Source organism: Peromyscus californicus, unplaced genomic scaffold (genome assembly GCF_007827085.1).
Source record: "Peromyscus californicus insignis strain IS unplaced genomic scaffold, ASM782708v3 Scaffold_3__1_contigs__length_106647218, whole genome shotgun sequence".
Classification (NCBI taxonomy): Eukaryota; Metazoa; Chordata; class Mammalia; order Rodentia; family Cricetidae; genus Peromyscus; species Peromyscus californicus.
Window position 1 is genome coordinate 72,114,084 of NW_026294551.1, and position 127,500 is coordinate 72,241,583.

Sequence of the window (127,500 nt, forward strand, 5' to 3'; positions counted from 1 at the left end):
GAAAATGGCAGGAGCACAGGTCTGTGGAAGTAGAGGTTGCCCTGGTGAGAGAGGAGACCCCATGCCAGGAGTCAGATGGAGAGAGATGGGAGAGGGCAAGTCCCAGGGCACCAGAGAATGAATCTCTGACAACAATTCCATAATCCTTCTTTACTTATGAACCCCAGTCAAGAGACAAAAACAAGACGGGAGAGCGTTACTTCAGGGACTTGTATGGACATCATTGATTTTTACATTTTCCTCTCTTAGGAGGTAGAGAAAGAAGCCTAACCCACAATGCTGCATGGTCCTGAGGTTTTCAGAGAGAAACAATAAACTCCACTAGTCTTCATTGAGAATCTGGGTGTTAATTAGAGGTTGACCATGGATGCTGATGCTGGAGGCCCCAGAGTCCTGGATCACAGGCAGGAAGTAGGTGTGGAACTGAGGAAGGACAGCAGTGCTCGGGTTCTCCAACTGGAGAAACGGGGAATCTTCCAGGGACATCATAGGCAATGGGTTCCCTTGAACCTGTGCAGAAGGACCAGGGACGCTGTGATCCCAGGGCCAGTCCATGGAAGGTTGAAGGTTCTCGGGAGGCAGGTGGTTACCAAACCCTTCACAGTACAGAGGACATGGGAGGGAGAAGAATTGGAGAGAGTTCACAACCGTGGCACCCTCACTCTCCCAGAATCCTGCTAAGCCATGGTGTGTCTGTCCTGTGTGTCTGGGTCCACCAGAACACGTCCAATGTCCACTCCCCTCGGGTGACAGAGGAAGGTAGAGAGAGAGGACAGGAGTTTGTGTTCACCATGTACAATAGTGGCCTCTGGGAATGGGGGTTCCCTCTAGACTCTGCTCTGCTCTATGCTAATGAAAGACAGCCCAGCCCATGCTGCCCTCTAGAGGAATTGGCAGAGGAATGCAGAAGAGACTAACATGGGGTGTGGCCCAGGATGCTGTACAGGTCTTCTGAGAAAGGCGAAAACAAGGGTGTGGTGTCTCTTCTCCCATTGCACAGTCTCCTGTGCAGATTCTGCAGGGTCAGCAGCAGGTCCAAACAGCTTTCCCAGCTCTTCTTCAGGCCCCGATGCCCATTGACTCGCTGGTAAAGAGTCCAGCTCTTCTGGTAGATCTTGCTGCCTGGGTGCCCAATGATCCCTTCAACTACTTTCCATTCCTCGAGGAAGATCCTAATTTCAGTCTCAGACCATGGGTGTACACAGGAAGGACCTGCAAGGGAAGGGGGGAGGTGATGAGTAACTTTAATACCATGCACGGTCACATCTCAACATTTCTAAGGACTCTTCCTACAAGATGAGAGAAGCCAAGAGTGGACTCTTTCAGTTCTCAAGAGATTAGGAACCCTTGCTCCCAAGCCCAGGCTTACCACCTGCCCTGCTTTTCACACCAAGGAGCACACTTGCTTGCAAGTGTAGCTGCCTTCAGTTGTAGAAAATACATTGTAGAACAGAAATGGCTCTCAGGGGACAAGTGTTTCCTGGGGACATTGTCCCTACATATATTCAACCCACATGAGGTTATCCACACATGAGGTCCTGCCTGAGCTCGCGTGTCTCAGATGAAAGAAATACTATGGTGGAAGATTTTGGTCTTAACTCAGGGTTGCCTCTGAATACCTGAGGGTCTTTGTCCTCCCTGCTTCCGACGCCATCTCACTCGGGATTCTATCGTGTTCCTCAAACTTTTAACGTGCTCGACTTCTCTCTGTTCAGTAGTGAATAAGGAAAGTGTTAACCACTATTTTCAGGGATCAAGAATCTCTGCCTCTTGTCCAGGGGTGGATTCAGGATCCAGCCTCTTGAGGCTTGAGCAAACACTGGACCCTTCCTTCCACATCTCCAGGTGCTGATTCCTTGTCACCTAAGGAGAAACCTAGGCTGTCAAGAGTAACCAGGCAAAGCCTCTAATGAATATTGTAGATCTCCATTGCTGAAAGGATCACTCAAAGACAGAAGCAGCTCTCCTTTAGGAGGACATCGCCCACTCTGTCCAGCTCACTCTCTTGCCAAACTCCTTTCTGTTATCCAAGGGATAGAAAACCTCTGTCAAACTCTCCTCATGAGTCCCCGCTCTGCTTCAAGCACATTAAGGTTTCAGAAGAACTCTGTGATCAAGTAACTGTTGTTCTAGTATAACATAACAAGGGTGCTTGGCACGGCGCTACTATCCCAGCCCTTCCATGAGAGGTGAAGGCCAGTTTAGAAGTTCAGGGTCATCTTGGCTGTACAGTGGCCTGTGGAGTAGCTCTAAACCACCCAGAAGCTGCCTTAAAGGTGAAAACGTAGTAGACCCAAAGGACAGGCAGGGTGCTGACTTCTGTACCTCTGTAAATTGGGGGCATGCGTTCAGGTTCAAGGTAGTTCACCATGTATTGCCAAGTTTCCTTGGCTGTACAATGGACACAGTGCCAATACGTTCCAGGAGACTTGCAGTGACAACCCAGTGAGTTCATATACACATGGGAAGGGGACACCATTTGGGGACTACAAAATTTCTGAGAGGGATAGAAAGACAAATACACAAGCCATCCCCTCATCTCCCAGATCACCTGCATTGTGCCTTCAGTGCTCTGTGGTTCTTCATAGAGTCTTGGAACCTGGATTCTCTGCATCCGGGTGGGTGCTACAGAGTCTGGAGTGTGGAGGTGAAGCTAGATGGATGGATAAAGAAAATGTGATACGTTCACACAATGGAGTATTACTCAGCTGTTAAAAAATAGCATCATTAAATTTGTGAGCAAATGGATTGGATAGACCTAGAAAAATCATCCAGAGTAAGGTAACCCAGACCCAGAAAGACAAACATGGTATATATTAACTTAAAAGTGAATATTAGCCATTAAGTAAATGATAAGCAATCAACAGTCCATAGACTCAGAGAGGTTAGGTAAAGAGGAGGGCCCCAAATGGGATGCTTAGATCTCCAGGGAAGGAGAAATAGAATAGATCTTGTGGGTGGACAGTTGGAGTTGGAAGTGGGAGAGATGGGGGTGGGTGGGTGGATGGAGGGACGGAGGGAGAAAGAGACAAATAGAGTTTGTGGAACTTGGTGGGCAGTGGGGAACCCAAGTCCAGTGGAAACTTCCTGGAATCTGTAAGGGTGTACCTAGTGAGGACTTCTCCCAGTGGGAGACACTGAGTCTGAACTGGCCATCTACGGTAGCCAAGCAAGACCCCCAGAGGTTTTTCTCTTTCTCAGAGCTGCAACAAAAATATTCCTGATGACGATTCCGTGGAGCCCTGTCCTGTAGTCAGCTTATCCAGAAACCATGAACTTGGGAATCAAAAGTTCTCTGACCACAGAAGAGAGAATGGAGATGGGATTGAGCAGATACCACAACAGTTAAAAGTGCCATTCTAGAAAAGAAGCCTCCACACTACAAGACTGAGAGAGAGGGATAAAGCCAGGGTCCTAATAGCCTATCTAGGGGACCTTTCATCCTGATCCAGATAGCCAACCCCTCTACACTTACAGTTCTCTGGAACTCTCCATACAGAGGGTAAAGGTCAAGCTGGGCATGGGTGTGACCATCACAGAGAGGACCTGAGAAAACAGAGAACTTATAAGCATATCCTCCAGACTCCTCTTACTTTTACGCCCATGAAATTGTCTGCTCTTTTATATGCAGGTTGTGTGGTTGTTTGGTTGATGGGTTGTTGTTTTAGCAGGTTGTTTTGTTGTTGTTGTGTATATGTGTGTGTTTATTTCTTATTATTGATTGATTGATTGATTCATTCATTCATTCATTCATTCATACATTCACTTCAAAACAGAGTTTGTCTATGTAGACATGGCTGTCCTAAAACTGGCTTTGTAGACCAGATTGGCCAAGAAGTCACAGAGATCTATTTTTCTGTGTTCCAGAGTGCTGGGATTTAGTGCATGGACCACCACTGCCCAGCTAATTTCTGTTGTGAACAAGTCCCAAACCAAGCCCCCACGTCTCACACACTTAGTCCAGCCTGAAGAATGGCAAGTGCTTCCTGCCCAGGCAGGAGCAACTGTGGCCAGTGGATAGTCTTGAGACAAGCATTCTCAACCCTAGAGTTTCTGCCTGGGGAGGAAGAGATGGGACAGAATAATTTCCCCACCCAGCATTAAGCATTGGGAGCTGGTACCTGAGGGACCGCCTGCTTCTTGGTTTCCATTCTCTTCTGTCAGTGCCTGTGCAGCTGCTGAAATCTGGTCTCTTCCGCAAAAACACAGTATGGCAGCCTGTGTGAGAGACGCTGAGAGAAACCACCAGTTAGAACCAGCCTGAGTTAATCAAAAAGACCACGTAAAAAGTTCATAAATAAATAAATAAAAGAAAGAACGATAAAGGCCAAAACATGAATGGCTGAACATCTGGATTTCCTTCTGTAATCTTTAGCTCTGAGAAAGGGCAAATTCGGAAGAGAACTCTTTGGGCTGAGCCTCAGCTCGATTCTGAATTATAGGCCAACCCTGGGCTATCTAATGTCACCATGTTGCAAAACCTGAAAATCCAGTAGAAGACTGTGTTCCCAGCCCTGGGGAGACAGAGGAAGGGGGACCAGCCGAAGTTCAAGACTACCTTGAGATGGACAGTTGAGCTCCAGGATAGTCTGGCCTCAGAGAGATTGTGGGTCATTAAAAGTAAAAGAAGGGTTGTGGGGGCCAAGACATAAGAGAGAATGAAGGAAGGGAAATCATCCAAGATGTGGGCAGGATGATGGATGCCCTGAATCCCAGCTCTTCTTATGACAGGATGGAGCATAGGGTCTTCACCGTCATCTTTGGATTGATGGTAAGTCTGAGGCCAGCATAGGCTGCATTACACTCCCTTCAAGTACAGGAATAAATAAAAGTAAGATATGTTCTCCAGGTCAAACGCCCATAATAGTAGAGTGAGGAGGAGCTCAGTCAAGGGTAGCCGGTGCTGCACATGGAGAATTTGTGTCCAAAGGAAGACAATTCCAAAAGAAGAGACACTGAAAGATCCTCATAATACCTATAACCACAATGCAGGACAGTCAGGCAGAGTAGGTTTGAGGCCATCTGGCCTACAATTGGAGTTCAAACCAACAATGCAATATACCTGAGACCCTCCTTTTAAAAAGACAAAACTGCCTGTTGAGGCTGAGACCTGGACTTCCAGCTCTCAGATGTTAGAGTTGAGGGGATCATTGGGTGTTGGAGACCAGACAGGACTGCCCATCAAGCTCAAGCCTGGCCTGATATTAGGAGCAAAGCCCGGTCTTGCTGTGACCAATGAACAGAAGCAGCAGCAAGGAAATCAACAGGAACAAAGATGGCAGCCCCGGCTGTCCTGCACTCAGTGGTCGAGGGCTGGTTTCTATGGATGCTACAGTTCGGGCCTGTAATCAGTCTTCTAATCATAGCCTACTTTCTTTCCTGTAAACTGAACACACAGAACCATCACCTCCAACCATGTGGCATGGAAGGGGAAGTGTGGCCATATCACTAGAGGCGGGAGAATTGCATGAAAGATGGACGTTACTGTTTATGAAAGTTCTTCCGAGCTAGGCAGAGTGTCTCAGGCTGTGACCTTTGTTGTATGAATTTTGTTTTTGTGCTGACAAATAAAGCTTGCCTAGAGGTCAGAGAGCAAAGCTAGCCACTACTTAACCACAGAGTCCAGGCTGTGGTGGCACACATGTTTAATCCCAGCACTTGAGAGGCTGAAGTAGGAAGAACATGAGTTCAAGCCTGTCCTGGGCTTCACAAATTGAATCAGTCTACAAGAGAAACAGAGCCTGATGATGGTGGCTCAAGACTTTGAGCCCAGCACATGGAAATCTCACACCTTGACTCCAAGGACTAGGGAACTGGAGACAGGAATGTAAGGTGAGTGGAGACAGGGTCTTGTGGGGGGGCCTTCAGTTTGCAGATTCCTAGAGACAGGATATTCCCCGTTCGGTCTGAGATTGCACAGAGGTAAGTTTTCTCTAGTGGCTGGCTGCTCTGCTTCTCTGATCTTTCAGGCAGGCTTTATTTGTCAGAGCACAAACAAAAGATCATACAACAGACCTCAGCACTCTGGTTAGCATAATTGTGAGAACCAAGTGCAAGGTGGAGGCTACCCTGGCCCACAAAAGAAATGCCAGGCCACCCAGGGCTACCTGTAAGACCCTGTTTCAAAAACCAATGCAGCCATCCTCACAAAAAGACCCCAGAGTGGGCTTTTCCCTCTCACCTGCATGTTTCCTCCTGGGCTCCCTCCCCTTCCACAGAGTCAGGAACCAGAGCTCTGTGTCCTGATGGGTGTAGCAGAGCCTGGAGTGTGGAGAGGAGAGCTGCCTTCACTCCTCTGGCTTCTGGAAGTCTGAGACCATGTGGAGATCCATCACCTTATATAGTTCTTGGGTGTGAGTGAATCAGACCCACCCCACAGAGGTGTGTGCTGTGGATCAAAACGGGATTAACAATAGGGAGGTCTGGGGATTTTCCAAAATTGCTGTAGAGTCTGGGCTACTGAGAGAAAGCCTATAATAATTTTAAAATAACAAACACCCAAAGACTTTAAAAAAACTAGAAAAAAGCCGGGCGGTGGTGGCGCACGCCTTTAATCCCAGCACTCGGGAGGCAGAGCCAGGCGGATCTCTGTGAGTTCGAGGCCAGCCTGGACTATAAAGTGAGTTCCAGGAAAGGCGCAAAGCTACACAGAGAAACCCTGTCTCGAAAAATCAAAAAAAAAAAACAAAAAAAAAAAACTAGAAAATAATTCAGTGACTTTATCAGGTTTGCTGAGCCCCTTCAAATAGGCTACCATTTCCTAGAGCAAGTGAGAGGGAAAATGTTTAAACTGTCATGTTAATCTAATAATCACTCTAGCAAATTTTTGGGATGATAATTTTTCTGTGTCCCCCAATAAAATTGACCTGAGAATCAGAGGATAAAGGTCAGCCGCTATTAGTAAAAGCAAAAGTCATGCAATGTTAGCACACACCCTTAATCCCTCTGGATCCCTGTGTATTCAAGGCCACACTAGAGAACAGACCCAAGCTTGGTGACACAGGCCTTTAATCCCAGTACCAACCATAGAGACCTGGAGGTCTATACAGACAGGCAGTGGCAAGGAAGTGAGGTAGCTAGGCTAAGATCCTGAATGTGAGGGCAGAACAGCAAAGCAATAAAGGCACCGGTAAGACAGGAAGTAACTAGTGCTTTGGAAGCTGCAGAGTGGTGGGGTAAGGTTACCTGCTGGTTGTTCCGATTCCTCTAATCTCTGTCAAATTTTCATCCCTATTTCTGGCTCTGTGTCTTTTCTTTAATAAGACCGCTTAAAAATTCATCTTCGGCCGGGCGGTGGTGGCACACACCTTTAATCCCAGCACTTGGGAGGCAGAGCCAGGCGGATCTCTGTGAGTTCGAGGCCAGCCTGGTCTCCAAAGCGAGTTCCAGGAAAGGCGCAAAGCTACACAGAGAAACCCTGTCTCGAAAAACCAAAAAAAAAAAAAAAAATTCATCTTCAAGCCAGGCGGTGGTGGCGCACGCCTTTAATCCCAGCACTCGGGAGGCAGAGCCGGGCGGATCTCTGTGAGTTCGAGGCCAGCCTGGGCTACCAAGTGAGTCCCAGGAAAGGCGCAAAGCTACACAGAGAAACCCTGTCTCGAAAAACCAAAAAAAAAAAAAAAAAAAAAAAAATCATCTTCAAATCGTTATTAATGCACAGTAATTGGAGGCATGGACTCTGCTCAATTTTTTGACTACAGTGGAAAAGAAAAGAAAAGAGGTAGGAGAGCCTGGTGGATAGGAACGGTGGTGGCCTGAAGTGGTGTAGTAGGGCTGTAGAATGGACATGTGTTTGCAAATACCTGGGCCTACCTCTTGTATTTGAAGATAAAGATGAAGGGAGGGAAGAACTTGAGCAAAAAGAGGTTGACTACAGCAGACTTGGGATGGAGGAAGCTCAAAAGAATGAAAAGGAAGAAGGTGATAATGGCCAGAGTAGCTAGGAGTCCTGCACAGGAATGGAGGAGGTGTAGTAAATCTCCAGGTCTCTGGAATAAACATCTCCGGCACAAGAACCCTGTGCTGAAGTAGCATGATTTTTCAGAGTGGGTCCGGTTGCCTTAAGGGAAAGGATTTTGGACTTCTTCAGAGTGGGCTATGACACACAGCAAGAGAAGCCGGTTAGCTCGATTCTGGGAGAGTGGGGTGTCATGCTTATGATCTCCCTGTTTTTATGGCTGGCAGATCCTCCCTATGATGCGGCTGATGACTTCTGATTCCCATGAACACCCAACCTCCAATTGTTATATGGTCTCCCTGTACCAGCCTTGGTATTATGGCATCCCTGTTCCTTCTGCAGAGCTACAAGGAAACCCACCATCTATGATGTCCAGAATGGATTCCCTGGTTCCCAGATGAGAACCCTGGAAGCCCAGCCATCCTTGGACAATCCACACCTTCTTCCTGTCTTTGTCCCAGGAGATGCCAGCATCTGGCAGCTGTGGTGAATCCACACCAGGTAAACAAGAGAAAGAGGGAGCAATGGAACAGGGCACGAGTCCTCCAACACTCAAAGCTTTTCTTTATTCACATACTTACTTAGCAAAACAGGAGCCCCTCACCCTAACAAAGAAGGCCACCAGCTGTGGAACAAACGATGAAGATTGAGAGATCATGAGACAAGGTCTCAAACCACCAGTTTGTGTTCCTTTTCTTTGGTAAAAGTATTTCCTGATATAGGAAAGAATCTCTGAGTTATTTTTCCATTTAAAAGCATAAGCCACTCTCTTTGTGTCCCATACCACCCAGCATCATCCCGGGTCCATCCAGTTTGCATTGCATGGTGGAGAAACTGAGGCTGTGAGACATTGAACAAGAATGACCAAGGATGAAAATGGCAGGAGCACAGGTCTATGGAAGTAGAGGTTGCCCTGGTGAGAGAGGAGACCCCATGCCAGGAGTCAGATGGAGAGAGATGGGAGAGGGCAAGTCCCCGGGCACCAGAGAATGAATCTCTGACAACAATTCCGTAGCCCCTCTTTACCTAGGACCCCACTCAGGAGACAAAGACAAGGCAGGAGAGCGTTACTTCAGGAACATTTATTGAATTTATTGATTTTTACATTTTCCTCTCTTTGGAGGTAGAAAAAGAAGTCTAAACCCAATGTGCTGCAAGGCCCTGAGGTTTTCAGAGAAGAAACAAGGAAACTCCACTAGTCTTCATTGAGATTCTGGGTGTTAATCAGAGGTTGACCATGGATGCTGATGCTGGAGGCCCCAGAATTCTGGATCACAGGCAGGAAGTAGGTGTGGAACTGAGGATGGACAGCAGTGCTTCTGGGTCTCCCATCTGAGAAACGGGGAATCTCCCTTGGACATCACATGCAATGGGTTCTCTTGAAGCTGTGCAGAAGAACCAGGGATGCCATGAGCTCCAGGCCCATCCCCAGAAGGTTGAGAGTTCATGGGAGGCCAAACACGTTACGGTTGAGAGGACCTGAGAGGGAGACGAAACTTAGAGTTCGTAATCATGGCCCTCTCACTCTCCCAGAACATGATGCTGAGATGAAGCTACATACACAAGCCAAGAAGAATGGACAGCTGAATTTAAAAAAATCAACAGTTTCCAGAATTTAAAATCCTGAATCATGACAGGATACTAGTGGAATTCAGGTGTTTCTGGTACATGGACTACTCTCACCAAATGTGAGGTAGAACTGTTGGCCTTGTGTACATCCAACTTCAGAAATGAGTCTGTCAGATACGCTAAGCCGATAGGCTGAAGATGATGTCCCAACGTTGTGGAGAAACCTTGGGTGACTCTCCAGGCAGCTGGCTGCTTCTGTCAACTCACATGGTTTTGGAAGTCGCTTGTTTGCACTTCCTGTTTTATTAGGTAAAAGTATTTCCTTCTTGGGTCTCTGAGGGAGTTGAAAATTAGATAGTTATAGTTATAGTTGAAGATTAAATAGTTATAGTTATACCTGAAGATTAGATAGTTATAGTTAAAGATCAGATAGTTTTAGTTGTAGTTTTCCTTATTAAGAATATTAGAAGCCGGGCGGTGGTGGCGCACGCCTTTAATCCCAGCACTTGGGAGGCAGAGGCAGGCGGATCTCTGTGAGTTCGAGGCCAGCCTGGGCTACCAAGTGAGTCCCAGGAAAGGCCCAAAGCTACACAGAGAAACCCTGTCTCGAAAAACCAAAAAAAACAAACAAACAAACAAAAAAAGAATATTAGAAAAAAAATCACTAATGAGGTATAAGTGTATAAATTTGAAAGTCATTATAAAATAGTTCTGTTAGTAATATAAGTTAGGATAGAAAGTGAATCAGATACATTTTGGACTTAGCAAAATAGGATAGATAATGGAATTATTTTCTCTGAGTTTGTCAAATGCAAATGGACTAGACACACTTAGGTATTTATTGCTTGTATATGTTGTATATAGTTATTGTACTTTTTGTATATATGTTTCTTATATTTGTTATAACTTTTTTCCCTTTTTCTTTTTATAAGAATAGAAGAAGGAAATATAATTATATTTTATTTGTGCTGAAATGTGCTTTTACTTGTATGTTAACAAATAAAGTTGCCTGGGTGTCAGAGCTAATAGCAAGCCATTTAGCAGAAGACTGGCAGTGGTAGCACACGCCCTTAATCTGAGCACATGGCAGGCAGAGTCTGTGTGTTGAAGGATATAGCCAGCTTGGTGACACATGCCTTTAATCCAAGTACCGACCATAGAGACCTGGAGGTCTGTATAGACAGGAAGAGACAAAGGAGTCATGTGGTTGGGTTTAGTACCAATGAGAAGGCAGAACAGAAAGTCAATAAAAAATACAGACACACAGGAAGTAGGTCTCTTTTCTCAGGGGAAGTTCGGCAGTGGCTGGTAAGCTAAAGGCTATTCGCTAGTGCTCTGACCTCTTGGGCTTTTAACTCTTTATTTGGCTCTGTGTTTCTTATTTAATAAGACTGTTTAGAATTACATCTATAAAGGGGTATGAGGGGACAGAAATGGATAGTTGTCTTTGCCTACAGAATGGGTTGTGGGAACGATGGGGTCATGTGAGATCCGGTCTCTATAAACTCAAGCCAAGAAAAGCCAACAACAAGCAGAATGAAGTTGTTTTTTTTATTTTTATTTTTTTTTAATTTACATCTTTCCCCAACACTTGAAAATTCATGACCTTGGTCACTCTACAAGGCAGTTGGCCATGCTCTCCCTGAGTTTCTTCCACAATAAAGTGAACACGGTAGCAAGACCTCCCATCACAGCAGCTGGAAGATGCGATGGATGGAGTGCTCATGACGAGTGGGGAAGAGTTCAAAACACAGACATTGCAACATGGTTTCTTTTTTTTTTTTTTGAGACAGGTTTTCTGTGTGCTGTTTTGGTGCCTGTCCTGGAACTCACTCTGTAGACCAGACAGACCTCAAACTCACAGAGATCCACCTGGCTCTGCTTCCCTAGTGCTGGGATTAAAGGCGTGTGCCAATGTGCAACTTTTATTCTTCTTCTTCTTTTTTTTTTTCTCTGCATGCTTAATGTTTTGATTAATATGTGTATTCCGGCTTTCTTTTCTGGTCCAGTACATGTGGTGTTCAGTAAGCTTCTTTTTTCTTTATACTCATTTCCTTTTTTAGGTTAGGTAATTTATCTTTTGTGATTTTGTTCAAACTATTTTCTGGGACTTTGAGCCAGGAATCTCCTCCTTCCTCTATTCTTATTATTCTTGAGTTTGCTTTTTCATAGTGTCTCAGATTTCTTGGATGTTTTGTATCAGGGTATTTTTGGACTTAACATTTCTTTAACCAATGTTATCCACTTCCTCTGTGTTATCTTCAGTGCCTGAAGCTCTCTCTTCCATCACTGATATTCTATTGGTTATGCTTGCCTCTGTAATTCCTGTTCAATTCCTAAGTTTCTCACTTCCAGAAATCCTTCAGTCTGTGCTTTCTATATTGCTTCTATTCCTATTTCCAGGTCCTGAACCATTTTATTCATCTTTTCCAACTATTTGTTATTTCATGGCTTTCTTTATGGGAATTACTCATTTCCTCAAAATGTTTGTTGGTGTTTTCCTAGAATTGTTTAAGGGATTTATTCATTTCCTCTTTAAGGACCTCTATCCTCTTCATGTAGTTGGTTTTCAGGTCTTTGTCTTTGGTTTCAGCCATGTTGGAATATTCAGGGCCTACTGTGCTAGGAATGCTGGGTTCAAGTGGAAAGGATTTCCTGCCTGTGTTTGATGATTTTCTTCTGCTGCCATCTAGGCATCTGGGCTTGGGGTGATTACAGGTCTAGGTGCTGATGCCTAAGTCTGTCCTTGTTGGGTGGAGGTTTTCTTCTTTGGTTTCTGCTTTCTCTCTGGATTGCCAGAGTGTGATGGCTGTGACTTGCCATTTTCCTGGCCTGCTCAGCTGGTAAGTTCACAGGAAATGGCTGCTGGTGGTGGAGGCTGAGATGCAGTGACAAGTGGGGGGAGGGAGGTCAGGAGGGGATGGTCTGTGGGAACCACAGGAAGCCTGGACAGGGGAAAAGAGGCTGCAGCTGGTGTTGTGTTTCTGTGGTAGGGACAAGCCTGAGTGACTGGGTCTGCTGGGGGAACAGAGAGAGCAGAGAAGCTCTGCAGGCAGGCTACCTGGTCTTTTGGCAGGCCTGACCTGTTCTTGAGCAGGGGTGTCCCCCTGAACTGAGGACTCGGACACAGGGCTGAGTGGGAGCAAGGAGGTCAGGAGTGGGTACTCTGAGAGATCCACAGAAAGCATGGAGAGGGAGGAAGTGAGGCTGGCTTTCTGTTGCAGTGGTAGAGAGGTGAGGGTTGGGTCTGCTGAAGAACCAGCGAGCCTGAAATGGGTTCTTAAATGTAAGGGAGGAGACGAGAAGACCTAGAATGCTAACGTGGAGTCTGAAATGTGTGATAGGTATTTGTGAGGCTGCAGGAACCTGGAGGCCAGCATGCATTGCGGAGTGCTGACATGGAGTCTGAAATGGGTAAAGGTTCTTGTGAGGCTGCAGAAACCTGGAGGCCAGCATGCATTGTGGAATGCTGTCATGGAGTCTGAAATGTGTAAAGGTACTTGTGAGGCTGCAGGAACCTGGAGGTCAGCAAACACTGTGGAATGGTGACATGGAGTCTGAAACGTGTAAAGGTACTTGTGAAGCTGCAGGAACCTGGAGGCCAGCATGCATTGCAGAGTGCTGACAGTCACCACAGCAGCCATTTGTCTCTCTGATCCTTGGCATTTGGGTAGGTGGAGGTTGTTTTGCACCTAACATTCCAGCCTTTCACTGACGATAAGAGGGGACATACTCTCTTCTGTAACTACTTTTTATTATATTAGGACATCAGAGCCCAGAAGACTGAATGGTATTCAAGAGACAGGAGTTGGAAAGGACTCAGGAAATGTTAGGAAGCATGTGGATTACCGCCCAGGTTTGAAGGGACTAGCAAAGTGAAGGAGGCTTTGGAGCAGTCTGGAATTCTAAGCCAAAGCAGGAGCTCAAGCCCATAGGCAATGGAGGGGACCTGAGGAAATTCTCTCAGAAGCATCTGGTTTGCATCTGCTTTCATCAAGTCCAGGGAGGGCTGGTTCTGCAGGATAATTGGGGCTGGCATGTTGTAGGCTATTTTGGAGCAGTGTGCAGGGTGCAGTTGATTCATGGATGGTGTCTGTGAACCGAGAGGAAATCTATCGGGGCGTTCATAGACAGAGACAGAAGGTAAAGAGGTTTAGGGAACAGGCCTTTTGTGTGCACTTGAAACTTCCAGGCCAGTGCTGCTGGAGTTGGGGGCGTTGATTAAAAGTCAGGAAGGAAATATATGTATCGGACAAAGACATTTACAGCATAGGAGGCATATTTTTATCTCTATATTCAGATAACACCCTAAGGAATTTAGATGTTGAGCATGTCACTATGATAATAGTACCAGGTCTTTACCAAGTCTAGATTAACAGTTTATCAGTACTCCATGGATGAGATACGACAAGAATAAGTTACAGCAGGAAGTATAATCTGTAGTTTTCTTTTTGTTTTTTACTCTTATGGGTGCCTACCTTGCAGCTCCCAAAGAAATACATGGAGACTTATTCTTACTTATGAATGCCGGGCCTTGGTTAGGCTTATTTCTACCCAGTTTCTCTTACCTTAAATTGTCCCAACTCCCTTTGGCCTCTGGGCTTTTGTGTTTTTCCATTCTCTATGTCTTTCTTTCCTTCTTACTCTGGCTGGCTGCATTGCTGGGTGGCTGGTTCCTGGAGTCCTCCTCCTTCTCCTTTTCTTGCTCCTCCCTCTTCTCTTCTCTATATTTATTCTCTCTTCCCACCAGCCCCGCCTGTTACTCTCTCCTGCCTAGCCATCGGCCATTCAGCTATTTATGAGAACAATGGGGTGTTTCAGGTAGGCGAAGTAACACAGTTTCACAGAATTTTACAAATGCAACATAAAAGAATTCAACAGAATTTTGCATTCCACAGCATAAGGAATGTAACACATCTTCAACTAATATTCCACAACAAGAATCCAAATGGCCTCATTCAATTAAAATGACATGAACTTATCTGCTCCCTGGATGGTTGCTCTAGGATCCCCCGTGGTAATCTGAAAGGTTTTGTAAGGAGCAGAAGTCCCAGGGTGGCATTTGACTTCACTAATCAAGCCCAGAAAATCAAAGAAACTTTCCTGGGCATGAGGAAATTGAAAGAATGAACTTTCTTGGCAAGGAAAAGACAGACAATCAATTCTCCAGTGTCCTACTCATCCACAGTCTGGTAGGGTCCTGGAAGCAGGTGGGGGGATGGGCAGCTCTTCCCCCAGTGGCTGGCTCTGCCACATTTGAAGGAATATGTCAGTGGACTTCCTTGTGCCCCATGGTCTTTGGAGGAGACCTTAGGGCTGTGCTAGGGTCTGGGATTTCTGTCTATCACTTGAAGCTTTTCCAATTTTTCCTGCTCTTCTCTTGCATTCAACACCCTAAAAGCCAGAGTCACTAGATCTCTGAGGGGCTTGAGGGCCATCATCTAATCTAGTAAGCACACCTCTTTTAGGCAAACTTCACTGGTAATTAGTTACTTCCTTCTGATTTAACCTTGACCACATTTATAGGAGGCTAAAGTTTTCTCTATAGATGCAAGATTTTCCTGTAAATGAAAGTTTTACCCTGTTAATGAATTTATTTCTCAAAAATATCTTATTCATCAAATGTATGTTGTTCCTTATCTCAAATTTTCTGGAAGCTTAGTGTAGAATATAGCTCTGTAGGTGGAGTGTTTCTGTACTATGGCCTGATCTTAAATCATCACTCAGGGGCTTCATATTAACTGCAAATGCTCAGCCAATCGCTCAGGCTTGTTGCTGGGTATTTCTTACAGTTAAATGAACACCCATTTCTAAGCTATGCTTTGCCATGTGCCCTGGTGCCTTTTCTCAGTCTGGTGTGCCCATCTTGCTCTCTCTGCTTCTGCTGCCTGCTCTCTCACTCTGCCCCTCTTCATCCTCAGTATGACTGTCCCACCTAACTTTATCCTGCCTTGCTATGGGCCCATTGGCTTCTTTATTAACCAATGAGAGGAATACATATTCACAGTATGCAGAAGGATAAATCCACAGCAGCTATCAAAGACAACAGTGCATAGCCACACATTTCTAAGTCAGTTTCTGTTTTCCTGAGTAGCTCTTTAAAAGCATAGGAAGTGATAATTTCCTTATTTATCACACATACCTTGTACACCAAACCTTTGTTGATAGCAAGTCCCATTTTTCACAAACAAGACTCGAATCCAAGTTCCATATAAGGTATGGTGTAGTAGATCTAGTTCTCTAAACAAGAGTTAATTCAATAGCCAGGTATGCTGGCACATGCCTTTAATCCCAACACATGGCAGCTATAGAAGGATGGGGGAGTGAGTGTGATTGGGTGCAAGATGGGACATTTCCAAAGATTCAATAAAATTACTATCTTAAAAAAAGGAATGAAAAGCCAGGAAAGTAGTAAACTGAATACAGCAGCAGACAGGCCCTGCCAATGAGAGAAAATGAGCAGAAAGAGATGGGCAGGATAGATGGAGAGGGAGAGCAGAGAGGAATGGAATTTCTGTTAGACCTGACAGTTTTTAGGATCAAATTCCTCCCATGATAATTCAAGGTCCTAGGTTTGGGGATGTAGCTCAGTGCTAGAGTGCCTGAGTAGCATGTGCAGGATTCTGAGTGCAATTCTAGTCCAAAAATGCAAATTGAAGTTAATTCTTTATCAGAAGACAGTCTAGGATGAATATTAACATAGAGAGCAGGTTGCCTGTGTGTATTAAATGCATTACTCTTTTATAAGTGGCCAACTTTTTTAACCTATTTTTAAATGTTTGAGATTATTATAATTTCATATACAATTATAGCAAATAACACAAAAATATCCTATCTAGCATATTTGTCTTATGTCAGAATTAACATCAAAGACATAATCCTGTTTCCTTTAAAGGAAGTAAAATTCTGAATGTTGGGGAACATGGCTATAATCTCTGCTAGTGGGAACAGAGACAGAAGGATCCTGAGTTCATGGCTCACCTGGGGAACCTTTTGTGGTGGTTGAAAAGGAAATGACCCTCCTAGGGAAATGGCACTATTAGGAGATGTGGCTTTGTTGGAGTAGGTGTAGCTTTGTTGGAGTGGGTGTGGCTTTGTTGGAGTGGGTGTGGCCTTGTTACAGGAAGTGTGTCACTGGGTGTGTGGGCTCTGAGGTCCCCTTTGCTCAAGCCACCCTCAGTGTTCTTCACTTGCTTCTGACACCTGCGGATCAAGATGTAGAACTCTCAGTCTCTTCCCCAGCACCTTGTCTGCCTGCGAGCCACCCACCATGATGAAAATGGACTACACTCTGCAATTTAAGATAGATCCAATTAAACGGTTTCCTTTATAAGAGTTACCGAGGTCATTGTGTCTCTCCACAGAAATAGAAACCCTAACTAAGACACAGGACGACTATGAGAGTAGAGAATGCCCTGGTGAGAGAAGAGAATGCATGTCACATCTAATGGCTATGGAGTGGAAAGTGCGAGTCCGAGGATATGGGGGAATAACTTAAACCAGTACCATCTCCTGTGCCTCTGCACTCAAGGTCCACAAAGACATAAAAGTATAAAGCAAGCCGGGCGGTGGTGGCGCACGCCTTTAATCCCAGCACTCGGGAGGCAGAGACAGGCGGATCTCTGTGAGTTCGAGGCCAGCCTGGTCTGCAGTGCGAGATCCAGGAAAGGCGCAAAGCTGCACAGAGAAACCCTGTCTCGAAAAACCAAAAAAAAAAAAAAAAAAAAAAAAAAAAAAAAAAAAAGTATAAAGCAAGAGAGAGTTACTTCATAAACTTTAATTTTACTTCACTTATTGTTATCTTATAAGATAGAGAAAGAGGCATAAACCTAAAACACCATGTGATTCAGAGGATGTAGAGAGGAGAGAAAAATTTATTAATTTGTCTTCATTGAGGATCAAGGTGTTATTTAGGACCACAGTTATAGATGGCCAATGCAATTGGAGGGTGGATTCTTCAGTGATAAAGACAGGAAGAGGATTGGGACTGACACCTGATGGCTGGGAATGCAGGGCTCCCTTCAGGAAACAATGGAATCCTCCATGGACATCACCAACTTGCACAAAAAAAGGACGCAGTGGAGAAAAGGGGGGCAGCAGCGCAGCCTGGCCTGTGGAAAAGGCAGTCGTGGTGGCAGAGTGGAGACTCCTGTAAGGAAGGGCACTGTGAGTCTGCCAACTCTGGCCCTGACATTCCAGCCCTGCTGTCTTTTGTCTTTTGTTTCATCTCAGTCCTGGTGACAGCCTCAATGTCTGTGTTTTGAACCCTTCCCCACTCCCCATGAGCACTCCATCATCGCCCCTTCCAGCTGCTGTGATGGGAGGTCTTGCTACCGTGTTCACTTTATTGTGGATGAAACTCAGGGAGAACATGGCCGACTGTCTTGTACAGTGACCCAGGTCAGGAATTTTCAAGTGCTGGGGAATGATGCAATTTAAAAAAAAAAAATCTTCCATTTGTTGTTGGCTTTTCTTAGCTTGAGTTTACAGAGACCGGATCTCACATGACCCCAGCATTCCCACAACCCATTCTGTTTTCAAATACGACCATCCACTTCTGTCCCCTCATACCCCTTGCTGGGCCAGTTGCTGAGATTGCATCGAGGAGAGGAGTCACACAACATGTGATACAGTGGAGGGAAAACCACCCGTTCACAGAGCACCAAAGGTACAGTGGGTTGAGACAGTTACTATGGATTTTAAGGCCCAGCCCAAGGGGAAGTCAACTGGAAGACCTGCATGTGGACTCCTGAAGGGAGGGAGGCATCTGTTTGTCATTTTTGCTGTTGTTGTTGCTGTTAGTTTCTTCTCCTTTGGGAGAGAGGGTCGCAGGGATTCTGGGCTGTCCCACTCTGCACCAGTAGCATAGGATGCCTGGAACTGCTGGTATTATTTCTTTCATCTGAGACATGCAAGCTCAGGCAGGACCTCAGGCACAGACAGCTGTGGGTTGAGTCTATGTAGGGACAATGTCCCCAGGAAACACTTGTCCCCTGAGAGCCATTTCTGTTCTGCAATGTATTTTCTACAACTGAAGGGGGCTACACTTGCAAACAAGTGTACTCCTCTGTATGACGAGCAGGGCAGATGGTAAGCCTGGGCTTGGAAGCAAGGGTTCCTAATCTCTTGAGAACTGAAAGAGTCCACTCTTGGCTTCTCTCATCGTGTAGGAAGAGTCCTTAGAAATGTTGAGATGTGACCGTGCATGGTATTAAAGTCATTCATCACCTCCCTCCTTCAATGGCAGGTCCTTCCTGTACACACCCATGGTCTGAGACTGAAATTAGGATCTTCCTCCAAGAGTGGAAAGTAGTTGAAGGGATCATTGGGCACCCAGGCAGCAAGATCTACCAGAAGAGCTGGGCTCTTTACCAGCGAGTCAATGGGCATCGGGGCCTGAAGAAGAGCTGGGAAAGCTGTGTGGACCTGCTGCTGACCCTGCAGAATCTGCACAGGAGACTGTGCAATGGGAGAGGAGACACCATACCCTTGTTTTCTCCATTCTCAGAAGACCTGTACAGCATCCTGGGCCACGCCCCATGTTAGTCTCTTCTGCATTCCTCGGCCAATTCCACTAGAGGGCAGCATGGGCTGGGCTGTCCTACATGAGCATAGAGCAGAGCAGAGTCTAGAGGGAACCCCCATTCCCAGGGACCACTATTGCACATGGTGAACACAAACACCTGTCCTCTCTCTCTACCTTCCTCTGTCACCCCAGGGGAGTGCACATTGGACATGTTCTGGGTGGACCAAGACACACAGGATAGACAGACCATGGCTTAGGAAGATTCTGGGATAGTGAAGGTGCCATGCTTATGAACTTTCTCCATTTCTTCTTCCTCTCAGGTCCTCTCTACTGTGAAGGGTTTGGTAATCACCTGCCTCCCGAGAACCTTGAACCTTCCATGGACCAGCCTGGAGATCACAGCGTCCCTGGTTCTTCTGTACAGCTTCAAGGGAACCCATTGCCTATGATGTCCCAGTGAGATTACCCATTTCTCATGTGGCAGAACAGAAGCACTGCTGTCCATCCTCAGTTCCACACCTACTTCCAGCCTGTGATCCAGGACTCTGGGGCCTCCAGCATCAGCAGCTGTGGTCAAACTCTAATTAACAACCAGATTCTCAATGAAGACTAGTGGAGTTTATTGTTTCTTCTCTGAAAACCTCAGGACTGTGCACCGTTTTGGGTTTAGGCTTCTTTCTCTACCTCCAAAGAGAGGACAATATAAAAATCAATAAAGTCCATAAATGTCCCTGAAGTAAAGCTCTCCTGACTTGTCCTTGTCTCTTTAGTGGGGCCCATAAGTAAAGAGGGGTTACGGATTGTTATTGAGGTTCATTCCCTTGTGACCTGGGACTTGCCCTCTCCCATCTCTCTCCATCTGACTCCTGGCATGGGGTCTCCTCTCTCACCAGGGCGACCTCTACTTCCATAGACCTGTGCTCCTGCCATTTTCATTTTTGGTCATTCTTGTTCAATGTCTCACAGCCTCAGTTTCTCCACATTGCAATGTGAACTGGATGGAGCCGGGATGATGTTGGGTGGTATCAGACACACAAAGACAGTGGCTTATGCATGCAATGGAGAAAAAATTCAGAGACTCTTTCCTATATCAGGAACTATTTTTAGGATAGGAAGGAACACAAACTGGTGGTTTCATTCTGTGTCTCATGGTCTCTCATTCTTCATCTTTTGTTCCACAGCTCTTGGTCCTCTTTGTTAGGGTTAGGGGCTCCTGTTTTGCTAAGTTAGTATGTGAGTAAAGAAAAGCTTTGAGTGTTGGAGGACTCGTGCCCTGTCCCATTGCTCTCTCTTTCTCTTGTTCACCTGGTATTGATTCACCACAGCTGCCAGATGCTGGCATCTCCTGGGACAAAGACAGGAAGAACGTGTGGATTGTCCAAGGATGGCTGGGCTTCTAGGGCTCTCATCTGGGAACCAGGGAATTCTCTCTGGACATCACAGGTGATGGGTTTCCTTGTAGCTCTGCAGAAGGAACAGGGATGCCATAATACCAAGGCTGGTACAGGGAGACCGTAAAATCATTGGAGGTTGTGTGTTCATGGGAAGCAGAGGTCATCAGCGGCATCATAGGTAGGACCTGCCAGCCATAAAAACAGGGAGATCATAAGCATGACACCCCACTCTCCCAGAATCGAGCTAACCGGCTTCTCTTGCTATGTGTCATAGCCCACTCTGAACAAGTCCAAAATCAGTTCCCTTAAGACACCCGGACCCACTCTGAAAAATCACTGCTACTGTAGCACAGGGTTCTTGTGCCGGAACTGTTTATTCCAGAGACCTGGAGATTTACTACACCTCCTCCATTCCTGTGCAGGACTCCTAGCTTCTCTGGCCATTATCACCTTCTTCTTCACTCTTTTGAGAATGAAGTACCTTTACACATTTCAGACTCCATGTCAGCACTCCCCAATGCATGTTGGCCTCCAGGTTCCTGCAGCTTCACAAATACCTATCACACATTTCAGACTCCACGTTAGCATTCTAGGTCTTCTCGTCTCCTCCCTCACATTTAAGAACCCATTTCAGGCTCTCTGGTTCTTCAGCAGACCCAACCCTCAGCTCTCTACCACTGCAACAGAAAGCCAGCCTCCCTTCCTCCCTCTCCATGCCTTCTGTGGATCTCTCAGAGTACCCCCTCCTGACCTCCTTGCTCCCACCCATCCCTGTGTCCCAGCCCTCATTTCAGGGGGACACCCCTGCTCAAGAACAGCCAGGACTACACAGAGAAAAACAAAACAAAAAAACAAAAGCAGAAACAAACCCCTCCCCCCAAAAATGAAAGCCTTTCTACCAAACAAAGAAAATGAGTTCATAGCACACCCAAACTTATGGGACACAATGAAATTGGCGCTAGGAGGAAACTTCATAGCACTAGGTGACTACATTTAAAAAAAAAAAAAACCAGAAAGAATTTATATTAGCAACTTAACAACACACCTGAAAGCTCTAGAAAAAAAAAATAAGCTACCCAAAAATTACAAGAATGTAAGATGCAATCAAACTGAGGACTGAAATCAATAAAAGAGAAACAAAGAGAAAATACAAAGTATCCGTAAAACAGAGTTGGTTCTTTGAGAAAGTCAATTCGACCAACCCTTTTCTACTAACTAAAAGGGAGAGAGAGAATATCCAAATTAACAAAATCAGAAAGGAAAGAAGGACATAACAACAGAAAGTAAGCAAGGGATAAGTCGGGTCCCTGATCACCTTCCCAGGTGCCCCTCCAGGCCCGTCCTAATCTCTTCTCCTGGAACAGAGTCATGAACTAGGAGTGTCAGTGACCGGGGAGGGCTCCTGCTGAAATGATCCTGCTGAAATGATCCTGCAGGGTTTGCATTGGTGATGGTGCCAACTGAAGATTCCCAACGGCCGTGACACAGTGCTGAAGCTGGCATACACAGGAGTCTGCAGGTACACTGAGCATGTCATGAATTTTCAATTCTGAGGGCTTAGGCCAAGCTGGACGTGGGTGTGACCATCACAGAGAGGAGCTGAGAAAAGAAACAGAGAACTTCTAAGCATCTCCTCCAGACTCTCCTTTCTTCAGTGCTTGTGAAATCACCTAGTCATTTCTGTTGTGAACAAGTCCCAAAGCAAGCCTCCAGGTCTCACAGAGTTAGTCCAGCCTGAAGAATGCCAAGTGCTTCCCGGCCATGCAGGGGCAGCTGTGGGCAGTGGGTGGTCTTGTCATTCTCTGCTCTGCTTAGGGATGAGGATTAATTGTGCCCATGGGTGACACTCCCTAGGATACGGGATGAAAAGAATAAAGAATACACCTGCAGAGTGTCTGTGTTGGTGCCTGGAGCCCAGGATCCTGTGCAGAGCCCACACATAAGGAGAAAACAAGGGTCTGCTCCTGGGTCTCTCCTCACACAGAGTCCTGGACAGATCCTGCAGGCTCAGCAGCAGGGGGAAACAGCTCCTCCAGCTCTTCCTCAGGCCTCTGTGATAGAGTCTCCAGGAAACAGCCCTGGACTTCCTCTGGTTCTCCCTCCCTGGGAGGCCAACTTCCTGTTCAACTACTTCCCACTCCTTTAGGAAGACCATGATTTCCCAGTCACTCCATGATCGGACTGAATGACCTGCGGGGGCAGAGGAGTGTGATGAGAGCAATAGACTTCACACATATGCTCATCTCCCACTATTCAGATTCTTCCTGGTCCATCCCAGCCAGACTAGGAGGTATGAGTGTTTGGGAAATGAGAAAGCCTTGTAAACAAGCCCTGGATTTAGTATTTTCCTGAGTCCTATCAATCATGACACAGGGTCACTGGGACAAATGTAGGTGTCTTTTCTGTTTTACAATACATGTCAGTAAATAGGGAAGGTTTTCTAGGGTGCAGTCACCACATGGGAAGCTCCCCCATTTTAAGCTCACAGCTTGACTCCTTCCTGGAGAGCCATGACTGAAAACCAGGACCCCAGGATGCTGAGAAGAGCTCCCCCATCCCCAGAGTTGTCCCTCTTCGGGGCCTAGGAATGGAGTTTAGACTGGGGAGGAGGACATGGCACAGGATATTTTCCCTCACAGGCAGCATTATTACAAGTTGGTGCCTGAGGGATTCTCCATTTCCTCGTTTCCATTCTCTTCCTTCAGTTCTGATGTGACAGCCAAATGTGCAGTGTCTTCTGTGGCTCTCTAAACAACAAGACCAACAACAACCACAACAAAGTAACTGTACCGACTATATTCATGTACTAGGAATCTCTTAGTGACTGGATTAGACAACTCCTCCAAACACTGCCTGGCAGCATTTCCGATGCAGGCTCAGGGCGATCACTAGTTTGAACCAACCTGAGTTACAGAAAGAGGTCAGTCTTAATGAACAGAACAGCAGAAATGCCAGAGCAGTGACAGCTGATGGTGCAGATTCACTTCTGGAACCTTAGCCCTGAGGAAGCTGACTCCAGAAGACAATTCTTTGAGCATTAGCCCAGGGTAAACCTGGGCTAATTACAGAAACCATGTCTAAAATTTAAAAAACATGCTGAGAACTGTGTTCCCAACCCTGGGGAGATATAAGAAGGAGATTCAGTAGAAGTTCAAGATGTAGCACGAATCTTAAAAGGTCTTATTAAGAAAAACAAACCCAGAGGCAGGTTTGGGATGAACGCTGAAAGATCAGAGAAACAGAACAATTCACATCCAACCTCACCTCGCCAATTCCTCAGCTGATCTTGTTTCCTCAAACTGGAATGGATCTCAGCTGGACTGCTGTTAAAAGCCTAAAAGCTACACAAAACTTAGTTCCTGGTCCTCATGCCTTATATACCTTTCTGCTTTCTGCCATCACTTCCTGGGATTAAAGGTGTGTGTCACCATGGCTTGCTGTTTCCAGTGTGGCTTTGAACTCACAGAGATCCAGACCGATCTCTGCCTCTGTAATGCTAGGATTAAAGGCGTGTGTGCCACCATTTACTGGACTATATGTCTAATCCAGTGTCTGTTCTGTTCTCTGACTCTAGATAAGATTATTAGAGTGCACAATATATTGGGAAACACAATATCATCACATCAAGACTATCTTAGAAGCACACTGAGCCCCAGGATATTCTGGCTTCAAAGAGGTTTAGGAAGAGCTCAATCAAGGCTAGCCTGGGCTACAGACTGAGAATAAGTGTCAAAGAATGTACATGAGAGCTCCTTATCATACTTATCAATCAGAACATCAGAGAAAGGCAGGCAGACTGTGTGTTTAAGGCCATGTGGGCTACAGGCTGAGTTCAAGGCCAACACTGCACCATACCTGAGACCCTCTTTTAAAAAGACAAAACTGCTTGTTGAGGCTGAGATCTGGAGTTCCAGCTCTCAGATGTTAGAGTTGAGGGGATCATTGGGTTTTGGAGACCAGAAAGGACTGCCCATCAAGCTCAAGCCTGGCCTGATGTGAGGAGCAAAGCCTGGTCTTGCTGTGACCGATGAACAGAAGCAGCAGCAAGGAAATCAACAGGAACAAAGATGGCAGCCCCGGCTGTCCTGCACTCAGTGGTCGAGGGCTGGTTTCTATGGATGCTACAGTTACCGGGCCTGTAACCAGTCATCTAATCATAGCCTACTTTCTTTCCTGTAAACTGAACACACAGAGCCATCACCTCCACCCATGTTGCATGGGGGTGGGGGAGGGAGGAATGAGGTCATATTCTTAGAGAAGAGAGAATCCTGTGAGATGTACTTTACTGTCCATGAAAGTTCTTCAGAGCTAGAATGTGTCAGGCATGTGACATCACACTCTGGGAACAGGATTGTAAGGACCGCAGTGCAAAGTGGAGGCTACCCTGGCCCACAAAATAAATGCCAGGCCATCCAGGGCTACCTGTAAGACCCTGTTTCAAAACCATGACAGTGCAGCCTGTGGGAGCCCGTTCTCAGGTTCCTCGTGGCTTTACCCAGCAGGTCCCCATAGAGGATGATTAGGACCACGGGCCTGAGTGCAGGTGTCTGGGATGGTCTGCACTTGGCTGTGCTGGGGGAGGAGGTCTTTTGCTCCACCCCTTGGCGTCTCTATAAATACCCTGGGGCAGAGACAGTCAGGGCCCCTTGGACTAGGTTCCAGGCCCTCTGGAGGCTATCCTTTATTGTCTGTTTATCTCCACAATCTAAATCCTTCTATCTCATATTTCCTGCTGATCACATTTAAGAAAACCCTGGGGAGCTGGGGGGTTGGTGGGTAAATGCCCCGCAGAATGGTGCCCGAACAGGGACTAAAGAAAAAAAGGGGGGGACTAAAGAAAAAAATGGGGACGAAAGAAAAAGGAAAATAGTTTTATTCCAGAGTTTTTGGTGAAATCGTGAGTCAGCTCTGCCAGTGGAAAGTGGCATGCCAGTGTTACAGAAAATTGTAAGAAAAGTGTAAGATTGTGTAGAAAAATTAAGTAAGGCAACTGGACAGAAACTCAAATTTCTAACTTTGGGGGCTATGAACGCAAACTGGGGGAAAAAATCTTTCTTTGAGCTTTATGGGTAGTACAAAAGCTCTTCTTTGAGCTTATGGGGAAGAAAGTTTCCTACGGAAGCTTTTGACCTGGATCAGCTGAAATGCTAAATCCAAGCGGCAGGAGAAAGTCAAAAAGTTTAAAGTTCAGAAGTTTGGGGGAAAGTTGGTCTTTCTCTCTTAGGGAAAAAAAAAATCTTTTAAACTTATAAAGTTTTTCTTAGAAAACATGGGGGGAAATATCTCTAAAGCTTTAATCTTTCTCAAAAGCTCTTAAAAGTTAAACTTAAAAACTAAAGCCTTTGACTTTCTCAAAAGGACAAAAATTAGAATCACCTGAAGATATTAGTATGGGAATCACCTGTGATTAGCTCTAAGGGAAAACACAAACTTCTTAATACAGCAAAACCTCTCCAAGTTCTTTTTCAAGCTTTAAAAATCCTCCCTGCAATGCAGGAGGCAGGGATGGAATTCCTAAAAACCTCTTGTAAGCTCTGTCTCTTCAAGGTAGTAAAAGACAGTGGGTCAAAGTCCCCTGAGGAAAACGCTTGGGAGAGTGTGGGTGAAGAGCTACAGAGCCCAATGGGACAGGAAACTGTTTATGTGGGAAAAGCAAAAAAGCCAAGACTTCACTTACAGCTGAGCTGAGGCATCAAGGGTTTTGTTTCTGAGTGAGCTTTGAAAAGGTGCTCCTAATCCTCCTAAGCAAAGATCCCCTGAAGCATATTATCCTCCTTCTGACCAAAAACCCAGAGGTGACTGGCCAGCGTCTCTGAGTTGGAGTGCATTTCCGGGATACTAGGGTTCCTGCAGTGGTAAACTTCCTGGAGCACAGAGCTGAGGCAGGAAGGTGCAGGACCCAGGAGAAGATTGCTAATGAACAAACAAAGCTAAAGCCAGTGGGAACGGCAGAGTTGTCCACTTTCCTACAAGTCCTGGGTTGATAGGTCCACAGCTGCAAAAAGAAATCTGAGAAAAGCTTTCCTATCAGAGTAAGGACCTTCCTGGGAAAACAGTAAAGCTGAACTGTGTCTGAAGCAGTTGTGCTGCTGAGTCAGAACTGTCTGGGGAAAGAGCCCAGCCAGGGCAGAACGGAACTATCCAGGAGTAAAGCTTTCTTTTCTGTCAGAGAAAGCATCCTTTTTAGAAAAGCTTTGTTTCAACTGACTCCCAGTGAGATGAGGGGAGTGTAACCCTGAGGGGTGATTGCCTCTGGCATAAGCTCTGTCCTTGAGCACCCAGACAAGCAAATGCAACCCACTGGGGGACTGGGTCAGGTGAAAGGCCTGAGGGAAAAACACCTGTCCTAATGGGAGTTTAGAGATGGCACAAACCTCCCTTGTTAGATTTTCAGTCTGTATGCAAATCACACAGACCTGGAAAACAGAAACAGACAAAGCCCTTACCTTCAATAGCAGGGAAAGCTGCCACTGTAGTGTGGAAACTGTTTCTGGGGTAGAGGGGATAAACTGAGACCCAACTGGGTACTGTCAGGGAGAAAGACTCTGAAGAAACAGAAGGAACAGATTCCTCCCCAGAAAATGCATGACCTGTGAAACCTGCTAAGAGTTTGAGGCAGATTGGAGGGAAGAAAGCCCCTACCTCCAAAGGCAGTTAGAGCAACAGAGCAGCCTGAGATATCTAAAGCTCTGCATGTGGGGGGAAAGGAACAAGCAAAATGAGAATAAAATCAGTGGGAGAAAATCTCTCCAAAGGAGCCATGGAAAAGCTCTGTTGTAAATGTTTTTGTTTTTCACTGACTGGCTAAGGCCAACACAAACCTGAGGAAAGTTGCTATCAGGAATGCCAGCCTCAATGCACGCTAATGAGGCAGGTGCAGTTCTGATCCCAGGCCAGTGTCAAATGAGGAGACACCTGTTAAAGCCAGCTGAGAAGAAAATAGAAATCTCTCAATGTCCCATAATTGAAAACTTAAAACTCTTGGTTCAAATCTCTTGTTGCAAAAGCAAAAACTTCTAAAGCAAATCCGGTAAAAAGAACTGGAGGTTGATTCCCGAACCCAAAAACTATGGGAAATGGAGTCCATAAGCTAGGTCTTAACAGTGAGCTGATGAAGAGAAATGCATTCTGGGAAATGTAGTTTTTAAGCTAAAGATGGCGATGCTGCCCAAAAACTTTTCAGCTCAGAATGTTTCCTGTCAAAGCAAGCTTGAAAGCTTAATCTTACCTCTTGAACTCACATCAGACAAAAAGCTACCAAGAAGAGCAAACAAGCCATTTTAAAATCCTTAACAAGGCAAAGCAGTCCATATACTGAACATTGTGTTAGAAGAAACCTATGGGAAATTTAAAGTTCTTTGCCCCCAATGAACTGCCTGCAATGAGTGATTCCTTTGCAAATCTAATAAGGAGACAAGGAAATAGGCATTCAAAAAAAATGACTGCATTATAGATGGGAAACAAACTTCAGAAAAATCTGTCTTAAAAAAATAGTTGCTTCACCTGAAAGTTCCTTATAAGAAATCAATGCTAAATATTACAGCTGCTAATAATAACATCAGGAGTTAAAGCTAATCAAGTGAAAATACTAAATCCTGAAAATGCTTTTTCTCAAAGTAAGCTAATGAGGGATATGTTTCATGAAAGAACATCTATGTTTTTGACTCCTTTGAATAGTCAGTTTTGGTGAAAATATTATAACTAACAACAATCAAGTCAAAATGTTTCAACAAATTCAAGACCCTATTCCACAAAAGAGAGCTGCCAAGCTTTGTGGGCCATATTAGAGCTCACTCCAATCTTCCTGGTCCTTTAGCTGAGGGTAATGCAATCGCTGATAAGCTAACAAAGATAGTAGCATTATCCCAAGTGGAAATGGGTCAACAGTCACCTGCTTTTCATCATCAAAATAGTAAAAGCTTAAGAAAGCAATTCAGTCTTACCAAAGAAACAGCTCGTCAAATAGTTAAATATTAGTGGGGTATGTCCAAAATATTTTACTGTCCCTCACTGAGGGGTAAACCCTCGACGTGTTCTTCCTAATGAACTATGGCAAATGGATGTTACTCATATTGCAGAATTTGGTAAATTAAAATGTGTACATGTGACCATTGACACTTATTCAGGATTTATAATGGCAAGTGCACAACCTGGGGAAGGTACAAAACATGTAATTATGCACTGCTTGAAGTGTTTTTCGTATATGGGTATACCAAAAATTAAAACTGATAATGGTTCTGGATATAGTAGTAAGGCTTTTCAGCAATTTTGTACCCAATGGGAAATTGAACATAAAACAGTATTCCTTATAATCCTCTGGGACAAGGTGTTGTAGAAAGGGCTCATAGCAGTCTTAAAGTACAACTTCAAAAAATAAAAATAAAAGAAGAAATTTACCCTCAATCACTACATAATGCATTAAATCATGCTCTTTTTGTTCTGAACTTTTTGAATATGGGTGTCCATGAGCAGTCTGCCACAGAAAGATTTTGGCACAGTGGCATCCAAGCGAATTTGCTCAAGTGAAATGGAAGGATCCCTGCTCAGGAGTATGGGAGGGTCCCGATCCTGCATTAATATGGGGTCTAGGATATGTTTGTGTTTTTTCACAAGGGGAGAATGAAGCTCCGTGGTTACCGGAGAGTCTGGTAAGGAGCATGGAACTAAGGAAAGTCAGCTCCAATGATGTTCCTATAAAGGAACCAGAATGAAAGTGGCTCAATTAGTGTTTCTGAGGTTTTGTCACTGGTTAATGCAAACAGTGAGGAAATAGTTAGGAGCTGTGCTGCTTTTGGCTTTACTAGCTCCTTTAGAAAAATACATTATATCACCTAATAGCTGTGCGGTATTTTGCAAAGAGCTTTACAGCAGCTTAATAATTATTTATTTATTAGTACAGTAATTTCACCCTCAGCATGAAGTGAAGTTTTTCGGTAGAACAAACCAAAAGTACTGCTGTAATAGAAACGTTTGTCTGAATTGAAGCACTTAGGGGAGCTATTATGAATTTGGGTGAAGGGGACAGCCTCTAGTTAACAACTGTTTACCACTGACAGTGCATCTGCTGGTTCCAGAAAGGCTGAGAGAACTCAGCAACTTTGGGGTGTGGCTTCATCCTGAGAATGTTACAGTCTCCTAGCAACAAGTATCACAACTGTATGACAACATTCACTAAATCCCAGTGTTGTATAGCAAAGCTGACTACAAACTCTAAACTTTAGAGATAATGTACGTATTTCCTATCTAGTTAAGAGAATCTTTCTAATAGAGATAGTGATGATGTTTAAGAGCAAGAAGTAGAAAAAGATGAAAATAAGATGTGAGTTTGTAGAAATTCTCTTGTGAGATCTCTGTGTTAAATCTTTAGGTGTTTGCTAAGTTAGATACATGCTAATGGTAGCCCTGTAGAGTTTGCTTAATAGTTATTATGAATGTAAGTGTGAAAATAGAGCTGTAAGTAAATAAGTAATATAAATGTAATAGATATATAAAAGAACAAGCTTGTAAGAAAAGATGCTAGTTGTAAATGCAAGTTTAAGTAAGAAGATAGAATGAATATAAGAAGTGAATAAGAAATATATGCTAATGTAGTTCTACAGTTTCCTTAAGGAGTATAGATAAGTAGATGTTAAGTTTATGTGAGTTTGTAAAACATGTAATTGTTGAGTGTGAGTTTATGCTTAAGTACATGTTATATGTGAGTTTGTGAAAAAGTGTAAATATGATTGTGAATTTATGCTTAATGTATATTGTGAAAGAACCCAAGACACAGAAGGAAGTGTCCTAGGAGACTGCAAAGTAGGCAGTCTAAATGGTTTCAAAAGCTCCAGAAGCAGCTAAGAAGCTAAGAACCGTCAGAGACCAGAACCAGCACAACAAGGCATCCGCAGCTGAGATCCGTGAAAAATCAATGCAATACAGAAAAACCTGAGCTAATATCAAAAATGGTGCGGTATAGAATACTACTGTACCTAAAAAAGTCTCTGGCTTGAGAATAAAAGTTGCAGAGATGCTTGTTTTAACTAAAATTGCTAACTGCAAGAAGTTTTGGTTGTAAAATGTCTCTTCATATTTGAAAGTGAAAGCCTGATACCAAAATTTATTTTTTGAACTTAAAATAATGAGATAAAACTATAAAAATTTTTGTTATGGATTTCTTCATATTTGGAAGGCTCGTACCAGAATTTATTATTTAAATTTTGGGACTTAAGAAGTTAAATGAACAATAGAGATTTCATTGCAACGGGACAATTTTGAGTTGATTTATAGTAATGACCTAGTAACTGTTTTCTGGAATTGGGTTAAAAATGGAACTGTTTAAATGAAGAAATTTATTGTTTCTACCTTGACTCAAGATGCAGTTTTGTGTATGCATATATGCTGGTGATTCATGAATTGTTCTGGGTTAAAAATGCAATTGTTTTGTGGGACTGTTATGTGAAAATGGAATTACTTACAGAACTGATTTGTGTTACAAATGGAACTGTTTAAACAGAAAAGTTTGGGTTTTCTAACTAGGCTTGAGATTTTGCTTAAAAAATTATAAAGAAAAGGAAGAGTTAATATTCCTTGGTGTATTTAATTTAAAAATTATTTTATTTGAGTGAATTAATGTTATCTTTTGTGTTAGTAAGAAATGCAAATATACTAAGTATATACTAAGATTACTTTAAAGTGTAAAGAGTTTGATTTAAAAAACTCCTTTTGAATGTTTTGCTAAGGTTTCAAAGTGTTAATGGTTAGACTGAAATTATTGCTTTCAAATGTGGGCTTGTAGGAATTGTGAAAGTTTGGGTTTTCTTCTAACTAGGTTTGAGATTGTTTAAAAAATTACAAAAAAGGAAGAGTCATGAGTGAATTAAGGTTGAATGTATGTATGCAGGAATCATATTTAACCTATTGATATTTATGCACCCTGGTTTTGTGGAGTTAAGGAAATATTTAAGTTTGTGAATACATCAGAAGTTTTTCTTATGTTCTGTTAGCAAGAAAATTCAAATGATTCTATTAAGAGTTAAAATTGTAAGACTGAGAAAATTGTTAACTATATATAGCACCATATGTGTTAATTCAAATGGTTCTGTTAAGAGTTGGCATTGAGTTGTAAGACTGGGAGAATTGTGACTATGTACAGCATTATTTGTTAACCTGTTAGTGGTAATGATGAAGCTAAGGGATGCTTTAAGTTTGTAGTTAAGAGTTTTTGGTTTAAAGAGGGCTTGAGGCAGCTAAGCCTGCTGTAGCCACCTTGGACCTAATTCAAAAAAATGCCATCTATATCCTCTACTCCCATACTGGGAGGTGTAACAGCTATGGAAATTTCTGTAAGCCATTAATAATGAGTTTTTTTTTATATATTAAGAAAGGGGGACTTGTGGCTTTACCCAGCAGGTCTGCATAGAGGATGATTAGGGCCACGGGCCTGAGTGCAGGTATCTGGGATGGTCTGCACTTGACTATGCTGGGGGGAGGTCTTTTGCTTCACCCCTTGGCTTCTCTATAAATATCCTGGGGCAGAGACAGTCAGGGCCCCTTGGAATAGGTTCCAAGCCTTCTGGAGGCTATCCTTTATTGTCTGTTTATCTCCACAATCTAAATCCTTCTATATACCATTTCCTGCTGATCACACTCAAGAAAACTCTGGGGAGCTGTGGGGTTGGTGGGTAAACGCCCCGCAGCAGCCATCCTCACAAAAAGACCCCAGAGTGGGCTTTTCCCCTCTCACCTGCAGGTTTCCTCCTGGGCTTCCTCCCCTTCCACAGAGTCGGGAACCAGAACTCTCTGTGTCCTGATGGGTGTAGCAGAGCCTGGAGTGTGGAGAGGAGAGCTGCCTTCACTCCTCTGGCTTCTGGAAGTCTGAGACCATGTGGAGATCCATCTCCTTATATAGATAGCTCTTGGGTGTGAGTGAATCAGACCCACCCCACATAGGTGTGTGCTGTGGATCAAAACAGGAAAAATAATAGTTTCTAATTGTATTCCGGAGGCTGAGGCATGATTGTCCAGAATTGCAGTAAAGCCTGGGCTAAGGAGAGACCCTCTGACAATTAAAAAAAAAAAAACAAAAAACCCAAAGACCTAAAACAGGATTGATAACCTAATTACTGCTTCCATCATATGTGCTGAGCATTTTCACATAGGCTAGTATTTGTTTGATAACTACGAAGGGCCAGCAAGTGATCGCAATTGCCTTTAATACTAGCACTTGGGAGGCAGGGTCAGGCAGACCTCTTAGTTCAAGGCCAGTTTGCTCTACAGAGAGTGTTTCAGGACAGACTCCAAAGCCACACAGAATCCAAGTCTTAGGGGTGTGTGTGTGTGTCGGGGGGAGGCTAGGATGGGAATTTTTAAAACTCAATTTAAAGCTAATAATCACTCTATGAAACTGCAGTAAATCCATAATAATTGGAGCAATGGAATGTGGCCAACTTCTTACCTAAGGGCAATGAGAAGAAAAAGAGTATGGCTGGACTGTGGATAGGGCTGGTGGTGGCCTGCAGTGAAGGCCATCGGAGACGCAGGTGGCCTGCAGTGGAGCAGTGGACCTGCAGACCTGACCAGGTGTTTGAAAATAGAGGGCCCTACTTCTTGTATTGTCAGATGAAGATGGGTGGAAGAATTTGAGCAAAAAGCGGCTGAAAACAGCAGGTTGGGGTGGAGGCAACTCTAAAGAATGAAGAGGAAGGAGGTGATGATGGAGAGAAAAGCTGGAGGTCATGGACAGAGGTGGAGAAATGGAGCAAACAGTCAGGTCTCTGGAATAAACAGCCCAGGTACAAGCTGTAGACCCAACATGCCTGGAGGTCATGCAAAGCACTGCTAACTAATGTCCAGGACAAAGAGCAGAAGATACACAGTTCCCTCCCAGAAGGCTGGTGCCAAACTTGTGAATCTTGGAGATTCAAGTGATGCAGAAGAAGTGTGAACTGGGTTCTCAGTTTTCATTACAGTGCTGTTCAAATACCTCCAAATAAAAATGGGTCCTGCTGTGATGGTGCATGCCTTTAATCTTAGTATCTGGGAGGCAGAGGCAGGCAGGTCTCTGTGGATTAATGTCCATTTTGATATATATAGCAAGTTTCTGGTGAATTAGGGCTACACTGTCAGACTCTATATCAAAAACAAAACCTCAAGTGCTGTGGGGATTACACACGAGTTAAGAGGACTTGTTCTTCCAGAGGAGCTGGGCTAGGTGCTCTAGAATATGCATTTTTGCACACAACCCTCTAACTCCCGAAAGAGAGGACTCCATACCCATTCTGTAGTCTGAGAGCACCAGGAACCAGGCTTCTCTGTAATCAGTTAGGAAATGAGTATTACTAACTATAATCAGTTATGAAAAGATTATCGAGGTTTGCCCTCAAGTGCTTTCATTGACTTTGGTTGCCAAGGGTGGCTGTCCTGTTATAGGGCTTGAGTTCTAACTTCTTCACATGGTTCCTTACACAGCATGTGGGTCTGAAGATGAGCAGAGATCCCACACCACTGAGGTCACATCAGCAATTCAAGGTCATTCCATACTGAGGAAGAGAGGGTAAGCCTAGGGTCCCTGGAACCCTGTTACCAATGGAAGAAGCAAAGGAGCAGATGCACCTCCCTTTGAGTAGTTCACACCCACTCTTCCCCATTGACTTTTTCTTATTCTGGGGCTGACATCCATATTAAATTCTCACTAAACTCCAACTCTTCTGCCCTGTATGAACCAATGGTTTTCCTTGTCGGTCCCATAGGACACATGTGTGGACTTCTGGCTGTAATCTCAGCAACTAGGACGTCAGGGAGGTGAGGCAGATGTTGAGGGTTATCCTTGGCTACAAAATGGATTTTAAGAAAGCTGGGATACATGAGATATTGACTCAAAAATCTCAAACCAGGAAACACAACAAAAGAACTTTTCTCTCTTTGAAAATTAATGAGATGAGTCCCTGTTTAAGGTAGTAAGCCATGTTTCCCCCCAGTTTCCTTTGCATTAAAGTGAGCACCATGGGGACCACTTCCATCAGATCTGCTAGAAGAAGCAGTGGAGTGTTTCTGGAGAACAGGGAAGGACTTAGGACACAGGTGCCAGGCTGTAAGTGCACTCAGGAAATGAAAGAAACAGGGCTTGGTGGCCAGGCCCACATGCAGTGTGGCCTCCCTGCTCCACCATTCCTGCTCTTTTCAAAGGCCATGGGTTCCTGTCATCCCCCACCCAGTCTCCTGCAGGGCTTCTTTTCTCTTTCTGCCTCTTGGTGAAGATGTTACCAGGCTCCACTTCCCCAAATATTAGGGATTAACTACCATTTTAGAAGTGTTTTTATTGGGAAAATACAAGGTTAAAAAAAATCTGTATGTTTTAGGTTTTCAACCTGAATTTAGGTCTTGTGAAGATATTTAAAATATTAAATTATTAGGGCATGGCAGCCCATGACTTAAATACCATCGTTTGGTTGGAAGGATGTGGAGGAGGGGGTCAGTGAGATCACTGGGAAACATTGGTCTGAAAAGGGAGTTTCGGGATTTCCAGGACTAGCAAAAGACATGCTGACTCAAAGAAATTTAAACTAGTTGACCTTATTTTAACTTAGTTTCTTTGTTTTCAATTGAGAATAGGTCTTGTTCTGTGCCCATAATTTTCTAATATCTTCTATCTGTCTTACTATCTGTCTGTCCTGGCTGGATGAGGACCAGTCAGCAGGCAGCAGGTCTGAACCAAGTGGAGACAGATTCACCTGCACAACTGCAGCCTTTTGATCCCATGGTCATAGACACTACCGATGATTTCTAGGAGAACCTGGTGTACAGGGCTGGTGGTGGCCGGCAGAGAAGTCAGTTGGGACTGCAGATGGGCTCCAGTGATGGAGAGGGCCTGGAGACATGTCACTTGCTTGCAAATGCTGGGGCCTCATTCTTGGCCTTGGAGACAAAGAATCTGAGCAAAGAGAGGCTGAGTAGAGAGGATTGTAGTGGAGGCAACCATAAAAAATGAAGATGATCATGAAGAGAGAAGCTTAGATAATATATGGAGGAGGAGGGGATGTAGAAAACATCTTGGGAGCAAACTCCTTCTGCTGCAGGAGTTCTTGAGACAACTCCAGAACACATGAGGCCTGGACTGTGCAAAGCACTGCTCACCTTGGAGAGTACCACAAAGAGCAGAGGAATGCACAGCTCCCTTTCCTCAAGACGATGCCAAGCGTGTGAGATACAAGAAGGATATGGGATGCAGGACAAGTGGGACTGTATCCTACACTTCTCTTCACAGTGCTTTGCAAATATATCCAAATGAGAACCTGGCTTGTTATGGTAGCTCATGACTTCAATCCCTGCATTCTGGAGACATGGGCAAGAATGACCAAGGATAAAAATGGCAGGAGCACAAGTCTATGGATAGAGGTTGCCCTGATGAGAGGAGACCCCATGCCAGGAGTCAGATGGAGAGAGATGGGAGAGGGCAAGTCTCAGGGCACCAGGGAATGAACCTCAGGTAACAACCCATAGCCCCTCTTTACTTATGGACCCCACTCAAGAGACAAGGACAAGGAAGGAGAGCATGACTTCAGGGACACTTATTGACTTTATTGACTTTTACATATTCTTCTGTTAGGAGGTAGAAAAAGAAGCCTAAACCCAATGTGCTGCACAGTCCTGAGGTTTTCAGAAAAACAAAAATCTCCACTAATCTTCATTGAGAAACTGGGTATTAATCAGAGGTTGACCACAGCTGCTGATGCTGGAGGCCACAGAGTCCTGGATCACAGGCAGGTAGTAGGTGTGGAGCTGAGGATGGACAACAGCGCTTCTGGGACTCCCATCTGAGAAAGGGGGAATCTCTCTGGGACATGACAGGCAATTGGTTACTTTAAAGCTGTCCAGAAGGACCAGGGATGCCGTGAACCCCAGGCCGGTCCCTGGAAGTTTGAGTGTTCTCGGGAGGCAGGTGGTTACCAAACACTTCACTGTAGAGAGGACCTGAGAGGGAGAAGAAAAGGGGAGTGTTCATAAGCATGGCACCCTCACTCTCCCAGAATCATGCCAAGCCATGATCTGTCTGTCCTGAGTATCTTGGTCCACCCAGAACATGTCCAATTTCCACTCCCCTGGGGTGACAGAGGAAGGTAGAGAGGACAGGTATTTGTGTTCACCATGTGCAATAGTGGCTCTTGGGAATTGGGGTTCCCTCTAGACTCTGCTCTGCTCTATGCTCATGAAGGGCAGCCCAGACCATGCTGCCCTCTAGAGGAACTGGCTGGAAAATGTAGAAGAGACTAACATGGGGAGTGGGCCAGGATGCTGTATAGGTCTTCTGAGAAAGGAGAAAACAAGGATATGGTGTCTCCTCTCCCACTGCACAGTCTCCTGTGCAGATTCTGCAGGGTCAGCAGGAGGTCCACACAGCTTTCCCAGCTCTTCTTCAGGCCCCGATGCCCATTGAGTCGCTGGTAAAGAGTCCAGCTCTTCTGGTAGATCTTGCTGCCTGGGTGCCCAGTGATCCTTTCCACTACTTTCCACTCCTGCAGGAAGATCCTGATTTCAGAGTTAGACCATGGATATCTACAGGAAGGGCCTGCAAGGGAAGGAAGGAGGTGATGAGTGCCACTGATACCATGCACGGCACATATCAACTCTTCTAGGGACCCTTCCTACACGATGAGAGAAGCCAAGAGTGGACTCTTTCAGTTTTCAAGAGATCAGGACCCTTGCTTCCAAGGCCAGGCTTACCATGTGCCCTGTTCTTTACACCAAGGAGTACACTTGCTTGCAAGTGTAGCTGCCTTCAGTTGTAGAAAATAGATTGCAGAACAGAAAGGACTCTCAGGGGACAAGTGCTGCCTGGGGACATTGTCCCTGAATAGACTCAACCCATCTGCCTCCTAGAGAGACTCTCACAAAACCCTGAGCCTTTGGGTTTCTTGCAAGAAGGGCAGGAACCTGGGAGCACTGAGAACAAAACATCCTTGACACAGCTGTCCACACCTGAGGTCTTGCCTGAGCTCCCCTGTCCGAGAGTTAAGACCAAAATCTTCCACCATAGCTAATCTTAACTCAGGATTGCCTTTGAATACCTGAGGGACTTTGTCCTCCCTGCTTCTGATGCCGTCTCATACAGGATGTTTTGGTGTTCCTCAAACTTTCAGTGTGCTCTGCTTCTCTCTTCAGAAGTGAATAAGCAAAATGTTAAACTGTTTTCAGGCATCAAGAATCTCTGCCTCCTGCCTGGGAGTGGATTCAGGATTCAGCCTCTTGCAGCTGGAGCAAACAATGGACCCTTCCTTCCCCATCTCCAGATGCCGGATCCTTGTCACCTAAGGGGAAACCATTACTGTGAAGAGTAACCAGGCAAAGCCTCTAGTGAATATTGTAGACTCCCACTGCTGAAGGCAACATTCAAAGACAGAAGCAGCTCTCCTTTGAGAGGATCTTGCCCACTCTGTCCAGCTCACTTTCTTCCCAAACTCCTCTCTCTTATCCAAGGAATAGAAAACCCCTATCAAAATCTCATGAGTCCCAGCTCTGCTTCCAGCACATTAAGGTCTCAGAAGAACTCTGGGATCAAGTAACTCTTGTTCTAGTATCACACAGCAAGGGTGCTTGGCACGGGGCTACTCTCCCAGCCCTTCCACGAGAGGTGAAGGCAGTTCAGGAGTTCAGCCGCAATCTTGGCTGTAGAGTGTCCTGTGGGCAAGCATTGGACCACTCAGATGCTGACTTAACAAAGAAAAACCTAGAGAGTCACCAAGGAGATGGAAGGGGCTGGCTTCTGTACCTCTGCAAATTGCGCATGCTTTCAAGTTCAAGGAAGTTCACCATGTCTTCCCAAGTTCCTGAATCAGAGGCAGGAAGTAGGTGTGAAACTGAGAACAGACAGCAGTGATTCTGGGTCTCCCATCTGAGAAACGGGGAATCTTCCTGGCACATCATAGGCAATGGGTTCCCTTGATGGTGTGCAGAAGGACCAGGGATGCCATGATGTCCAGGCTGGTCCCTGGAAGGTTGAGGGTTCACAGGAGGCAGGTGGTTACCTAACTCCTCACGGTAGAGGGAACCCGAGAGAGAGAGAAGAAACATAAACATTGCACCCTCGCTCTGTGAGAATCGTGCTAAGCCATGGTCGGTCTGTCCTATGTATCTTGGTCAACTCAGAACATGTCCAATTTCCACTCCCCTGAGGTGACAGAGGAAGGTAGACAATCACAGGACAGATGTTTGTTTTCACCATGTGCAATCCTGACCCCTGCGAATGAGGGGGTTCCCTCCAGACTGTGCTCTGCTCTATGCTCATGAAGGGCAGCCCAGTCCATGCTACCCTCTACAGGAATTGGTATGGGAAATACAGAAGAGACTAACATGGGGATTGGCCCAGGATGCTGTATAGGTCTTCTGAGAAAGGAGAAAACAAGGGTATGGTGTCTCTTCTCCCATTGCACAGTCTCCTGAGCAGATTCTGCAGGGTCAGCAGCAGGTCCACACAGCTTTCCCAGCTCTTCTTCAGGCCCCGATGCCCATTGAGTCGCTGGTAAAGAGCCCAGCTCTTCTGGTAGATCTTGCTGCCTGGGTGCCCAGTGATCCTTCCCACTACTTCCCAGTCCTGCAGGAAGATCCTGATTTCAGAGTCAGACCATGGGTGTCTACAGGAAGGACCTGCAAGGGAAGGAAGGAGTTGCCATTGATGCCATGCACAGTCACATGACCACATTTGTAGAGACCCTTCCTGCACACTGAGAGAAGCCAGGAGTGGCCTCATTCACTTCTCATTATGATTAGGAACCCTTGCTCCCAAGCCCAGGCTTATCACCTGCCCTGCTCTTCATACTGAGGAGTCCACTTGCCTGCAAATATAGCTCCCTTCCTGTGTGGAAAACACATTGCAGAACAGAAAGGGCTCTCAGGGGACAAGTGTTTCCTGGGGACATTGTCCCTACATAGACTCAAGCCACAGCTGTCTGCACCTGAGGTCCTGCCTGAGGTTGCATGTCTCATATGAAAGAAATACTATGGGGGAAGATTTTGATCTTAACTCAGGGTTGCCTCTGAATACCTGAGGGACTTTTCCTCCCTGCTTCCAACGCCATCTTCCTAGGGACTCGTTGCTGTTCCTCAAACTTTCAATGTGCTCTGCTTCTCTCTGTTCAGAGGTGAATAAAGAGAGTGTTAACCACTGTTTTCAGGCATCAAGAATCTCTGTCTCCTGGCTGGGAGTGGATTCAGGATCCAGCCTCTAGCAGCTTGAGCAAACATTGGACCCTTCCTTCCACATCTCCAGATGTTGGATCCTTGTCACCTAAGGAGAAACCTAGGCTGTGATGAGTAATCAGACAAAGCCTCTAATGAATATTGTAAACTCCCACTGCTGAAGGGATCATTCAAAGACACAAGCAGCTCTCCTTTGATAGGACCTCGCCCACTCTGTCCAGCTCACTCTCTTCCCAAACTCCTTTCTGTTATCCAAGGGATAGAAAGCCACTATCAGAATCTCCTTGTGAGTCCCAGCTCTGCTTCCAGCACATTAAGGTCTCAGAAGAACTCTGTGATCAAGTAACCATTGTTCTAGAATCACACAACAAGTGTGCTTGGCACGGGGCTACTATCCCAGCCCTACCATGAGAGGTGAAGCCCAGTTCAGAAGTTCAGGGTCATTTTGGCTCTACAGTGGCCTGTGGAGTAGCTTTAAACCACTCGGATGCTGCCTTAAAGGTAAAAACTTAGAAATCCCAAGGACATGGAGGGTGCTGACTTCTGTACCTTTGTAAATTGAGGGCATGGGTTCAGGTTCAAGGTAGTTCACCGTGTATTGCCAAGTTTCCTTGGTTGTACAATGGACACAGTGCCAATACCTTCCAGGAGACTTGCTGTGATTACCCAGTGAGTCATATGCACACGGGAAGGAGAAACATGCCAGAGACACCGTTTTGGGCTATAAAATTTCTGAGAGGAATAGAAAGACAAATACACAAGCCATCACCCAGGGAACACCAGAGCGGAACCCCTCATCTCCCAGATCACCTACCTGCATTGTCTTTAGAGTTCTGTTGTGCTGCATAGAGTCTTGGGACCTGGATTCTCTGCATCCTGGTTGGTGCTACAGAGTCTGGGTTGTGGAGGTAGAGAAGTGTGCACCTCTCTTGGCTTCTGGGGTCTGAGAACCAGGTGGAGAGCTGGGCCTTTATATAGCTCTTGGATGAGAATCAGACAGACCCTATGTGAGTGTGGCATGTAGTCTGGATCGCAGAGCTTAAGCAGGAGCCTTTCATGAGGCAACAGCTGGTTGATTTCCCAGATTTCTGGAACTCTTTGGCTCCTTAGCGAGACCCAGGCTTAAGAGAAAATATCCAAGAGAGAACGTCCACTATTCAAATTTCATTTTTGAACCAGGGTCTCTTTCCATGGTCCTGGCCATCCTGGAACTCACTATTCAGAGGCAACTGTCCAGGCACTTTCTCCCCTTCCAGAGTGCTTGAATTAATGGTGTGGGCCACTGTGGCTGCTTGATTTAATAATTGAACACATTTGCTGAATATCCTCAATTCATCTAGAATTTGATTGAAACCAGGAGACAGGGGCTAGAGAGATGGCTCAGAGGTTAAGAGCACTGACTGCTCTTCCAGAGGTCCTGACTTCTGTTCCCAGCAACCACATGGTGGCTCACAACCATCTGTAATGAGATCTGGTGCCCTCTTCTGTGTACATAATAAATAAATAAATCTTTTAAAAAAAAAGAACCCAGAAGACATGCAGAATGTTTTCAGTGATTGATTTTTTAACATAGAAAGAAGCCTCTCTAAGATTGTAGCCAATCCATAATTATGGGGTTTTGGTGTTGGTGCCTGGCAACTTCTTCACCGGGGGCACAAAGAGCAAAAGGACGCAGTGGACGACAGAGGGGACAGCAGTACAGCCTGGCCTGAGGAAAAGGCAGTCGTGATGGCAGAGTGGAGACTCCTGTAAGGAAGGGCACTGTGAGTCTGCCAACTCTGGCCCTGACATTCCAGCCCTGCTGTCTTTTGTCTTTTGTTTCATCTCAGTCCTAGTGACAGCCCCAGTGTCTGTGTTTTGAACCCTTCCCCACTCACCATGAGCACTCCATCCATCGCCCCTTCCAGCTGCTGTGATGGGAGGTCTTGCTACCGTGTTCACTTTATTGTGGATGAAACTCAGGGAGAGCATGGCTGACTGCCTTGTATAGTGACCCAGGTCATGAATTTTCAAGTGTTGGGGAAAGATGTAAATTTAAAAAAAAAAAAAACCTCATTCTGTCTGTTGTTGGCTTTTCTTGGCTTGAGTTTACAGAGACAGTATCTCACATGACCCCAGCGTTCCCACAACCCATTCTGTAGGCAAAGACGACCATCCACTTCTATCCCCTCATACCTCTTTGTAGATGTAATTCTAAACAATCCTATTAAATAAGAGACAGAGCTAAATAGTTAAAAGCCCAAGAGGTCAGAGCAGTAGTGAATAGCCTTTAGCTTACCAGCTGCTGCTGTCCTTCCCCTAAGAAAAGAGACCTACTTCCTGTGTGTCTGTATTTTTTATTGACTTTCTGTTCTGCCTTCTCACTGGTTCTAAACCCAACCACATGACTCCTTTGTCTCTTCCTGTCTATACAGACCTCCAGGTCTCTATGGTTGGTACTTGGATTAAAGGCATGTGTCACCAAGCTGGCTATGTCCTTGAACACATACTATGCTTGCCATATGACCAGATTAAGGGCGTGTGCTACCACTGCCAGACTTCTACTGAATGGCTTGCTATTAGCTCTGACTCTCAGGCAACTTTGCTAACATACAAATAAAATCACACTTCAGCACAAATAAAATATCACCATATTTACCCCTTGTAATAAAAAGAAAAAAGGAAAAAAGTTATAACAAATATAAGAAAACTATATACAAAAAGTACAATAACTATATATAATATATACAAGCAATAAATACCTAAGCAATGTCAAGTCCATTTGCATTTGACAAACTTGGAGAAAATAATTCCCTTATTTATCCTATTTTGCTAAGTCCAAAATGTATCTGATTCACTTTCTATCCTAACTTATATTACTAACAGAACTATTTTATAATGTCTTTCAAATTTATACACTTACAACCCTTTAGTGAGTTTTTTTCTAAAATTCTTAAGGAAAACTATAACTATAACTATCTAATCTTTAACTATAACTATAACTATCTAATCTTTAACTATAACTATAACGATCTAATCTTCAACTCTAACTATAACGATCTAATCTTCAACTCTCTCAGGGACCCAAGAAGGAAATAATTTTAACTAATAAAACAGGAAGTGCAAACAAGCAACTTCCAAAAAAATGTGAGTTGACAGAAACAGCCAGCTGCCTGGAGAGTCACCCAAGGTTTCTCCGCAGTGTTGGGACATCATATTCAGCCTATAGGCTTAGCGTATCTGACAGACTCATTTGTGAAATAGGATGTACACAAGGCCAACAGTTCCACCTCACATTTGGTGAGAGTAGTCCATGTACCAGAAACACCTGAATTCTACTAGTGTCCTGTCATGATTCAGGATTTTAAATTCTGGAAATTGTTGATGTTTTTTGAATTCAGCTGTCCATTCTTCTTGACTTGTGTGTGTGGCTTCATCTCGGTATCCCATACTTCTCCACATCCCATTCTTCTCAGCTTATGGGTAGTTTCAACTTTTATTAAATGCCAGTCTACCATTGAGAGGTTAGACTCCATCAGCTTAGTTACTCTTCCAAGAACGACTGTTTCAGTTGCTGTTCCACTGCACATCAGAAGCCATCGGTCCAATGCCAGTTCAGTTGCCTTAGAAGAAAAGGGCACTGTACCTTTTCCGGATTGCAAAGGCCACTTCAGGGATGGTGCCATATTGTCCTGGCCTCAGAGGATACCTGTCGCTAAAGCCACAACCACACTTGTTTTGGCAAGAATCGGTAGTCCTTTGTTTCGTATCCTGTCTGTCCATTTTGTCCTGTTTGTCAGCAGTCGATTCGAGGATACTTTGTTGTCCAGTGACTAACGTTTGCCACAATAAAAGTTAACTCCATATGCAGTTTCTTCAATGTCCATATCTTCTCTGAAGTAGATTGGTACTGCCAGGAGCAGACATGTCTCATAGAAAATTTTTCTTTTTTTTATGACTAAGTTATTAAAACATTTTAAATGGCATATTCTGTAGATCTCTGAAGGGTTTGAAGATGACCTGTCTATCTAAAATATATCTGCTCGATCTTGAAAACATACCTAATGACTACAAGTTCAATTGTAATGTCTAACTACTATCATTTCTTTATATCCTAATAGTTGGTAATAATAACAATTAAGGATTAGCAAATTGCATTACATTGTTAAATGAACGGTATAAGTACAATATCTTGGACAAGATTAGAAATATACGTATGGCATTTTCTAACAATGTCAATCTCAGTATATATAATTTGTATACAATATACAAAAATCCTATCCAATGTAAAGTATTTAAAACTAGTAATTATTTTAAAAGTAGATTCAATAATCTATCTTATGTATATCGTATCCATATCTTCTCTTTATTTTTCTGAGTAGATTCCATAATTTACCCTCTATTCTATCATTTCCATATATCATTAAAAAAAAACAAGAACTTTAAATCAAATCTCCTTTGCTTAGCCCTTTTCCTAACCCTTAACAGCTACTTATAATCAACCCTCCTAAACAATGAAAATTATCCCAGACCCAAAACCCATTAAAAGACCAAAAACCACCCACCCCACACCACCTCTTTGGGAATGTGGGCATCATGTTCCTAAAATTGCTTCCCGCTGGGTATGGGCGAAGGTACCCTTATTTTGAAAAGAGAAATTTTGGGTTAATTGTCTAGTCTGTGCATAATACCAAAGTTCAAGGCCAGGCAGGACCAGAAAAACGCCAGCTACAAATGGTGCCCAACGGGTTGGCAAGACTTTCCACCAAAAACCTGAGAAAAAAGATTCTAAAATGGAGCTAAAAACAGTTCCTAGTTGTCTCTCTCAAGTTAGCGGCAGCCTGCGTGTTGAGCTACTCTATGGCAGGTCCCTGGCGTGCGTGCAGGCTTGACCTATGCTATGTTACACAGAGGTGTCTCCAAGCTGTGCACTATGCTGTGTGTTGGATATAGTTTTTGCTAGTTAAAAAAAAAAAGAGGCTTCTGAGCTACATGCTGCTTTGATAAAAGCATAGACCCATTGTTTCTGAGAGTGGATGGCTCCCAGAGCTGGCAGTAAATGAACCATGTTGGGAAGCTGAGGTGGGCAGAGCCACCAGCCACAGTGGCCCTTTTGGTCTTACAAATGCTGCAGTTTAAAGCAATAGTTACACAATAAGGCAGATTCAGATGAAACAAGACTTTAAATGGTTTACAATGTGTGTAAAAATGTACATAGGCTTAAAAGAGAGAAAAAGGAATATGTGCAGTTATATAAAGAAATACATAGTTTAAAAAATAAAGTCTTTAAAGAGACTGTAAAGGTAGTATAAAAAATAAGCCACATAAAGATGGATATTATACAGAGAATCTGGGTTGTGTTGTCTTTGAGATTTTTAACTGCAGAAAAACATTTAATGGTAAAAGCTATTGAGTTAAGCCAATATGTATATTATAAAGATAACTTGACTTCAGAATTTGGATCTAAGGATATGTTGCTTTGGAAAGGAGGCTCTGCTTTTGTCTCCACAGAAAGCCAGAGGCTATGGATTTGTTCCAGATTAAGATACATCAGGTTTGACCAGCCACGATCCCCTGAAAGGTCTCCGATGACACCATGGCCCAGATGATCCAATATCCAGAACAGTTTCAAGGCAACTAGCTCAGACAATATAGCCCCAGGGACTACTCCATAATCCTAAAATTTTCTTTGTATCCCCATAAGATACAGTGCCCCCCTCCAGCAGGAAGTAAGAGAAGCTATACCCAAATTCCCAAATAAACCAAGCTGGCTTTGGAGGTGGAATTGACTCACTCCTTCTCTAAACTTAAGCATATTCCTAAAAGAAAAGGTGGAGAGATTCTTGTGTCCCATATCAAAAGTGCCCTTTCATGTGGGACAGAGAAAAAACAATATTTTTATTTTAAACAGGTTGATTACAAATGTGATTTCTTTATAAAGAAAAGGGGATAGTTTAGATATGGCAGGATGAAAGGGTAGATTAATGAAGCTACTTTTAAAGAGTAACAACTTGTCTAAAATGTTTTACATTGCTATGGATTTTAGTTTATTGATAAAAGCTTAAACTTAATTTTGTTATACTGTATATATATATTTCTATTCTCATTTGAGGTATTATGTTTAACTCATTTAGATTGTAGTGGATAATTAAGAAATACAGATTAATAATTAGTCTTCTATGATAGTCAAGCTTACAGTCATGTTGTTTTCTAGATATACATAGATATAATTCAATTAGGTAGGTAATCTTTAAACACTTCAAAGACCTACAGGATATGGCATTTAAAATGTTTTTAAAAATTTAGACGTTCTGGACAATGAGACATGTCTGCTCCTGGCAGCACCGATTTACTTCAGAGAGGAGGATGGGCATCAAAGACAGTCTATATGGAGTTTATCTTCTTCTTGGCAAAAATAGCTATTTGGGCAAGAAACTGTTCTTGCCTGGACTGCTTGATCGACTGGACATGCAGGACCCATAGGAAGGTGACCAGTGAACTTTGCTTGGCAAAATGGTCCTTCAGGTTCCTGCTTTGCAGAGGAAACTGTCAGACATTCTACAGGACACACAGAGACTCTAGGCCTGTGGACTGAAAACAGATGCCCCAACTTTACAAAGGAACATTAGGTGATTGTCCAGCCTGCCTGCTGTCTCTGTCTACTCTCACAAGACTCCCGAAAGTTGCTTGCATCCTTCTCCTATTTCTCAGGTAATATTATACCCTTCTGAGGTCTTTGATGTAGTTGAAGACTAGATAGTTATAATTTTCCTTATTTATGATAAAAGATAAGTTAGCTATGAAACCTTAGACTCACAAATATAGGATAGATAGGATATGTTCTTTAATTTTGCCAAATACAAATAGACCAGTTATTATCAATAGACTAAATATTGTAACTAATTCTTGCTTGATAATTGTTTTGTTATATGTAATTTTACTATGTGAAAGTTAAAACCTTCCTTTTTGAAAAAAGAAAAGGGGAAATGCTGTGGGATGTTCTGTATGTTAAATGTGTTGCTCTGATTAATAAATAAAACACTGAACGGCCAGTAGCCAAGCAGGAAGTATATGTGGGACAAAAAGAGAATTCTGGCATGTGGAAGGCTGAGGCAGAGAGACTCTGCCAGCCGCCACCAATACAAGTGAGATGTAAGGTACCGGTAAGCCACGAGCCCCGTGGCAACTTATAGACTAATAGAAATGAGTTAATTTAAGATATAAGAACAGCTAACAAGAAGCCTGCCATGGCCATACAGTTTATAAGCAATACAAGTCTCTGTGTGTTTGCTTGGTTCGGTCTAAGCAGCTGTGGGACTGGCGGGTGAGAGAGATTTGTCCTGACCGTGGGCCATGCAGGACCAGGAAACTCCAGCTACAATAGTCTTTGACCTTGGATCATCTCAGCTAGCCATCTCAAAATTGCTCTGAGCAGTTTGTAGTCCAAAGCTGGTCTGTAAATGATGTTTGTCAGCTAAGTGGTATTATTATTGTCCACGTGGAATTGTTGTTGTTGTGGGGCCCCATCATCTTCCTGGAGACTTCAGTTGATGTTAGGCCTGGTCCTGATTTCCTGCAGAAAACTGATAAGAGACTCAAACACAAAGACATGTATAGGCAGCTAATTGAAGCCTTTTTCTAGAATTAGTTAGTACTCTATATGACCATTAATATCTTAACAAAGTTTAATATATATATATATATATACCTAATAAATTTTGATATAAAATTCATACTTTAAGAAAAGTTTAAAGAATCACAATAGAATCAAAGAATTGGGAGTAGTAGCAATAGAATAGTCCCTAAAACTCTTTTTTTTCTCCTGTCCCATATCAAAGATGGCTCTTTCTTCTGGCATGATACATGGAGTTTTCATTTACCTTTTAACATGCTTGGGTTTAAAAGCCAGCTTTAAATTTTAATTGAACTAGGACTACAAGAAGACCAATAGTGTTAAATTTATTTAGAGAAGTGCAGAAACAAGCATTTAGGAAAACTTATGAAGTTTTACAGATGATACACCAATAGACCATTTTACTCTTTTTCTTGGGATATTTTTTAAGATGATTTGTCCTTTTCCTTCAGTTGTCTCATTTGTCCAGTGTTCTTTAGATCCCTTAGCCTTCATTCTCCTAAAAGACAAAACAAAAACCTTTCCCCAAGACTAACTTTGGGGAGGTTCCCTTTTGGCAAGTTTTATGTGATTAAATGAAAAGGCATGTGTTAATGGTATGAGTTAGTTTAAATTGGATGGTCATGCTGGTTGATGAAGTATCACCTCTTCTAATGAAGAGGTCTCTCTTGTTCAAATCGAAACTTTATCAATTTTGATGGTATCCACAACTTATCTTCTCCTGTAGAAACAAAAGCAAAACCTCGTCCCCAACATAACACATACCCTGGTTTCCATTCTGAGGTCAGCAGGTCCTTAAAGTATATAGGCTGATTTAATTCTGTAGTTTTTTTCCTATTATCCAATGTCTCTCTGCAGCTGGTGTTCCTTTCTCATTAGCATTGAGAAAATTCAAAGTTAATAGAGCATTATGCAGTCTATTTCTGGGGGGTTTTCTTACCCCTTTCTGTTTATTTAGCATATCCTTTAGAGTTCTGTCTGATCTTTCTCTAACTGCTTGGCCTGTAGGATTATGTAGTATACCTGCAATATGCTTTATATTGCAATAAGCAAAAAACTGTTTTATTTTAACAGAAACATATGCTGGAGCATTGTCAGTTTTAATTTGTGCAGGTATACCCATGATGACCATAAGTTCTAGCAAATGAGTGATTACAGAATCAGCTTTTTTAGAACTCAAAGCAGTTGCCCATTGAAATCCTAAATAACTATCAATGGTATGGTGTACATACTTCGATTTTCCAAATTCTGCAAAGTGAAACACACCCATCTGCCAGATTTCATTCCTGAGTACCCTTTGGGTTACATCCTGCTGGTAATGGCGTCTGATTGTAGAAGGAACAAGTAGGACATTTCCTAACAATTTCCTTGACTTGTTGCCATGTTATGGAGTAATCCTTTTTTAAACCTTTACTATTGACATGATGGGTTTTTTTTTTGAGATTCTGAGGCCTCCAGCACATTTCCTATCAAAAATTTATCAATCTCATTATTACCTTGTGCTAGAGGGCCTGGCAGACCCTTATATAAAGGGTGACTCCTTTTCCTGATTGTATCTTGTAACTGAATAGTGAAGTTAATTGTGACTCATCAGGGATAAATTCTGCAGTCTCAATATGTAATACCACTCTTTCAGCATACTGAGAGTCAGTTACTATGGTGAGAGGTTTCAAAAAATCCATTAATAACAGAATAGCATACAATTCCAATTTTTAAACTGAATAATAAGGACTTTGAACCACTTTACTTAAATCTTCTGATTTGTAACCTGCCTTTCCTTCTTTGTTTGCATCTGTATAAAATGTACAAACTCCAGATAATGGGTGTTTCCCATACAATTCGAGACAAAATCCAATCAGCTCTCTTTATAAGATCGGTTCTATCGCTTTGGGGATATTTGTTGTTAATTTTTCACAAAAAAAATAACTGCAAGCTCTTTGCCAAGGTTTGCTTTCTGCCCATAATTTTTCAATGTCCTCCTTAGTTCAAAGTATGACAATTTCTGCTAGGTCTATTCCTGCTAATTGACAAAGTCTCAATTTTCCTTTCAAAATCAAGTCAGATTTTTTCCACAAAAGTTTTTAATTTTTTACTTAGTTTATTCAGTAAAAATATCCGTTTGAATATAATATCTTCCCTCTGCATTAAAATTCCTGTAGGAGAATGTCTAGAGTGTAAAATAACCAAAATACAATCCAGCTTTGGATCGACACAATCCACATGTCCTTTCTGTACTTTCTTTTCTACCAAGGCCAATTCTTTCTCAGCTTCAAGTGATAACTCTCTTGGACTATTTAAGTCCTTGTCACCTTCTAAGGTTTTGAACAAGTTATTCAGTTCATCATTTTTTACCCCAACAACAGTTCATAGATGAGAAATGTCTCCAAATAATCTTTGAAAGTCATTAAGAGTCCAGAATCAGTCCCTCCTAATTTGTACCTTTTGGGGTCTAATTTTTTGTAGACCTATTTTATATCCTAAATAATTAATAGAATCTCCTCTTTATATTGTTTCAGGAGCAATTTGTAACCCCAGCAAGGCAAAATTTTCTTTACTACTTCAAACATTCTTTCTAAAGCATCTGCATTTGAGTCAGCTAGTAAAATGTCATCCATATAATGATAAATTATAGATCTAGGAAATTTTTTATGTATCACTTCCAATGTCTGTTGTACAAAATGTTGGCACAGGGTTGGACTATTCAGCATTTCCTCTGGGAGGACCCTCCATTGATATCTCTTAACCGGTTGAGAATTATTATAAGAAGGCACCATGAAAGCAAATCTTTCTGTCTTTTTCTTGTAAGGGTATTGAAAAGAAACAGTCTTTTAAATCAATAACTATAAGAGGTCATCCTTCAGGTAACAGAGTAGGCAAAGGAATTCCAGATTGTAGAGAGCCCATTGGCTGAATTACTTTGTTAATTGCTCTAAGGTCTGTTACCATTCTCCATTTACCAGATTTCTTTTTAAAAACAAATACAGGAGAATTCCAAGGACTGGTTTGGTTCTTCAATGTGCTGAGCATTTAATTGCTCGTGTACAAGCTCTTCTAAAGCCTGGAGTTTCTCTGTTAAAGGCCATTGCTGAACCCATACAGGCTTGTCTGTTTACCATTTTAAAGGCAGGGCTGTTGGTGTCTTTGGAAGATCATCAGTTGTTGTGCCCTGTTCTTGTACAATCTGGATGGCTGGTGACCACTCATTAGAATAATACCTTCTAATATTTCTCTCAGAAACATGTGCTAGTTTATGATTGGTCTCTGAGGTTGGAGGGATGTTAATCTGAGTATTCCATTGTTGCAACTGGTCTCGACCCCACAGGCTCATAGCTATGTTAGGCACATATGGTTTTAATTTTCCTCTCTGTCCTTCTGGACCTATGCATTCGAGCCATCTTGCACTCTGTTTCACTTGAGATAATGTTCCAATTCCTAACAGCTGAACGTTTACCTCCTGAAGAGGCCAAGTTGGATGATGAAGTTCTGGTGCAATTATGTCACTTCAGCACCTGTGTCTACCAGACCAGACAAGAGAATGTCATTTATTCTTATTAATATTGGTCTTTGTTCATTTATAGAAGTTTGCCAAAAATCTTCTTTATGGCTTCTGCTGAATTTTCTGTTCTGTCTCAGCTGTTCCATCACCCCGAGCAGCCTGGTTTATTCCAATAGGCATTTGGTTATTTAATTGCACTGAGTAGGGGTTTCTTCTATGACTGCAGGAAAGGTCTGAACTGGATTTGCTGTGGGGGCCTGCCTGAGGCCCCTCTGAGTTTCCTGACTGAGGCAAAGGATTACCTTGTCTCTCCCTTGTTGATCTACATTCTTTGGTCCAATGTTTCCCTTACCACACCTTCTGCATACTCCAGAAGGAAGGGGCATTCTGTTGCCATTGTTCCTTGAAGAAACATTGTTTCTAGGAATGTCCTGTTTACAGTCCCTGCCATGTGATCAGATTAAGGGCATGTGCTACCACTGTCATACTTCTGCTAAATGGCTTGCTATTAGCTCTGACACCCAGGCAACTTTATTTATTGACATGCAAATAAAATCACATTTCAGCACAAATAAAATATCACCATGCCACTTGCTCTGCCAGTTGCTGAGATTGCCACTAGGGGAGGAGTACCACACTCACATCATGTGATACAGTGGAGGGAAAACCACCCATTCACAGAGCACCATGGGTACAGTGTGTTGAGACAGTTACTATGGACTTTAAGGCACAGTCCAAGGGAAAGTCAACTGGAAGACGTACATGTAGACTCCTGAAGGGAGGGAGGCATCTGTTTTTCCTTTTTGCTGTTGGTGCTTTGATTTCTTCTCTTTTGGGAGAGAGGTTCACAGGGATCCTGGGCTGTCCCAGTCTGCACAGGTAGCATAGGATACCTGGAACTGCTGGTGTGCCCTGTGTAGTCTGGAATCGCTGCACAGTTCTGGCCCCACATGTTGGGTAAGGTCCCAGGTGAAGGAGTTAGGGTGCCAGCCCCATAGCAGGATGGCCTTCCTTGGCAGCCCTTGTCCCACATGAGCCCTGCCTCTTCTGATGCCGAATCCCAGATCTTCCTAGCAACCTTGATGGTCTTTTGATGACTGAACACAGCAATGCCTAGGGTGAATCAGGCAAGGTTCTCTAGAGAAATAAGAACATCCCCTACCTTGAAAGACAACTTCTAGGTCCCCAGGAATTTACCAGTAGGGAACTGTTGGCAGATGGTAGCCAAGGCAGGTGTGTGAAATAGCAGAGGGAGAGCTCAACCATCAACAGCAGGTGAACAAGAGAGAGAGAGAGCGATGGGACCTGAGGGGTCCTCCAACTCTCAAAGCTTACCTTTACTCACATTCTAACTCCAACGAGACCAGAGCCCCTAACCCTAACAAAGAGGGCCACCAGCTGTGGAACAAACGATGAGGAATGAGACAGTCTCAAACCACCAGTTTGTGTTCCTCCTATCCTAAAAATAGTTCCTGATATAGGAAAGATTCCCTGAGTTTTTTCTCCATTGCATTCATAAGCCAATGTCTTTGTGTGTCCGATACCACCCAGCATCATCCCGGTTCCATCCAGTTCACATTGCAATGTGGAGAAACTGAGGCTGTGAGACATTGAACAAGAATGACCAAGGATGAAAATGGCAGGAGCAGAGGTCTGTGGAAGTAGAGGTCGCCCTGGTGAGAGAGGAGACCCCATGCCAGGAGTCAGATGGAGAGAGATGGGAGAGGGCAAGTCCCAGGGCACCAGAGAATGAACCTTTGACAACAATTCCATAACTCTTCTTTACTTATGTACCCCAGTCAAGAGACAAAAACAAGACAGGAGAGCATTACTTCAGGGACATTTATGGACATCATTGATTTTTACATTTTCTTCTCTTAGGAGGTAGAGAAAGAAGCCTAACCTACAATGCTGCATGGTCCTGAGGTTTTCAGAGAGAAACAATAAACTCCACTAGTCTTCATTGAGAATCTGGGTGTTAATTAGAGGTTGACCATGGATGCTGATGCTGGAGGCCCCAGAGTCCTGGATCATAGGCAGGAAGTAGGTGTGGAACTGAGGAAGGACAGCAGTGCTCGGGTTCTCCAACTGGAGAAACGGGGAATCTTCCAGGGACATCATAGGCAATGGGTTCCCTTGAACCTGTGCAGAAGGACCAGGGACGCTGTGATCCCAGGGCCAGTCCATGGAAGGTTGAAGGTTCTCGGGAGGCAGGTGGTTACCAAACCCTTCACAGTACAGAGGACATGGGAGGGAGAAGAATTGGAGAGAGTTCACAACCGTGGCACCCTCACTGTCCCAGAATCCTGCTAAGCCATGGTGTGTCTGTCCTGTGTGTCTGGGTCCACCAGAACACGTCCAATGTCCACTCCCCTCGGGTGACAGAGGAAGGTAGGAGAGAGGACAGGAGTTTGTGTTCGCCATGTACAATAGTGGCCTCTGGGAATGGGGGTTCCCTCTAGACTCTGCTCTGCTCTATGCTCATGAAAGACAGCCGAGTCCATTCTGTCCTCTAGAGGAATTGGCAGAGGAATGCAGAAGAGACTAACATGGGGTGTGGCCCAGGATGCTGTACAGGTCTTCTGAGAAAGGCGAAAACAAGGGTGTGGTGTCTCTTCTCCCATTGCACAGTCTCCTGTGCAGATTCTGCAGGGTCAGCAGCAGGTCCAAACAGCTTTCCCAGCTCTTCTTCAGGCCCCAATGCCCATTGACTCGCTGGTAAAGAGCCCAGCTCTTCTGGTAGATCTTGCTGCCTGGGTGCCCAATGATCCCTTCAACTACTTTCCATTCCTCGAGGAAGATCCTAATTTCAGTCTCAGACCATGGGTGTACACAGGAAGGACCTGCAAGGGAAGGAGGGAGGTGATGAGTGACTTTAATACCATGCACGGTCACATCTCAACATTTCTAAGGACTCTTCCTACACGATGAGAGGGTCCAAGAGTGGACTCTTTCAGTTCTCAAGAGATTAGGAACCCTTGCTCCCAAGCCCAGGCTTACCTCCTGCCCTGCTTTTCACACCAAGGAGCACACTTGCTTGCAAGTGTAGCTGCCTTCAGTTGTAGAAAATACATTGCAGAACAGAAATGGCTCTCAGGGGACAAGTGTTTCCTGGGGACATTGTCCCTACATATATTCAACCCACATGAGGTTATCCACACATGAGGTCCTGCCTGAGCTCGCGTGTCTCAGATGAAAGAAATACTATGGTGGAAGATTTTGGTCTTAACTCAGGGTTGCCTCTGAATACCTGAGGGTCTTTGTCCTCCCTGCTTCCGACGCCATCTCACTCGGGATTCTATCGTGTTCCTCACACTTTTAACGTACTCTACTTCTCTCTGTTCAGAAGTGAATGAGGAAAGTGTTAACCACTATTTTCAGGGATCAAGAATCTCTGCCTCTTGTCCAGGGGTGGATTCAGGATCCACCCTCTTGAGGCTTGAGCAAACACTGGACCCTTCTTTCCACATCTCCAGGTGCTGATTTCTTGTCACCTAAGGAGAAACCTAGGCTGTCAAGAGTAACCAGGCAAAGCCTCTAATGAATATTGTAGATCTCCATTGCTGAAAGGATCACTCAAAGACAGAAGCAGCTCTCCTTTAGGAGGACATCGCCCACTCTGTCCAGCTCACTCTCTTGCCAAACTCCTTTCTGTTATCCAAGGGATAAAAACCTCTGTCAAACTCTCCTCATGAGTCCCCGCTCTGCTTCAAGCACGTTAAGGTTTCAGAAGAACTCTGTGATCAAGTAACTGTTGTTCTAGAATAACATAACAAGGGTGCTTGGCACGGCGCTACTATCCCAGCCCTTCCATGAGAGGTGAAGGCCAGTTTAGAAGTTCAGGGTCATCTTGGCTGTACAGTGGCCTGTGGAGTAGCTCTAAACCACCCAGAAGCTGCCTTAAAGGTGAAAACCTAGTAGACCCCAAGGACAGGCAGGGTGCTGACTTCTGTACCTCTGTAAATTGGGGGCATGGGTTCAGGTTCAAGGTAGTTCACCATGTATTGCCAAGTTTCCTTGGCTGTACAATGGACACAGTGCCAATACGTTCCAGGAGACTTGCAGTGACAACCCAGTGAGTTCATATACACATGGGAAGGGGACACCGTTTGGGGACTACAAAATTTCTGAGAGGGATAGAAAGACAAATACACAAGCCATCCCCTCATCTCCCAGACCACCTGCATTGTGCCTTCAGTGCTCTGTGGTTCTTCATAGAGTCTTGGAACCTGGATTCTCTGCATCCAGGTGGGTGCTACAGAGTCTGGAGTGTGGAGGTGAAGCTAGATGGATGGATAAAGAAAATGTGATACGTTCACACAATGGAGTATTACTCAGCTGTGAAAAAATAGCATCATGAAATTTGTGAGCAAATGGATAGGATAGACCTAGAAAAATCATCCTGAGTGAGGTAACCCAGACCCAGAAAGACAAACATGGTATATATTAACTTAAAAGTGAATATTAGCCATTAAGTAAATGATAAGCAATCAACAGTCCATAGACTCAGAGAGGTTAGGTAAAGAGGAGGGCTCCAAATGGGATGCTTAGATCTCCCAGGGAAGGAGAAATAGAATAGATCTTGTGGGTGGACAGTTGGAGTTGGAAGTGGGAGAGATGGGGGTGGGTGGGTGGATGGAGGGACGGAGGGAGAAAGAGACAAAAAGAGTTTGTGGAACTTGGTGGGCAGTGGGGAACCCAAGTCCAGTGGAAACTTCCTGGAATCTGTAAGGGTGTACCTAGTGAGGACTTCTCCCAGTGGGAGACACTGAGTCTGAACTGGCCATCTACGGTAGCCAAGCAAGACCCCCAGGGGTTTTTCTCTTTCTCAGAGTTGCAACAAAAATAATCCTGATGACGATTCCGTGGAGCCCTGTCCTGTAGTCAGCTTATCCAGAAACCATGAACTTGGGAATCAAAAGTTCTCTGACCACAGAAGAGAGAATGGAGATGGGATGGAACAGGTACCACAACAGTTAAAAGTGCCATTCTAGAAAAGAAGCCTCCACACTATAAGACTGAGAGAGAGGGATAAAGCCAGGGTCCTAATAGCCTAGCTAGGGGACCCTTCATCCTGATCCAGATAGCCAACCCCTCTACACTTACAGTTCTCTGGAACTCTCCATACAGAGGGTAAAGGTCAAGCCAGGCATGGGTGTGACCATCACAGAGAGGACCTGAGAAAACAGAGAACTTATAAGCATATCCTCCAGACTCCTCTTACTTTTACGCCCATGAAATTGTCTGCTCATTTATATGCAGGTTGTGTGGTTGTTTGGTTGATGGGTTGTTGTTTTAGCAGGTTGTTTTGTTGTTGTTGTGTATATGTGTGTGTTTATTTCTTATTATTGATTGATTGATTCATTCATTCATTCATTCATTCATACATTCACTTCAAAACAGAGTTTGTCTATGTAGACATGGCTGTCCTAAAACTCTCTTTGTAGACCAGATTGGCCAAGGACTCACAGAGATCTATTTTTCTGTGTTCCAGAGTGCTGGGATTTAGTGCATGGACCACCACTACCCAGCTAATTTCTGTTGTGAACAAGTCCCAAACCAAGCCCCCAGGTCTCACACTTAGTCCAGCCTGAAGAATGGCAAGTGCTTCCTGCCCAGGCAGGAGCAACTGTGGCCAGTGGGTAGTCTTGAGACAAGCACTCTCAACCCTAGAGTATCTGCCTGGGGAGGAAGAGATGGGACAGAATAATTTCCCCACCCAGAATTAAGCATTGGGAGCTGGTACCTGAGGGACTCCCTCCTTCTTGGTTTCCATTCACTTCTGTCAGTGCCTGTGCAGCTGCTGAAATTCCAGTCTCTTCTGCAAACACATAGTATGGCAGCCTGTGTGAGAGATGCTGAGAGAAACCACCAGTTAGAACCAGCCTGAGTTAATCAAAAAGACCACGCAAAAAGTTCACAAATAAAGAAAGAAAAAGGCCAAAACATGAATGGCTGAACATCTGGATTTGCTTCTGTAATCTTTACCTCTGAGAAAGGGCAAATTCGGAAGAGAACTCTTTGGGGCTTAGCTTCAGCTCGATTCTGAATTACAGGCCAATCCTGGGCTATCTAATGTCACCATGTTGCAAAAACTGAAAATCCAGTAGAAGACTGTGTTCCCAGCCCCGGGGAGACAGAGGGAGGGGGACCAGCCGAAGTTCAAGACTACCTTGAGATGGACAGTTGAGCTCCAGGATAGTCTGGCCTCAGAGAGATTGTGGGTCATTACAAGTAAAAGAAGGGTTGTGGGGGCCAAGACATAAGAGAGAATGAAGGAAGGGAAATCAACCAAGGTGTGGGCAGGATGATGGATGCCCTGAATCCCTGCTCTTCTTATATACAGGCTGGAGCATAGGGTCTTCACCATCATATTTGGATTGATGGTAAGTCTGAGGCCAGCGTAGGCTGCATTACACTCTCTTCAAGTACTGGAATAAATAAGAGTAAGATATGTTCTCCAGGTCAAATGCCCATAATAGTAGAGTGAGGAGGAGCTCAGTCAAGGGTAGCCAGTGCTGCACACAGAGAATTTGTGTCCAAAGGAAGACAATTACAAAAGAAGAGACATTGAAAGCTCCTCATAATACCTATAACCACAATGCAGGACAGTCAGGCAGAGTAGGTTTGAGGCCATCTGGCCTACAATTGGAGTTCAAGACCAACAATGCATCATACCCGAGACCCTCCATTTAAAAAGACAAAACCAAGCCGGGCGTTGGTGGCCCACGCCTTTATTCGCAGCACTCGGGAGGCAGAGCCAGGTGGATCTCTGTGAGTTTGAGGCCAGCCTGGGCTACCAAGTGAGTTCCAGGAAAGGCGCAAACTACACGGAGAAACCCTGTCTCAAAAAACAAAAACAACAACAAAACAACAACAATAAAAAAAAAAGAGACAACACCGCCTGTTGAGGCTGAGATCTGGACTTCCAGCTCTCAGATGTTAGAGTTGAGGGGATCATTCGGTGTTGGAGACCAGACAGGACTGCCCATCAAGCTCAAGCCTAGCCTGAGATGAGGACCCAATCCCAGTCTTGCTGTGTCCAATGAACAGAAGCAGCAGCAAGGAAATCAACAGGAACAAAGACAGCAGCCCCAGCTGTCCTGCACTCAGTGGTCAAAGGCTGGTTTCTATGGATGCTACAGCTATGGGCCTGTAACCAGTCATCAAATCATAGCCTACTTTCTTTCCTGTAAACTGAAAACACAGAACCATCCCCTCCACCCATGTGGCATGGAAGGGGAAGTGTGGCCATATCACTGGAGGCAGGAAAATTGCATGAAAGATGGACGTTACTGTCCATGAAAGTTCTTCAGAGTTAGGCAGAGTGTCTCAGGCTGTGACCTTTGTTGTATGAATTTTGTTTTTTGTGGTGACAAATAAAGCTTGCCTAGAGGTCAGAGAGCAAAGCTAGCCACTACTTAACCATAGAGACCAGGCCTGGTGGCACACTTGTTTAATCCCAGCACTTTAGAGGCAGAAGCAGGAAGAACATGAGTTCAAGCCTGCCCTGGGCTTCACAAATTGAATCAGTCTACAAGAGAAATACAGCCTGATGATGGTGGCTCAACACTTTGATCCCAGCACTTGGGAGGCTCAAGCCTTTGAGCCAAGCACATGGAAATCTCATACCTTGACTCCAAGGACTAGGGAACTGGAGACAGGAATGTAAGGTGAGTGGAGACAGGATCTTGGGTTCCCCCTTCAGTCTGCAGATTCCTAGAGACAGGATATCCCCCGTTCGGTCTGAGATTGCACAGAGGTAAGTTTTCTCTAGTGGCTGGCTGCTCTGCTTCTCTGATCTTTCAGGCAGGCTTTATTTGTCAGAGCAAAAACAAAAGATCATACAACAGACCTCAGTACTCTGGTTAGCATAATTGTGAGAACCAAGTGCAAGGTGGAGGCCACCCTGGCCCACAAAATAAATGCCAGGCCATCTAGGGCTACCTGTAAGACCCTGTTTCAAAAACCATGGCAATGCAGCCATCCTCACAAAAAGACCCCAGAGTGGGCTTTTCCCTCTCACCTGCATGTTTCCTCCTGGGCTTCCTCCCCTTCCACAGAGTCGGGGAACCAGAACTCTCTGTGTCCTGATGGGTGTAGCAGAGCCTGGAGTGTGGAGAGGAGAGCTGCCTTCACTCCTCTGGCTTCTGGAAGTCTGAGACCATGTGGAGATCCATCTCCATATATAGTTCTTGGGTGTGAGTGAATCAGACCCACCCCACATAGGTGTGTGCTGTGGATCTAAACAGGATTAACAATAAGGTCTGGGGATTTTCCAAAATTGCTGTAGAGTCTGGGCTACTGAGAGAAAGCCTATAATAATTTTTTTTTTTATTTTTTTTATTTTTATTTTTATTTTTTATTTTTTGGTTTTTCGAGACAGGGTTTCTCTGTGTAGCTTTGCGCCTCTCCTGGAACTCACTTGGTAGCCCAGGCTGGCCTCGAACTCACAAAGATCCGCCTGGCTCTGCCTCCCGAGTGCTGGGATTAAAGGCATGCGCCACCACCACCCGGCTCTATAATAATTTTAAAATAACAAAAATCCAAAGACTTTAAAAAAAACTAGAAAATAATCAGTGACTTTATCAGGTTTGCTGAGCCCCTTCAAATAGGCTAAAATTTCACAGAGCAACTGAGAGGGAAAATGTTTAAACTCTCATGTTAACCTAATAATCACTCTAGCAAACGGTTGTGATGAAAATTTATCTGTGTCCCCCAATAAAATTGACCTGAGAATCAGAGTATGAAGGTCAGTCACTATTCGTAAAAACAGAAGTCATGCAATGTTAGCACACGTCCTTAATCCTTCTGGATCTCTGTGTGTTCAAGGCCATACTAGGGAACATACCCAAGCTTGGTGACACAGGCCTTTAATCCCAGTACCAACCATAGAGACCTGGAGGTCTATACAGACAGGCAGTGGCAAGGAAGTGAGGTAGCTGGGCTAAGATCCTGAATGTGAGGGCAGAACAGCAAAGCAATAAAGGCACCGGTAAGACAGGAAGTAACTAGTGCTTTGGAAGCTGCAGAGTGGTGCGGTAATGTTAGCTGCTGGTTGTTCCGATTCCTCTAATCTCTCAGATTTTCATCCCTATGTCTGGCTCCATGGTTTTTCTTTAATAAGACCACTTCGAAATTCATCTACAAATTGTTATTAATGCACAGTAATTGGAGGCATGGACTGTGCTCAATGATTTGACTACAGTAGAAAAGAAAAGAAAAGAGGTAGGACAGCCTGTTGGATAGGAATGGTGGTGGCCTGAAGTGGTGTAGTAGGGTTGTAGTCATGGACATGTGCTTGCAACTAACTAGCGGGGCCTACCTCTTGTATTTGAAGATAAAGATGAAGGGAGGGAAGAACTTGAGTAAAAAGAGGTTGACTACAGCCGACTTGGGATGGAGGAAGCTCAAAAGAATGAAGAGGAAGAAGGTGATAATGGCCAGAGAAGCTAGGAGTCCTGCACAGGAATGGAGGAGGTGTAGTAAATCTCCAGGTCTCTGGAATAAACAGTTCCGGCACAAGAACCCTGTGCTGAAGTAGCATGATTTTTCAGAGTGGGTCGGGTTGCCTTAAGGGAACTGATTTTGGACTTGTTCAGAGTGGGCTATGACACACAGCAAGAGAAGCCGATTAGCTCGATTCTGGGAGAGTGGGGTGTCATGCTTATGATCTCCCTGTTTTTATGGCTGGCAGGTCCTCCCTATGATGCGGCTGATGACTTCTGCTTCCCATGAACACCCAACCTCCAATGGTTTTACGTCTCCCTGTACCAGCAGCCTTGGTATTATGGCATCCCTGTTCCTTCTGCAGAGCTACAAGGAAACCCATCACCTATGATGTCCAGAGAGGATTCCCTGGTTCCCAGATGAGAGCCCAGATGAGAGACAATCCACACCTTCTTCCTGTCTTTGTCCCAGGAGATGCCAGCATCTGGCAGCTGTGGTGAATCCACACCAGGTGAAGAAGAGAAAGAGAGAGCAATGGGACAGGGCAGGAGTCCTTCAACACTCAAAGCTTTTCTTTACTCACGTACTAACTTAGCAATACAGGAGCCCCTAACCCTAACAAAGAGGGCCACCAGCTATGGAACAACGATGAAGAATGAGAGACCATGAGACACAGAATGAAACCACCAGCTTGTGTTCCTTTTCTTTCCTAAAAGTATTTCCTGATATAAGAATGAGTCTCTGAGTTTTTTCTCCATTGCATTCATAAGCCACTGTCTTTGTGTGTCCGATACCACCCAGCATCATCCTGGCTCCATCCAGTTTGCATTGCACTGTGGAGAAACTGAGGCTGTGAGACATTGAACAGGAATGACCAAGGATGAAAATGGCAGGAGCACAGGTCTATGGAAGTAGAGGTTGCCCTGGTGAGAGAGGAGACCCCATGCCAGGAGTCAGATGGAGAGAGATGGGAGAGGGCAAGTCACAAGGGTATGAACCTCAGATAACAATCCGTAGCCCCTGTTTACTTAGGGACCCCACTGAAGAGACAAGGACAAGTCAGGAGATCATTACTTCAGGGACATTTATTGACTTTATTGATTTTTTTTCATTGTGCTCTCTTAGGAGGTAGAAAAAGAAGCCTAAACCAACAATGCTGCATGGTCCTGAGGTTTTCAGAGGAGAAACAAGGAAACTCCACTAGTCTTCATCGAGAATCTGGGTGTTAATCAGACGTTGACCACGGATGCTGATGCTGGAGGCCCCAGAGTCCTGGATCACAGGCAGGAAGTAGGTGTGGAACTGAGGACAGACAGCAGTGCTTCTGGGTCTCCCATCTGAGAAACGGGGAATCTCCCTGGGACATCACAGGCAATGGGTTCTCTTGAAGCTGTGCAGAAGAACCAGGGATGCTATGAGCCCCAGGCCAGTCCCCGGAAGGTTGAGGGTTCTTGGGAGGCAGGTGATTTCCAAACCCATAATGGTAGAGAGGATCTGAGAAGGAGAAGAAACAGAGAGTTCATAAGCATGGCACCTTCACTCTCCCAGAATTATGCTAAGCTGTGGTCTGTCTGTCCTGTTATCTTGATCCATCCCGAATATGTCTAATTTCCACTCCCCTGGGGTGACAGAGGAAGGTAGACAAACAGAGAGGACAGGTGTTTGTGTTCCCTGTGTGCAATAGTGGCCCCTGCGAATGGGGATTCCCTCCAGGCTGTTCTCTGATCTATGCTCATGAAGGGCAGTCCAGCTGATGCTGTCCTCTAGAGGATTTGGCAGGAGAATACAGCCCAGGATGCTGTACAGGTCTTCTGAAAAAGGAGAAAACAAGGGTATGGTGTCTCCTCTCCCATTGCAGTCTCCTGTGCAGATTCTGCAGGGTCAGCAGCAGGTCCACACAGCTTTTCCAGCTCTTCTTCAGGTCCCGATGCCCATTGAGTCGCTGGTAAAGAGCCCAGTTCTTCTGGTAGATCTTGCTGCCTGGGTGCCCATTGATCCTTTCTACTACTTTCCACTCCTGCAGGAAGATCCTGATTTCAGAGTCAGACCATGGATGTCTACAGGAAGGACCTACAAGGGAAGGAGTGAGGTGATGAGTGCCTTTGATGCCATGCACAGGCACATCTCAACTTTTCTAAGTTCCATCCTGCACACTGACAGAAGCCAGAAGTGGTCTCATTCAGTTCTCAAGAGATCAGGAACACTTGTTCATTTTATTATGTTACCTGGAGATCATTCTTGTGATATTTGGTGAAGAATGAGACTGTGTTTTGCCCTTGTCCAAAGAGTCTGCCTGAGGCTAAAGTGAAGAGATTTGAATTAATTCTATCAGCAGAGGACATCTCAAAATAGACTAGTATTTACTTGTGTGGTTGTTAGTGTTCACTCTTAGGAAGATTTAAAATGAAATAGAGAAATAGCAAGTAAAAATAAAAAAAATGTCTAGGATGAGGAGAAAGTGGGCACCAGGAATTGAAATGGAACTAAGTGCTGTGTTCAAGGAGATAAACAGACTAAGAAATAGAATAAAAGGAGTGGCAACCTCTGGGGAAGATTCCACCTGTCTAGCAGTCCAACTTGTGAAAAGGAATTAAAGATCAGCTTTGATCCATGTGTGGTGGTTCATACCTTTATTCCTAGCACTCAGGAGACACTGGCTGTGGATCTCTAAATTCAAAGCCAGCCTAGTTTACAGAGCAAGTTCCACTCATGCTTAGGCAGTGAGGGAATCCATGGAAAACAGGAAGTTAATTAAGACGTAATTGAATGAGCGGAGCACATTCCAGCCCCATCAAGCAGCAGAACTTGGCAGCTTTGGCCATGTGGTTCTGGCTTTAGAGTCAAGGACAGAAGAAAGGGGTTATGGAATCTCCCTCCATGACTAAGGAAAGCAGCTGAGGTCAGGTGTGTGTCAGGGAGGTCCCTGCATGGAGGTCCAGAGAGGCCATTGTGTGAAGCTGTGAAGGTGAAACCTGGGTTGGAGGTGCCAGAGCTGCTAACAGAGTGGAAGCAGCAGGGGAGAAAGAAGTGTGTTGCAGTCAACAAAGCTGAAAGGAGTTGGAGATCTGAAGAGGGTTTTGATATCAGACATAAAGATGCAGAGTTTGGAGTTTGCCCAGCTGGTTTTCAGTCTTGCTTTGGCTCAGTATTATGGTGACATTTTATTTGTGCTGAAATGTGATTTTATTTGTGTGTTAATAAATAAAGTTGCCTGGGGATCAGAGTTAAAAGCAAGCCATTTAGCAAAAGTCCAGCAGTGGGGGCACATGCCCTTAATCTGATCACATGGCAGGCAGAGTCTCTGCATAGTCAAGGACACAGCCTAGCGGTGACCTGAACCTTTAATCCCAATGCGAACCATAGAAACCTAGAGGTCTGTATAGACAGGCAGTGATGAGGAAATCATGTGGTTGAGTTTAGAGCCAATGAAAAGGCAGAACAGAAAGGCAATAAAAAGACAGGTCACACAGGAGAAGGTCTCTCTCTCAGGGGATGGACAGCAGCAACTGGTAAACTAAAGGCTATTGGCTAGTGCTCTGATCTCTTGGGCTTTTAACTTGGTATTTGGCTCAATGTTTCTTATTTAATAAGACCATTTAGGATTTTGTCTACATTTGGCACCCCCATGGCAAGAATTCATTAAAAACCATTGGTAGCCTCACAGGCCAGGGGTTTTAAGCCCTGGCCGGGTCAGAGTTTATAGGCCTGAGGCTGGGAGCTTAAAACCAGTCTGACAGCACGTGGTCAGAGCTGCACTCGACCGCAGCTGCAGCAGCTACACGCAGCTGCAGCTGGAGCTTCTTGCAGCCAAATCACCAACTCATGTGATGGGAGCTTAAGGAAGCCGGAGCTCAGTCAAGAATCGTGGCTGGATTTCAGCTTTTAGCCAGAATGCGTAAGTCAATTAAGGTATCAGATATTTTAAAAGGAAAAACTATTTAAAAGAGAGAATTTTTCCACATTAAAAAAAATGGGTAATATTTGTATAGTAGAAGGAAATTAGTCTTTTTTTGATAAAACATTAGGCAGTCTGAAAATGGAACAATTACATGAGAGGATTAATGTTGATGGGATATATGTAACATCATTTATGTGTATTGTTAGTTTACTTTTCCTTATTTTACAATTTAAAAAGATAATCAATTTAAGTGCCAGGATAAAAGTTTTAGAAAAACCTGTTAAAATTAATTATAGAGAAATTCAGATTCAGACAGAAAAATTTAAGGGTGAAATTATTTCAGGATTGGATTATAAGGTTACAGAAAGAAAGCCTGTTTTCAAGCAATCAAACTTAATTTATCCGGTAACTGTACAGCAGTTCCTGATCAAGTGAATGTACAAACTAATTGGACTCCAGTTGAAATGTTAGATTTAAAAAGGTTTAAGGAGGCAATAATATCTTATGGCATGCATTCCCCATTTGTAAAGCAAATGTTAAACTCTGGGTCAACTTGTAATAGGATTATCCCTCAAGACTGGAAAGAACTTGTAACTGGTGTCCTGGAACACAGAGTACAGCTGCAGTGGCAGATGTGGTTCAGAGATGAGGCTAAAACCATAGAAAATCAGTGGAGGGCTAGAAGTGTGGAAATCTCCCAAGATCAGCTTCTTGGAGAAGGCCAATATGCGGAAATACAAAGAAAATGTTTATATGATAACCAAACCCCAATTCTATGTTAAATGGCTCCCATGAATGCATGGGACAGAATTGAGGAAGCAGGAAAGAAAACTGAGTCATTCACAAAAGTTATACAGGGCCCAAAAGAATCCTTTATGGATTTTTTACAAAGACTGACTTAAGCAGTAAATAGAATGGTCTCGAATTCAGAAGCTAGCCAGATAATAATCAAATCTTTGGCTTTTGAGAACACGAATGCAGCATGCAAGAGAATAATCAGGCCATTAAAGGCAAGATCTGCATCCTTGGAGGATTGGATTAGAGACATGATTAATGTTGAGTCTCATGGCCATGATGATACTGGATAGGAGAAGCAATTTCAAGAGGTTTGAGGAATGTCAGATGTTTTGGTTGTGGAAAGCAAGGACATTTGAAAAGGGTCTGTAAACAGGGCATTCCTAGAAATAATGTTTCTTCAAGGAATAATGGCAACAGAATGCCCCTTCCTTCTGGAGTATGCAGAAGGTGTGGTAAGGGTAAACATTGGACCAACAAATGCAAATCAGCAAGGGACAGACAAGGTAATCCTTTGCCTCTGTCCTCAGGAAACTCCCAGAGGGGCCTCAGGTAGTCCCTCACAGCACCAGTTCAGACCTTTTCTACCATCATGGAAGAAACCTCTACTCAGAGCAATTAAATAACCAAATGCCTATTGGAATAAACCAGGAGTAACGGAACAACTGAGACAGAGAGAACAGATTCAGGAGAAAAAAATAATTTTGGCAAACTTCTATAAATGAACAAAGACCAAAATTAACAATAAAAATAAAAGGTGTTTTGTTGTATGGTCTGGTAGACACAGGTGGGGACGTTACCATAATTGCACCAGAATTTTGGCATCCAACTTGGCCTCTTTAGGAGGTAAACATTCAACTGTTAGGAATTGGAACATTATCTCAAGTGAAACAGAGTGCAAGATGGCTCGAATGTATAGGTCCAGAAGGACAGAGAGCAAAATTAAAACCATATGTGCCTAACATAGCTATGAACCTGTGGGGTCGAGACCTGTTACAACAATGGAATACTCAGATTAACATCCCTCCAACCTCAGAAACAAATCATAAGCTAGCACATGTTTCTGAGAGAAATATTAGAAGGTATTATTCTAATGAGTGTTCACCAGCCATCCATATTATACAAGAACAGGGCACAACAACTGATGATCTTCCAAAGACACAAACAGCTCTACCTTTAAAATGGTTAACAGACAAGCCTGTATGGGTTCAGCAATGGCATTTAACAACAGAGAAACTCCAGGCTTTAGAAGAGCTGGTAGAAGAACAGTTAAATGCTCAGCATATTGAAGAATCAACTAGCCCTTGGAATTCTCCTGCATTTGTTTTTAAAAAGAAATCTGGTAAATGGAGAATGGTAACAGACCTTAGAGCAATTAACAAAGTAATTCAGCCAATGGGCTCTCTACAATCTGGAATTCCTTTGCCTACTCTGTTACCTAAAGGATGGCCTCTCGTAGTTATTGATTTAAAAGACTGTTTCTTTTCAATACCCTTACAAGAAAAAGACAGAGAAAGATTTGCTTTCATGGTGCCTACTTACAATAATTCTCAACCAGTTTCAATGGAGAGTCCTCCCACAGGGAATGTTGAATAGCCCAACTCTGTGCCAATATTTTGTACAACAGCCATTGGAAGTGAAATGTAAAAAATTTCCTAAATCTATAATTTATCATTATATGGATGATATTTTACTAGCTGACTCAAATACAGATACTTTATAAAGAATGTTTGAAGAAGTAAAGAAAATTTCACCTTGCTGGGGGTTACAAATTGCTCCTGAAAAGATACAAAGAGGAGATTCTATTAATTATTTAGGATTAAAATAGAACTACAAAAAATTAGACCCCAAAAGGTGCAAATTAGGAGAGATTGATTCTGAACTCTTAATGACTTTCAAAGATTATTTGGAGACATTTCTCATCTACGAACTATTGTTGGGGTAAAAAATGATGAACTGAATAATTTGTTCAAAACCTTAGAAAGTGACAAGGACTTAAATAGTTCAAGAGAATTATCACCTGAAGCTGAGAAAGAATTGACCTTGGTAGAAAAGAAAGTATATGAAGGACATGTGGATCGTATTGCTCCAAAACTGGATTGCATTTTGGTTATTTTACATTCCAGGCATTCTCCTACAGGAATATTAATGCAGAGGGAAGATATTATATTGGAATGGATATTTTTACCAAATAAACCGAATAAAAAATTAGAAACTTATGTGGAAAAAATCTCTGACTTGATTTGGAAAGGAAAATTGAGACTGTCAATTAGCAGGAATAGACCCAGCAGAAATTGTCGTACCTTTAACTAAGGAGGATATTGAAAAATTATGGACAGAAAGTGAACCTTGGCAAAGAGCTTGCAGTAATTTTTTGGGAAAAATTAACAGCAAATATCCCAAAAGCGATAGAATTGATCTTATAAAGAGAGCTGATTGGATTTTGCCTCAAATTGTATGGGTAAAACCTATATCTGGAGTTTGTACATTTCATACAGATGCCAACAAACAAGGAAAAGCAGGTTACAAATCAGAACATTTAAGTAAAGTGGTTCAAAGTCCTTAAAATTCAGTTCAAAAATCGGAATTGTATGCTATTCTGTTGGTATTAATGAATTTTTTAGAACCTCTCAACATAGTTACTGACTCTCTGTATGCTGAAAGAGTGGTATTACATATTGAGACTGCAGAATTTATCCCTGATGCTTCAGAATTAACTTCACTATTTATTCAGTTACAAGATACAATCAGGAAGAGGAGTCATCCTTTATATGTAACTCACATCAGATCCCATACTGGTCTACCAAGCCCTCTAGCACAAGACAATGATGAGATTGATAAATTATTGATAGGCAATGTGCTGGAGGCCTCAGAATTTCATAAAAAACATCATGTCAATAGTAAAGGTTTAAAAAAGGATTTTCCATAATCTGGCAACAAGACAAAGAAATTGTAAGGAAATGTCCTACTTGTTCCTTCTACAATCAGATGCCATTACCAGCAGGATGTAACCCAAAGGGTACTCAGAGGAATAAAATCTGGAAGATGGATGTGTCTCATTTTGCAGAATTTGGAAAATTGAAATATGTACACCATACCATTGATACTTATTCAGGATTTCAATGGGCAACTGCTTTGAGTTCTGAAAAAGCTGATTCTGTAATCACTCATTTGCTAGAAGTTATAGCCATCATGGGTATACCTGCACAAATCAAAACTGACAATGCTCCAGCATATGTCTCTGTTAAAATGAAACAGTTGTTTGCTTATTACAATATAAAGCATATTACAGGTATACCACATAATCTTACAGGTCAAGCAGGTATAGAAAGATCAAACAGAACACTAAAGGATATGCTAAACAAACAGAAAGGGGTAAGAAACCCCCCCCCCCGAAATAGACTGCATAATGTTCTATTAACTTTGAATTTTCTCAATGCTAATGGAAAGGAACAACAGCTACTGAAAGACATTGGATAATAGAAAAAAACTACAGAATTAAATCAGCCTATATACTTCAAGGATGTGCTGACCTCAGAATGGAAACCAGGATATGTGTTACGTTGAAGACGAGGTTTTGCTTTTGTTTCTACAGGAGAAGATAAGCTGTGGATACCATCAAAATTGATAAAGGTTTGATTTGAACAAGAGAGACCTCTTAATTAGAAGAGGTGATAGTTCGTCAACCAGCATGACCATCCAATTTAACCTAACTTATACCAGTAAAACATGCCTTTTCATGCCGAAAGGGAACCTCCCCAAAATTAGTCTTGGGGAAAGGTTTTTGTTTTTGTCTTTTAGGAGAATGAAGGCTAAGGAATCTGAAGAACACTGGACAAATGAGACAACTGAAGAAAAAGGACAAACCATCTATCCCAGGAAACAGAGTGAAATGGCGTATGGGTATATCATCTAAAAAATTTTATAAGTCTTCCTAAGTGTTTGTTTCTGCTCTTCTCTAAGAAATTTAACACTATTGGTCTTCTTGTAGTTCCAGTTCAATTAAAATTTAAAGCTGACTTTGGAGTTGGAGAATGACTCTCTCCTTCTTTAAACTCAAGCATGTTGTTAAAAGGAAAATGCAAACTCCCTGTATCGTGCCAGAAGAAAGAGCCATCTTCTGATATGGGACAGGAGAAAAACCAAATTAATTAAGGGACTATTCTATTACTACTAATCTCAATTCTTTGATTCTATTCTGATTCTTTAAACTTTTCTTAAAGTATGAATTTTATATCAAAATTTACAAGATTAATATACATATATATATACATTTTAAACTTTGTTAAGGTATTAATGGTCATATAGAGTACTAACTCATTCTAGAAAAAAGGCTTCAATTAGCTGCCTATACATGTCTTTGTGTTTGAGTCTCTTACCAGTTTTCTGCAGGAAATCACGGCCAGGCCTAACATCAACTGAAGTCTCCAGGAAGAAGATGGGGCCCCACAACAACAACAATTCCACGTGGACAATAATAATACCACTAAGCTGACAATCATCATCTGCAGATCAGCTTTAGACTACAAAGTGCTCAGAGCAATTTTGCGAGGGCTAGCTGAGATGATCCAGTTTCAAAGACTACTTGAATAAGGACTTGAGATAAACCCTGAACTTTGGCATTATGCTCAAACTGGACAATGAAGGATATAGTTACCTTTCCTAGAATTTGACAATTAACCCCAAATTTTTCTTTTCAGAATAAAGATACCTTCGCCCATACCCAGCAGGAAGCAATTTTAAGAATACAACGCCCACATTCCCAAAGAGGTGGTGTGGGGAGGGTGGTTTTTTGGTCTTTTAATGGGTTTTGGGTCTGGGATGATTTTCATTGTTTAGGAGGGTTGGTTACAAGTTGTTTAAGGCTTAGGAAAAGGTCTAAGCAAAGGAGATTGGATTTAAGGTTCTTGTTTTTTTTAAAAAAAGAAAAAGACAATTACTAGTTTAAAATACTTTACATTGGATTGGATTGTTTTTTATTGTATACAAATTATATATATATATGTATATATATATAGAGAGATTGATATTGTTAGAAAATGCTATATGTATATTTCTAATTTTGTTGTACTTATACCATTCATTTAACAATGTAATGCAATTTGCTGATTCTTGAATGTTATTATTACCAACTATTAGGATAAAAAGAAATGAAAGTTAGTAGTTAGACATTACAATTGAACTTGTAGTCATATTAAGTATGTTTTCAAGATTGAGCAGATATATTTTAGATAGACAGGTCATCTTTAAACCCTTCAGAGATCTACAGAGTATGGCATTTAAAATGTTTCAATAACTTAGAAAAATTTTCTTTTTGTTATGACTATGAGACATGTCGGCTCCTGGCAGTATCAATCTACTTCAGAGAAAATATGGTCATTGAAGAAACTGCATATAGAGTTAACTTTCATTGTGGCAAAAGTTAGCCACTGAACAACAAAGTATCCTCGAATCGACTGCTGACAAACAGGACAAAATGGACAGACAGGACACGAAACGAAGGACTACCGATTCTTGCCAAGATAAGTGTGGTTGTGGCTTTAACAGGCATCTTCTGAGACCAGGACAATATGGCACCATCCCTGAAGTGGACTTTGCAATCCGGAAAAGGTACAGTGCCCCTTTCTTTAAAGGCAGCTGAACTGGCAGTGGACCGATGACTTCTGATGTGCTGTGGAACAACAGCTGAAGCAGTTATTCTTAAAAGAGTAACTAAGCTGATGGATTCTAACCTCTCAATGGTAGACTGGCATTTAATAGAAGAGATAAAGCCACCCACAAGCCAAGAAGAATGGGATGCAGAGAAGAATAGGATGCCAAGATGAAGCCACCCACAAGCCAAGAAGAATGGACAGCTGAATTAAAAAAAAAAAAAACATGAACAATTTCCTGAATGTAAAACCCTGAATCATGACAAGACACTGGTGGAATTCAGGTGTTTCTGGTACATGGACTACTCTCACCAAATGTGGCCTTGTTGGAGGAAGGGTGTCACTGGGGGAGGGCTTTGAGGTTTCAGAAGCCCAAGCCAGGACCAATGGCTTGCTCTTCCTGCTGCCTACCAATACAGATGTAGGACTGTCAGCTAAACACCCCAACACCAGGTCCACCTGCATACTAACATGCTTCCTGCCATGATGATAATGGGCTAAACCTCTTAACTCTAAGCCAGCCCCAATTGAATATTTTTCTTTATAAGACTTGCTGTGGTCATGGTGACTCTTCACAGACATAAAAACCCTAAAACAAGCCTTGTTGGAGTAGGTGTGGCCTTGTTGGAGATGTGTCACTGGTGGTCAGTGATGAGACTTCAAAGGTGCACACCAGGCTGAGAAACCATAAACACAGAGAAGAGAAGCCCTGTGACTATAGATAAAAGAATGCAGAAGGGGTTGAGCAGCAGTCACAGGAGTCAAAGACACTCATGTAGAAAAGGATCCCCACACCAGAAGACTGTTCCCACAGAAGAGAAACAGGCCTTGGGTTCGTTGGGTCATAATAGTAGCCAGTTGTGTTCATGGCAGTTTATTTAAGTCCCTGTGATCTTCTGAACATGTGTAGGGAAGATTGACTGTCATTCTCCAGCTGCCTCCCTCTGAACACATGCAGTTACTATGGAAACCACCAAAGAAGGAAACTAACTTCTTTCAGATTCAGTTCCTGGAATTTTTTTTAACAAGCTTTCATATAACTCAAGCTGACCTCAAACTCACTAGTAACAAATGACTTTGAACTGATCATCCTGCCTCTGTCTCTCAAAGGCCGAGGTTACAGATGTGCCACCGCCATGACCCTGGTTTATGCCCTACTGGGGATGGAACGCCAGCATTTGTGAAAGTTAGGCAAGCACTCCACCGCCTGAGCTGCATCTCCAGCCCCCATTTACTAGGGTTTTTAAGGCTGTTTTCTTCCACTGAGCCCAAGGAGTGAGAACATGCTTTGGGCTGTTGTTTTCTAGCATTAGCTACAATCCTCTGTAGGCATGAGGAGGACAGTGGACCTGTCCTGAAGCCTTTGTAGAAGGAGATGGACAGCTTGTTTGGGATCAGTAGGTATATATCTTCATCTCCTCTGTGTGGATGGTTCTCTCTTCTCTCATGCTCTCTTTTCACACAGAAGGATCAAATGTAGGCTGATGCCTACTGTAAGTTGGATGAGGTCCAAGAAATTTTGGATAACATGTCTCTTATGCCATTCCCTGGCACGCCAAGTAGCTATGTTCCTCTCCTTCCCTCTCTCCCATCCCCATAGTCGATACAGAGTATTCTGATGACACATGACTTTGGTATGCGGTCATGAAACCACAAGCCAGCATTGCACACCTAGTGGGAAGGCTGGAATTAAGTTTAAGAGATGGGTGTGGTAGAGATAAAAACCTGAGGGTCCATTTCCATCTACAAAGGAACAGAAAACAACCAATTAGCAAATTAACTAATCTCATCAGATTGGGAATTCCAGAGCTCCTACCAATGGGATGAGACACAGTGTAAGAATGATAAGCAGCGCTGGTTACCAGTGCTGGTTACAGTGCAGAAAGGTCATGAGCCACGGTCACGACAAAACCCAATGTCAGAGCTTTATTAGGAGGTAGGGGCAGAAGAACCAGACCTGGGGGAGATGCAAGTGCAGAGAGAGAGAGAGAGAGAGAGAGAGAGAGAGAGAGAGAGAGAGAGAGAGAGAGAGAGAGAGAGAGATGGTGAGGGTGAGAGGGAACAGAACAGAGGGGGTGGGGTCTGTGTCCAGCTCTTTAAGGTGCAGTTGGGCTTATGGAGCTATGCCACGCATGCACAGATTGCATGACCACTCTGTCACCAGTGCACACTGATGATGTAAGATGCAAGACCCTTTGCTTAGCTCCTGAATTGCGTATGTGCGGTCATGCAGCTGCAGTGCTGCAGAATCCCAACATTCCAAACTTTTTGCTTATTATAAAAAAAGCGAATGAACAAGAATAGGGGTGTCTTTCTACCAGAAAAACTGCTTCCAGCTCACTTGGTGGGCGTCAGTTGACTCTTGTGGGGAATGGGGCTTCCGAGGTAGACAGGCCTCGGAATGGTGGGCTGCTGTCTGCAGCCTCAGAGCTGTTCATCTTTCTTGGCTTGGCACTCTGGCTGCTTTCGTGTCTGACAGGATGCTCTTGAGACAGAGAAAAGCTTAGAAGAAAGAATTATTATTATAGAGGGGTGCCCAGGGTAATAGAGGGGGTCCCAAGACCAGGAAAGTTTGAGTTTGGCACTTACCTTGAAGTAGATCTGACCTGTCCAGATGGATTTAAGCTGGTTTCTTGAGCTTGGGAAAATTTTTGAACATATTAAGAAGCAGCCATAAGCAAGTTAAAGTCTTGGGCTGGTGACTATTGTAGTGTTTGGCACTCTGCTGGTTAATGTGAGAGAGAGAGAGAGAGAGAGAGAGAGAGAGAGAGAGAGAGAGAGAGAGAGAGAGAGAGAGAGAGAGAGAGCGCTTTTTCTTAATTTTTACCCAAGATAAGCTTTATCAGAGACAGATTATTTTAAGGCACACCTGTTTCCTTTATTAGTTTAGCATTCAGGAGACACAGGTGATCAATTGCTGAGATCATTTAATAGTAATAGATGATTATATTAAAGTCTGTTTTTGCTAAGCACAGACCCTTTTGGTCTAGGGGTATAAATACCTTTTTACTGTTACTGTTCCTTTTCCTTACTGCATGGATATATATTGGTGGAAGTATTAAGGCAACTCCATGTAGTTAAAAGGGAGATTTATTTTGAGGAGGCAACTTACAAGTAAAGGGATAGGTTACAGGGTCTGGGAAAGGTATAGTGCAGACCAGTGTTCTTGGGAGAACTTTGCTTGATCTACCTCCAGCGTCCCGGGATCCAGGAATCAAGAGAGCCGGCACATCTGGGTCTTGGGTCTTAAGGGCTCCTCTCTCAGCCCCGCCTCACAGGCGTGACAGTTACCTGAAGCCTCAATGGGGGTAGTACTTCCAGGGCAAAGCTGGAACAGCTACCCACTACAGATATATCTGATGGTCCTTGGATGGATCTGATGGTAGTTACTTAGAAGAGAGAACCGGGAAGAGAAAAGCTTGTAGGGTAAGACCTCATTCTTCTGGAATTAGGGACAAGGCTGAGAGCAGGGCCCTGTCTGTGTCACTGTGGATGGGAAGCACTGCTGACTGGTCTGGAGTGAGGCACAAGGAGGGAGCAAATGAAATGAAAGCTCCTACCTTAGCTGGAAAATCTTTTCCCATTAAGTAACTGAAAGTACAATTAAGTCTGGTGAGGTGGGTAAGACTGTCTCCCTACCCTGACAATAGGGAAATAAGGAGAGGTAGGATCCCAAAACCCCCTCAGGATTGAGTAAGTGGCTCGGTGTCCAACAGGAAGGAAACGGATCGCCTCCATGATGCATTCTGGATTCCCTGGGAGCTGTGGCCTAGCCCAAGAGGTCTGCTGGAGGTCTTTGTTTAATGTTCTTATGCCTCTGGGTGCGTGGAGGCAGTCAGCTGACCAGTTATCTCTCTAGGTGGCACTTTGAACAAGGCTCAATTGATGGCCAGGCATCAATTATGCATTTGTGTTAATATGCACGTGTACAATTGCCTGTGGAGATTAGAGATGTCAGACCTCCCTGGAGCTAGAGATAGGGGTATTTGTGAGCCACCTGACATGGGTACTGGGAACTGAACTTGTGTGCTTTGAAACTGCAAAACATTCTCTTAACCCCTGAGCCATTTCTTCAGCTCCCCATAATAGCCCATTTTCATATTTAATATACCTAGACAACAGCACACAGGATAACAGATAGGATTTAGCAATACATGACTTTAAAGCAATCAAAACTGCAACAACAACAAAAACCTCTGGGAACAGAATAATTGGGTAGAATAGCTTCAAATCACTGCAATACTAGAAGAGACCAGCTTTTTTATTTTCCATTTTTAATAAAATCCACACACAACATTTGAAATCAGGTAAAGAAAATGATCAATTCCAGAGACTAAGAGGTAGATTACAGTTCATTTTAATCTTATTTTGGGCCCTTTTTCTTAAAAATGTAGTATCTTTGATCCCTTTGGGATGTTACTAAAATTTTATAAAAAATATCAGCAGTGTAGAGTTTAGTACAGCACACCCCTCTGTTCACTCAGATGCCTATGATTACAATTACATCCAGCACACACTGCTTCTGGGAGAAAAGCACCATTTTACAAATGCCTTAAGTCATGGTCTTCAGTTTTGGGGATGGGGTCTCCCTAGGTTCCTCAGGCTGCCTCAAACTCAGTCTCAGGCAATCTTCCTGCTTCAGGGTCCTCAGTAGCTATGACTATGTGTATAAAACACTATGGCTGGCTCTCAAGTCATTTTTTAAAGTGTTAGACAGGCTTGAATACTTTCCTTCTACCTGTTACACAAAATTTATCCATGGGATTTAGTTGACTGTAGGTCCCCCCCCATATTCATTATGTTTATTACATCTCTCAAGTATATACTCTCCGAAGAGCTTTGGTTTAAGGCTTTTACACAAGCAAATTTACTTTTTTTTTTTTTTAAGAGTCCTCATCCACATGAATTTTGTAATGATTGGTAAGGGATGATCTATGGTTGAAAAGTTTCCCACATGTGTTACATTCATAGGGTTTCTCTCCAGTATGAATTCGCTGATGTGCAATACGTGAAGAGCTTTGCCTAAAGGTTTTCCCACATGTGTTACATTTAAAGGGTTTCTCACCAGTATGAATCCTTCGGTGCTGAATAAGAGCTGAACTTTGACCAAATGACATTCCACATTCCTGGCATCGATATGGTTTCTCTCCAGTATGAATTCGTTGATGGTTACTGAGAGATGAGTTACACCTGAATGTTTTCCCACACTCATTACACTTATAAGGTCTTTCTCCAGTATGCATTCTCTGATGTTGGATCAGAGCTGAACTTTGTCTGAAGGCTTTCCCACAAACTTTACATTTACATGGTTTCTCTCCAGTGTGAATTCTCTCGTGAATAATAAGAGTTGAATGGGAACTTAAGGCTTTGCCACATTCATTACAATTATAAAACTTCTCCCCAGTGTGAATTATTCGGTGTCTATTGAGTCTTGAAATAGAAGTGAAGCCTTTTCCACATTCATTACATCTGTAGGGCCTTTCTCCAGTGTGAATTCTTTCATGTTGAATAAGTGATGCACTCTGACTGAAGGCTCTGCCACATTCACTGCATTTGAAAGGTTTCTCTCCAGTGTGGATTCTCTGATGGTAACGAAGGGATGAACTAGACTTAAAGGTGTTGCCACATTCGTTACACAAGTAGGTCTTTTTTCTGGAATGAATTCGTTGACCAGGAAGAGATGTGCTGCAACTAGATGACTTCCTACCTGGGTTATATTTATAAGGGTTTTCTCTAGCATGGACTTTCTGATGTATAAAAAGACCTGACCTTCGGCCAAAGGATTTACCACATTCCTTACATCTGTAGGATTTTTCTACAGTGTGGGTTCTTAGATGTTTATAAAGGGATGTACTGAGAGTAAAGGCTTTGCCACATTCTTTACATACATAAGGCTTCTCTCCAGTATGAGTTATTTGATGTTGAATAAGGGCTGAACTTTGGCTAAAGGCTTTTGAACATTCTTTACATTTAAATAATTTCTCTCCACTATGGTTTTTCTCATGTTTACGAAGAGATGAGGTGTTGATGAAAGTTTTCTCACACATACTACATTTATAGCGTTTATCTGGTGTGATTTTTGGTTGATTAGATAAATACAATATCTGCTTGAAAGTGTTCTGTTTTTCACATTCTGATGATCTTTTTTCTCTATGTGACTTTGAGCTAAATTCATTGTTTTTATGGTTTCTTTCTATAGTTAAAATATTCTTATCCCACTTTTCCTCTAATTTGCCTTCATATATGAAAAGGTTTTCTGATTTCAAGTTCAAAGGTTCATTTCTTTTAGATTTTTTCATCATCAGTTCCTGAAATGAAGAGTCTTGTGTTTGAGTTGACTTAGTGGTTCTATGACTGCGCGTCAATCCTAGAAAGGGAAAAAGAAAGCAAAGATATTTCTTGTGATATAAAAATTGACTACTGAGACGATATGTAGAGTGAATAAATAAATACTAATGTTACTTAAGTAGTCTTGGTATGTGGTTAAAAATATTGAGGGTGGAATAGAAGAGTTAGTAGAGAAACATAATTGATAGGAACAGTAGCAGTAGAAAGAAGAAAAAATAAAGCAAACCCATTTCAAGAGGGTGATTAAATGGGACAAAGAGTTGGGAAATGCATTATCTAGAATCCAGAGATCCAACAGTACATTGTTATCTGCTAACTTTGCCCTTGTTTGTTTCCTGCAAACAGTATCTTTCAGATTCAATTCAAAAGTTTATTGTGGAAAATCCTTGCTTGACTTTGAATATCCACGATCCATTCCTTCAGCCAGATTCCTAAGACAGAATCTCAATCTGTAGCCCAGGTGTCCTTAAATCCATGACCTCTTGCTTTAGCCTCCTGAGTGCTGGGATTATAGGTGACCACTTCTGTACCTCTCTACATATAATGACGAGATCAGCATGTTCTACCTCTCATAAATCCTCTTGATGGTATCACATATATGTATCTTTCTGTTTTGTTTTGATATGGAGTCTTACTATACTAGACTAGGCTGGCTTTGAACCTGTAGCAATCTTCCTGCCTCTGCTTTCCAAATCTGAGATTATAGGCATATGCTACCACATCTGGCTTGTTTAGTAAATCTTTCTTACCTATACCTTCCTAATTTGAAGAAAATCAAATAGTCTTGATTATTTAAACATGAATTTCATATATATTAGTCACAAGCCCTCACAGAACCTGCCTTCCCAAACCAAACAGAGATGATTAAGATTTCTGAACCAGTTCACACAGAAGACATTATTAAATTAATTCTACAGAAGTGCCACAAGGTAGGCATAAGGTCAAGAACTGTAAATTGGAAAGGTAGCCTCATCCATGCATCAAGCAACAGAGGTGTTATGGTTTGAGTCTGAAATGTCAACTAAAGGCTCATGTATTAAAAGCCTCACTACTAGTTGACTGGTTTAGGGTAGAAACTGGATCATCATGGAGTCCTCAATCAATGGAATTATAGAAAGGTGGTGGAAGTCAGGAGGTGGGGTCTTGTTGGAAGAATAGATCACTGGAGTAATAGCTTGTATATCTTGTCCCTCTCTCCCCAACTTCTGGACTGTCATGTTCATGCATCACCCACATGACATCCTGCCTCACCACAGGCCCAGAAGCAAGGTAGCAAAGTAGCCATGGATTAAAGTCTCTAAAGCCATGAGACAAAAAAATTCTTCCCCCCATTTAAATGATTTCTCTCTCTCCAGTATCTGTCACAGCAAGGAAGAGTCTAACACACTGCCTCAGGCCTTCTTGTAAAGAAAGGCTACAGTTCTGACACCTTGCCTTTACTAGAGTTCTGAGTATAGCAGTCAGGCACTGTATGTATATCTTCCCCATAGATAAAGTGGGAAGGTTTGAATAAGAATGCCCCACCCCCTATTGGCTCATAGATTTGAATGTTTAGTCAACAGAGATTGGAACTGTTTGAGAGGATTAGGAGGGATCCCTGTTGGGGGAAATACGTCATTATGGGTGGGCTTTGAGGTTTCCAAAGCCCATGCTAGGCCCAGTCTGTGCTGTGTGTGTGTGTGTGTGTGTGTGTGTGTGTGTGTGTGTGTGTGTGTCTGTCTGTCTGTATCTCTGTCCCCCTTCCTGCTGCCTATGGGCCAGGTTAGAGAACTCTCAGCTATTGTTCCAGTACCATGTCTAACTGCATGCTGCCATACTCCTCACCATGACAATAATGGCCTAAACCTCTGAAATTGTAAACTGGCCCCAATTAAATGTTTTCCTTTCTAAGAGTTGCTGTGGTCATGGTGTCTCTTCACAGCAATGGAATAGTGACTAAGACAGGCAGAGAAATGGTATTTTGTTTCCTATGCATTACTGTCTCTACTGTTGTCTCTTAACTACTTTCCTATCTTTGAGTCTTGCCCTCTGACAACTCAGTCACCACAGATAATCCTTCCTAAATCCATATCTTCCTGTGCTACAGGCTCCTAAAGATCTGTAAGAAAGCCAATGATTCATAGATGAGGTCCAGGTTCCTCCTCACAGTGAAGGGAACTTTTGTCTACATCTGCCATCACCTCCCTCCCCTAGCTACTTGTCAAGTATGCTGAACTAGATGCAATTTCTGGAGCAGTCCAGTTTAATTCTACTGGTTTATTTTTACATGTGTAGAGAACTACCCTTCCATTCACACTCACTCACTAGGTAATTCTATGGCTAGATAACAGTCTGAAGGAATGTAGAATGTGCTGAGTAAGACAAGGTTCCAGCCTTACAGAAACTTATACTTTCATATGTGTGCATGTGTGTGTGCTGAGTAGGAGAGAGGATGTAGGGACAAACAAGTAAACAGAAGACATGTGGCTAGCTGAAGAGAGTCCTAGGCAAAGCAATCAGGAAACAGAGAAGTCCAGAGGACTTGAAAAGAACAAAGACCTGGTGCCTGGAATGCACTGAACAAAAGGGAGAATGGTAAAAGAGCAAAGGATGGGGTGGAGGCGAATCATACAACACTTCCTCAGTACTGGTGAAGACTAGGGAATTTTATACTAAGTGTGATAGGATGCTTGGGGAAAGCTTCCTCAGTACTGGTGAAGACTAGGGAATTTTATACTAAGTGTGATAGGATGCTTGGGGAAACAGGTGCTCATCTGAGTTGGCAGAGAACAGTGAGCAGGGGCAGGAGTGAGAACACAGAGATGAAGGTGTGTAGGTCATAAAGAGGGTAAGATCCAGATGAAGTTGCTAACAGGACTGAGATGAATGGACTAACAGAGTACTAAGAAGGAAAGAGGACAATTAAGATCATGCCTAGGTTCCCAGCGTGAAAATGAATTATGACACCAATTACCAAGAGGGAGGAGAGAATGGCAAGTCCTAGGGGGTCTGTTTCAGGTATGTCTGTGATAGCTAAGGGGCTTCAGAAGAAAACACAAGGAAGCACTGAAATAGCTGTGTTATTTTAGAGATCTGGGGAAAGGTCAGAGCTGAAGATAGGCATGTGGGAGTCATCAGCATAGATTCTATTTAAAGCCAAAGACTGAAAGAAATCACCAGATTTCTTGAACATGTAAGAAGAAAACTGGGAGAGGATGGTGTTCCAGGAGCCAGAGAGGAGCAAGTCATCAGTTGTGGCAAGTACCCTGAAGACTGGGTTTGGTGTATGTATGGCTTGGTTGGTGTGCCAGAGAGGAGCAAGTTATTTCAACAACACCATTGACATAAGCTAAAGTCATTTGAGAGAATAGAATCTCAATCAAGAAAATGCTTACATAAGATGGGTATAACACAAATCTTAAAAGGTCTTATTAATAAAAAACCCAGAGCCAAATATTGGAGTGAAAGCTGAAAGATCAGAGAAGCAGAACAAGCCAGCCACAAGCTCTTACCTCTAGGAAATCCTCAGTCTCAAGACAGTGAGTTCCTGTTTCCTTGTGCCTTATATCCCTTTTTCTGCCCTGCCATCTTACTTCCTTGGATTAAAGGTGTGTGTGCTTCTCAAGTAAAGGCATGAGATCTCAAGTGTTAGGAAGAAAGGTGTGTGCCACCATGCCTGGCTCTGTTCTCAGTATGGCCTCAAACTCACAGAGTCCCACGTGATAGGATTAAGGATGTGTGCCATCACTGTCTGGCCTCTATGTCTAATCTAGTGGCTGGCTCTGTCCTCTGATCCCCAGATAAGTTTTATTTGGGTGCATAATATATCACCACAAATGGGGCTATAGGAAAAGCCTATAGGGTATTTTCTTAATTAGTGATTGATATAAGAGGGCCCATCCCATTCTGATTGGTGCCATCCCTGTTGGTGGTCCTAGGTTCTATAAGAAAGCAGGCTGAGCAAGCCATGATGAGCAAGCCAGTAAGCAGTACTCTTCTGTGGCCTCTCCATCAGCTCCCACCTCCAGGTTCCTACCCTGCTTGAGTTCCTGTCCTGACTTCCTTTGATGATGAACTGTGATGTGGAAGTGTAAGCCTCCCCCAATTTCTTTGGCCACAGTGTTTCATCACAGCAACAGTAACCTTAACTAAGACAGTTGGAAAGGCTTGTTATACAAGCATGAAGACCTTAGTCAATCTCCCAGAAAGCAATAAAAAAAAAGCAGAGTGTGGTGGACTTGTAATTCCAGTGCTGGAGAGTTGAAACAAGAGGATCCCTGGAGCTTGCTAGCCAGCCACTCTAGCCAAATTGTCAAGCTCCAAGTTCAGTGAGAAACCCTGTCTCAAAAGATAGGGAATGAATGAAGGAAATATCTGATGCTCACTTGTGGCATCCATGTACAGATACACATAATGAACATGAACACGCACACACACTCCAAAAGACTAAAACTCCCGACTGCAGCACATGGAGGGAGCATGGGATATAAAAACAGTTCTTTTAGTAGCGCAGTAAACAAGAGAGACCAGCTGGAGGACTCAGGGAATCAGGAAAAGTGACAATACAAGCAGAAATGGAAAGCATGTGTAAAGCCTGGCTCTGAGAATGACAACAGGGGATTGAAAATTTTGTTTATAATGGAAGTCATCATAGCTACAAGGGCCTACATCAATTCTACTGTACCCATTTCAACTCCTAAGTGCCAAGGTCTTAATTCTCAATTCACTTTCTACTGAGGTCAGTCTTAGATTGTAGACATGCTAAATGTTCCTTACCATCTACTCAGAACTGTGGCCATCACTACAAACTGAGAAAACACAAGGATGGTCTCTATCCTGTCTCAGAGGAAGTAGGGCCATTCGAAACCAGGCCTTTTAACCTCCAGGATTGAGAAACTGAATTCTAATTGCTTTAAGCCACTCAGTTTTATTTAGTTGTGGTGTCTCTAGCATATCACTATGAACCCTTATGTCTCTTCCACTAAACTAAATAAGGCTAAAGCAATTCTCAGCCATCAATCATTTCATCCATAAATGTGTCAAAATGACTCATATGATGCCCCCCCCCCCAAATTAACTCTATTGTTTGCAGGTAGTCTCATTCTTCACATAAACCACAAATAAACCAAACTGCTCTGATGTAAAGACAATTGCAGAAATTCTCTATGTTCCAAATAAATGAAATAAATGAAACAAGCTGCCTCCACATACAGACGTCAAGGAAGAGACAGATCACAAGCACATGCACTCGGTATGTGGAAGGAAAATAAGGATGCTGAGATGAAAAATATGGAGGACAGAGCCCTGTTTTAAATGAGTGGAGCCTGTTCCACAAACTGACAACTAGGCAGAAACTCGTCAAAGACAAGAGCACTTAGCCATGGAGAAAAAGAAAAGGCACAGAAAGAAAAGGTCAGGGACAAAAGCCTTGAGGCAGAACAGAAGGAGATAACAGTGAAGACCACATTGAGGACTCTGGCTTGTGCGCCATGGGATGGAAGTTACTAGTTTTGAGCATGGGAGCAATAGGAGATGATCTAAGCCTGTTGCTAACCTCCATGGTAACCCCCGTGTCAAATCAGGAAAAGCTCCCCTTCCAGAGACTTCACTGTAGGACAGCAGCTGACTACCCTCAGCTGAGCACACTCTGGACCACTGCTGACAGTAAAGACGACAAAGAAATGACAAGGCAGTGAAGTGACCTCACGGGAGACGGGATGACTAGACCATTTCTGGAATTGAAAAACATCAAAATTCCACAATTCCAGAACATTTCTGCATTTGGATGTGAGCCAAACCTTCGAGATACACAGGTGCAATGTGCCCATGATTCTTAGTGTAGTTATCAGAGAAAGCACCACCTCATTGCTTAGGCTTGGGCCAGTTCTTAAGCAAGAGACCCAAGTAAGACACAGACACCCTGAACCATGGTCTCTCACTTCTCAGTTTAAAACTTACAAACCCAGGAACAACAAAAGCTATTAGACTTGTGCATTTTGTTGTTGCTTTAAAAAAAATTTCATTATTCATTTTTCCATTTACACATGTGCTTTGCCTGCATGTGTACCACATGCATTCCTGGGGCACACAGAGGTCAGAAGAGGGCATCAGAAGCCCTGGAACTGAAGTTATGAATGGTTATGAACCACCATGTGAGTGCTGGAAACTGAAGATTCTCTGCAAGGGCAGCCAGTGCTCTAAAGAACTGAGCCCTGTTTTGTTTTCTTATCTGTGATTAGTTTTGAAGGGAAACATAACTTGCAGGTTCAGAATTGGGTTCTGTCTGACATCATGACCTCAGGTACAGATTTGCAGGTCCCTCAACTGTGCTTGGAGTATGTGAGTTCCTGCTGAGGAGGAGTCCAGGTGCATGGTGGCTTGCCATGCATGGAGACATGAGCATCCCTAGGCCTCCCACCTGAAGTCCACTCTTGAGAGAAAAGGATGGCCATTCCTCAAGAGGAGCAGAGCAGCACACTTATAATCCCAGTGCTCAGGGGATTAAAGTAGGAGAAATCTGGAGTTCAGTGTCAGCCTGGGCTACACAGTCAAACCCTCACACAGAACAGAGCAGAAAGCAGCTCCAACGTCCACTCATCACTTCACTCCTCAGTCATCCACTCAGTTTTTCCTCAGAGCCGAGGAAGGCAGGTGACCCCTTCATCAGGTATCTCAGCTTCTCCCAAGACAGCACTGAACAGCAGGCCTATTCTGCTCAGGCTAATTCCCCTCCCTTACTTTGGGGTAACCTCTGGCAGTTTCTACACGAATGAGGATTTAAAGACAACTGTGGCTGCCATCTCAGAAGTGGTCACTCTGGACTAGGAAGAGATGCTCTCATATAATACAAGGGCTGTGAGAGGACAGGGTGGCCTGTCATGTGGCTCTTCTCTAGGCCCAGGACCACTGACTGACTTAAGGGCTCAGATCTGCCCCAATTCTTCTCCCCTCCTAGGCAAGCAGAAGCCCATGGTACGAGTCTTGGTTCACCAATGAGGGTGTTTCCCCAAGTCTCTATCACCACAGCAACCACCTCTCCTGCCCCTCTTCAGGTCACTTCAGGGCAAGCCGACAAGGTCTTTTCTCTTAACCACCTTGCAAAAACAGTTTCCCAGGATCCTATTCCCACCTGGTCAGCTCAAGGTTTCAAGGGTTCTGACTTCGCTTGTGAATTCCAACCTTACAGAATTCCCCACCAGAGATCTATATGCAAATACTTCACTTATATCTAAAATGAAAACTACCCCCACCCCAAACTCATCAAACCGGGTCTCTGTAGACTCCTGAAGCAGGGGCCTTCATCTCCACCCCACTAGCTTTCTACCTTCAGTCTTGCAGTAGCTCCCTTAGGCTCCCTGACTGTGCCTCACTTTCAGTCCGCCCTCCACAGTGCATGTCACAGGAGGACTTCCTGAATATAAAACATTATATACAAATAAAGACCCTTTTCCCAGATTCATTCTAAAAGGACACAATGCCTCCTAACCCTTCTCTTTGTGCTCATGTGTGCAGAGCTCCTACTCACGTGCGCACACACTAAATTTTTAAGAGCACAATTTTCTTTCAACCTGGTGGTAACATATCTCAACAGTGCCCTGAGACTTGCCTCACTACTTGACACTCTGGAGCTGCCTCTATCACCGGTGTTGATGGATGCCAGAACAAGGACAAACCAGGTATTTTTTTAGCTGTTTTACTAAAGACTTCTGAATTGTTTCTGACTAGAACCAGCTTTCCCAACACTATCAAAGAGTACGAAACTGCCATTTACATTTCAAGTACTTCCAGTTGTTCATATGCAGAATACGGCTCCCAGAACTGCACCAAGGCACTTGTTTCGGGACCCTTGCGTAGCCTTCCTGTCTCATTCCATTCATTTCCTTTTCCTTTACACACTTGGAACTTCAGCCTGAGTTCTTTATCATCCCTTAAATATAACATACCTCTTAAATGATCTCTGAAGACACAACCCTCCTCAGAAACAACCAACACGAAAAAAGAGCCCAGGAAATTCATTCAGGACATGATCAGGAGAGAATACATGGAGCTGGGCCAGACTTCAGCTCCAGTTCCCTTCCCTCATTCCTATTTAATTCATTGTTAATTCACTGGGTTGTTTTTTCATTTTGTTTTGTTTTGGGTTGAGTTTTTTATGGACTTTACGTGTGCCAGGCGGGTGTTCTTACCATTGAGCTCAGCTCCATCCCAGCCGCCATCACTTCCTGTGGACTGAGAACCTGAAGACGTTTCCCATCCCACACTCCAAGCTGCACCCTCTCCTTATTCACCACACTGGTGCCTGAAGAAACTGCCAGGCCTGGTGCACTCACTCACCCAGAGAGGAGCCTCCAGGACCTTCTTTCTCCACCTTCCAGGGATCCTCTCCTTGCTGCAGCAGGGAGATCACCTTTGGTTTGGTAAACGGGAATCCTGCTTGGAGATAAAATGAACTCATTAACTAAAAGCCAGGCAACCATATAAGACTGAGAAAATCTCTTACGTTGCAGAAATCAAGTGAGCCTAAAAATGTTTACCCCGTATGGCCCTTTGCAGAAAAAGTATGCAAACTTCTAGCAAAGGCAATGGGAAAGTGGTTCCACAAACGGAACCAACAAGCACAGAATGACTGCTGGTGGGGGGAGGATGCCTGCACCATGAAGAACCACAGGAAGCAATGTCTCTGCCACCTCCTCTAGTGAGCCTGGGCAGTTCCAAGCCTGCTGTGGGAAGAACATGCTAATACTTATTTAGAAGGACCCATCTGTACGACCATAAAGCAAAACTCTGCTAAGGTTTCCCAATGGCCGCAGCTTTCATTCAGGGAAGGAGGTACTAAGGTCTCATTTCTGAATCTACGCCCACAGGGAACTCCCTTACCCAGTGAGGCCAGATTGCTGTAGTTCTCCAGCATCACCTCACGGTACAGGCTTCTCTGAGAGTGATCCAGCTTCTTCCACTCATCCCGAGTAAAGAGCACAGCCACATCCTCAAACGTCACCGACACCTGTGAGGAAAAGCCAACTTGAGGAGCTCTGAGTTCAAGTAAGAGACCCTGACTCAAAAGATCTGGCCATGGGGGAAGTCACCCGATACAGTCACTTGGACTTTTACATGCACGTGTACATGTGTACATGTACTTCCTCACACACAGATATGCCCAACCAAGTACATGAGAGTATGCATATATGCATGCATGCACACCATATCACACATACATGCATAGGACAAAAAAAATTTAAAGTGTACAAGCAAAACGTATAATCTATAAAGTAAAGTGGAAAAAACAAAGAACCACCATGGGCTGGAGAAGGCTTGGGGAGCAACACAAAGACCGGCAGGAAAAGGAAATAGATAATCAATCTTGGCAAAGACAAAGAAAGAAACACAGACGAGTGAGGGAGGCAGGGCCAGAAAGGAATTTTCTCAAGTATGTATGTCTGCTCTGTCCCAGGCATGTTACTTGTGGAATTTGTAGGCATACACCAGACTGGGATCAGGCAACAGTGGCGTGTCTATCAAGAAATACAGAAGACTAGAATTGTGAACACGGGGTGCGCTCCCTACGGAATCCACTAGCCATGAAGGGAACATCAACTCCTCCAAGTAGGACATGGGCTCCAAATCCTAGTGAAGGCTCAACTACGTGGAAGGAAAACTTCCGTCAGGGAAGAAAAATCAAGCCAACCCCTCCCCTTCCACTGAGAAGGGAAATGGCAATGCGCTTACCTGAGACCTCGATTCCCTTTGCTCAGGAGCCATGTTCTCTCTGCGGGTGAGAGATGATGAAGATGAAGGCGAATCTGAGGGAAGACAAGGAAGAAAAGGGTAGGTAGCACCTGATGCTTCGCACCCCTCAGAAGCGCCATCTCCGAAAGCGTCCCATCAACATCAGCTGAGCCTGGCTCTCCTGCCTCCAGAGAGAGAAGCAGGAGCTGGGGGTGGGCATCAGAGAATAGACAGGTCACTACTTCTCTTGTCCGTGGATTTTCAGAAGCAAGACTCGGGCGACACCGGACTCCCATGTGCCAGGCATCACCCTACACGGTTCACGACAGCTCAGCTGGCACTGCCCGGACCCTTCAGATCAGGAAACTGAGGCCGGAGTGTAGCCACAGCAGGGACGCACCCGCTAAGATCTGACACCGGCTCGCGACAGTGTTCCTCCTCCCCACGCGTTGCCCACACAACTGTTCTTCTGCTGTCAAGGGGTCGAGTTCCAGATCCCCAGAGAAAACTCCGGAAAGGGGACCCAGGACAGGAGGGCGGCACGCGAAACATAGCCTGGGTTGGCCCCGCCCGGGCCGTGGGGAGCAGGTCACCTGCAGTCCAGGGCCGGGACCGCTGGGACCGCGCGTTCCCCCGCGTGCCCAAGGTCGGCTCCCGGGAGGGGGACGCGCCGTAGACGCTGGGGGGCGGGGGGCCGTACCAGGCTGAACCCAGCCCGGCCCGCCTGGCGTACGAACAGGACTGGCCTTCGCTCACCTTCCCCCCACCCCCGAGGCTCCCGCCACGCCTCACCGAGGCTCAGAGCCGCCGCGCGGGCGGACTCCGCCTGGGGCACCTCGGCCCCCCACCTCGAACCGCGCCACAGACGCCCCAGGGCTCCGCGAAGGCTCACGGGAGGTCAGAGCTCCGGGTCCGAGGGCGGTGGCCGCGGAGGCCTCTGGGAAATGTAGTCCACTCCAAGACCCAAGGATTCTGGGGTTTGAAGTTCCTCAGTTTGGGGGGGGCTGCTCAGTTCCTACGGTGCGCAGTTCTAGTGGAAGCCAGTAGTGCACAGGAAGATGGCACTAAGTACCCTTTAGGAGAGCTTTTTTATAAGTTACTAGTGGGGCTGGAGAGGTGCTCAGCGGTTTAAGAGTCCTTGCTGCTCTTGCTGAGGACCTGGGTTCAATTCCCACTATATGTATCAGGTTGCACACAATATGTAACTCCAGTGCCTGGGATACAACGCCCCTTTCTGGCCATTCCAGGAAGTGCATGCATTTCCATGTTTATACATACAAATAATGTCTTTACAATTCTTTTCCCTCAAATAAACAAAAAAAGGGAAGAAAAGGTTGTTGCAGAATATTTGTTTACACTTTAAAGATGTGTCTCTGCCTAAGGCACCTTCTGATTGGTTTAATAAAAAAGCTAAATGGCCAATAGCTAACTAGCAGGAGAGATAGGTGGGACTTGGGCAGAGAGAGGAAAATTGAAATGAATCTAAGCACTTGAGAGCCATCAGCCAGATTCGGAAAGAGTTAGACATACAGGATGGGATAGAGAAAAAGTCATGTAGTAGAATGTAGATTAATAAAAATATGGGTTAATTAAGTTATAAGAGTTAGTTGAAAATAAGGCCAAACTTTCATAATTAATAATAAGTCTCTATGTCATTATTTGGGAACTGGTTGGTGAAATAGAAAAAGACTTGTTACAAGAGTTATTAGAATTAGGCCACAAGTAGCCATGATGGAGCCCTGATGGGCAAAGCAGACCCTTCAATTCCCAAGGACAGGAATTACTTAGTCTTATAGGTTTGGGAAAGGAGGTGTTCCACACCACATGACCTAACTTGTGTGCCAGGGATCACAGGACAAGGCAGGAAGGCACTAGATGCAAGCTAAGTCATAATTCAAGATTGTCTTGGTGTATCTGTGGGAGCTGGTCTAGCAATTGAGAGAAGAAAAGGAGTAACTCAACCCTGTGAGCCTTGTAATGTCACCCAGGTTACATATCAACTCTTAGTCCAGAGAGGGAGAGTGGGTTTGAGTTTTCAAAGAGAAAGACAGCTGTAGGGTCTGTGTTCTAACACTTCTATGTGCCAGGCCCTATTACAAGCTATTCGAACAGCATCAGTGAATAAAACAAATACCATTATCCTGAAGTACATTTTCTTTGTAGAAGACAAGAATCAGACAATAAGACATGAACATGATTAGATGGGGATTTAGGGGATACCTGTAATGAGAAAACAACCACAACAGAAGAAGAGTTAGGTGAAGGGCAGCTGGACACATGAACATGAAGAACAGATTTGTGGCAACGTCTCAAGAGAGGAGAAAACACGTTAGTCATGTTTTTGTGGACGTGACACACACTTGAGAGAAATAACTTAAGGTTCTAAATAAAGGGCTATTTGGGGGTCTTGGTTTGCAAGCTTAAAGTCTTCACCTGGCTGACTCCATTGCATTGTAGGTTCATTGCCAGGCAAAGCATCGCCGAAGAAGGGCGTGGAAGAGGAAAGCTGTGCATCTGATGGTACAGGAAGCAAAGAGGAGCTAACGGGAAGAGATGGGGCCAAAATAGACCCTTCAAAGACACCCCTAGAAGCCCACCTCCTCCAGCCAGGCCCCACCTTCTATAGTAACACCCCAAAATTGGTTGAAATATTGAATCTATCAAGGGATTAAGTCATTATCTATGTACCAGCCCTTATGATCAAATCCTCTGTGGTTAAGGCTTAGAAATGCATCCAGATATGTGCTTTACCAAGATCTTAGGTGTCCCTCAATCCAATGAAATTGACAACCAATAGTAATCATCACAGGGCCCTTACAGGCGGAGCCAACAGGCAATTGTTTAAGTTAGAAATTTTTATTCATGGGGGCCAGCAAGATGACCTGGCGGGTAACCACTCACTGCCACGCCTAATGACCTAAGTTCGGTTCTAGGAGGTCACATAGTGGCAGGACAGACTGACTCTCACAAGTTGTCCTCTGATTTCCACACACGCACTGTGGCAATACACATCCATATACACACAATAAATAAATGTAAAAACATTTTATGTTAATTAATTGGAGGTGGTACTGGAGAGTGAACCTGAGCTCCTAACAGGCTAGAAAAGCACTCTACCACTGAGCCCCATGCCCAGACCGTTGGGAGATCCTGCTGCCTAAGGTTGCAGTCCACCGTGTCCGGGCAGCTCTCTGAGCTCAGCACAAATGGAGGACTCCCTTCTCCCAGCAGCGGCTTCCTCCTCTCTGCCTGACCTTGTTTGGCGGCTGTCCCTGAGCTTGGGTGCCTGACTTATCTTCAGTGTGACCTTTGACACAGTTCCCTGCAAATGCTCTCCCCCTGCCACCCACATGATAATTAGATATTCTGTATGATGGGACTGTGCTGCCAAATGAAAACGATGCACATTCTGAGCACCTATTAGGTGATGTCCCAGCTACTGTCCCCATCCTGTTGTTCATTGTCAAATCCTGGGAGAGGTAGCTGTATCACTTGTTGTCCAATCTCTGCATAATGGGAAAGTGCAGGGCTTGTCTCAGGTCCTGGCTAGAGTAGTCTGTGAGTCTGGATCGTCTCAGCTAGCCATCTTGAAATTGTCCTGAGCAGTTTGTAGTCCAAAGCTGATCTTTGGGTGATGTTTGTCAGTTTAACGGCTTTATCATAGTCCATGTGAAGTCATCATTGTGGGATCCCATCATCTTTTTGGAGACTTCAGAGATCGCATTAGGTCAGATTATTCCTTTCCTTGGTAATTTTTTCTGGGTAGTTCTCTCTTCTTCTTTGGAAGCTTCTTTGTCCAAAGGTCTTTCAATTCCTCAGGATGGTTGTTACTATTTTCCTGAAAAGACATAAACAAAACCCTTCCCCAACCCTAACTTTGGGGAGTTTCCAATTCTAATCTTTATCAGTTTTGATTTATGGTTTCTTCTTGAATTTTTTGCTTTATTTTCTAAAGCTGTTCTATCATCCAGAGCAGTGTGGTTTTTTTTTTTACAATAGGCATTTGTAATTATTTAACTATTTAATTGCTCTGGGAAGGAGTTTCCTCTATAATGGCAGGAAAGAACTGAACCAAATTTGTCATGGCCTAAGAGAGGCCCCTCAGGGCATTTCCCGATGGTAAAGGCAAGGGATTACCTTGTCTGTCCCTTGTTGACCTACATTCATTAGTCCAATGTCTGCCTTTGCCACATCTTCTGCATAATCCAGAAGGGAGGGGCATTCTGTTGGGATTATTCCTTGAAAAAATGTTGTTTCTAGGAACTCCCTGCTGTTTACAGTCCCTTTTTAGGTGACCTTGTTTACCACAATTTAAACATTTGACACTACTATTTTTCTTCAAACCTCTGGAAATCACCTCTCTTATCCAAGCATCATCATGGTCATGAGATTCAGTATTCGTTGTATATTAAATCCATTCCTCCAAAGGTGCTGATCGTGCCTTTAATGGCCTAATTACCATTTTGCATTGTGCATTAGCATTTTCAAAAGCCAGAGATTCAATTATTATTTGTTTAGCTTTTGAATTTGGTATCATTCTATTTACTGTTGAAGTTAATCTTTGTAAGAAATCAGTGAAGATTTCTTTTGGGCCCTGTATAACTTTTGTAAATGTCTCAATTTTCTTTCCTACTTCTTCAATACTGTCCCAAGCATTCAAGGCTGCTGTGTGGCATAAAGCCAGGGTGTGATCATTATATAAAGATTATCTTTGTATATTAGCATAATTGCTCTCTCCAAGAAGTTGATCTTGCAAAATTTCCATACCTCTAGCCCTACTTTGAGTTCAATGGTCTTAGCCTCATCCTTCCATCAGGTCCTCCATTGTAATTGGGGACCAGCCTCTAAGACTTCTGTAACCAAATCTCTCCAGTCTTGAGGGATAATTCTATTACAAGTTGACCATGAGTTTAACATATGCTTCACAAAAGGTGAATGCATACCATATGAGACTATCACTTCTTTGAATCTCCTCAAATCTAACATTTTCACAGGAGTCCATTCAGCTTTTACACAGTCTTAGGGATATCTATCATTTGGCAGTTCCTGTAAGGTTACTGGATAAATTAAGGTTGGCTGTTTGAAAGCCTTAAGCTGTTACTCTGTAACCTTACAATACAATGTTGAAATTGGTATCCACTTCTGGTCATGGATCTGGGTATTCACTTCTGGTCATGGATCTGGGTGTTCACTTCTGGCCATGGATCTGGGTTCCCACTTCTAGTCAGTGAAATAACAGGACTAAGTTCATCTTCCCGTTGAACACTGGATAAGATTAGAAAGGAGATGATTTCAGACAAATGAAACAAACAGGGTGATTCCTTCAGGTACCCCAGCTTCTTGCCTTGATGGGTCTCAGCTCTGGCACAGAATAGGCCCATTGGAGGGACCCATAAACTTCATGAGTGGAGGAGGAGACAGAGCTGAGAGGCTAGGGACACCAGGGCACCTGAAGGATGCAGGAGAAAGTGGTGGTGAGAACAGAATTACACTGAAATAGACCCCTGGGTCTGCAGAGGATGCCATCCATGCACTTAGTGGACTGTTGACTGGTACTTGTCATATGCTGCATGAGGCTCAGAATTACTGAAATAGGCCCCTGGGTCTGCAGAGGATGCCATCCATGTACTTAGTGGACTGTTGACTGCTACATGTCACACGCCACTGCATGAGGCTCAGATCTGGTGTTGACAGAGGGTCAGGAATGATGCCTATACCCAACATCCAGACTAGAAGATGTCACAGTTCATGGGGAACCGGATTGGCATGCAATAGGGGCTTCCCTGAGGAGGAAATGGCCAGCTTCAGCCTGAAAACTATTCAGACTCACTAGCACACCTTAAAACCAGGACTGGGGAGGACCAAGCTATTTCAAAACAAATTGACTACATCCCAGAAAAAAAGGTTCCTTGTTTGAAGCTATATAAAAAGACCCCAGAACCCAAAAAAGTAAAGTCAGCATTGCTCAGTGTCCCATAATACACTCCAGCCAGGTATGAGAGGAGACGAGCAAACCAACATGGAATTGTAAACCAGTAAGAAAGTGGACACTGTATAAAACAGTAAGAAAGTGGACCTGCCAAAATGACAGAGTGGCAGCCCATGGAATGGGAAAAGATCTTCACCAAACCCAAATCTGACAGAGGGCTAATATCCAAAATATACAAAGAATTTAAGAAACTAGACATCAAAAAACCAAACAATCCAATTTAAAAATGGGATACAGATCTAAATAGAGAATGTTCATCAGAGGTATCTCAAATAGCCGAGAAACACTTAAGAAGATGTTCAACATCCTTAGCCGTGAGGAAAATGCCAATCAAAATGACACTGAGATTCCATCCTATGCCTGTCAGAATGGCTAAGATCAAAAACACAAGTGGCAGCTCATGCTGGAGGGGATGTGGAGCAAGGGGAACACTCCTCCACTGCTGGTGGGAGTGCAAACTTGTACAGCAGTTTTGGAAATCAATATGGTGGTTTTTCAGAAAATTAGCAATCAGTCTACCTCAAGACCTGGGCATATACCCAAAGGATGCTCCACCATACAACAAGGACATTTCCTCAACTATGTTCGTAGTAGCTTTAATTGTAATAGCCAGAAACTGGAAACAACCTAGATGTCCCTCAACCAAAGAATGGATAAAGAAAATGTGGTACATTTACACAATGGAGTATTTACTCAGCTATTAAAAACAATGACATTAGGAAATTTGCTGGAAAATGGATGGAACTAGAAAAAATTATCCTGAATGAGGTAACCCAGACACAGAAAGACAAACATGGTATGTACTCACTCATAAGTGGATACTAGATGTAAAATAAAGTTGAACCATGCTGTGATCAGTGACAGATTCAGAGAAACTAAGTAACAAGGAGAGCTGGGGGGAGGGGTATGACATTGCTGGTGGATGGGGGAGGCACCTGGAAAGTGGGTGGGGATGGGAACAAGAGGGATTAGGTGGGGGGGGGGGGGTGGAGGGAGAGAGTACTGGGAGAAACAACTGGAATCTGGGGGCATCTCTGGGATGAGCTAGAAACCTAGTGGAATGGAAATGCCCAGGAATCTATGAGGGTGACTGTGGTGACATTTTATTTGTGCACCCCAATAAAGCTTATCTGAAGATCAGAGGAAAAAGCCAGCCACTATATTAAACATAGAAGTCAGGCAGTGGTAGCACAGGCCTTTAATCCTAGCATTCGGGCGGCAGAGATTCATCCAGATCTCTGTGAGTTCAAGGCCACACTGGGAACAGAGCCAGGCGTGGTGGCACACGCCTTTAATCCCAGCACTAACCATAGAGGTCTGGAGGTCTGTACAGACAGGAAGTGATGTAGCTAGGCAGAGAGAGGAAGTAAGAGGGCAGGGACAGAAAGGATATAGGCATGGGTATACAGGAAGTAGGTCTCTCTTTGGGCTGTGGATTTCTAGCGATAAGAAAGTGGCTGGCTTCTTTCTGTTTCCCTGATCTCTCAGTTTTCACCCCAATATCTGGCTCTGGTTATTTTTTTTTTTTATTAAGGTGACCTTAGCTAAGACTCCTAGCAATAGGGGACACTGGGCCTGAACTGGTCATCTCCTGTAACCAGGCAAGACTTCTAGTGGAGGGACTGGGACACCAACCCAGCCACAAACGCTTCAACCTGTATTCTGCCCTCCCTATAAGATGTGTTGGGGTAAAGGTGGGGCAGAAATTGTGGGAGTGGCCAACCAATGACTGGCCCAGCTAGAGACCCTTACCCTGAGCTCACTCCTGAGGGTCAGGACCCAGAGGTGGGATACCCCAGAGACCTAGGATAGAACCAAACATGACTGAGAAAAAAAAAAAAAGTCAATGAATGATTCCTAATGATATTCTGCTGTCCTCAGATTGGTGCCTAGCCCAGTTGTCATCAGAGAGGCTTCATCCAGCAACTGATGGAAACAGAAGCAGAGACCCACAGTCAAACATTAGGCCAAGCTCAGGGAATCCTGTGGAAGAGGCGGAGGAAAGATTGTGCTTTGTAGAATGTTATTTTAAGATGTGTTACTTCTGACTATGCTGCATTTGTTTAACTGTGTGAAGCTGTGTTACTGTGCCTGTCTAGAACACCTGATGGTCTAATAAAGAGCTAAACAGCCAATATCGAGTCAGGAGAAGGGATGGGCGGGGCTGGCAGGCAGAGAGAATATACAGAAGGAGGAACCTGGGCAGAGAGAAGACCTAGGAGTGAGAGAAGGGTCCTGTTTCTTCATTTCCTCACTGCCCAGTCTGTCTCTCTGTGTCTCTCTGTGACTCGGTCTCTGTCTCTCTCTCTGTCTCTCTCTGTCTCTGTCTCTCTGTGTCTCTGTCTCTGTCTCTCTCTCAGTCCTCTGTGTGTGTGTGTGTGTGTGTGTGTGTGTGTGTGTGTGTGTGTTTATCTATGTGTGTGTGTGCATCTATGTGTCTAAGACAGGCACTGAGGCAGCACCCAATGACCTGCAGTACCAAAAATGGACACCAGAGAGAGAGCAAGAGACCACAAGCTTCTACATGGGGGAAAAGGTGTGGGGGACTGACTTTCCCCCCTTCTTTTTCTCAGACAGGGTCTCTTTGAGTAGCCTAAGTTGGTCTCTGCACTTTTAGAGATCCTCCTGCCTCAGCCTCCCAAGCACTGGGATTCCAATTATGAATCTAGCTAACACAAACAGAGTAGACACACCTCCAGAAAAGCCTGACCAGTGGCGGTCTTCCCTGGAATTCAGCAGTCTGCACAGGTTAACGGAGGTGAGCACTTCTGCACACGTCCATGCCAACAAGGACTCCAACCTGCCATACCCTCGATTACCCCTGTTCCCAGGAGCAAAGTTACAGAGAGCAGGTAGGGAAACGTGGTGTATACGAACTACAAGCTTTCCTCAGCCATGAAGAAGAATAGAGTTATGTTGTTTGCAGGAAAATAGATGCAAGGCATGATATGAGAGATAAGTCAGATTCAGAAAGATGAATACCGCATGCTGCCTTTCATTTGTGACTCCCAGGTTTTATACAGATAATATAAAATCATGTGGGCACACAGGACGCAAAAGTGGACGTGAAGGAAGGAGGAAGATTTAACTTCACATTTAAAAATATTTTGTTTGTTATTATTATTATTGTTGTTGTGTATATGTGTGTGGTGTGATGTGTGTGCATGACTATAGGCATGTGCCTGCCACCGCACACATGTGGAGGTCAGAAGACAACATCTAGAAGTCAGCCCTCTCCCTCCACCCTGGGATCTGAGGGTAGAGCTCCAGTTATCAGGTCTGTGCAGCAAGCGTTTTTACTGACCGAGTCACCTCTCAGACCCAGGGGCTGCGTTTCTTAACTTGTACTCCTGTTAACCCCAGTTTGACTTGAAGTCTGAGGGCCTGTGTCACCACTCCAGGCTTGTGGGGTGCTCTTGTTTTAAGAGCTGTCACATGGGATAAACACGTTCATTTCTGCCATTTTATGTTATTATTTTTAATATTTCAGTGTCAGGAGACAATTCTCAGACCAGTTCTCTCCTTCTACCACGTGGGCCCCGGGGATGTAACACGGGTCATCCCCACTGTACAGTTTTATTTACAAGAAGGAAATCAGGAAAGTAAGTAACCATCTAACTTTATACGTTTTTAAAACTTTAATTTTTAAACTCTGCTTAACCTTTGAACCTGGTTGAACTGATAAAAACAATGTAACTTCTCAAGTTTTTGCTCCCATGTCTTGGGTGTGTGTTGTCCTTTCCCTAAAGCGCCCCCTGGTGCTTAAATCAGAAATGTGTACCATCCCTTATCTTAAACTATCAAGCTGCTTCCTTCTGACTGGTCCTTTGTGTGGCCTAGGCAAAGATCAAGCTTTAACTGACAGCTGGTGGCAACACTGAGCTGCCTCTGTGGCTGATGGCAAGGTAAGATGTGCAGGCATAGACATGGCTGCCACAAAGTGTCTATACTCAGAGAATCCCGCAGCAGGAGGTGTGGATCACATAGGGAAGCCCCCTGTTGGTCGGAGTCTTGCAGGAAACGTAGGTGCGAGCCTCTATTGTGGATTCTGTGGGTAGGAGTGAGAAAGGTGTCTGACACAGGCTTGGACTGGCTGGTTTGGGTCATCCCCTTGTTCCCTAGAGCTTAAAAACTCTTTAGTGCCCTGAGAACCAGACCTGGGATTATTAGGCTAGAGTGTGAAAGGTAATGTTGAGGTACTCTGGCTTCTGAATTAGTTTGAATATAAAAGACACCTTGCTGATGTTGTTTGATGTTGTTGGGGTGGAGGGGTTCCCTTCTCATCACAGAGGACCCCCAATGTTAGCATGTCAAAATGTAAGAAAATATGGAAAATGAAAAGGTATGATTAATACAAACTCATGAAGTCAATTTCAAAATTACATTTATTTAGTCTTTGATATCAAACCTAGAAATACATGTTTCACATACTATAGACAGCTCTTTTCTGTTTTGCCAGGCATGGTGGCACATGCCTGTAATCCCAAGACTCTGGAGGCGGAGGCAAGAGATCTTCCAGAAGATCCAAGTTCTGTTCCCAGTTCCCAAGTCGGGCAACTCACAACTACTTGTAATTCCAGCTTCAGGGATCCAGCACCCTCTTCTGACCTCCACTGGTTTTAGATTAACCTGGGTTACATAGCTAGACAACGTCTCAAAAAAGGAACAAATGAAAACTTGCTGTTTTAATACCATGTTGATGTTTTACTAGAATGCTTTATTACTTCTTTTTTATTTAGAGCATGGTGGTGTATTTTGACATTAGGATACGTCAATGTTGTATAATGAACAAAGTTTAAATACTATGATTTTTTTTCTACAGGGAAGAAATCAGCAGATGTAACTTACTCCCCCTTAAAAAAAAAACAAAACAAAACAGTTTTTTTCAGGATCTCTTAAGAGCACTTGCGGCCTTTCCAGAAGATCCAAATTCTGTTCCCAGTTCCCAAGTCGGGCAACTCACAACTACTTGTAATTCCAGCTTCAGGGATCCAGCACCCTCTTCTGACCTCCTTGGACATTTGCACACATAGGGAATATGCTCACACAGGCACATGCACATGCACAGAACTGAAAGTTTTAAAATAATTTTAAAAAGCATTAATCTCCCCCAAACTATCTCAAGACCCCTGAGTTCATCTTTTTCTTGTATTTCTTGGCCCTGCCTGGAGGTACCTCACTCAGGGTTAGGGCTGAGGGCTTTGGCCTTAAGAGTGTAGGCTCCCTAGATAAAGAAAAATATAAGGGGGAAAATAAAGTGTAGGGTCCCATCTGTGGCTTGTAATTTCACACACAGGCAATCTAGAGCAGTGGTTCTCAACCTGTGGGTCATGACCCCTTTGGGTTTACATATTAGATATCCTGCATGTCAGATATTTACATTATAATTAACAACAGTGGCAAAAATACAGTTATGGAGTAGCAATGAAAGAATGTTATGGTTGGGGTCATCACAACATGAGGACCTGTATTAAAGGATCTCACCATTAGGAAGGTTGAGAACCACTGGGCTAGAGGGAGTCCACCTCCAAAACATGTTTGTACTTCTGGAAACAGCAATGGGACTTCGTGCTTGTTACTGTGGTGGCAAGACATGGTTGGGTGTGTGGCCAAGCTGCTCCCTGCTTGTTACCCCACCCTTCCTTCCCTTTCAAAGGGGATTCCTGCTCACTTTAAGATGCAACATGTAGCCAGCGGGCGGTGGTGGCGCACGCACTTGGGAGGCAGAGCCAGGCGGATCTCTGTGAGTTCGAGGCCAGCCTGGTCTCCAAAGCGAGTTCTAGGAAAGGCGCAAAGCTACACAGAGAAACCCTGTCTCGGAAAAACAAAAAACCAAAACAAAAAAAAAAGACGCAACGTGTCTAACTCTAACCAATAAAAGACCAAATGACAAACCGGGCGGTGGTGGCGCACGCCTCTAATCCCAGCACATGAGAGGCAGAGCCAGGCGGATCTCTGTGAGTTCGAGGCCAGCCTGGACGACCAAGTGAGTTCCAGGACAACTAGGGCTGTTACACAGAGAAACCCTGTCTCAAAAAACAAAAACAAACAAACAAACAACAACAAATGACAACAGCGGTGGCCAAAGCAACAATGGCCTCTCACAGGCTGCTCTGAGGGCCACGGAGACATCATCAAAAGGGGCAAGTGGGGCTTCCCAGAAAGCCGTTGGGAAATTCTCTTTGCCTTTCCTATCCTCACCTGGGATGCTACAAGATGGCCGGTGCCTCAGCAGCTACCTTGGAAACACTAGGATCAATGTGTATTCCTGGGGACATGAGAAGCCTGGAAGGGACCTCAATTCTCGCTTTGGATTTCTACTCTGGATTTGTCATTATAGAAATAGTGATGCTCATAAACTCTTAGGTTGTTTAGCTCGATATCATTAGGATTTTCTGTTCCCCACAGCTGACATTCAAGTGCCTCTTCTAACAATAGTAAAATTCTATTCTAATTTCTGGATGTTTTTCTTTTCTAGAAATAGTCTGAGTGGGTGAGTGGGAGGAGGCAGGATAGAGGTGACATCCCAGGTCAGGCTTTCTATCTTGGACATCCAAACACCAAGCTGGCACTCCCCATGCTAAGAGGACTTCACGCCACTGTTGAGGAACCTTGTCATGGTCTCCTTTATGTCCTTGTTCCTCAGGCTGTAGATGAAGGGGTTCAGCATGGGGGTCACCACAGTGTACATGATGGTGGCCACTGTGTCCTGGGTGGAGAAGGAGTCTGGGGGCCGTATGTAGATTCCCAGAACCGTCCCATAGAACAGGGTGACCACGGACAGGTGTGAGCTACATGTGGAAAATGCCTTGTGCCTGCCCTTGGCAGAGGGTATCTGGAGGACCGCTATAGTGATGCGGACATAAGAGACCACGATGAGAATGCAGGGGGCCACAAAGAGGACCACGGCCCCCAGGAAGACACGTTGATTGACTCGTGTGTCTGAGCAGGCCAACTTCATGAGCAGGTAAGCATCGCAGTAGAAGTGAGCGATCTCGGGAAGCAGAGAGCAGAAGGTCAGTCTGCTCATGAGGAGAGTGTGCACCAGGGAGATGAGGCCAGAGCACACCCACACGATGGCTGCCAGCCCCCCACAGAGCTGGGGGGTTATGATGGTGCAGTACTGTAGCGGGTAGCAGATGGCCACGAATCTGTCCAGGGCCATGGCAGCCAGCAGAAAGGTGTCCACATTGGCAAAGGAGATTAGAAAGTACATCTGAGTCAGGCAGTGGGTGTAAGAGATAGTTCGTGTTCCAGTCACGTGGCTGGCCAGGAGCCTGGGGATGAGATTGGTGGTGAAGCAGATGTCAACAAGGGAAAGGTTGGCCAGGAAGAAGTACATGGGGGTGTGCAGGCGGGGGTCAGAGCTGATGGCCAGGAGGATGAGAATGTTCCCAGTCAGCGTGACCAGGTACATGCACAGGAAGGCCCAGAAGAGGATTCGCTGCTGCCCCGGGTCATTGGTGATGCCAAGCAGGAGAAACTCACTGACTCCCGTCTCATTCTTGGACATCTCACAGGGGCTCAGGCTCCTGGTGGGGTAGGCTGAACAGCAGGAACTCCTCACTGTATGTTCAGAATCAGATCACAGATCATATGTAGGACCTTTTTACCAGAACTTTCTCTCTCTCTGTCTCTGTCTCTGTCTCTGTCTCTGTCTCTGTCTCTCTCTCTCTCTCTCTCTCTCTCTCTCTCTCTCTGTGTGTGTGTGTGTGTGTGTGTGTGTGTGTGTGTGTGTGTGTGTGTGTGTATGTCTCTCTGTCCAGAAGAGGGCATCGTATTCCCTGGAGCTGGGGTTACAGGTGGTTGTGAGCCATATGTGGATGCTAGGAAGTGAACTTGGGTTCTCTGGAAGATACACACGTGCTCATACCCACCGTGTCTTCTCTCCAGACCCCCCCTCCCCTTATATATTTGTTTGGTTTTTGAGGCAAAGTCTCTTGCTGACCTAGAAGTTGCCAGTTCTATTCAGCTGGCTCACAGGTGAACCCCAGCAATCCTCCTGTCTCTGCCTTCCCAGCACTGGGATTCCAAGCCTGCCCAGCTTTGATGATTTGTTCATTTAATGTGAATTCTGGACATCGAGCTCAGGTTCTTGAGCTTATACGGCGAGCACTACCTACTGATCCATCTCTCTAGCCCATAATAACCACCTTTTAATCGAGTTCAATTGCACTAGAGATCACATGCAATTTTTCCTAATTCCCATCTTATAAAATGAGTTCTTTCCTTGTGCCCATTCTTCAGATGAAGTTGTTGAGGCGTATACCAAGGGACTGGTGCATGGGCAAAGGACTTCAAATCCAACATGGGCTTTCTCTGGCATGCTTCAAGCACCCTGTTGAATTGGTTCTCAGATGCTATGTGCTGAGGGCAAGGACTATGCACCAAAGCTTTGACCCCCACACAGTGAACCCCTCCTTACCCTGCAGTGTCGGAACACGGTCAAAAGATTGACACAGTGAACAATGCTGTGGAGAGCTATGGGAGAGGCTCCAGGGAAAAGGCAGAGGGCCTTTTACCTTCAAGGCATTCTGTTCCCTGGATTGTTCTTGGGTGTGATTTCATGCCTCCTGCGACAAACATTTACATTTAATTTGTAAAACACGTTTATTCTTGTTGGAGTCAGAATATAGCTCTAGAACCCAATCTGGTCAGTGTACCCTGAATCTGGATTCTGCCTCTGCCTTGCTTCCATGCTTTCCCAGATAGAATCTACAGTACATGCCAGTCAATTGTGTTTAAATTGGTCTGTCTGAGGAAGTTCTGGGAAAGGGTTACTCTGCCCATGTTTAGTGTGTGCTTACTGAAGTTTATTTACATGTTTTTCTGATCATGTTTTTCTGAACTCAAACAACCTGCCTTGGATCATTGCTTTCTTTGCTACATTTGTGTGTAAAAGCACACTGAAACTGAAGTAAGGTTATCTGTAGCATTAGACTGTAGGCTGGCAAAAGTCAACACTGCAGCAGCCATGGAGTGCAGGGACACCAGGAAATGAGCCTGGCCTCAAAGCACCTGCAGCAAGGAGGCAGAGCACAGTAGGAACGTGCTGGCAAACATTCCCAGCATCTTCAAACTGAGTGTGTGACTAGCTCGGGAACCCAGGACAGGAAGGAAGCAGAATAGGTTATGTGTGGGAGGGACTCCAATGCCCTTTTCTAGCTTCCAAAAGCACCTGCCTGCAAATATGATCCACACACAGTTTTTTTTTAAAGAAATAAATTTAAAGCAAGAGATGCATTCCTACATAGTGAGAATTGAGAGCTGACCTGGACATTGTTCAGCCAGTGCCAGTGTTGACAAGTCCAAGGTCATCGGTCTATAGGAGTGTCTGCCGTGACACCCTGAAGGAGGATGACATGTAGAGACTCCAAGTAACCCAGGGCCTGTGACTACTGAGACCAGAGGTGGGTAAACTGATTTCGACCAGCCAGACCTGGCCTCCAGGTGTGTTTTCTTTGAGCCTGTGTCTGGACTGTTCCATGAAGGACCATATGTTGTGGACATGGTTTCCAGGGTGATCTGCTGAGAAGTGATGGCAATTTGAAGAAGCAGGGCCTGAGACTGGAGTCATGTCTAGGCTGGTTAAGAGCACTGGCTGCCCTTGGCAGCTCACAACAGTATGTATCTCCAGTTCTAGAAGATATGACGTCCCCTTCTGGGTCCCATGCATACTTCACACAGGTGGTGCACTACATACATGCAGGCAAAAAGCTTATTCACACAAAAACAGATAGATAGATAGACAGACAGATAGATAGATAGACAGACTGATAGATAGATGATAGATAGATAGATAGATAGATAGATAGATAGATAGATAGATAGCATTTTTTGAAGTTGGACTGCTGATGGATCTTCTGGCCACTGGGATGTGTGCTTGAGGTGGCCCTAGCCCTCCCTCTCTTTCTTGTCCTGTCCACAACATACACGACTTTGTTACATCACACACTTCTAACACCATGTGCTGCCTCACCACAGGCCACAAGCAAAGGAGCCAATTGACTCTGGACTGAAACCCCTCTAAAACTGTGAGACAAAATCAACCTTCCATCTCTATGAGTTGATTGCCTCAGATGTTAGTTACAGCAATGGAAGCTGATGAGCATCTTTGATGTTCTGCAAAACATTTCACACTGGTTGATAGTTAAAATATTCATGGGAAATCTGGATTTCTGACCCTTGGGAAATCTTTTTTTTTTGTTTTGTTTTTTTTGTTTTTTGAGACAGGGTTTCTCTGTGTAGCTTTGCGCCTCTCCTGGAACTCACTTGGTAGCCCAGGCTGGCCTCGAACTCACAGAGATCCGCCTGGCTCTGCCTCCCGAGTGCTGGGATTAAAGGCGTGCGCCACCACCACTCGGCCCCTTGGGAAATCTTAAGCCCTGGAACATTCTTACACTCATTCTCATAGAGCATCAATCAGTCAGGAAAATGAAAGAGCTAATAATCAATAAACAGTCAGTTTGCTTTAGAAAATGCCCCGTGATTGCTCTCTATACTGATTTCCTTTGTGTCTCTAGGATCCTTCCTCTGTAGGAGTTTATGAGTGTCCCCGGGAGACTGGAAGGCACAGCAAAGGTAGAGGACTCCCCAAGCAGCAGAGATAATACCCTCTGCTCCAGGTAGTTGGTTCTGATCACCAAGGTCCCCTCCTATTCTGGTCCTGAAGTCACTGGGGGAAATGTCTACCATCTACACACTTCCCACCAGTTAGCCTGCCACTCCGGGTGGTGGAGACGCTGAGGCAGTTCTGAAAGCTGGGATGGAGACAGTGTTCTGTCTGTTACAGAAAGATGATTTTAGATGCAGACCATTCACTTCTATCACTTGAAACAGAAATGTAAGGGATTCTTAGTGTTTGTTTTTTGAGACAGGGTCTCATTTAGCCCAGGCTGGCCTTGAACTTGCTATTAGCTGAAGATGACCCTGAACTCCTGATCCTTCTGCCTCCACCTCTGGGTACTGAGATTACAGCCACGTGCCAATACTCCCATCTTAGAGTTTGAATTCTTAAAGGACATCTTTTACTTTCATTCAGGTTCAAAGTAAAATGGCAGAAGCGGGGGGTTCTCACCCAGTTGCTCACTCAGGCATCAAGCAGGTGCACATGAAGTGTGCTGTTTGGTCCCTGTCAGACCACCAGATAATACAGGACCAGACCCTGCCCCCTGGTGACACGACTGTATTCCAGAAAGCGCCAAAGAGGCACACAACTGACATGTTGCAAGGCAAGGAGGATGGGCTGGGACTGCAGCTCGGTTAGTAGAGCGCTTGCCTAGCATCCCTGAAGTCCTGGCTTTGATCCCCAGCACAGCACAAACCAGGAGTAGTGGCACACACCTGTGATTCCCGCACTCTGGAGGTGGAGGAAGAGTTTGAGGCCAGCCTGGGAGCATATGAGACCCTGACTCGAAAAGACATGCATACATATACATGCATACAGGAAGAAGATGGAGAGACAGACAAAGGGAAAGACAGACAGAGAAAGAAAGAAAGACAGACAGAGAAAGAAAGACAGACAGAGAAAGAAAGAAAGAAAGAAAGAAAGAAAGAAAGAAAGAAAGAAAGAAAGAAAGAAAGAAAGAAAGAAAGAAAAGAAAGAAAGAAAGAAAGAAGGAACTCTTGAAGGGCAGACAAGGGGGAGGTAATTGAGATGTGTCAAAAATTCACAGAGTCTTGGGTAAAAGGTGCTTGGCTTATGAGGGGAAATGTGTGGAGAATATTACACAATAAAAACAATTGACAGTGAGGGAGCCTGTACGGCTCTGACCTAGGTCCTCTGCATATGGTGCGGTTTCTTAGCTTGATGTTCTTGTGGAACTCCCAACAATGGGAGCTTGTGGATGTCTCCGACTCTTTCGCCTACTTTGGGGATATTTTCCCTCCTCCAGGGTTGCCACACCCAGCCTTGAGATGAAGGGGTGTGCCTAGTCTTATTGTAACTTATGCCTTGTTTGGTTGATATCCCTGGGAGGTCTACCCTTTCCTGAAGGGAAACAGAGGAGAAGTAGATCCAGGGAGAGGGAAGATCTGGGGAGAAGGGACTGGGAGGAGAGGAGGGAGGGGAAACTGAGGTCAGGATGTAATATATGAGAGAATGAATAAAAAACAAAAAGTCAGAAAAATATTTTCTTTTAAAGTCAGTATTGCCTTCCATCATCTAATAATCTCAAGAGAAATATTAGTACCCTTTCTGGTTGATCAAGACCTTGTACTTTGAGCCGACCCCTCTCCAGCTGTCCTCATCCCATCCTCAGCACACTGCAACTCCAGAGGAAATCGAGGCAGACAAAGACAGAGGAGACTGGTGCCCCTGCCCCCACCCTGGCTCCTGCTTAATCTAGAAATGGATCAGATTCTTGAGCAGATGACTTTTCTCAGTTTCCCCTCGACCTGGTCTGGGTGACAATAGTGAGCAGCGGAAGAGGAGGGCGAGAGAGAGGTATCTGGAAGACCAAGGGGACAGTTCAGTGAATAAGTACTGGTCTCCATGCACAAGGCACTGGGCTTGAGTTTAGCACCACAAAAGATCAGCATATGAAAGAAACCAAGGGCAGATAACACACCAAGGCTGACATGTAGCATGTGCCAAAAACAAAAAAAGAAAAACACCCATACTTTGTGCAAATGTCCCATTTTACTGGGCATCCCTGTGCCTTTGAGCTTTCTCCAGTCCTAGCCAATCCCCCACCCACTTGGAAAAGACTTTCTCCTTCTCCAGACCGTCTCCTTTTCTGTTACTATGCACATGTGTCTGTCCATATTTTTGTACAAGGACATAGGAACCTGGACATCCAAGGCTCAATACCCAGTCCATTCCTATAACATGCTGGCCTCAGACCTACGTGTCATAGGTGACAGAGCAACTCTCCAATTCCAGCTGCCCTCTTCTGACCCAACTGCCTGAGCTGGTCTGAACTCCTTTCCCTGGGTTCTGGCCCTGGCATCCTACCATCTCTCCAGAAGCAAACTGAAGTTCCGTGACTGCCCACCTGAGCAGAGGAGTTTGGCAGGGGCCCTGGTAGGTGGCATGAGTGGTTCCACCTGCCATTCCTGGAACTTGCCACCTGCCTTGCTGAAACCTGTATGATGCTTCAACCACATGGCTCCCATCAGGAGTGGGATCCTCCATCTCCCCAAAGTAGTCTGCTTCCTTTCCACTCAGATGTTCAACACCTCTGTAGATTGGGGCTTAGCATGGCTCTGAGGTCCTATGTGGGGTGGTTTGAAGAACACTTTACAAAGTCACTGTGCAGAAGACAGTAATTCTGGGGGAACTTGGGGAGTGTGGGGTCTGCAGTTACCTGAGTGAGGGCGTATGTAACCGGGCCATTGCACCAGTTCCCGACATGATCAAATATGCACTTTCTACCTGTCATAGGGTTCACTACTGAGGCATAGTACTCTCAAGCCACAACGAAACAACATCCAAAATATTATCTAGACAACCAAAATGTATCAAGATTTCCCCCTTGGGTCACTTCCTTACCTTCTTCAGGCCTGACTGTTGCCAGATAGGAGAGCAGGTGCCATGAAACTGTGAGCAGCTAAAGCAAAAGCTGACCAACAATGGCCACCTCTGTGTAGGTAGCAGGCCCCTCTTTTCTCACTGTTCTCTGGTGAGGGTGCCGTACCTGGGCTCCTGGGTGGCACAGTTTGTCTTCCTCTGGGCTGGAACAGTTTCATTTCATGAATGTTGGTAGTTTTATAATGTCTAGCACAGAGAGAACCCCCAAAGTGCCTTATTACAGGCTATTCAGGAGGGAGTTTGCCTTGCTTCCTCTGACTCTCCAAGGCAGTGATTCTCAACCTGTGGGTCATGACCCCCTAGGGTTTGCATATCAGATATTCATATTACAATTTATAACAGTGGCAAAATTACAGTTATGAAGTAGCAATGAAATAACATTATGGTTGGGAGTTACCACAACATGAAGAACTGTATTGAAGAGTTGCAGTATTAGAATCTGAGAACCACGGCCCTAAGGGCTAACGAAGGAAGAGGAACATTGTTCCTACTGCAGGTCAATGGTGTACATTTTCTGTGGGAATCTACTGGACCCCAGTGGATTCACTGAAGATGCTGGCCACATCTTTTCTAAATGGTCTCTGCCCATTTCTATTCTTATCAAAGGATGAGAGATATGAGGAGCAGAGATCCTAACTGGCAACAGACATAACTACATTATATTCAGAATTTATTTTTTTGAAGTTCATTGAAATGTCAACAAAAAAAAAAGTTTTGGAGATTGGACCGACACACAAGAGGTAGAGAATTCTGGGAAAGGGTCTCTGTCCCAGGTGCGGCTCTGCATCCGTGCGTCTTCTCCTTGCTGTGACAGAATGTCTGGCAAAGGTACTTGAGGAAGTGTTCATTTTGACTCATGGTTTGAGGGGACACAGTCCACCGTGGTGAGAGGAAATGGTGGTGGCCGTGTGAGGCAGCCGGTCACATTGCATCTGCAGCCTGGAAGCAGAGGGAGGTGAATGCTGGTGCCCATTCCACTTTCTGCCCAGATACAACGGTGTCTGGGGAACTGTGCAGAGCGAGGGTCAGCCATCTGTTTCAACAACCACTCAGGTAAAGCCAAACGTTTCTCCGGTTGTCAGTGGTTTGCAAACAGTTGGCCCCAAAGGCTTATCAGTACTAGACAGAAATCATCTATATGGTGCTCCCAGAAGTCTAGGCTGAGAGTAAGGGGGCTTTTGGACCAGGCCTGAAGTCTACTAATTTAGGCCCTAGAGAAAAAATTGCCGGGCTCCTTTGTGGAGGCTTTGTGTGTGCCCACATCTTTTTAAAGTTTCTTTTCTTTCTTTCTTTCTTTTTAAATTTGTGATTACCTGTACAGAATGATGGGTTTCACTAGGACGTTTTCAAAATGTACGCAATATATTTTGATCATATTCGCTCTTTTACTCCTTCCAAGCAGATTTTCTCCGTGACAAATGATGACTTTTCTCAGAGGGGAGAGGTGGAGTGGTTGTTTTTTTCCTTTTGACTCATTGCCTTTTGATAAACCCATAGACTTCCTGTTCCCATCCTCCTCTTTAATAATTTTACTATTGTAGCGTGGGGTACATGTGTGGCACAGAGCACATGTGGAGGTCAGAGGCCATTTTTGGGCATCTGTTCTCTCTCTCCATTGTGTGACCCGGGGGTCCAGCCAAGTGGTCAGGTTACACAGCAGACTGCCTCACCAGCCCCCTATCCTCCTCTTTATACACAATTTCCATTGAGGGGCAGAGATGGGGAGTTTGGCTACTTATAACTAAGCAGAGATTGACAGGAGTACTGTCTGGACATGAGGCAAGACAGTGGGAAGCAACCTTGTGGACTCTCAGTCCTCAGGTGTGGAATACAAGAGTCTGACGTCAAAGACACTAGTATCGTACACCAAATGAACTCAGAATTGGAATTGAAGTTCTGGCTTCCAGTTGGGATCTGACCATTAATTTATGTCCCTATGTCCCTATGCTGGACACTTCAGCTTTAAGATAATCTCTGCTTCCAGCAGAGACTTGAAGGGACACTAAGGATTCCATCTGGGACACAGACGACGTCTGAAGCGTCTGTTGCTTATTCCTGTATTGTACCTGTGCTCAGTAGTGAAACACCACACAGTCAGGTTGTGTGTATGTGGGGGAGCCCAGCAAGAGCCATATCCTGAGCTGTGATGGGCGATGAGACACAGGAAGAGTCACCTGAGGAGCAATACACTGTGATTTGTTGCGACTTGCGTCCTGGAACCCTGACTAGGGGTGATGAGGCAAGGAAGAAAGGACAGATACAAATAAAGGAAACCTAGGATCAGGTGAGGCTGCTCACTCTGATGGAGGGCTCCTATTAACCATCACAACCCAGAACCTCAGTGTGTTTATTATGCACAACCCCAGGGGAGGGGCTAGCTAGTCTCCCTAGGAAGTCTCTGTAGTTGAGCAGTCTCAGGCTGTAAACATGCTGGAGGAGAAAGCTGTAGCTGCTAATCTTTGCTCACTCACTCACTCACTCACTCACTCCCTCACTCACTCACTCACTCACACTTAGATTCCTAGGGAAAGCTTTGCCATCCCTATTGAGCCTTACCTGCCAATCTCATGGGGCTGAGGTATTGAAGTCCTTCACATGGCTGTGCCTGTGTCAACAATACACATTCACTCAGGGTTTCTCAGGGTTTCCTCTGTACCCTACAGAAGTAAAGAAACCCATACAGTAGAGATGATGATTCTATAATTAACAGATCATAGCTGTTCAGATCCAGACAAACTAGCCTTTCTATGTCAGTCATGAGGATAACTGAGGCCTTTGGGGAGTTGCGACTCTGAAGAGGATCAGCTATAAAATCCTCTGAAGTTTCCTTGTTCACTGTGGGAGTTTTCCTTAGACAGTTGCTGGACCTTTCCCCAGAGAAATAATTTCAAATATGTCTAAACTTCAACTCTTCTTGCGTGGAAAGAGAGAGCTTTAAAACCAAGCCTTTAAAGACATAACAAATTACTGGTTTGGCAACAATAATCTCTTGTCAACCTCAGATTTAAAAGGGTGACCATGACCACATAGCCCTAATTCCAGGAATGATCACAGTGGGTTTTAGACCTAGCAACATGGGGTTCTCTGTAAAGATGAACAAATTTATGATGTCCAGGAATTCTCTCAGTTCTAAAATTTTCAAACACTAAGATCTAAGAATTATCTTCCTCAGGGCTCCTTTGATGTCACGATTCCTCAGGCTGTAGATGAAGGGATTGACCATGGGTGTCACCACTGTGAAGATGACAGTAGCCACTGTGTCCTGTACTGTGTAGGTGGATGAAGGGTGCATATAAATGCCCAGGATTGACCCATAGAAAAGGGAGACCACGGTGAGGTGAGATCCACATGTGGACAGGGCTTTCCTTATTCCGTGGGCAGACTGTAATTTCAGAACCTTAGAGAAGATGTAGGCATAGGAAACAATAATGCATGTAAATGGTGTCAGAAATACCAGCCCACCAATGGTGAAGACCATCAGGTCGTTGATAAAGGTGTCAGAACAAGAGAGCTTCATGATAGGGTAAGGGTCACAAAAGAAGTGGTGCACTGCATTGTGGGAACAGAAGGTGAGGCGAACCATGAGCAGAGTGTGCAAGAGAGCATGCAGGTTTGTGATGACCCAAGATATGACCACCAGGAGGACACAGAGTCTGGGCCTCATCATCATGGTGTAGTGGAGTGGGTGACAAATAGCCACATATCGGTCATAGGCCATCACACTCAGCAGGAAGCCATCCATGTTGCTGAATGCTATGAAGAAATAGATCTGGGTCATGCACTCCATGTAAGAGATGGACTTGCTTCCCAACATGTGATTTACCAGTGCCTTGGGGACAGTGACAGACGGAGCACTAATGTCAACACTGGAGAGGTTGGCCAAGAAAAAGTACATGGGTGTGTGGAGATGAGGGTCACAGCTGATAGCCAGCATGATAAGAAGGTTCCCAGAGATGGTGACCAAGTACATCCACAAGAACATCCCAAAGACGATCTCTTCTTTCTCTGATTGTCCAGTGAGTCCCAGGAGGAGGAATTCTGTGACCATAGTCTGATTGTCCCCATCCATGTCTGTGGAGAACAGTTTTATCATGCATCCAGATCATTTGCTAACATTTGAGCAAAAACATATCATTTGAAACAGTTTAATGATAGGTTTAGAATGAACTAAAACTGAACTGTCTCTTTTGTAATCTTAAACAAAATCCTGGTTAATTTCAACATGTTTTATTTACGAGTGGCTGTAGTTTTGTAAACCACTTCTACTGTCTATTTCTAAACTTGTTTGCTTTCTTTTGCAATATTTAAACTTCGTCTAATGATTGAGGTTAATATAATTCACCTTGTGAATAAAGAAACCTATTGGATTGGTCATGTAATTAATCAATTGCATATTAGAAAGGAGAACTCAAGATAATCTTGTGATCTTCCTTTTACTATATAAACACACACGTATGTATATGTATTTGCTCAAGCTATATGTTTTTCTGAGACAGGATATTGCTATGGCACCCAGGCTGGTCTTGATACTATGGACTCAAGCTATCCTCCTCTATTAGGCTACTCAGCACTGGGGGCTACAGGTTTAAGGACCCATCTGGCTATCTTTATGCTGTATTTCATACAGCTGCCATTTGTTGACAGTTTAACCACATGGTAAATTGTTTATTGGATGCTGTCTACAAATGTGCAGATTGTGTTTGAGGCTCTGCTATATTCTCAGACTTTGGAATGTTCCTGGGCTTTGATAGGTCTGTCCAGTGGCTCTAAACTCTCAGCATTTTATCTGCCGCAGACCTGTTTTCACCCTAGTCCACTGCTATTGGTCCACTACTCCAGCTGCGTACAAGCTCCTCCAACTTCCACATCCCAAGAAGAAGAACAGGTACAATTGTATGAATTATTTTATAAGGATTTATTTTGTTTTTTAATTAGGTGTGTCTCTGTGTGAGTGTGTGCAAGTGAGTGTATGTGTTTATGGAGCCAGAAGAGGGAATTGGATCCTCTGGATTGTTGTGAGCCACCCAACATAGGTGCTGGGAACTGAACTCGGGTCCTCTGCAAGAGCAGTGCATGCTCTTAACTGCTGAGCCATCCCTACAGCCCCTGGATTATTTCTTTCTGGAAGAAAGAGCATTACTGATTGGCAAAGAGAAAATCCATGCAGTGTATTTAAAAAATACTCCCAGCAGAAAAAATACCCAGAGGCGGGTTCAGGTAAAATAAGACTACAGCATCCTTGAGGGAATTGTTGGTGTTTCAGCAGGAAAGGAGAGAAAGTGTTTTCCCCTGGAGATCAAAGGAGTTGGATGGAGAAAAAGAAAGAACCAGCAGGGAGAAGCATATAAAAAACCCTTGGCAAAGACTGGCTAAGGATTTATGGATTATGGAGACAATGAGGTGTCTATTACTGTGAGTGAAATTAGTGAAAACAGGAGCATAGTGCAGAGATGTGAGCTCATCTTACCTGGACCAACTTCTAAAACCAAGTAGATAGCTGGAAGAATGGCATCTGTGTAGCTTGAGCACATTCCTTATGTGATCAGAGATCACAGTGGATGGGCATACAAAAACAAACAGCAAGGCAGTGATTTGGAGCATCTTACCCAGAGACTATCTTTTAGTGTGTGCGCTCGCTCTCTCTCTCTCTCTCTCTCTCTCTCTCTCTCTCTCTCTCTCTCTCTCTCTCTCTCTCTCTCTCTCTCTCTCCCCCTCCCTCTCTCTCTCCCTCCCTCTCTCTCTCCCTCCCTCTCTCCCTCTCTCTCTCTCCCTCCCCCCTCTCTCTCTCTCTCTTCTTTCCCTCTCTCTCTCCCTCATCCTCTCCCTCTCCCATCCTCTCTTTTCTTCTCTTCACCCCTTCTTCCTCCACATCCCTACCACCTCTTGGTTGTGTACATCTGGCCAAGATTCTCAATAAACTTCAGTTTCTGTGCCTCACCCAGCTAGCCCTAAGTTGCCCACTTCCTCTTCCCATCTAGAACTTTGTCTTGCAGAGAGACTGCCCTGTTCCTGGTGGGCAGCACATCTTGACCAAGAAAGGTTTGAGTGTCGACCAAGAAGCTTTTCCTATGATCCTGGACCCGTTTTCCCCATTGGTGACCCTGTCTGCTGCTGAGGTACTAGTGCCTCACCTGCCTGGCCAGCTGCCTTTCCCTCTGCTGTCTGTGCTGTCGGTGGCTTTCACACAATTTCCCCATCTGTGAATTCCATGTTTGATGCTGTATTTGAGCCAATTCATTTGTGGGACATTTCACCACTGGAGAGCATCTAGGAAGAGATGCATGGCTCTCTATGGTCAAGCTTTGGTGATGAGAGTAAATAGACCCGCCATCCCTGGAGATCAGGGTTGCCATGACTACGAATGGGCACCCTAGGGCCCATTCCTCAGAGGTCCCCATTAGGGACCCATGCTAAGTGCTCATTGTTTGCATTCTGTCTGAAAACAGCAAATATTGTCTTGAAATCAATCCCTGTGGAACAATTGTACAAACATGACCACCTTGCTTCCCTTTCCTTTGGTGTTCTTTGAGAGGCCGGTGAGAGGAGGGCCGGAGAGCAGGATGCACCGTCATGATGAAGGAGCTTATACGTCAAAGCCAGTTGTAACTCTATGAGAAATGCAGTAAGCACAAAACAGAAAGTGAAAACTCCCAGAAATACAATTGTTACTGCTTTTTATTTTTTAAGCATATGAGTGTTTGCCTTTATAAGTCTATACACCGTATGTGCAATAATGGAGGAGGTCAGGAGAGTTACTGGACCAGAGCTATGGACAGTAATTACTATTGTTTGGGTGCCGGGAGTCCATCCTAGACTCTTAACCCATTAGTCTTCTCTCCAGCCCAAGTGTTTACTATATTTATATTTCTACTGGAATAGTAAAGTATTTCTCAAAACATAGCCACTTTTCAAGCCCCAAATAATGATGTGACGATGACCCTCTTGTCACTGGATAATTTTGTCCATTTATCATTGGTTAATGTGAGCATGTTGTTTTCAATCTTTTTATCTTGTTTTGTTATTGTATTGCTGGGGTGGGATTGAAACCAGGGCTTCACACATGCCAGGCAGTGCTCTGTCCCTCCAGCCTTGTTTTGTCCTTCCTCCCACCCTCCTACCCTCCCTCCTGCCCTCCTTCCTGTATATACATGTGGGAGTGTACACACGCAGGTCAGAGGAGAGCTTGCAGGAGCTGGTTCTCTCCACCACGCAGGTTCTGGGAATCAATCAAACCCAGTTTATCTGGCATGGCAGCAAGTGTCTTTACCTGCTGAGCCACCTTTCCCCTGTCCTCTTATCTAGATATTTAAAGCAATTGTTTAAGTTGTTGTTGATGGGATAGCAAGACCCTTTACAGTAGACGAGTTTTGGCTACAAAAGAAATCCCCACCACCACCACTAAATCTTAAGAGTTCTTCATGTAGCAGGATATATTTTACAGGTGGATTCTATTCTCTAGTTCATATGTCATCTTTGATTTTATTTTCTTTGACAATTTTATATATGTAAATCCTGAGTTTGGGGCATTTTCGCATCCTAGATCCTCTCACTCTCCCCTACCTTTCTTCCTTACAATTTTCTTACTACATTGATGTCCTTCACCGCCCACCACTGTGTTTGATTACAGATGTGTGCATGAGCTTGAGTGGTGGAGGATATTTTTGGAACACATCTCTGCTTACCAATAATAATTTAATTCACTGACACTTATGGTTACCATCCAAGAAGGGTTTACTTTTGCCATTAAATTATTTTCTCCATGTCTTATCTTTTGTTTCTCAACTTTTATTATTGTCATTTTTTGTTATTCACTTGATTCTTTTTTGTATCATTGCACTTTGACCCCCTCTTCTCCCTTTCTGTGTATTTTAAGTTGCTTCCTTGATTACTTTGAAAGCCGTAATTAACATCATAATCTTACAACAACCTTGTCTGAATAAAACAAACTGAAGATTCAATATCTTGGGCTCAGATGAGTTCCTGTATGTCTCTTGTCTCCCCCCTCCCTTTAATGAGGTCACATATTACATCTTTATACATTGTATCACAACTAATATGAATTTATAATTATTATTTTATGCATTGGCCTTTGGGTCACATAGAAAGGGAGAATTGTTGACCCGAGTACAAGTCATTGCCCTGGGTGTTTATCATCATCATTGTCTAGTACACTTTCATTTTAGCCTGAAGTTTCCTTATATTATTTATTGTAGAGATTTACTGAAAATGCACTCCTTGGTTTCTGCTAATCTAGAAATATCTTAATTTTTTTCTTCGTTCTAGAAGGATAGTTCCAATAATAATTAGAACGTTTCGTTTTCCTTTAGTTTGTCCTTTTTCTTATTTATTTACTTTTGGATTTTAGAGGTGGTGTCTTGCTAAGTAGCTGGGTGTGGCCTGAAAATCCTTATGTAGCCTAGGTTGGGCTAGAACTCATGATACGCTGTCTTGACCTCCTGAGTACAGGGATTACAGACCCTCATTATCAGATCTGTCAGCCTGCAAATACGCTGTCCACTCCATCCAGCTTCCACAGTATCTGTTTGGTATTTACTGAGGATCCCTTTACACAAGGAGTCACTTCTCTTATTTTTAGTTTTCCTCCAATGGTTTTCTGTCTTTGCTGGTTATTTTGAATGAGGGACCCTGGAGATAGCTGTTCCGCCATTTTGAATCTTTATGTATTTCTGGACTTGCTATTCTAATCTGCAGAACTTTTAGTCTGTTCATGGATTTGATTATAGAAAACTTACAATGTGTGTTTATATCTAAATAGGGATAAGTGTACATTTTTGTGCATTAGTCTAATTATATAGCTATGTATAAATATATCTTGGCATTTAATTTTTGCTGATTTAAATTTAAAGAAAACACATCTCTATGGTAAAAAAGAAAAAAAGCTATTTCAGAACAAGAGGCAATTAAGCTCCACATCTTTTGGATTTTCCTTTTGACTATAATAATTTCTCAGTCTTCCCTTGCTTTTCACATTCTTAATTGTTTTGAGGAATCTTGGGCAGACGTTTTGTCCAATATTATTCTATTTGGGGTTTCCTAGTTTCATAGTTATAGCATCATTATGACTTTGGGGAAGAACCACCTCTGAGGGATTTTTCCCTCACACTGTCATGTTATAGCAAAAATTTAGGACGTCAGCATGAGCTATCACTGACAATGTTAAACTTCATTGCTTGGCAAAGAGATACTTATCATTTCTCCACTGTGTAGATTAATTTTCCCCTGCAGTAATCTGTTCTTTGGCAGCAAGTCACTCAGTCCAGCTGCCTTTCAAAGGAGAGGAGAGGACTGAGCTCCGCACTCTGCGGGATGTGATGAGGCGTGGAATCTGCGGTGCCTGGACATCTGTTAGAGAGCCTGTTTCTTGTCCCCTGGTCACTTGTTTGTTCTTTTGCTTGCTTTCGTCAGTCTGGACTTACTGATGTTTATTTCCTGTATTGAATCACAATGACACCAAGCATCCCTTTCCCAAAATACTTGGGATCAGAAGTGTTTGGTGTTTCAAAAACTTCTAATCTTGCAATATTTGCATATACATAACGAAATATGGAATCCAAGTCCAAACATGCAACTCAGTTTTGTTTCATGGATCCCTGTACATGCAGCCTGGAGGTAATTATAAGTGTTTTTAATGTGCCTGTTTTGACTAATTCCGATTACATGAGGTCAAGAATTTCTGTATCATGCTGGCATTCAAAAAGTTTCAGATTTGGAGGGAATGTTAAAATTTCCGCTTTTGGACTTGGGATGCCGGCCTATGGCACCCTATCTGTTGCCTGTTTAGCCACAGGGAGCACCTCCATTTTGGCTGCAGTGTCTTTTGGGCATGCCTTATCCCTCTTTTCTCTCCTCTTTTCTCCTTTACCCCTCCCTCTTCTGGGAACTCCCTCCCTTTCTACAGTACAGGATGCCCCAGGATTTTGTCAGCCTCTTTTTCCGCAGTATCCGTGGGACACACACACACACACACACACACACACACACACACACACACACACACATGAAACTCAGGACAGACACTGGGCAGTTGTCTGAAAACAGGCTTGGTTGTCTGTGTGAGGACTCAGTCTAAACAGCCAGGTTCATAAGGACTCAGGGCTCAGCAAGTAGATGAAGCCAGTTTCCAAGACCCATGTGGTAAAGGGGCAATGTCCAGAACAAAGTCATCTACTGAAGGTCCATTGACTTTACGTGAGAGAAAGTTCCAGAAAGCTTTGCCCTTTCCCTAAAACACCAGGAGTCAAAATACTACAGAACAATAATTTCTAGACATTGTAATGATTTCTTCTGCTTGCAACAGACATTCAGCCTGGTAGGCTTGTAACCTTGATGTACACATCTAAGGGAGGTGATTCCAATGGCCCTGGGGTGATGCAGTCCCCAGTCATTCTGAGGAGAGCAGTGTCTGGGGATCTGTGCAGCACTGAGGGATGACCATTTGTTTCAACATTCACTGAGCTGATGCCAAACTTCTCTAAGTTGTTTTAATTGGCAAACCAAGAGTTGACTCCCCAAAGGCTAATTAGTGGTAAATAGAAATTGATTGTGGAGAGGAGTATGTGGTATCTCCCAGGAGTCTAGGCTGAGGGGAAAATGGCCCAGGTCTAGTCCTGGTCTCTATTAACTCAGGCCCTGGGAGATAAATCACCAAAGTGGCTGCCCTGGGGAGTAAGATGTAAACTTGGTACAGGGTCTGTCTCTGAGGGAAGATGGCACCAGGGAGCCCACATGGTGCCTTGTTTTTGTTAACCATGAGTTCCTCACTCATGCACAGACAACTAGGACCAGCAGCTAGAACCAGGATGAGCCTACCCAGACCTCTAGAGGACTCTCTTCCCTCTTCCTGTATCTCCGCTGAGAGAAATGATTCAGGGAGACAGCAGAGGTGCAGGGAAGTGGGCATTCAGCAGAAAGGGAATGAAAACCAGGAAGTTTATGCAGAGTTGGCCAGCATGCAACAGACACACCAATGGGGTTTTCTACTCAGTAATGAGTTTCTAAGATAATTTGTGGGGGGCACACGTGGATAGAGAATGACTCCCCTTTGTCTCTGGATCCTGTGAGAATTTCATTGACTTTCCTTCATCTTGGTCCCCTATCTTCCTCCTCATTCAACTTAAAATTTTTTTTTCTTTTTAAAACTATAGTTACATCATTTTCCCCTTCTCTTTCTTCCATCCAAATCCTTCCATATACCTTCCTTGCTCTCTTTCAAATTCATGACCTCTTTTTTCTTTAATTGTTGTTACGTGCATATATGTTTATATATATATATATATATATATATATATATATATATATATATATATATATATATATATATATATATTTAACCAGCTGAGTCTGTATAGTGTTACTTGGACATATGCTTTCAGGGCTAACCATTTGGCACTGGATAGCCAATTGGTGTGCTCCTCCCAGAGGAAGACTGTTTCTCCCACTCCCAGCATTCCTTAGTGCCTGTAGTTCTGAGTATAGGATCGAGGCCTCCTGGCCTCTCCCCAGTCCACTTTGGTATATCTGTTGTTGTCCTTATTCATCTCCCATTTAGGCAATCATGTAAGTGAGACTTTACGGGTGTAACTTCTGACATCCCCAGGAGACACAGTCTCACGGCAAACTCCTTGATCCTCTGGCTCTTACCCTCTTTCTGTCTCCTCTTCTCCAATGTTTCCTGAGCCTTGGATGCAGGAGTTATCTTGTAGATGGATCCATTTCAGCTGGCCTCCACAACTCTGCATTTTAGTTGGTTATGGTTTTCTATGGTGGTTTCCTCTGCTGTAAAGAAGAGTGTCCTTGACGGCACAATAACCCTAAGGATGCAGTAGTGGCATGCATACCTTAGAGGTAACCAACAGCTCTCTAATTGGCCTCAGGATCCGCTCAACAAGAGGGAAGACATTCCTGGTACTCAAAACCTAGTCAACTGCCCAGGGCTAGTGAAGTCGTGGATCTTGGAGGAGAATCTACAGCTGCCACTACTAAGCTAGCATACTTCTTAACTATGCTCAGTGTTTGTCTTTATACCAGCAGGTAAGTGTAGTTCACATCAAATTTTTGATCTGTGACCTAGTGGTGGGGCACACACACCAGCAGTACTAGTTGTTCAACACCCTGAGGCAAGAGGATTGCTGAATCTAAGAGTTTCTGTCTGGTGTAAAAAAACACAAGAAGACTCAATCCTAGAAACAGCCAAGCAAAATCCTAGACTCAGAACACATTCTTTCCATGACTGCTTCTCTGGGTCCCAGAATTCAATAAAGCTTCCTACATTCCACAGTGACCTTGCAGGGCTTCAGATCCCTAGGTTCTCATTTCCATAGCTGTGACTTCTGTTGTCTGTTAATTCTCAGTGTCCCATAATCACAATCATCTATCACTAATCCAAGGCAAGGTCATGTGAACACTGGACCAGTCTGGGTATCTGTGTACAAAAATGAAGAAATGTGTGATGTCTAGGAGTCCTCTTTTTGCTGCCTTGGGGGCCATCCTCCAGCAGTGCAAGGCTGGAAATGAATCTACTGAGTTGGTGCGTACTAGACTGTTCTATCTGAGGGTGTTAGGGGAAAAGACATTCACATTCTCTTTTGATGGTTTCCTTCTTTATTCTCTATTCTCTATTCTTCTACCATATGCACTTTCCTACAGCTTATATATCCCAAAAAATCTTTCAGGCAACATAGGAATTACAATGTGGTTACATTCTATTTTTCAATGAATGATGATCATGAATACAGGCAAACACATGTTTTTCATCTTCCTTACATGATTAAAAACCAAGTCACCCCAATAACCCATATACATTTACATCCAACCAACTTATTACAGATTAACAGAACATGAACAAGCAGAAAGTAATTTTTCTCAACCAACTCTTTTGTTGGCAAGCTGCATATTTTGGTTACAAAGAAAGAATCAATCACTTCCTTATTTATCTTGAAAGGTAATCTTATAAGGAATCTTTTTTTTTTCTGAGATAGGGTTCCTCTGTGTAGCTTTTAGAGCCTGTCTGGGAACTCACTCTGTAGACCAGGCTGGCTTCAAACTCACAGAGACCCAACTGCCTCTGCCTCCCGAGTGCTGGGATTAAAGGCGTGGCCACCACTGACTGGCCCTTATAAGGACTCTTAAAGGAATCACAAACCTTAACTTTTATACATTTAAAAAAAACACCAGTCAGTTGTACTTTAAATCTTTAGAGTGCATACCCACTCATCAATAGTTTTTTATATCAGAAGACTGAGGGCAGGAATGGGTTTAAGGAATTAACCATCACCTTTGATCATCAAACAACCCTAGCAAAGAAAATATGTCAACTGGTAACATTCAGACTGCTTTGTATTTTTCTTTTACCTCATCTATGTGTCCTAGTGAACTTTAGATTGTTTTCTGGGGTTCTACCTTACAAGCAGTGGGGATCTCCCCACACCTATTCACACCATGACAGATACCAGAGAAGGATAGCAGCAGCGAACATGTAAGGGCACAGCAGAAGAAAAAGACATTCAGGGTCCATGGTCTCAGGGCTTTGCCTATCCAAGAGACTTGGATCTTCTCAGCTCTAGAAATTTCAGATTCTAGGATCTGAGAATTATCTTCCTTAGGGCTGCTTTCATGTCACGATTCCTCAGACTGTAGAGGAAGGGATTAGCCATGGGAGTGACCACTGTGAAGAGGACAGAGGCCACTGCATCCTGTAGTGAGTAGGAGGAAGAAGGGTGCATATAAACTCCTAGGATCGCCCCATAGAAGAGGCAGACCACAGTGAGGTGAGAACCACACATGGAGATGGCTTTTCTTATCCCATGGGCAGAGGGCTTCTTCAGGACATTGGAGAAAATGTAAACATAGGAAACAACAACACGTACAAATGGCACCAGAAATACCACTGCACCCTCAGTGAAGGCTGTGACATCATTGATAAAGGTGTCAGAACAAGAGAGTTTCAGGATAGGGTAGGGGTCACAGAAGAACTGGTGCACTGCATTGTGGGAACAGAAGGTGAGGCGAACCATGAGCAGAGTGTGCAAGAGAGCATGCAGGTTTGTGATGACCCATGATATGGCCACCAGGAGGACACAGAGTCTGGGCCTCATCATCATGGTGTAGTGGAGTGGGTGACAAATGGCCACATAGCGGTCATAGGCCATCACACTCAGCAGAAAGCTGTCCATGTTGCCAAATGCGAGCATAAAGTACATCTGGGCCATGCACTCCGTGTAAGAGATGGACTTGCTTCCCACCATGTGATTCACCAGCGCCTTGGGGACAGTGACTGAGGAAAAGCAGATGTCAACAGTGGAGAGGTTGGCCAAGAAGAAGTACATGGGTGTCTGGAGATGAGGGTCACAGCTGATGGCCAGGATGATGAGAAGGTTCCCAGAGATGGTGACCATGTACATCCCCAAGAACATTCCAAAGACGACCTCTTCTTGGTCTGACTCTTCAGAGAGACCCAGGAGGAGGAATTCTGTAGTGATTGTCTGATTGTCACCGTCCATGTCTTTGGAAAGAGAGTGAGACCCATGTAGTTAAATCATTCACAAACACTTGAAGAAAACTGTTATGAACTTTCGAAAATTTTGCTTATTATTTGGGAATTAACCGCTAATAAAATGCCTTACAATGTACTTTTACAGCAACGAGTGGTCCGTTGTTAAAGGACTGAATTCTAATGACTATGATTTTATTGATTCTGCTCTTGTTTCCTAGTGACATATATGTGTGCATTTTATACTGGAATTAACTCAGTCTAGGAATTGATGTACTACATTTCACTGTACACATGAAGAAACTGAGGAGTGGGCAGCTAGATGCTTTATCAAAAATTGCTGATCAGTATCAGTGAGAGTTCAAAACAAGCTAATGGTCTTGTTCTCTGTGTTACACATAGACACACATGGTCATGCATGCTCACACATACACAAACATAACCACTCATAGGTGCATGAACAAACATGCACAACACACATACATACACAAACACGCACATAGATACCTTGTAACACAGACACATAAGCACACTTTTATGTACATGTTCTTTTGTCTGACCAGGAATTTCTGGGCATAAGTTGCCGGGAGCCATTCCCCGGTGATGGATGGGTCCTACAGAGGATGTAAGGAGTCAGCGGGAGAAGAAAGTGAGCCAGGCCATGGTGGTCAGGAGACTCTTGAGGCTGACTGACTAGCAGCCAGAGTGTTTCTTTATTTATACAGAATTTAGTTAGAAGGGATACATTCATGATGTTCCAAAACATAGATCATATCATTTTTGGTTTTGGACATGTGTTCCACTTCCTTTTGTTCATCTTTTAGTCATCATTAATAAACTATGAGAGAACAGAGTTATCATTTCCAATCACTTTCCCTCAAGTTTTGACATCATTAATAAACAGAATTATCATTCTTACTCATTAACCCCATAACCCAATTTTTGAGAATCTAGAGGCATATGACAGCCTGTGCTCAGGCTCAAATTCAAACTGCCTGGGACTATAGGCAGGTGCCATGTCTCCAGCAATTTTTATGTTATATTAGCTATCATTTTATTAAATTGTAATCAAATGAAAAGTCACTACTAAGTGTCATACATTTCCCAGCACTCGGGAGGCAGAGGCAGACGGATTTCTGTGAGTACGAGGCTAACCTGGTCTACAAAGCAAGTTCCAGGAAAGGCACAAAGCTACACAGAGAAACTCTGTCTTGAAAAACCAAAAAAAAAAAAATGTCATATATTATAAACCCAGAGGTTGTGCTGTGGCTTCTCTATTTCCTCACACTTGGGGTGGCCAATAGGCTTAGACTGGCTGTTGGGCCTTTGTATTTTATCGGCTACAGAGATGTTTTCACCACAGCTCACAGCTGTTTGTCTGCTCACGTGAGCTGTGGGCCAGACTCCTGGGTGCAGTGTTCTCTCCTTTCTGCACACAGAAGAGGGGGGCAAATAGAGTCTAAGTGCAATGGTTTCCTATTGGAGAAAAAAGGTTTTACAGGTGGATAAAATGCAGATTCATGGGCATCTCAAAAGACAATCCCAAGGCTAAGGAATCACCACAGCCAGCAGGTCAGGATCACATCTGGACTGCAGTGCCTATGGAGGAATGCCAGGCAATTTAAGCTGAGAAAGAGAGGAGAGTCACCCTGGGGGTGATCAAAGGCCCAGGGAAAGACAAGAGAGGTGACAACTGTCACGTGAAATGGCCTGGCTGCTGGGACAGAACATGACATGGGAACTGATAATGTTGTTTATAGGATGTGTGTATGGTAGACACAGTGAGGCCACTATACTGTGAGAGTGAAATGGAGCAAAACCCTGACATGTGAGATCCAAGTTAACTTCCAGAACGTTACAATGGATGTAGAACAATGTAACAACAACAGTAAAATCTAGAAAGAGGTCTAGGGAGATGGCTCAGTGGGTAAAGCATGTGCAGTGTAAGTGTGAAGACTTGAGTTCAAATCCCCAGAACCCACATAAAACTCTGCACCATAGACATGTCTTCTATCCCTGTGCTTTCATGGTGAAATGAGAGGCAGATCCCTATATGAGTGCTGTGGCACATGTGCAACTACACTCACAAACATCCATGTGTACACACATACATACACACATACATACACACAAAAAAAATCAAATTTAAAAACCTCGAATATGTTTCCAATGGGTCACAGGGTCAGTGGACTGCAGAAGCAGAGATGAGACAGAATGATCAATAGTTCATAAGGACCAACAAAAGTATCCTTTGACTGTAGATGTTAATGTTCTAGAAGCCAGATAGTTTCCTATCAAAGAAATAGAGAGAGATGCATAATGGGATGTAAAGACAACTTGTTTCAGTGGGGCAAGACCACAGTTATGGCTCAGTCCTGAGAGCATTAAGCTGTAGTTATTCCATATTTTCTTATGCTGTTCATTAAGAGATGGTGGACACTGGAATGGTCAGTTGCTGGGAATAATACTAACATCATGGTTTAAGCCCTAGGTGTACGGTTTCCACGGGACACCAGTGCATCATGGTAGGTCATGCATGGATGCCACTTCCTTTGTTTGGCTCTTCAACTCCAGCTTTTAGATTTCAATTCCACTTTCCCTAAGCTTCCATTTGGAGACAGAATTCTGCTGCCACAACTATAAAAAGAGAACCTTCAGGATATATGTATGTGTGTGTGTATGTATGTGTGTGTATGCATGTGTGTGTATATATCCTAATGAGTGTCTGTTTTGCTGCATTGGTTTCCGTGAGTTGTGGACATGTCCAGAGTGTCTGAGATGCTAGATGCGCAGCTATGTCTGCATCACTGGGTGTTGGAGACCCTGCACCTTAAAGGCGACTTTGTCTCTGGACTCTAGTTGAAGGCTGGATTCAGGAGCATCCAAGCCGCCACAGTCTGAGACACTTTCATTATACACCCGCACACGCCAGAGGATGGGCAGAGAACAAATACGAAGACCAGGATACAATAATGACTGTCTCTGTTTCTCCCTGTTTCTGTGTGTGTGTGTGTGTGTGTGTGTGTGTGTGTGTGTGTGTGTGTGTGTGTGTGTGTGTTTCACTCTGTGTTTCTCTCTCTGTCTCTCTCTCTTTCCCTCACTCCCTCTCTGCCCCCCACGCCCACTTCTGAACAGGCTTTGGAGCAGCCTGCAGTACTGCTCCTAACCCACTGACCTCCATTATGTCCTTCTGCTTGCTCTGCCCACTTTGCGGCTTCCACTGTGTCTTCGTGCGGAGCACCTCATGGAGGACAAGGCCTGGACGTGTAGGAGTGAGATGCTTTTCCTCCTTTGAACTTGGTCAGGTGCAGAGAGTGAATGAAGTTCTTTCTCTGTCAACCCATGTGCTCAAGTCCATGGGAGTCTGCCTGATGTGGGGGCGCCCTCTGCTGCTCCCTCAGCCACTTTACCTGGGTGCTCTGGGCTGCTGCCAGGTGTCTTCAATAAAGTTCTGTGTCTGCTGGTGCCATGTTTGACTCTTGTGAGCCTTGCTAAGGACTGTGTCTGAAATATCTGATGAGCTTGGATCTCTGGACTGTACAATTAAAACTGAGTAGTTCCTAGACTTGCCCAGTTCCCTATATGGGGCTCAGAATAGCATCCAAAGTAGCTTAAGTCTCAGACTCCTTTGTTATGGACTCACGGGTCACAGTCAATGAACATAGAGAAGAAAGTGCCACAAATGTGGAGATTTGGCATGGAGTACGACAACCTTGCATGTCTGAGAGGGGAATCTCTTTCCAGTAAAGGCTGATAGGCGCCTGTTCTCACAGCATCACTAACTCTAGATGTCTCCTCCTTATCTACTTGGAGAACAAGCAACATTTCCCTCTGAACTTGGCTAGCTTCAGAAAGGTTTGAGGGTGCCTCCTCCCAGTGCCACTCCTTATGGAGGTGTCTCTGGGCATCAGTGCTGTCGGATGGACATTCCCTAGCCTGTGTCCCAGCCATCTCACCTGCTGCTCTCCAAGGCTCTCATAGAATCCAGGTCTCTACTGCTCCCATCCTGGACTGGGATGAGGGGAAATTCACAGTATGGGGTGAGAACTGAGGGAGTTCTCTTCACAAGGACATCTGGAGTGAGATGCTTGGTTGTCTTTGGTGAAGCCTAGGTGTTCGAGAGAAAACAAAGAGATGCAGGTTCTGTCCCTGGAGATCAGGACTTCCAAGAGGGTGAGAGGTTTGTTGTCACACTGGGGCATCCCAAGGGTTGATTCCTCAGAGGTCCTCATTAGGGGTATATGCTCAGTGCTCAGTGTTTGCATTCTGTCTGCTTGGGCCAAAGAAATAAGAGTAGGAAAAAACTTAGTTCGTGCATAAGTATATATCCAGTTTTGTATTTTTATTAATGTAAGCATTTAAAAGGACAAATTCCCCCTGTAAACATTCCACATGTGTCTATGTGATTAATTTCCATTATCACTCAATTAAAATCCCCAGTCCTTTTCACTGTGAGTTTTCTTTTAGTGTGTGTGGGAAAGACATCTATTTACTTACAATCTGACCCCAGTACCACAGGTGTCTACAGTACAAACAGTAAAGTCACAAGTGACTGAAGCAAAAACTTACAATGTACAATACATGTTGAGTTGTTAACTTAACAGGACAAACGTCAGACATCAGCCCTGGCTTTCTATCATTAGTGTTTGTGTGTGAGTGTGTCAGTGTGTATCTGCATCAGTGTCTGTGTGACTGTGTACGTCTGTGCATGTGTGGGCCAGAGGCTAGCCTTTTGTGTTGTTTTTCAGGTGCTTTCTACCCTATCTTTTGAAACAAGACTTTCAGTTGCTGATTCAGCTAGGCTACCTGACGAGAGAGAGAGAGAGAGAGAGAGAGAGAGAGAGAGAGAGAGAGAGAGAGAGACTGAGTGTGGTATGAGATCTTGAAACCTCAAAGCCTACCCTGAGTGGCACACCTCCTCATTAAGGCCACACCTCCTTATCCTTCTGAAACAACTCTACAACTAGGAACAAAGCATTCAAATACATGAGAAAATGGGGACCATTCTCATTCAAACCACCACACAATTCCAGGTTACATTCCATCATTGATGAGAAGTCATGGCCACAGGAGCTCACAATGGAGAATCACAATGTGTCTATAAAAAGCAGAGCGCAATAAATGTATGAATGTGAATACTCAGCTTCCTTTCTCTACTCTCATGCAATCTAGGATCATCTGTCTAGGGAATAGTTGCCTCTCATCTTAGGCACAAATTCCCACCTCAAGATAACCCAACACAAACAAGCTCACAGTCCAAACAAATCTACACAATCTCTCAATGAGTCCTTTCCCAGGGAACTCTAGATTGACAAGCTGACAGCTAACAGTAAGCCTCACAGTGAATGTGGCCATCCTGAAACTGTATGATGAAACTTTCTTCTATATAACATATTAGGTCCCTATCTGAGGGATCTTCCTCCACCTGTCTTCTGTTTCACATTGCAGCCCTTCCCATCCTTGAGAGCAGAGGCATCCTTGAACCCAACAACATAGCTCCTCACTGGTGTAGCTGCACCTGAGCTTGCAATCTGGTCCACAGTAACCAGGGCAGCATCTTCCCTGTACTGGAGTCCCTTCCAGCCTAGGGTCTGGGATCCAGACCATGCAGGACTTACATTTCTCTACTCTGATAGGCCTTCTTTACAAGTTCCACCCAATGTGCATGGTTCACAAACTTTGCATGTGCCCCCTAAGACCCAGGAGGACAAGAGCATTTCCCAGTGATGCCACTCATCACTGAACACAAAACTATACAGAAATGGTTACAGCTAGGGCTCCACTTCTGAGCTTCATGTGTCTGGACTATGAACCCGGCCAGTGAAGGTCAAGATGAAGAGGTGTCCTCCTGTGTAACCAGTGGCGTACACTCCAGCATCCTCTAGTGAACACAGAGCAAATGGATTTCTAAAGTATCAGGGATGTCATGTCAGGACACTCAGTGGGTGATGGAACATTTTTTATAATCACATTTCTTCTTCAAAATCTTTTTAAAGATAAGCGCGAAGTAAATTCTCTGTCATCAATTGCAGTTGAAGTGGCTGGCAGGAAGGAAGTTTGTTGACACACCTTCATGGCTCATATTCTTGTTGCCTAGACCTACCCACCGCAGACATTAGCACCACTGATCTTATCACCCTTTCCTTTCTTCCAGATGGATTTTTCACTCATTCTCCAGTCACATCCTCAGTAACTTCCAGTGGGTTTGGTGATGAGCCATTAAAGCGCCAGTGGTGGTGAGCTTCGATATGTGATGTCAGTAAGAGGCACCACGTCAGATGCAAAAGGCATGGTTAATCACAGTCAGGTTCATAGCAACCTTCTGTCTTCCAGGAAGGAGAACATTGACTATGAAGAGAACTAACATACTTAAAATGTGTCTGTGCATCCCCAGATTTCTTCATTAGGCATCCAGAGTTTTGTTTCAGGTCCCAGGATCCTTTGGGAAATCCTGTGACATTCATTTTGTAAGTCTGGCTCACTCGTGTTTACAATTTAGAGGCAAGAAAGAAGTGCACAGAAGTAGATGATAATGATCATACTGTATCTTGAATGAGAAATGGCCTCCATAAGCTCCATGTTCCACAGCTGGTGGTGCTGTGTGGGAACCTTTAGGAGGTACAGCCTTGCTGAAGGAAGTGCATCACAGGGGACAGGCTTTGAGGGTTTCTAGCCTCATCCCACTTCCTGTTCTCTTTTTGCTGCTTCCTGTGTATGGATGAACATGAGATCAGCCAACCTCCTGTTCTTGCTGCCATGCTGTGCCTTCATGGCCATTAAGGACTCTCCCTCCTGAACTGGAAGACAAAATAAACTGTTGCTTCTCTAAGTTGCCTTTGGCCTTTGTGTCTCATTACAGCATCAGAAAAGTCAGTACAGATCTCATTTCTGAGCACA

General features: G+C 44.0%; 5 protein-coding genes across 8 annotated transcripts; 1 reads left to right on the plus strand and 4 right to left on the minus strand.

Annotated features, from left to right (window-relative positions):
• Nucleotides 1–18,688: 18,688 nt before the first annotated feature.
• Nucleotides 18,689–60,600, plus strand: Msantd5 (Myb/SANT DNA binding domain containing 5). Its single transcript, XM_052758242.1, has 3 exons — nucleotides 18,689–19,067; nucleotides 59,413–59,471; nucleotides 60,508–60,600. Exons 1-3 carry the CDS (start codon nucleotides 18,767–18,769, stop codon nucleotides 60,598–60,600), a joined length of 453 nt encoding a protein of 150 aa, XP_052614202.1. The 5' UTR covers nucleotides 18,689–18,766.
• A 14,164-nt stretch (nucleotides 60,601–74,764) lies between these two features.
• LOC128122423 (zinc finger protein 354A) lies at nucleotides 74,765–87,627 on the minus strand. Of its 4 annotated transcripts, none has more exons than XM_052757980.1 (5): nucleotides 87,367–87,627; nucleotides 86,575–86,648; nucleotides 85,726–85,852; nucleotides 85,183–85,281; nucleotides 74,765–76,888 (listed from the first exon to the last, which is right to left on the minus strand). In XM_052757980.1, exons 2-5 carry the CDS (start codon nucleotides 86,605–86,607, stop codon nucleotides 75,405–75,407), a joined length of 1,743 nt encoding a protein of 580 aa, XP_052613940.1. In that variant the 5' UTR covers nucleotides 86,608–86,648; nucleotides 87,367–87,627; the 3' UTR covers nucleotides 74,765–75,404. The 4 variants fall into 4 exon arrangements, with proteins under 4 accessions (XP_052613940.1, XP_052613942.1, XP_052613941.1 ...); XM_052757982.1 differs by having other exon boundaries at nucleotides 87,331–87,627; XM_052757981.1 differs by having other exon boundaries at nucleotides 86,975–87,627.
• Nucleotides 87,628–99,143: 11,516 nt separating this feature from the next.
• Nucleotides 99,144–100,076, minus strand: LOC128121246 (olfactory receptor 1D2-like). Its single transcript, XM_052755711.1, has one exon. The coding sequence runs from the start codon at nucleotides 100,074–100,076 to the stop codon at nucleotides 99,144–99,146; it is 933 nt and encodes a 310-aa protein (XP_052611671.1).
• A 9,163-nt stretch (nucleotides 100,077–109,239) lies between these two features.
• LOC128122991 (olfactory receptor 1361-like) lies at nucleotides 109,240–110,163 on the minus strand. The gene has a single exon (XM_052758898.1). It carries the CDS (start codon nucleotides 110,161–110,163, stop codon nucleotides 109,240–109,242), a length of 924 nt encoding a protein of 307 aa, XP_052614858.1.
• Nucleotides 110,164–119,689: 9,526 nt separating this feature from the next.
• Nucleotides 119,690–120,613, minus strand: LOC128123141 (olfactory receptor 1361-like). Its single transcript, XM_052759186.1, has one exon. It carries the CDS (start codon nucleotides 120,611–120,613, stop codon nucleotides 119,690–119,692), a length of 924 nt encoding a protein of 307 aa, XP_052615146.1.
• Nucleotides 120,614–127,500: the final 6,887 nt, after the last annotated feature.

Coding starts and splice junctions, on each gene's coding strand:
- Msantd5 (XM_052758242.1), top strand. CDS start 18,767: ATGGCAGGTCCTTCCTGTACACACCCATGGTCTGAGACTGAAATTAGG. Junction 19,068..59,412: donor CATCCTGGGCCACGCCCCAT/GTTAGTCTCTTC, acceptor TAATCACTCTAG/CAAACGGTTGTGATGAAAAT. Junction 59,472..60,507: donor AAATTGACCTGAGAATCAGA/GTATGAAGGTCA, acceptor CTGTACCAGCAG/CCTTGGTATTATGGCATCCC.
- LOC128122423 (XM_052757980.1), bottom strand. CDS start 86,607: ATGGCTCCTGAGCAAAGGGAATCGAGGTCTCAG. Junction 85,853..86,574: donor AAAGGGAATCGAGGTCTCAG/GTAAGCGCATTG, acceptor TTTTCCTCACAG/GTGTCGGTGACGTTTGAGGA. Junction 76,889..85,182: donor TCCTGGAGGCTCCTCTCTGG/GTGAGTGAGTGC, acceptor TTCCCTTTCTAG/GATTGACGCGCAGTCATAGA.
- LOC128121246 (XM_052755711.1), bottom strand. CDS start 100,076: ATGTCCAAGAATGAGACGGGAGTCAGTGAGTTTCTCCTGCTTGGCATC.
- LOC128122991 (XM_052758898.1), bottom strand. CDS start 110,163: ATGGATGGGGACAATCAGACTATGGTCACAGAATTCCTCCTCCTGGGA.
- LOC128123141 (XM_052759186.1), bottom strand. CDS start 120,613: ATGGACGGTGACAATCAGACAATCACTACAGAATTCCTCCTCCTGGGT.